This window comes from Melanostigma gelatinosum (assembly GCF_949748355.1).
Source record: "Melanostigma gelatinosum genome assembly, chromosome: 14".
In the NCBI taxonomy this organism is placed as follows: Eukaryota; Metazoa; Chordata; class Actinopteri; order Perciformes; family Zoarcidae; genus Melanostigma; species Melanostigma gelatinosum.
In genome coordinates, this window is record NC_136647.1 from 16,434,812 (window position 1) to 16,556,707 (window position 121,896).

The window sequence follows — 121,896 nt, forward strand, 5'->3', positions numbered from 1 at the left end:
ACACACTGTAGGATTCTGAATCAGTGGGTTGAGCAAAGGGGGGCAGGTTGGTTTACTCAGCTGGTGGGGGAGATAAAAAGTCATGTTGAAAAGAGACAAGGCTACTAAGGCTTTACACACACTTCTTTTGAAATATTGTTGGTAGCTTCGTGATCTTTATCTTTCCAGCCTACTATAAGAACATTTTATACATTTTAGTTGAGTTAAATTGCTTCCTGTTCAGCATTTATTAATGCAGACTTGCACAAGCAAAAACTCTGTAAATAAAGATCTTCCTTAGGTGAAAGTAAAACAGTGTCAAATCAAGGAAATTTAACTTCAGGTTGATGTCATCTCATGTTCATGTGTACAAGGCCTTAGTTTGACTGAGCACTAAAAAACAAACAAGTGCATCGTATTGCCCTGCTCTTCCTGCTCATAAAGTAGCCAAAAGTAGTATACACAGGAGAAGATGCCAGACACATGTAAAAGAATGTTTTAAGACCAAACCAGCTTGGAAAGAAATCTGCAATAAGAACAGAAGCCTCTCCCTTGTTGCTTGGCAGTGTATAACGCACAGAGCTGAATTACAAAAAACACAGCAGACGGAGGTAAAGAGGAGCTTACTGCTGTTGGCAGCAAATAGTACTGATTGCACGCTTCCTCTCTACCTGTCTGTTTCACACAAAAATATACTATAATAAAAATAGAATCTATTATATTTAAAAAAGAAAAAAAGGCCTTAACTATAGGGAGAAACACTGAGACAGAACCACTGCGCTGGCAAAGACACTCTTCTTAGGAGTGCTACTATTCTTGAATAATTGCTTGTCGCGCTGCTTGTCGCTAACCTTCGACAGTACATTTCTGAGCCTATACCCCAAAGTTGCTGACCAAAAACTCAACTGTGAATTTGACATTATCCTCATTATCCTCTGTCCCTGTTCCTGGATTTGCAAATAAGGCGGAATTATCTCTTTTCTTTATATGTGCTCTTCGTGTGGAGAGGTTTTGCTGCATGAGGATCTCCTTTGGACGGGCTATTGACCAGCCAGACAGCGCCATCAAAAACAAGGTTGTTTGTGCATTTTTAAACAGATTCCTTTTCTGCAGTCAGCCACTCCCCCCTGCACAGACTAAAAGTGCGAGGGCGGATGTGACTGGAAATATTCTACGGTAACTAATAGAAGTGACTGGAGACTAAGGCTTTTTAGTGTCCATGTAAGTAACAGGCCAGTAAGAATTAACCGTTGCTTTATGGAAATGTATCAATTTATGCAACGGCCCCATTTTATAGAATTGGTTTTTTTAAGCCCCTATCCACAGTTTGACATTAATGACATCTCCACAGTATACTGTAGCCTACGTGTGATGTTAAAATAACATCACCCGTATTACAAAAGAAAATCATTTGGACAGATTGAAAGTCTAATCCTGTCTATCCAAAACTTACCCTTACAGCTATTAACTATTTTTTTCTCCTATGGTTTGTATGACCGACGTTTTCGACACAAGTTTCATTTTTTTCTTTTCTTAAAGATACTTACACTTATATGTGCTACGGTAAGACCATTTGCACTAGACTGCAACGAAGGAATGTTTTCGAAATAAGACACTACGTAATATTTAAATAAAAAAAGAAACATCTACAGACATTGGTCCGACTGTACTATGGCAGTTTTAGAAATGATCAGAAGAAATTGAGGTGTTCAAGCATGCTGACAGACGCAAGTGTTGGGGCGGTAAAGATGAACATTATTAAACGAGTGAAATGGAGAAAGAGAAACGGATACTGGGAGGATTGGATGAAGAGGGCTGGAAAATGATGGTTACTAGGAATTAGTTTAACAATTCATGCATTATTTGAATGTTTGATCAGTATGAGTGAGCATTAGCTCTTCTTAGAAAGCCAGCAAAGAAGCTAAGACTTGAATTCCGTGATGACATCAAGTTATAGAAATTTGGAGCTGAGGTAAGAGTAACCTGGGGCATTCTCAGGGGCAGTTTTGTGTGTAATAGCTCAAATGTGTGTAACTTGATGTTATCTCTTCAGTACAAGTTTTAGTTCTCCGGCTTATTTTGTACTTTCTTATTGGACACGAGTAACACAGATGAACCTCAAAAAGTCTTTCCGTAGTGAAATGGAGACGAACTCCATTTTGCAAAAACACATCGAAAAGAGAGAGTAAGCAGGGAGACAGACCGATGATGAAAACATGCAAGATACACATTTTGATTAATAGGCAGTAGTTAACGCTGAAGCATACATAAAATTAATACAAAAAATTAAAAAATACAAAATGCACACACACACGCACACATACACGCACACACATACACACACACCTACAAAACAGTATATATCAGAATAAAACTCTACAAAGAACTATATATATATCAATTATGTAACAATTATCGCCAAACGTTGCTTCCTTTTCTGTTGTTGCATCGTCACAAGTGTTTGGTTCTCAGTATGGCAGGTTAGAAAAGCCAAGAGTACCCAGAAAGGAAACGGGGCCACACACTCACAGGACAAATATTGACAGGGGTCCAGAGGCGAGGTGGTGGAAGTGGGGGAGCCATGGGGCCCTGAAGGTTTAGGGGTGTTATATATCGAGGCTAATCGGGAGATATATATAATAAATGACTTATCGTGGTTAATTTTGTAATCAATTGGAGGGTTTTTCTTCTGTAGCGAGGAAGGATTAGACTGGGGTAGGAGCAACTCTTCTTAGGTGCTGAAGTACACTGTAAAAAAGAAATGAAATGAAAGTCTTATTCATTATATCGCTCAAGTTATCAAACCAACATTTGCTGACAACAAGGTCAATCTTCATTCAGGCACATGCCTTATATTATACAGTACATATGTGTAGAATGTGACAAACTGTTTTAGCGTTGACTAAGTCCATTGAGACAACAATGAGAAATCTATGTGCACAAAAGTGAGAAGGATTCTTACCAATAATGACGATGAGGATAATCACGCATATCACACCAATTATAATCATCATCTGTAGTCAGTGAATTTTCAGAAAGAAAGTCATCAGAAAAGCAGTCAAATTTGTCATTATTTTGTCATTTGTTAACTTAAACGTGCAAAAACCACACCATCATTTCATCTGCTTCTGTCTGTATTGTTATTGGTGTTATTTTTCATTTGTGCGTAAACAGGGAGGTTTAAGGTTGCCTTCATGCACAGGTACTATTCAAGTCAGCATGTCTGCATGTCCTCACCTTGGCATTCTTCCACCAGTATTTATTCTTCAGTTTTGCAGCGCTGGTCTCAAACTGAGAGGCTCCAGCCTGCAGGGCGTCAGCCCTATCGTCCAGTTCTGACAGCTTCTGATCACGCTCCAGAACCTTATCCACGTTTACACGCATGATATCCACCACCTGAGGAAAGACACGCAGAGAGCCATGTTGTGCAATCAGCTCTCAGGACAGAATGGCTGTTGGATAAGGATTATGTTTGAAAGTCATTTTTTTCATGTTAAATCACAGTTTTAAGCTTTATATGAAGCTCAAACCCAGCCCTAACAATGATTTGTTCTTTTCCCACTTCAAATTTGCAAGCAGAGAAGATTGAGTTACCAGTACGTGCCCAATGAATTATGCTAAAACCGTAAATGTCTACGTCTGAGCCCGACAGCACGACTCTGGCTTTGCAGAGAAGCTTGTGCTCACCTCATCCACTTGTGCCTGTGTCTGCTGCAGACGACGGTTGCTGGTGAGGTTGGGGGGCTGATTCCCTCCATCTGCTCCAGGGGCTCCAGCTGGGGCAGACCTAGTGATACAAAAAAATACAAATATTTGGTTGTTGTGCAAAGCAAACTCATTTAGAAAAAAGTGAAGAAAGCCTTGAAAATACAATAATAACAACAACAAAAACTTCATGACAGAAGCATTCTATCTAATACAAAATACACATATTAAAAACATCACAGGGTTTATGTTTCGAGAATGAGTAATGGTCTCCATTTGCAAAGGAATTGTATAAAAGGACAGTAGTTTGGCTCAAATATAAATCGTTCAAGAAGTAAAGGAATACGAATGCTATCAGACATTAAGTTACACCATGTCTAATGGTCTAACTCATTACAGGAACATTATTAGAAATTAATAAAAATGGTTGCAATGTTTAAGTAAGTGTCTAACTCTGCCTGTCTCAGTTAAAGGTTTAGTTTAAACTCCTAAAATGTGATGCTCAGAGTGCTCAGTCTTCATTGAAATGCAGAATGGACAGCAGGCACAACAACCACACAAATCCAGCACAACAACAGTACGATTGATTAACCACAATTATGAAAGGAACAACAAGCCTGTCTGACATGATATTAAATGAGATATGATTCTCCCAACCAACTAATATCAGTTTACCTTTCATAATAAGATAGGCCCATATATCCATTAAAAGTCTTAACATAGTCTAAACATTCAATCTTAAACATTCTGCAACTTAACGTAGCAGCAGATACATTTTTTAAAACGCAAACGACAAACGCTTCAAGAGGCTTAAAATACTTCAATGTTGCATGTCGTGTTGAGTAGCACTGCATGCTTTATTGCTATCTATAAATGCAGAGACTCAATCAATACAACAGACAAACTGTCTCTAAATTTAGAGTGTGGCATGGACTAAAGGCTGTCGTATCTTCTGACAAAGTTAGCTGAGTTGTAACTCGGCTGCTCTGGCAGTGTGAGAAAAGACTCTGCATAAAGGTCACCTCTACACGCTCACATGTCACTAATCCTCGAAGAAATCCTTTGGAATAGTTGGCCCGATGGTGCCGGTGGTCCCTGTCAGCTGCCAACCAGCCCTAATAGACACTGACAATATATCCCCCCCCCCCACCGAGGATACCTGTGATATATACAGTAGAATGTTGAATTATTATTACGCGTTTCATACAAATAACATAAATTGTTTCAGTTCTTGAGACCAGAATGATTATCACTCTACAGCAGCATGTTCACAAATCAAAAGATGTGTTGAGTAAAGAGTTGTCCACATGCCTTATACTAAACACTATAACTCACTAATGTAATCTATGTCATCACTGTATGCTCCTTTTCAACTTGCCAGCACGAGTATCACCACAGAGGCGGAATGTGTGCTGAGGTTCACGCCATCATCACCAACCGGGAAGAGTTGCTAGTGCAGCCGCACGATTTCTCATCAGCCGCTTTCTCATCAGCCGCCACATCCCGTTTGAGGGGCAAACTGGACGAGTTCAGAGTTTGGTGCACAATCTTCATTTTTAATTCAAAATGGTGAACTGAATCTGCCCCACTGATTATGCCACATGGGGTAGTAATATCACCACCTGTCTACTGATAGATGTATTAGTTTCAGTGAAACAGTCAAGAGATATTTGTGGTGGATGTAACACAGCATCTCACTTGTCTCAAAGTGTCAAAAATGCACTGTTGTATGAGGTGGTAACTGAATAAAGAGAGCAGATACTTCAGCTTCACCCTATTTCAAGACAATAATGAGGGGGGGAAAAACAACAGAAAATAAATAAACAGGAATTCTCTTTTCAATCAAACATCACAAATTCAAAAAGAAAAAAAGCCCTTTGATCTGTTAAAGGCACAGCGTGTTACTAACCGAACACGCTGGATCTACAGTCCACCGATAATGTCAGATTTGCAATGAAAGCGCAATATATTCAACCCTCTTTAAAGACACATAGAACAATAACAAATAGTCATGTGGTTTCCAAAGAGGGCTCCTGTGACATTGAGGGGTCTGTGCAAGGTTTTCAGGGGTCTCTGATGAAATGAGGAATCATACAAACACGTATTATCTCACACCCTAGTGTATCCTAAAAGTATAGACATGATACCAATCCCATTTTACATTTGATTTAAACTACTAGGCTATACTTCATTTAGCTTTTTTTCTGTTTTTCTTTTGGGGTCACTGTGATGAAAAAGCACACTGTCTGACTTTGAGCCCTGGAGAGCGACATTTCAGCACTGGACAGCGCCACATCATTCTACCCCATTCTGTTTGATGCTCCTGAACTGGAGCCCGACCCACAGCGCTCACTGGTTTCCGTTTTTCTTTTACTCTTTTTTTTTTTTTTTACCGTATACACACCAGGCCTACATAACGTCCTGTAGGACATCACGTTCCACGACGAGCACGACTGGGGGCCTGTAAATACAGTGGAAGCCTACACCGCACATCGAGGGCGGGGAGGTTCCTTGTGGAGGGGGGAGACTGGATTCCAAGCACTTGTATGAACAATTGTCACCAAATGTTGGTGACAAATGTAACTTGCAGCGCATCGAAGGAGTGTTAACAAACGCGTCGACACGGTTCAATGACATGTCGTGCGTGGGCACCAGTGCTAAACTGCCTGCTATGCAAAAACGAAAACGAAAAAAGAAACCCGACAGACGAGTTTGTCACGGCTATCTTTACTTAGCCTACCCTTTAGGCTATGTTTCTATCATGTGCAGTCGAAAACAGAGAGGGGACAAATAAGGCTCATGGAGGGAGACACACTAAGGTTGATGTGTCCGTTAAGTCCCAAAACAGCCTGAAATATGGGGAGATATATGACTGTCCGCCCTCGCACGACAATCGACGACATACAGTAGGAGGCTAGGCTATCCCCCCCACCCCCACCCCCCGCTGTGGGTTGCAAATATCACGTCAACTAGGCCTAAGCCTACTTCAGAGCTAATAATACCATCGTCTATATAAAGGTCCGTGGAGTATTCGTCGAATAATGTCGACGCGTTACATGTTCAACATTGTGTCCTTGCTGTAAGCTTCACCGTCACCTGTGGTTCAGCGACACACACGCACACGCACACAATGAAGGACTGTAAACGTTCACAAAGGACAACAACAAAAAGGCTTTATTGTGCGTGATGTTTTTCTTCGTGCGGGTTTAATTAGCCTGTGGGGTTATCGCGCACAGACGGTGTCCTTTACATAAAATCCAAACCAGTCCAAACTGGAAAAAGATGCGTGCGTGCTGTCTCCGGTGAAAAAAAGCTCCAGACGACGAAATAAAAGAAGGCACGCGACAAACACGGGGCTCATTTACCGTGTAAACGTAATAAATAAATCAATAAAATAAGGCTGATAATGTGTTTAAAGCCGATACACCCTCCGTCTGCTCCAAGGTTAGGCCGACGCGCTAGCCTCTATCACACGATCGGATGATATGAAATGAATAAAAGGTGTCAAATTAAATTCAACAGCAGAATATATTAATGATATACCGACCAACGTGACTCCAGTGAAATAACCTGAGTATTTGATGGCAAAGACACACAACAGACCATCCAGACACCATTAATCCCGGGTAGCCTGCCAACACCAGTCGTGAGGACGAAATTGGAATTCATAAATAAATTAGGGTTTAAAATAAGAGCTTTAAACGATGATGTACTCACATTTTCCTGGTTGTGTTGGCTGGACAGCTGTGCTGAAATCCGGACTGGAAATGTTAGCGCGGACTAAGTGGCTGGCAGATGGATGTGGATTGCCTTCTGCGCTCCTCTCGACCCTCTGGCACCCTTTGGTTGCTTATCGTGGCGTTTCCCTGCCTATATAGCCGAGGAGGAGCACTGGCTTTGTAGCTGCCACAGAGATATGTTTTCCCCTTTCGCTACAAAACAACTCTTCCCTCTCTTCCTAGTTCTACGGAGATGCGGCACCTGCAGGCTGAACTGGAGCCCGGCGCTGTCGGGGTCCGTGTAGTAATGAAGGTGTAATAAACAGCCGCCCGGATTAAGGTGGACAAAGATGGCTCGGTGACGTCAATCGAGGCGAGTTTCATGTTGAAATGGGTGACCGGAGACTTCAAAATAACAGCGTTTTATCGGCCGGGACAGCGCTGATTTGAACGTATGGGCGCTGTTATTGGGACTCTGCGCACATTTTCTTGACACACATTACATGTCATGCTCGTGCTTTGGGTTTAAAGCTTCAGCAAAGGAGCTTATTTTGACTGCAAGTCTGTGTGTCAACAAAATGGCGTTCCTCGAAAGGGGGTGTGGCGAGTTTGGCAGTCGGTGTTTGATTCTCTGTCATAGTAAATATGGAGAGGGATCTAGTGGGAACGGAACCCACCTGACAGCATTTAGACTTTTGTTTGAAGAACAAGGTTTCATTCTTATTTCAGGCGGCATTGCGTTCAGTTCGCTGCTGGTAATTACTCTGATGTAAATCATTTGAGAATAGAGTCTCTTAAGGTCATGGGGACTCTTCTATAGCACCCAATAATAAATGTACGTTTTTCCCCCTAATTAGATGAATAATAGCCTATTTACTAACTTTGTGTATTAAAAAGTTGAATTTTTAAAATGTATATATATGATGGGCCATAATATCTTTTGTTTTCTTTGTAAACAGGTGTCTCTAAGCCAATAAGGAAATACATATACAAATGTTTCTTCATTTGATTGTGTGAATTAAATTTCCGATTAAATTGTTGTTTTTTCTGTGATGTTAGTGGTCCTGAACCTTTATCTTCTTAGGCAATGCCAGAGAGTCAAGATCGAAAGACGATGTCGATTTACAGAGGAACAATTTGTTGAATTGCTGTAAAATAAACCAAAAGCAACTGTCATTAAGTACAGGGTCAAGTCAACACTGCTTGGACAGATTTCTGGATGCAAAAATACAGTGTCTCATGAAAAATGTTGTGCATAATAATCCCAGAGGGAGAGATACTTCATACTGTTGATATTTGTTTTGTGCCTCCATGTTTACTGTTGTTGTGACAACGAACACTGGAAATCCAATCAGTCAAACATCCAGGTACATATTTAACCTACTGAACCTGGCTTGACCTCACTGAAATCACACGTGAGTTCGTAAATCCACTCTCACTCTGAACCCTTGCGAGACCAAATACGATTTAGTTCACTGGAATTGTTTCTTCTTTCTTATTCAGTGTAAAGTTGACTCTCTTGTTTGGTTTTATTCTTTGCATTATTAAACTCTCCTCCTTTACATCTGGATGTTCCTGTAATGTATTTGTTTATTATTCATATGATAAAGTAAGTACATTGGATCACATTAACTCACAGAGTCACAGATCAAGCTTTTATAAAGAAGCAGCACGGAATTGAAGAATTTGATACAAAGTATCTTCATCTGTTCTTGCAACAGAAGCATTTAGTGGCTAAAGATCAGGTAATAAGACCTTTTCTGTGGTGGCAGCTACATTGCATATTTAATATCATATATTAATTAATATATTGCATATTATGCAATGGTCCCAAAAAAAGGATGTAGGTTCAATGTTTTATAGGGTGATGGTAACTCAGTAAGCCCACATGGTGGTGCTATAGGACAGCTTGTCGTATTGCTATCGGCTCTATGAAGTAGATGTAGAAGTAGCTATCTTACGTCATGGAGGTCATATCAATGTTTCCCTCGTAGAGGGTTCCTCGTGATCCCTTTTTTCCCGAAACTTCAGTGCGGAATATATCGAGAAAAATCAAATGATAATGATAAAATTTGAGGATTTGAGAAGAATTACAAACATACACATGTGTAAACAGCTAGTCCGTGGATTCAACACACAAATATAGAAAATCCATACGCACGTGTACTTTAAATTAGACAGAATGAACCGAACACGAAGCAATATTTTTCACATGATATATGTTGCTTTCATTAAGGTCGACAATTCTGACAATGCAACCGGGAAACAGTGAAAAGGTGTTCTGGATAGAAGCTGTGAACAAATTCATTGTCATGTATAACCTGTAACTACTTCTCCCACACTGTGGATGAGCAAAGAATTACAATGTGTGGGAGACATATTGTACAGCTCTGATACGCAAAGTCCTGATCTTAATTAATCAAAGCTTTGAGCCGTGATGTCTTTCAAACCCTTTAATTATAAAACAGGATCAATACCAACCTTTATATTGCAGTGGTTTTGCTCGTGATCGACACTGCCATGTGTTTTCTGGATCTAGTTGAAGGAATTTTTGTGCACTTTGGAGATTTCCCGCAGACATAAAACGGCCATTGTTTTCCCGAAGGGCTCTGGCGAACAGGTTTCCACATGAATCACAGTCAAGGAAGCGGTTCCAACAGAGCGGGGAAATTTATTTTTGGTTTAAAAGTGCCTTTACAGTACCCCATGAGATATACAATTTAGACGAGACGAGACAAGTGATGTTTGTCAATGACAAGGTTTGGATTAGAAGACATTATGGTAGAGTTACACTCACTGTATGAACAGTTTTAGAATCTCAATTGCATGGCACAAACTAATGAGAACAGGAAAGAAAAAGACAATGAATTCAGAAATAATGTTTCACAGGATAAAATCCTGTCATTTAAAAAGGGAGGATTTCATTCACAGTTGTGGTCCTATTTTGCATTTGCTCACGTTCAAACAATCACAAAGGCGCTCGGCACTGAAACCATCCCTAAGCCACTCAGAATCCTGAAGCACAAATGTCACAACAACCAAACCTCCCTGGTGAGGTCCTCGGCTTTCTAAAATAAACCGTTCTATATATTGCTTCTTTTTTTTTGGGATGCATTTGTGCAAAAAAAATCTCAGTGACGATTAACATGAACCGAAAGTAAACGCACACACACCTGGGACATCACTAACTCGCTCTCGTGTAAGGAGTGATATTGCACTGCTTTTTTTTTTTTCAACAAACAGAAAAGTATTACACCGGTGCCAGACATCTGTCAGTACACCCATGACACAGGCACCCACTGTGGGGTAGAGGTGGCACGCTCCATGGCCTCCTCCACACCTTTCACGCTTTCATTCACGTCGTTGTTGACAAGGACCACGTCAAAGATATGCCGGTACGTGGTGAAAATGGCGTCCGACTCTTTCTGGATCATCTGCAGGTTTTCCGTCTAGGAGACAAGACACGGAGGGTTAAGCGGCTGCTGGGTGATTGAGTTTGATGTTTCAAAAGCACTCGAGTGTATTCGGAGAAAGATTTAGCACCTGGGCAGCTGTGTTGGTCGGAGCGATGAACACCACGAGAGGTGCAAAGTCAGCAGTCCGCAAGACCTTCAAGGTCTGCATTCAAATGTTACAGAAAAGAAAAGAAGAATTTTGTTAAACTGATTAACTACATTGAAACCGCTTGTAAAGGCCACCTTCACCTACATCTTTTATTTAAATGTGTTTGTATTCAGCACGTTTATGCGGAACTTTAGTGTTTGCAGCTCAATGTAGGCGACTTTTTACTTCACCTCAGACAGATAGTAGGTCTAACTTCAGCACACATCTTAATGAATACATTTATATTGCCTATTCACATATACATTTTTAATGACAGAAATAGGATTGTATACTTCAAATGTTCCACTTCCTGTTAACCTACAAGCAGCCAGAGCAGCAGAAAAAAAGAGCTGATAGTTGCTTGATGCAGGTTAATCTCGCAATTTTAAATACTTGCAAACAGATCAAAGAGGCATAAAAAAGACATCCTTAAACTATATCTGACTCTGGGTAATGTTCAATTAATAGTACAATTTCCCTCAACGATCCCTTTCGTGTCATGTCTCCTGTGAATGCAAACCTGTGGTTCTATATCCAGTAAAGCGATTTTTTCTTGCTCGTGGATCTTGTGGATGGTCTCAGTTTTGGTACCGAACATGTTTCCCTGGAAGCTGCCATACTCCAGCAGCTCATTTCCAGAGATGCACTTGGTCATGGCTTCATGGGAGATGAAGTAATACTCCTGTCCATTCTCCTCCTCCTTCCGTTGGGGTCTGCTGGTGTCTGTGTAGAAGGTTCAAGACTTAGCCAAAGGACAAGTCAGCAAACTTGTTTATTGTAGTGAAAGAAAGAAAAAAGAAAGTCTGGTGGTCTACTCACGAGGTGCAGGGTAGGAAAACTTCTCAGGGTATTTGGTCAATAGTGCATTTTTGATATGGCTTCTTCCTACACCAGGTGCACCTAAAAAACACGATTTATTTTATTTCCAAAGACATTTCAATCAAACATTAACCTCCATGTCTGAATCTTTGGTTGCAGAGAAACTATCTTTACATCGTCTGAGGTTTTAATAGAGTGCTGTAGATTTGCCAGATGTGGAACATGTGCATCAGAAATGATTGAGAAAAATGAATTTGATACCCCCTATTGAGTAATGTAACCCAGCTTACCGATGAGCACCAGCGTTTTCCTTTTGAAAGCAGGGAGTCGAACAACCTCCTCGTAAGAAATCACATCCAGCTGGTCAAAAACTGCAACAGAAGAACAGAAGGGATTTTGTTTTAGACAAAGCCACAGCACACTGACACTGAGGGAAAAGAAGCATGACTCTAGCGATACACTCACTCGAGCTGTGTTTAGCCAGGTACTTGTCTTTGCACTTCTTTTTCTTCCCAAATGGGCTGCAGGACGGACTGCCCTCTCTGGCCTTGCTTTTACTTGCCACCCTCCTGCAGAGTGACAAGAGATGTAGGTTAAGATTGGAAACATTTTTGCTCAGCTGTATCATGTCAATCTTTGGCATCGTCATGGTATGTGCGACTTCATACGGCAGAGCTGTTTACCATTCCTGGAGCTCCGGGGAGGGAATCAGTCCAGCGTAGTCAGCAACGCCGCTTTCCACTCTGCCCTGCCACCAGTTTGGATCCTGCTTGTTGATAATCTGAATGATGTCACCAGTTTGAAACTTAAGGCCTGCCTCTTTGCACGGGATGAGGTCATCCTTGGTGGGGTCATAGTCAAACTGGGCCCTCATGTACATCTATAGATGAAGAGTACATATGGGTTTATTGACTTTTTTTGGGGAGAAAGAAGGAGCTCATGAAGACTTGCAGTGTGTATTTGGTGTTACTGGACATTACTGATGAATCTGCAGACGTTACTCATGTGTTTATTCTCCCATCCTCTAGGTCAGCTGTGAAAATAGTCCCTGGTATCAGAGTATTTATTGCTGTACTGGGTTTTAAGTTAGCTCATGCAAAGCTTGAATTTAAAGATTCAACATTTTGTTTTTCTTCAAAGGTCAAGCCATAAAGTAGAGGGACATCTCAAGTTTATGCTTAAAATCTCGTATGTGTATTTCTCTATGTAACAGAAGCCTTTAACAGCCTGCTGACGGCGTACATAACACACCCATATTGTTGTAATGAGGGCCTAACATCATGAGCATGTGTGAATCAGCAAATGTCGGACTTCAAAGACCTACGGCACCTATACGTAGGTCTAATTAAATATTCATATTAGGACTTTCTAAAATATACATTTAGATTCTGCAACGGTTAATTGGGAAATCCACCCTTTAACAGAATTTACATGTTCATGATATGATCTTGGACAGCTCAATTCATGTTGTGAAAATTAACTTTTTACTCCCGGTTCCAGACGGGAGGTCTAATTCATCAAATCATCAATTATGTCTATTTATGTTATCAATTATTAGTGGTAAATTCCTACTGGTGTCCTAATTGAAAAGCTGCTCACAAAAAGAGTAGTTGCATACAGCTCCAGAGTAGAACACCAACTCCTGCTGAGATTTGTAGTCTCATTTCTGAGAGAGAGATTTATGTAGAAACCTCTCCTAAAGGTTAAAGATCACAACAGGAACACGTGTAAATTCTCCTCAGGGTAAAATATTACTGTTGTTAGTAGAGTTCATGAACATTTTATGGTTTGCCCAAGTTACTCCAGTGATAGTTGCACACAGAAAAAGTGAAGACACCTATTATGTACAAAGAGTGGAGTGTACTGGAGTGGTTTGGGTCACCAAAAATGATGCTCTTTGAGCATTAACATTTTTAAAGCGTATTAACTACGCCTACATATTAATTGACTATAAACCTTTAAGTAGACTGCCATCACTGACCACAGCAAAGTTGGAACTTAATGCAGCGATGAACTGTATTAAGACCAGCGTAACATCACTGAATGCAATGTATTCTTTGTGGTTATTTGATTATGCAACATACTGTTGTTATACGTTGCTGAATCAAACCAGCAGCCATTCTTTGGTGCATAGGAAGCACATAAATGGCCGCTGGGGGGGGGATATGTGATGTGGCCAGTAGATGGCAGAATGAAACACCAAAGTGGTTCAAGTCAAACTAGCAAAATGAATGTGAGTGATGTTCTTTAAACTTATTTTATAGTCACCTGGGTTGCTCATTGACTAAGAGGAGATTCACCTAACAAAGAACAGAATCCTCTTAAGAAGTAAACTGTAGAAGGACAAACCGAAAGAAATGCAATCAAACTGGTCTTTGTAGATTACGCCACGAGAAGTTACCATTGGATTTGACTGTCAAGTTCATTTTCTTGGTTAAATTCAGGCAAAATTACAGTTTGGAGACGACAAATACAAAACACAAAATCACCCACAAGACCAAAAGGTGAATGTATATTCTACAGGTCATGTTATTACCTCACAGGCTCGGGATCGACTCGGCACGTTGGGAACGATCTTCATTGTGACGACTCCGTTGGTTTCTTTCTGCGTGTGAACTCATATGGGTTAACTCATGCGTAGTGGTATAAGTGCAGTAATTACATTAAAAAAAATGTGCATTGACTTTAGTGCCAAAATGAAAATGATGATAAATGAACTTACCAGAATCTTTTGGAGCTGATCCACAGTTTGGTTTGACACACTTTTCCCATTGATTTCCGCTATTTCGTCCCCTTCGTGTAAAGACCCTGGAGAGAGGCAGAGACCGGGAGAGGTGTAGCAGCTTTCAATATCATCTTCTGTGTTTTCTGTTCACTGCATTATGGTCCCAATATGTGTTAGCAGCTCCAGAAGTAACATCTATTCCCCTGAGAGATAAACTGAAGATGTGGAAGGCCTTGTATAATGACCGTGATTTAAATCGATTATTACTGACAGTTAAAAAGCTGAATCTTAAATCATAAATGCATAATGTAAACAAAAAATACATAAAATATGTTGAACCTGAATAGTTTAAGTATTTTTTTACAGCTCGGCTTGTGTTTGGCCTGAGATGTACTGTATAAATGATCATGAAGCTGCTAAGACAGATTTGCATGAGACAAACTATTGACCTTTTGGGAAGAGAATGTTCTAGCACACGGTCAGCACACACACTCAAATAAATATGTGATTGATTACCTTGTCTGTGGATCATGCCCCCATGCAATATTCTGGCCACAGTGCACCTTTGTTTGTTATTCAGCTTCAGAGTGACCCCCTGCAGACAAAGACCACCGTCAATGAGGAGGAATCAGCAACACAAATATAAAAACATAGAAACGTGTGTAGAGGCAGATCGTGTACCATTGGCTCTGAAGGACTCTTTTCAAATTCTACTTCTTTCATCCTGGTCACTTCTGTGCCGTTCATGTGTCCAGCGCTACCGTTGGTGTAAACGTCAGCGCCCTTATTCTCATAGGTTTGCATAGCAGCCTGTCGGAAAAAAAGAAAAAAAGATGAACCATGTATTGTTTTATGTCACACAGAATGAAATCAACTTTGCTTAAAAGGAAAAGAACAACGTTTAAACCTTCCCTTTGGTAAATAATCAAACTGAAGATTTAGAGTGAGATCAGATCATTATCACTCTGCTATTTCCAATAACAGCCGTGGAAGTTTTTCTTTTGCTAATGCGTGCCAACAGCCGTGTTTCATTTGCAGTTTCAACATATGTTCGAGGTTGAAAATTAACCCGGTGTAATCACACCTCATTAGCCACGTCCAGCGATCTGGTCCACCTGGTTCATGTGGTCATGGATACCACCAGTCTCATCAGGTGATCGCATGGAAGAGTGGCATTAATGTGAGGAAGCTCATCCTCATAGCGTTGGAATGAACCGTCTAAGTTTGGATAGAAATCAAAAGCAGGGACCCAAGGCTGACTTCGTGGAGTCGCACTACGCTTTTACACTCACGTGAACCCAAAGAAGAGTTGAAAAGCAGGAAATCCCCGGGAAATTTCCACCCTACTTCCATAGTGTCAACAAAGGTGGTCTCTAGTCCAGATCCCCGTCAGAGAAGAGACATGAGACATGGAAACGACACATCAGCACTGCTTCAGCAAAAAGAAAACTCTATTATCTGTCTTCCAGCATCAGCACGACAATAAACCAATAAATATCATTGTCGCATTCCTCCTCCACGCCTGAAAGCTCGGCCCTAAAAAACTAATTGTAAACACATGATATCTTCTGGGTCCAGGCTACAAGGCTAATGACACCAATGACTCTCTCCAGGAAAGGTCGGGGCCCTGTATGCAGCTAGCCGTTTCAATTCCTGTCCTGCAAGTTTATAGAAAAAGAAAGGTGAGGCTGCGAAGAAACAATAGTAAACATGCAAACTTATCAAACTTAGCATACATTCCTCGTCAGCCTGTCCAAATAAATTGGACAAAGAAAGCTTTAACCACATTAAACTTAGCTTTATTAAATGTCAGGTCTCTGTCAGGAAAAACATTTTTAATCAATGATTTTATTGTTCGGCACAAACTGGACATTTTGTTTTTAACTGAAACTTGGTTAAATCAAGATAACAGTGCAGCTGTTCTTATTGAATCAACACCTCCCAACTTCAGTTTCATGAGTGAAACAAGAGCGCATAAGAAAGGAGGTAGAGTTGCCATTTTATTTAATGATTCTCTTCAATGCAAGCAGATGCCCTTTGGTCATTTTAGTTCTTTTGAATATGTGGCTCTGAATTCCACTCAAGCTTTATTTCTCAACATTTACAGACCGCCTAAATACTGTGCAACCTTCTTTGATGAGTTTACTGAACTGCTGTCTATAATCTGTATTGATTTTGACTGTGTTGTTATTGTTGGTGATTTTAACATCCATGTTGATAATCCCCAGGACAGAGAGTCTATAGAACTATGTGGTGTCCTTGATAACTATGATCTGACTCAGCATGTGACAGGACCCACCCACAACAGAGGGCACACTCTGGACCTAATCATCACCAAAGGTGTAAATATTTCCAAGGTTGCTGTGACTGATGTTGCACTCTCTGATCATTTCTGTGTTTTCTTTGAGAGTGCAATCTCCTTGCACACAATGTCCAAACCAAGGTTGTGACAAAGCGTTACATCTCTGAAAACACCAGTGAACTATTTATTCAGAAGTTCTCCTCCACACCAGCCCTCTCTTGCCTCTCAGTCAATGAGCTTGTAGATGGCTTCAATTTTAAAGTTAAAAATATTATTGATGCCATTGCACCCACTAAAGTGAAGGTTGTCCCGGGTAAGCAAAATCTACATAACTATGTCACCAGGGGACTATAATCCCATATCTGGAACAAAGTCCCAGAAAGCTGCAGGTCTGCTGAGACCCTCAGCTCATTTAAATCAAGATTGAAGACTTTTCTGTTTGCTGCTGCCTTTAATTGAACCACATTCAATTCATATATTAATCAATTTCCTGCATTTCTGCATTTCACTACTGCATTTTATTTCTTGCACTATTTTTGAATGTTTTAATGAATGTTCTTAATTGTTTTTAAATCTCCTTTTCTTTTGCCTTATGTTTTGATGCTTTTAATGGTTTTATGTGAAGCACTTTGAATTACCTTGTTGTTGAAATGTGCTATACAAATAAACTTGCCTTGCCTTGCAAGAGTGTTTCTACTGTAGGTTTATTCCTCTTATGAGTTTCATTCATCTTAATCAAACTCGGCATTCGTTCAGTGAACAGCGCTGGTCAAGCAAGCAGGAGCCACGCAGTTGTTTTTTTTACTTGTGCAACATGATATTTATTCACCAGCCTTGTGCTGTTTATGTGTCAGGAATGTGTGCCGTACCAGGAGCGAGTATTTGGATGGCGTCCAATGGTGAACCGATGAAATGACATCCTCTGAGGAAAGGAGTCTGTACAGCTCGCTACAGTTAAATCCCCACAAACAAATCCATCGTGAAACAACACACACTGATTTCTATCTCTGAACTCCAAATGTGTCTCACTTGTTGTTCCTATTCCGGATATTAAAACTTAACTTGCAGTTCAAAGCTGCTCCAAAGTTAATGGAAGAGCAATTATGTGGAACCACATGTCCGTGATCTTGTGACTCAGCGTAAATTCACTTGATGAAAGCGCATAAGTGTGGACACTAACATTTATTGTTTTTCCCAATTTAGAGAGACTACGGTACTTGTGTGTGTGTGTGTGTGTGCCCATTACAGGCAGGGATAAATGCTCAACTTATGTTCACAATTATCGGGGAGTTCTCCACAAGGAACAGAGCAGGAGACTTTATTTCCTCCCAACAAAGTGCTGACCCTCAGGACCGAGCAGGAAGGAAACGGACAAAGGTTAAATCTAAAGGCTTTAGCACGAACCTACCGAACCTAAAAACAGATGTATCCCATACAGCAGGCAATATATACCGGTACACGTCTTCACCACTGAATGCTAACATACCCCATGTGATGAGTTTTGGATTGGATTGGCACTGAGAGTATTCGTCTGCTTTGTCACAGTGTGATGCAATCACAGTAAACATATGTTACTCTAACCAGGGTCAGGAAGCCCTGACAGAAACATGAAAGCCGGGCTTGTGTGTGGAGAAGCAACAGAATAAACAAAGAAGTCAAGTGAAAGACACAAATGCGTCGAGGAAAGAGCAGAGTGTCCCCCCTGATCTGCTCACCTCACCTAAAAAGGTACATTTGGCTTCATATGAAGGAGATCAAACAGAGAGTGCATTTCAGAAAGCCATTCTCTGGATAAGATAAAACGCTATGAAGACCGAAACCTTATTGTTCTGCCTGCTTTCCTCCACTAGGACACGCGATCTAATGCGACTGATTGCATTACGAAACAATACGTCTCTTTCTGCCCTCTTCTTTCTCGTGAGACGACTTGTCTTCTAAAGCCAAGAAATAGTATTTATTAATTTATGACCCCCCCCCCCCCCCCTCCCTGTGGGATTTAGGGCTGGTCTGCAAATAAGTACTGATCTCTTGAAGGAACACAGTAGGAGATCAATGTTCGACCATATGGGGCCGGAAGAATTTGGATTGAATGCGCAGAAATAGCTGAGAGGGACAGCAGAGACATTAAGTCCTCATGCTCGGTCACACCCGCCTGAAGCCCGACTTGCGTAAACTTGTTTTGTTCTTAACGTGACAGCAAGAAGTGTGGCTACAATAACAAGTTGAAACGCCTGAATGTCCCGTCTATGAAGGGCCCGTGTACAGTCAGTCAGTATCTCCAGACTAGGACAACAGCTCCATGTAAGGCAGGAGAACACCACTGAGCTGGAAACACGTGCAGAACAGAACAGGCCGCCTCACTTTATTAGTTTTTATGACCAATCTCAAGGTAAAGAATCCATTCGGTTCAGCAAATCAGTCGGATGTTCACTCACGTACCACAATATGAGCCCACTGCAGTGTCTGCGCTGTGAGATAAATGGAGCATGTGACCTCGCTTTAAGAGACAGTGATTCCCCATATCGCCATTGAGCAGAAGAACACGTCGCCGAGATTGCAAACTCAAGGCTGTGAAACTGTAAAAACTGCTGATATCAGGAAAAGGAGTTTCCTCCCTTCTCCATTCCCCCTCAGTGGCTCGCTGCTGACTGTTCAAATTCAGAGAAGAGGTTTAGGACAAACAGTTCCCTCTGTGTCACTGCGGGCAAAATTGATACCTTGAGGTCGTCAAGTCATAAAAACAAAACAAAAAAGGTTGCAACAGTCTTAACTACTTAGTGGTCACACATGTTGTCCAGCATTAATTAAGGCAAAGTGGTTTCGCAACATAATCTGGCCTTAACTTGAAAACAAGTTCATGTCTTAAATGCCAACCCGGTGTTACAGTGTGAAGTAGTAAACAGGCGAAGCAGCAGCACTTGTAGCTGCAGGCAAAGTTCACAGGCTCGTTGTAATATGACCACAGCCAAACGTATGGACTGACATGTGATGGAGCCTCGTTTCCCCAAATCGTCAGATGATTCCCATGTGTAGCTTTTAGGTGGAACCCAGAAGTGAAACTGCCAATGTAATGTCTACTTGGATCCAACTAAAGCTGACTGAGCACCGCTGAGCAATGCAGTGGTTCCTTCACGGACCTGCTGATGTGATGTTTTTAAAGGAAGACCTTCGTGTATAGTTTCACAGACTACACTCAGTTGCTGTATGTTCTGTTTCGAAAACACGACTGGGTCTATTTTTAGAGATCTTGTCGAGGAACAAACAACGGTCATGTGCCCCATCTCTGCTTCCCGGAAGCAAACGTATGTACACCAAGATCTTGGGGTCAAAAAAGAAGAAAAAAAAAAGATAAAGACAGTAAAAACGAGACCTTACCTTGTCAGACTTTGGTTTGTTTTGAAGGAGCTGCTCCAGGTAGAGATCGGAGAGGGCTGTCCGCACGCTGTTCACAGACTCCAGTATGACAGCGGGTTCGTTTTTATTGGATTTTAAAGTCATCTTTCCGTTAGCTAGAAAAACAAACTGTGAACCCGATGTGCCCCCACCGCTCAAAGTCCGCAAGAGGCCGGTCTCGCCACGAAACGCGGAGAGGAATCTGCCGATAAGGAGCCCGGGCGATGCGATAAGTCACCCTCTGAGATAAAAGTCCAAGGTTTTGATCAGCAGCAGGTGAGGTGCACGAGATATCTGCTGCGGGGACACCGCTGACAAAGCAAGTAAACATGCAACTGACTGCTGCTCAGAGGGGTAGGCTAATGCTGCCTTCAGGTGCGCCCTATAAACTCCTGAATCGTAGTACTCAAGTTGTTTCTATTGTAGGCTTTACATTTAAGTGTTTCAACTGTGAAATTACAGCACAATAGAGCATGTAACAGGATTATTTTCCTCAAGGCCCACATTAAGTGCTACTATGCTGCTGTGTTTAGATTAAACTTTAGCAGCATATGTTCTTAATTGCTTATTTAACATGTCCTATCTATTCATACATGAATTAAGACTAGTTAACTGTAGCCCAAGAAATATTGGAAGCAAATTTATAATAGCCTAGTGTTTGGTTGCCTTGCTCTGTTTTATTCTATTGTTTCACGTTTTTCAATTTTCCATTTTTCAATCTGCTCAAATTTGAAACTTTTAAGTTATCTAATTCAATAAAAGTGTGAGAGCCGACCGGAACGATAGAAACATACATTAATAATTATAGATAACAACGGTCGTCTCGTTACCATGTTGTGTGGCCCCGTAACGTCACATTCTGATGAACAATCCACCTTCATATAGCTCACTCTAACAGTTCGTGGACACCGAATGGAAGACCCTAATTTCCGACAGTACATGAATGCGGCATTACCGCAGCGTTCTCAGCAGGGCTGCACTATCAGGCTACAAGGAAGCCAAATAACAGAGTGCTACTGACTGTTATCCCCTCCCAGCAGCTGACTTGGAGGGATGTCCATTACAAAACAAAGCGTGAGTATGTTTGTCTGGGTGCTAATTTTAACAATCATCAACGGGAAATTAGCCTACACCGATCACGTGATGTATTAATACACGGGCGTTTCAGTCGTGTACAGATGCAAAATAATAAATAAAAAAACACGTGTACACTTTATTTTGAAAACAGGGCCTGAGTGTTAGTCTATGATTACATATTTAAATATAAAAATCTGGTGTTTCCCCCGATGGTTCCAGTCCCTTTTCCTGTACCTCAGATTTTTCAAATTTACATTGACACAAACTTCACTTTAGGCTCCTGAAACAAACTGATCAATGACATGTTCAACTTCAATACAGAGAATGGCAAACCACACACTACCAGAGGAATACACACGGTTTATGTCTGGTATATGCAAAATGGAATTCTTTACTTCTGCACAAATCACTCCCGTCTGTATAACAGTTTCATACAGAGGATTACTTTGTAACAAATCGTCATGGTAAAATGATCACACTTCTGTTTGGCTGCTCTATTATGATTTATGCATCCGGAATATTCTTCTATTAAACTTCCCAATTGATATGGACACCAAAGTGTGCAGCAGGGCCAACAGCTGTGCTCTTCGTTGTGAAGCACAACAAAACAGATAATTGATAGTTGGGGGAAAAGGAAAGCGGTATTCAGCCAGGTGATTTGTGAATTAAAAACCAGAGAGGAGTCCAGAGGGCGCCAGCATGCAGGTTTGTATCAGCCATCCGCCTAACATGGCCTCATCTGTGAATATGGGGTGAGCAAGCTATTAGCTTCACCTCTGCCTCTCATTCAAACAGCTGTCAGGTTCCCAGAGTATAAAGGCCTCTCATGCTGTCAGGTGAGCAGCACATACTTCTGCCGCTTCTGTCATGTCACATCCAGTTACTGGCCTTCTCTCACTCATTGCCCTCAGAGGTTTTCCACCTCTCCTGTGTCTCCTGTGCCCCACCTCATCTAAAACAAAGACCGCTTCCGCTGACATCATAAAACATGCACACGCAGCCATCAGGTGAAAAGCATTCATTTATTTCACAGGAGACATTTGGATTTGTCACAGTAAGAAAAGCACAGGGGTAAATAATAAAACGATGGCTGAATTCAATGTAGCTGCTTTCGTTTCAGGGTCCTGGTATTGTGAATGTGGGCTCACTGTCATGGCTTACTGGGACACTCGACGAGAACAGAGCCATTGTTGGTGCTAACAACATGCTGCCGTGACAAGATGTCTACTGTGAAAAAGGCCGTTTGTTTTAGTTGAGACTTTAAACATTGATATCTCCACAGTAGCTGCACAGATTTTTACCATTCCAACTGCATTTGAAAACGTACATCTCCCTTTGCTCTTTTTGCTATTTGAACAGCGATGACAGCACCAATGTCTTACGATTGGGAACACGGGATGTGAACATGTTTAGAGGTAAGCCCCTTCCACCCCAGCTGAACAACTCCCTGAGCGATAGATACCCCTGCAGTCATCTGATTTGTTTGCGGTATACCTGCGTGTCCGCTTCTTTGTTGCTTGACTATAAACTAGATTTTAAACCAAGCAAAGACTGGGTTATCCTTTACACTTCTGTTTGTTGAGTCTACCTGTGTGAGTCCCATTGTCTGGGCCCAAATAATAATAATAATTGTGGTGGAAAATAATCTTTTTAACCTCCCGGTGAGAAATAATCGAGATGAGAAAACTCTTAAAATGTAAAAACATATTTATTGAACAGACACTAATAATAATTCAGCTGAATGGATAGACCTCTTTCCCCACGGATGGTTCTGAGGTCTAACAACAATGAATAGACAAAACAGAGTATATATGCACATTATCTCGTCTCGTCTCCTCTCCCGGTACCCGACACCCTCGGACGGTGTTCCTCTATTTGGAAGTTGAGTCAACTCTCTCCTAACGCACACATGCAATAAGTGCTGTGCATCCGGGTATCGAGGTCGAGGGGACCACGCATGCGCCGAATTGACCCACTTTAACGGCTTTATGATTTCACACGAGGTGTATAGGTGTGAACCAAAATTGCAATAGAGCGATTTAACCGTGTTTAATAATTAATCTCGATTTAGTAAGACATTTTGTGAGAGTAAAGAGTGAAGAGGTGGAGCCATGAGGGAGATCATGCGTGGCTTCCGGGCAAAGAAGAACGTCATAATTTTAATTTTGGGGTTAATTCTACTCTTTACATCGAACAGTGCTCACGATGCTGGGCACGTTCAATAGGATACTGCGAGCCGCGCTGAAACAGCCTCAGCCTCCGCTGCTGTCTGGCTTCAGAAGCTCGCAGCTGTCATGGAGACACATGATGCAGATCCGCGCGTGTGCTGCGGGTTCAGCAACATTTCAGACTCTGGAAGACTGTCTCGGTGAGTATTGATAACATTGTAACCTCCTGCACCTCTTGCACCTCCTAGGCCATCCTATCAATTTCAGCAAACATCCCAGTATGATTTAATGCAAAAAAAATGTAAGTATCAAACACGCATTATTACTTGGCAGTTAAATATTTAACATGTATTCCAACACGAAAACAATAACACTGTAGTGGCCATTTGTCGGCTAAATCAAACTTAAACAAATAATAATCAAACGCCACTGATGCACCGTGGTCGGTATCCTTACGCAGCCAGAAGAGAGTAAAATGTCCAAGCAGGATTCCATTTTTGTGTATTTATTAAATAAAACAAGCAAACAAACTCCTGTCGTGCTGTCTCTCCTGTCCTGTGCAGTGCAATGCTGCTGTGCAGCTGGTAAAAACTATACGCCCACCCCGGTGCATGCTGGTCCTACCTTTCTCCTCGTTTAAATAGCAACAGGTGCCCACAGTAATTACCCAAAAAATAATAGAACTAAACAAATTACTATTAAAGAGAAAAATAATCTTAACATATGAAACATCTACAATAATTAAACAATACTACTTATAAATGACATAACAAACTACAATATCAAATAAATAGCTCCAACAAACACTTATATAACATAATATAACATGTTTATTTATTGAGATGCCCCTATGGACCTTGTTATAGGAGGTAAAGATCAGGAGAAGTAAACATGAAGTGTAATTATGAATACTGATGTTAAATTAAGCTATGATGAGTTTTCACTGTTAATTTAACATCTCTATTACATGTTGATGCCTCCATGACCAAGTTAAGCAGATGAGACTGAGGACAAGTAGAAGAAAAGATGTTCACTTTGTCTAATATGTAGCTTGACAGAGTTCTCATGTGTGTCCTGGTGTTCTCATGTTTCCTTACCTCCTCATCCCTCACTCCCTACCCTGGTGTTCTCATGTTTCCTTACCTCCTCATCCCTCACTCCCGTAACTGTCCGTGCTGGATCCGTCCCCGTTGGTTTAAAAAGCTAAATAAATGATTAGCATGACGTCATCCAGCTAGCCAAACCTGTCTGGTGTACAGCTAGTACAGAAGCTTCATGTACTGCTTCCCTTTCCTGCTAGTCTGCTGTCTGATTGTGAGGTCAGGGCAGGCTGATCTGATATCAGCTCTTTGGCTGCAGAATCTCCGCCAAAGTTCTCCTCTCAAACGGGTCTTGGAGGAGGAGTGCTCGCGCTGGCGCGGGCGCCTGTAGAGACTTCTGACGAGAACGCGCAGCGAGGGGGGCCTGATCGTTCTGGCCCCAAGCTGAATCTATTTGAGGGCGCTGATTGGCTCAATTCTATGTCACTCATTTATATCTTGAATCAGCAATTGGCTAAACTGCTTCATAGACCCGCCTCTTTTGGGCCAAAACGATCAGGCCCCCCAAGCTGCACGTTCTCAGAGTGTCGTGCACACAGACAGAGAGCACGAGCAGAGAGCACACAGGCGGAGAGCACGAGCAGGAAAAGCATATATTTTGCGCAGATATCATACTTTACACACATTACTGGGTACATTCCATAGTTCAAAAACACAAATATTGACAATTTATATAATTTATGATTATTATAATTTTATTTATTATTATTTTATTTAAGCCGCCACTGCTTGCACGTATGTGTGAGGCAGAACTCACTGTTGAGTCGACCATGTGCATGTGATGATTTCGCCAGTGCTCAACTATGGAGGGACGACTATGAGTTTGAACTACTTGTGGCTGCGGGATCACTGCCGCTCCCCCTCTTCATACAACTCCGGGACTAACCAGAGGGACCTGGACACTGGGAGTATAGACCTCAACATCCGTCCTGACAATACAACTGTGCAAGATGGCCATCTCGTCCTCACGTGTAAGTCAGTTTAAAGTACAGTTCTACCCACCTGCACATCTGGGAAACACTTGGCAGAAAGCGCTCTTGTCTTAATATATTCCACCACTGCACCTCAGAACAAATAGTACATCCGAAGCTGGACACGGGTCCCATTGGGCCAAATGTTCAATCAAATTGACCCCAATCTCACACACTGAAAACCTGAAACGAATCTGTCATGACATTCTGCCGTGTGCATTGCCGTGGGCAAACACATTTTAAACAATTAATCTGACCTCGCATTTAAAACATTGTTATGCTCCATTGCTCCTCTGACACGAGTTGCCCAAGGCCATCGCGGAAAGTAACAACACAAGCACCAATAAATAAAGCTATACAATATGAAATAAGGCATTTATAACATGCAACCTTGGGCCAGATTCAATCACTCATTTTCAATGAACAAATAAATTGCGTCTATTGTCTCTAGGGCTATTTAGTCAGATACAACACAGTGAATGAGTCAATCATGAGAGCAAATTGTCATTGTCCACTGACTTGAGAAGTTCTCTGCTCATGAAAAGGTCACTCTGTGATAAGTGTGTTTTGTGCAGATTCACTCTGTTGTCAGTTAATCCATCAGGGCATGAAAGAAAGGGGGTTGGCTTTGTTAGATCTGTAATCTTGTAAAACCTTATGTGCTGCAGTACAAAGGTTATTTTCCCAGTTAAGTTTGTTCATGCACATGACACAAGGCCCCGTAAAAGTGTCATGTGCATGAGATTAGATTTAAGATTAGATTAGAATGCTCTAATCATTTCAGGACATTTTGTACTTAAGTACCAAACAAATAGTTCACACACACACACACACACACAATGTGATCTCCATTAACTGTGCCTAATAACAACATATTCTATTTCTGTGTCCCAGGGCCTGGAGGTCATGTTTCAAAGTACGGCCTTAGCTGGCTAGCTGAGAACAGCTATGAAGCAAAGAAGCAGAGCACCGTCCAGCCACGTGTCCTTTGGAATTCAGTCATCTATAAAAATGCAAACGCGCCCTCCGCCAAATGGGACACGTTTATGAGCAGTGATGAGGAAGTAAAGAAGTTTCTTCAAAACTATCTTCTGTACGGGATCGCTTTTGTAGATGATGTCCCAGCTACAGTCGAGGCCACAGAGGCGGTGACCCAGAGGGTCAGTCTTATCAGGTATTAAGTGCTGACTGTGGAACTTTATATCTCACAAATTACATTCTTATGCAACCATATTCAGCATTAGCGATTTGCCTTTCAGTGGCAAAATTCACGGGCAGCCCAGAAGATGTTCGGCCCTGTTCACTTCTTCCTAATCCACTTGTGTTTTTCTGTGTGACTGATCCACTAGGGAGACTACATACGGAAGAATGTGGTCTTTTACGTCAGATTTTTCCAGAGGAGACTCTGCCTACAGCCAGCTGGCTCTGGACCGTCACACTGACACCTCCTACTTCCAGGAACCATGTGGGTAGGTGCAGCAGGGGTGAGCTGACATGGGATTTCAACACAGCCCCAAATAGAAAGGAATTTTGTTACATCCTCAACAAAACCCAGGAAAATGTTGGCATTTTCTAAATCAATGACGCGGATTGCTGTTGCAGAATCCAGGTATTCCACTGCCTCAGGCATGAGGGGACTGGGGGAAGGACACTACTTGTAGATGGGTTCTACGCCGCTGAAAAAGTGCGCCAGCAGTCTCCTGAAAGCTTTGAGCTGCTTGCACGTGTGCCGATCAGGCACGAGTACATTGAATCCTCTGACAACCACCAAAACCACATGACGGGCATCGGCCCTGTGCTTAACGTCTATCCTTGGAACAATGAAATGTCTCTGATCCGGTATGTCAGCGCTTTAGTTTGATGTGATTTTACTCATGTTTGTGCAGTAGTGAATTATAAGATATTAACATTTTAGGGTTTTAATGTAGAGGTAAAGCTTTATATGTTGTGTTATTAAGTTATGCAAGGCTTCCCTTGATTAAATATTAATAAGGAAAATTTGTCCCGAACTAAAAGTTTGTTGAGAAACTTTATAGTTCCTCTGTAGTTTGGACAGTTCATTTCTTGTTATTTTTATATTCGGTTTTTAAAGAAATATTAAGTAGTTTTAAAAGGCATTAAGACATATTTTTGAATTTTTGAAAAGGAAGATTTTTGTATCTTTTATCACCAGATACAACAACTATGACCGATCAGTGATAAACACAATACCCCATGACCGTGTTCAGCGATGGTACGTGGCACATCGAGAGTTGACTACAGAACTGAGGCGGCCAGAGAACGAGCTGTGGGTGAAACTGACTCCAGGGAAAGTAAGAAAGTTACACTTCTTGTTTAAAAGCTCCCCAAATGTCCAATTCAGCCAATTCATTTACAGCGTCAGCAAACTTGGAAAGATACAGATGTAAGTGTCTTTCAGTGTGATCTAAGAACTGTACCCTCTCTTTTCTTCATGAGGTGATTTTCATAGACAACTGGCGTGTCTTGCATGGGAGGGAGTCTTTCACTGGCCTGAGGCAGCTCTGTGGATGCTATCTGACCAGAGACGACGTCCTCAGCTCCGCACGCAGCTTCGGTCTGCAGGCCTGATCCTGGGCATGAAGGTTCCTTCACCTCTGTGCTTAATCAGTTAGCAGCAGGGGCGAACACGCTGTTACTGGGCTTGGTATTGTCTTTTAATTTCCTTTGGGCTCTGTGTAGGCACCTCATCTCACTGATATCAATTCCTGCCTGTAGATGGGTAACAAAGATGTTCTGGCTGATTTGAACCCCCTGCTGTAGAGCACTCCTGTCCTGGCTGTGCACATGTAGTCTGTAATGTTTCCAGTCAGGATGTGTTCTATTAGCACTATTGCTCCTCTGTAAAAGTTAACAAGAACGTGGCACAGGAATTTTGCCTTCTTAAAGCTAAATGATGTATTCTAGAAACGTGTTTTTAATATTTGTCGAAAATCAAATGCTTCAACAAAAAACAAACGTGCGTTGGCCACAGCTCCCTCCCTTCATTCGCGTTTCATAGCAACGTGTTGTAAAACACAGAGAAAGGCCTCTTTGCACACAACGGGATTGACAAAAGAATAAAGTTCCCCTTTTGTGAACAATGCCTCGTGACGAGGTAAGTAGACTACAGGCAAGCAAGAGGATATACATCTCTGCTGTTATTTTGTTGGGTTGGAATATTGAGTTTTACAGTATGGAGTTAACTTAGTAAAACATTCAGCTTGGTAAGGAGCTATTTCTTTATTCTGCCGAGTGACATAAATCCATGTAACGTAATTGTGCTGCTAACGCTAGCTACGTAAACCATGAGTAGAATATGCTTTTCAGTATCCTTCTGCTGAACTCCTTAAGCTGCACTCTGCTCCATCTTGCTTTTACAATGCTGTGTGGGAGGTCACTGCTCATACTCGCATGCAGTAACACGGACGAGCGCCCGGCCCAGCAACCACAACCAAGAGAGAAGCTCTGATTACAACACACACAGAGAGAAGGGAGTGTGACTTCATCCTCTGCTCAGGTCCTTGTTAATTGCTTTGGAAATAATGTTTTGTAATTTAAAAAAAAATCATTTTAAAGTGTTGAATGTCTCCTGAACTACCCCTGGAATAATTAAATGTATAAGCACTGACATCGTTTGATATTATTGAGCTCTTACAATCACATCATCACATTAAAAGGTGTAATAGAGGATGGGACTGGGTCTGTAATATTACCCTTATTACAGTAAGTTAAAGCTTATTAGCACTAAAAAGCAAGTATAGCCGAGGCTATAAGGTAAATCAGTTGCTTTCAAGTACGGTACTTTTGTCTTGATGGCACGAAATGAAAAGTTCAAGGATCCCCAAAGTTGTTACAAGTCATCCTCTGAATGTCTGAATGGAACATCCAGATAATCCATTCTGTTGTTGAGATACTAGTGTCTGGACCAACGTGGTGGACCGATCCGAGGTTCAAGTAACACTAGGGTTATTGTATTTCACTAAAGTGAGGTGTGGGAGATATATGTGTTTCATCTCCGTCTAAATGCAAACAAATCTGAACATAATGATTTTGAGAATCACTGTCAACCTATTCTGCAGATCTGATGTAATCATCAGGTAAGAATTTGTTGGCTGACATGCTTGTTTATTGACAAATCAATTGGAAAAACTCAAATTCATAGTTCTTTATTGAAAAAGAATGTGGGTCAAGCTGGCTGACTTCACATCGTATGTGAGTTCTACTGCGGTTGTAGTGCAGGATGGCTGCGTTGTTTACCGCAGCAGAGCTGCTGTGAATTAATCATGCAAATTAGATTGGCCAAAGGTAGTCGTAGTTAAAGTGTAACCTGTGTAACATAATTCATATAGTTGGTGAATTTGCATTAGCAGAGGCCAGAGGGGAAACCAATCCATGGACAGGAGGAGGACTCTTAACCTGACCGAGCGCTTCAGCTAGATTTTGAGACTCCAGTGTGAGTTTGCGGCCACCTTGATGAACCTTGATGTTATCAATTATAAGCTCCAGGACTCAGTGACTCAGGAAACAGTATTTTATTTAATCAGGATCTCTGGATGTCATTACATAAAGTAATCATACTTCAGCCATAGCTGCTTGACAGTTTGTTTAGAAAAAAGATGAAATAAAGATAGATTTTATCAGTTGAGTTAGTTTTGTACTATCCATTTAACTGTACATTTTTTTCAATTTTGTGGAAATTGTGATACTTAAAGGTGGTACGTACAAAACTGGGAGCATTTATTTCACCTCTAAAAAGTGCAGGGCTCTTCAACATGGTTTGATTGGCACACTAACTATAAAATGGTAAAGCAAACAATATAACAAAAGCACATTTTAAGTCAAAAACACATGGAAGGCATGTTAAAGATGGAATAGATGGTGAGCATCTTCACTTCATGATTCAGCAAATGAATATAACAAAACGCAAGTTTGAACACGAACGTGAGCTTTTGCCACGTTGATTAAATGTTAGAATGCCATATGTCAAAGACTGAACATCCTGGAGCATTCAGGAGAGTGACGTTGCTCCGGGCCTTTTCTTTTAGGCTTGTGGCTCATCTCCCTCAGCATGGAGGTTGCTGGCCGGGGTTGCCACGGTAACGCTATCTGAGGCCTGCTGGGCCTGAGGAGCGCTCCTCCTGGTGGCAGAGAGTCGGTGTCACACACTTAAAAGTAGGAATGACATGGTGAAATGCAACATCATCGGGAATCTAAAGTCTCACTTCATCTCATTGGCCTCTGATGGGTTGACCGGTTTGTATCTGCGTTTCTTCAGAGTGTGAGCGATGAACCACACCACCAGAAGGATCAGGACACACCCGAGCAGCGCGCCGATCACGGCACCAGCAATCACTCCATCTCCCACTTCTGTACAAACACAAGTGAATATCGACATTTTAGTAGTTGTGCTGATTTAAATATTTTAGTCAATATTCTCAAAAACCAAAACTGGACTCATACCAGGATTCAGCTCTATAGTGCATGTTGAAAATCCCACCGCATTCGTAGCAGTGCACTGGTACTCTCCAAACTCAAACTGGGATATGTTTCTGATTTCCAGTACTCCAGTTTCGGTTGCTGAAGAAACAAGTGCACACTTGTAGATAAAAAATGACGACTGTGCACACGTCCACAATCACAAATATACACACACACACACACACACACACACACACACACACACACACACACACACACGCACACACGCACACAGTACTGACCTCTTCCCAGTACAGGCCTCCTTGTCTTAGTCTGATCCAGTCTGAGCCAGGTGTATTTTGGGGTGGGGCTCCCACGCTCACTGTGGCAGGTCAGAGTGACCAGGTGACCCGATTCCACATCACCGTGGACGGAGCAATAAGGAGCAGAGGGCTTCTCTGACAGGGGACAAAGAGGACGCATGAGTGTAGTGACTTTATATTTAGTAACTCTACACGGGATTATTACGAAGCACATGTTCAATCATGACAATATATTTCATACCATTATGCTGTAATACTATTTCAGAAAGAGCTTCGGACTGAATTGATCCTGAGCTGTTTGGTAGAACAATTTGTGTCACACTAAGAGTAATATGTTTATGCTTTAAGCATTTTCCATTTGTCAGTCAATCACTGCCAACTTCATCTAAACATGATACTTCAGTAATACTTCATGACAGTTTTACATGAGCAAAAGCACCAGTACATAAATTGAAAGAAGACTCCAGCCCAAGTGTACTTCAAAATCCTAATTAAATAAAATTCAACATTCAAATCTGGGGATCTTGAGATAATTAATGAGGGTTGGAGAGAAGAAAAGACAATGTTCTGCGACCCAAATTTGTATTCACTTTTTGGACTTTTCTCTTTCTTTCTCTTTTTATGATATGTTTTGATAATTTTACCTCTTCGAGCCTGCAAGAATTATTTAAATAAAATCAATCAGTTTAAAGGGGAAATCAGTCTCGCTAACAAGTCTTAGATATCTGAAAAGGCCACAAGCCAAAATGGTCTCTAACTATGCATTGTACCTTATAAGCACATTATTTAAGTATTGATCTGAAAAGTAACCAGTGACTTTATCTGTCAATTAAATGTAGGGGAATAAAAACTGCAATGTATTTAGATATGTAGTGGAGTTGAAGTATAAAGTAGCACTTTATTTATGCGCTCTTTATTTCTGTTTATTTGCACAGAATTGTTGGATTCTGGAGAAAAGATGAAGTGTATAAATCTGTGTGTCTTGTGGCAAAGACAATTTACAGATTTGAGTTTGATAAAATGACAAATCCTTTGCTGATTGTCATTCAAACATTGTGTCCGTCCATTAATCATCCCGAGGCAGGAAGTGTGTTGGGAGTGGCCTTACAACTCCCGAGCTGATCCCCACGGTGCCCACCAATCATTAGGTTATCAGCGTAGTATTTTCACAATAAGGGTAAAGCTCACAGACTTACTTGTAATCCATCATAGAATTCTCCCTCTCTTTTCAGTATTATCATAATTCTATGTACCAGTAAGTGATGATGGAAATCTTTTATCCCCTGATAATCAGCATGAGGACATTCATACATATTCACGCAACACTTAAGTAAGCGTTACATCCAGAAGCTGCCCTGCAAACATTTTCATAAAGGTTACGAAATCACAAGACGTGTGTTTTGCATGCAGCGGATGCTGATATATGTTCTGTATGCAGAACAAGGGTGCAGTCACAGTCCTCCTCTAATTTACAACGCTGACAATGAGGAGACTGCTGCAGTAACCATGGAAACTACTGAGGATACCGAGGCCTGCGAGGTTGTCCCTGGTAACTCGTTGGATGAGAGGATTCAAGCTGAATGTAATTCCCTAATCGCACTATTCAGGGCCACTGCTTGAGTCAATGTGTTAATGTCACAACACTGATAATAGATACAGCAATCTCAGCACTAAAATATTTCTAAGTACTCTTGCTTCCTACAGTAATACACAGAGGAAAACACTTTGAAAGAGTAGCTCACTTAGACATGAAGCCTTACTTTTACATTCAAAACATTGAAAAAGTCAAAAAAGACAAACGAGGAAGCAGAATTATTACTATGGAATTACAAAATGTACATATACAGTATATTTAAATCAAAAACAAAACTTAAGTTTCAGAAACCGACGGTGTGCTTTGGCTCTCCCATGTCAGGCAGCCACACCCTTAAGAGCAACAGAATAATGGCAGAAACACCAGCCTGAGGATCAGATTAGGGCCGGGTAGGGGTTTTTCTCATTGTCTTAACATTACCAGCAGCTCATGCTGTCAGATAACACTCAGGTCCAGGCCTGACCGCTAGTATGAAAGCAGAACATCACACCATGCGGACACAAAACATTATCAGCTACTTCTGCATTCTGTCATAATGTAAATATTAAGCTGATACTGCTAACGGGTGTGGTCCACTAGTATGAAATCCCATACACACCCATTGTACACTTCTCTGGGCTGGATGTGTATTCAGTACTGGTACTTGGTTATTTGACTACTTTTCATTCTACAATGGGTGAAAAAACAGTCTTCGAGGGTACCGTGATTATTTGTAAAGTACGTTTTTTTTAACCCCTCTGGAGTTGATCAAACTTACCAAGGACATTCACAATGACATTGGCCTCAGACGCTCCGTCCACGTCAGGAAAGTTGTGGATCTGACAAGTGTAGACTCCGGCATCTGATGCTTGCATGTTGCTTATTGATATTGAGGCGTTTCTGGTCTTGCCGGGAGAATAGGGAGGCTGAACCCTGCCTTTATAAGAGTCTGTGATGACATCCTGTCCTGCCTGATAGTAATACACCTGAAAGCCAATTGCAACACATTAGACACAACAAAGACACAAATGTTTCCATAGACTGTCCCTGTGTGGTACATTTTATTCAGTCTCTGCTGCCTGAGTTGCAAGAGACCATGTGCACTACTTTAAGAGCATTTTCTTTTAGTTGTATGAAACTGAACATTAGTAAGGCAGTTGGTTAATTGCCAGAAAAGAGATTTTTGTCACTTATCATGAAAAAAAAGGTGTGAAAAAGTAGAAATAAGGTCCACAGGGCCTAAATGAGTGACCTTTAGTGTAATTACGTCCAGTGGATGGTACCTTTTTAATTAAAAAAGTAACTGCAGCCAATTAGAAATCAGTTGTCCTGTAAAGTCAAAGTAAAACTCTAGTCGAAATAATAATCGCACTCCTGCAATCATTCAGAATTGTGGGTTTTGTTTCGTTATCATGAAATCCGCTTGTATCTGATTTGGCAGTCACAGGCTTTGTTGTCTCATTGAGGTGTGTCTCATGGCGGTTAGTCAAAAACGCGGGATACCGAAAAAAACGCGCTAACCTGTGCACAAGAGGTGAATGTTCAAGCTTTGGGATGAAGTTAATTTAAAGCACAAAACAACTAAAACTTTGCATATCTTCCATAATGTTGAGTTCCTTCGTTCGACCCCACACCAGTGTGCCTCCAACAGGTCACGTTTTGGTGACGAGCTGTGATTTTTGTCTGGCATTTGCAAATGGTGAAAGAAAAGTGACTGATGTCTTCACAATATCCCTCAAATCTTTGTGCAGTCATTAAACAAACAATGGGAGCTACTGGATTTAAACTCAATATAGAGTGGAGAGGGTTGTTTTTATCTTCAATTTATGTCATTTGAAATATTCTGATACTCGTTTTTTTTTTTTTGCGGCACATTTCAAGCACATTTGGTGCAAAGCTGTGATCCGAGCAGAAGTGTGTCTCTACCTGCTGTGGCGTCATGGTGGACTGTGAAACAAAGTCCCACTGGATGGTGAGGGCCGTGGTCTCCTCGGCAGACACGAACATACATTGGAGCAGGGCACTCTCACCCATCGTAACGGTGACATGTTTCTGCGGAGTCCTGACTGAGATCAGTTCAACACATCCTACAAAACAAGTTAAATCCAAAATCAAACATCACTCAAAGCACCGTGTAATTCAAACCTACACATACAAACGCTCTTACAAACACAGAAGTACAAGAGGACGACGCAGTAAATGTACTTACCTGTTATGCTAATAAGCACCAACAAGCGCAGCGTGGGGCACATCTTCACACAATGTTGGAGTACACTCACAGAACTGAAATTCCTGCACTCTCCACCACCGAGCTGGCTTTTACTGAGCATGTTGATAACACATTGTTTGCATATCTTTGTTTGCCAGACTGGGTGTGTGCACTCTGTTGTATTTCAAAAAGCGACAATTTAGCCGTTAATGATGTTGCATGGGGGCAGATGGAAATAACTCCCCCTGTTCATACATTTATGAGTAACTCGGTGGGAATTGTAAATCACAGCAAAATAAAGTTAGTGTTTTCTTAGTAAATGCAGCCTATTGTTTGTGTTTGAGGTTGTTGGCTCCATGAGGCAGGTTAGGACCACAGTGTGTTGTGACACTGATGGTTAATTCATTTTTCAGTACTTTGGCAGTAGTTTCACTCCAGCGCATCACTCCATCCTCCTTGTCTTGTAAGTCATTCTGGGTCAGGGCTTCTGGCGAAGGAATTAATGTAATTTAATCTCCACCTGGCCTTTATCGCTGGCCTCCAGGAAGTGTAAGCCAGAGCACTGCAACACGCTGCTTATCATTGGGGAGTTCACTCCCTGGCGCTGCCTACTTAATAAAGGCAGTTTCACCTTTGTCGTTTTCGCTCAACACAGCGTCGAGCACGCTGCTGATGGAGAGAAACAGTGAATCACACATGATTAATCGTCTATAATTACCAGAAGCTGACATGAGCGATTAACAATGTGAAAAATGTTGATCAGGGGTGACTGGAGGGGTGAGGGAGGGAGGGGTGAGGGAGGGAGGGAGAGGGGGGGGGGGGCGGTGGATAGGGCGGGACAGTGGATGGAGTCGTGTGGAGCCATCTAGGAGACACCAATGCGATAGGATGGGAAGTGAGACGAGCTCGGTGTCTCAAGACTTTGAAGAAAACAACATGTGTCGGCAGCTGTGTGTTTGGGCAGAACTGTGCTGTGTAACAACAAGGGGCACTCTTTAAATAAATGACATCAACAGGATGACTCACGAGCAAACTGATTCATGAACAGTTGCCGGCATGAGTAAATAAGTGATAAGAGGGGGAGAGGGTGAATGAAAGTCAAGTGGTGGAAACCAAAGAGATGAAATAAAATAAGAAATATTGCAAACTACATTTTGGAAATGCCGATTATCCATTCTGACATAAGTTCAATAAATGCTCCACTGCTGTATGGTTCCATTTTTTTTATTTCAGTGCAGTTCACACTGACAGTGTATTGATATCTATCTATGACCTGCCACAGCGTACATATCAGATTGTTTCAATCCTGAATGTCATGCTTGCATGGTTTGGGTATGTGCTACTTTTCCCCCTTTGTAGAAAGTTATCATATCAAAACTACAGTTTTGCAGGTAATCTGTCATAAACATAAAAGTATTGGACAAATTGAAAAGGAAAAGTCAGGGCATCACCCAAGTTATTCAAATTATTTTACCGGCCACCACATTCAGCAATTTGCTCAGAGGGACTACCAGAATTATTGAATATATCTCTATATGGATTCTATCTATCTATCTATCCATCCATCCATCCATCCATCCATCCATCCATCTATCTATCTATCTATCTATCTATCTATCTATCTATCTATCTATCTATCTATCTATCTATCTATCTATCTATCTATCTATCTATCTATCTATCTATCTATCTATCTATCTATCTATCTATCTATCTATCTATCTATCTATCTATCTATCTATCTATCTATCTATCTATCTATCTATCTATCTATCTATCTATCTATCTATCTATCTATCTATCTATCTATCTATCTATCTATCTATCTATCTATCTATCTATCTATCTATCTATCTATCTATCTATCTATCTATCTATCTATCTATCTATCTATCTATCTATCTATCTATCTATCTATCTATCTATCTATCTATCTATCTATCTATCTATCTATCTATCTATCTATCTATCTATCTATCTATCTATCTATCTATCTATCTATCTATCTATCTATCTATCTATCTATCTATCTATCTATCTATCTATCTATCTATCTATCTATCTATCTATCTATCTATCTATCTATCTATCTATCTATCTATCTATCTATCTATCTATCTATCTATCTATCTATCTATCTATCTATCTATCTATCTATCTATCTATCTATCTATCTATCTATCTATCTATCTATCTATCTATCTATCTATCTATCTATCTATCTATCTATCTATCTATCTATCTATCTATCTATCTATCTATCTATCTATCTATCTATCTATCTATCTATCTATCTATCTATCTATCTATCTATCTATCTATCTATCTATCTATCTATCTATCTATCTATCTATCTATCTATCTATCTATCTATCTATCTATCTATCTATCTATCTATCTATCTATCTATCTATCTATCTATCTATCTATCTATCTATCTATCTATCTATCTATCTATCTATCTATCTATCTATCTATCTATCTATCTATCTATCTATCTATCTATCTATCTATCTATCTATCTATCTATCTATCTATCTATCTATCTATCTATCTATCTATCTATCTATCTATCTATCTATCTATCCAACCTAATAACAGTCACATTAATACTTGCAGTTCCTTATTTGAATGTGAGTGGAGGACCGATGACGCACAGGCCTAGAGAGCTCTCTCACACACTGATATTAAGGTTTCTGGGCCTGGAACGGTGTCCCACACAAACCTCCAGCAGGATTGAGTGCAATACCTCCACACACACACTTATTCATCCACCCACTACAGCCAGTGTTTCCCCGTCAGCAGACTGCGAGGAGGTGTGAATCAGAGCTTTGGCTGAGAAGGAGCGAGTGTTTTCTTTCCCTTTACTTACAACAACAACAACATACAATCAAATATGTATCAGCTGATTATTGTAGCAATGGTTTTACCTCAAGTGGCATTGGTAGCAGTGTTGTTTGGTTGAGATATGTTACGGTTGCTATAAGAAACATTGGGATGCAGTTCAGAAGTTGGCCAGCAGATGACAGGCCAGGCTGTTGGATGTTGAGTGAGTGTGTGTGTGTGTGTGTGTGCGCGTGTGTGTGCGCGTGTGTGTGTTTGTGTTGTAGGGTGCAGGAAGCTCTGATGCTGATGGCAACAGAGCCAAGAGCACCACACACTGGCCTTACTCCTTCGCTTCTGCTCTCCTGCTCTCAACAGCCATGGGGGAAAAATATATACATATTTATTTATGTATATATAGAAATATATATGCCAGCCATTTAGCATGATTTCACTTACTGCCCCTACAGGCACGAAGCAACCACACTACTTTAAAGAATAGTAATGGTACAAAACCAAATCATATGCGAGAACAAGACCACACAACCGTAAACAGTCGTGTGCAACATCATCTGACTCGCACGGCAGAAAAGGTCTCCTTTGCATTGCTTTCTTTCTCTTCTTGGCACAAAAAGCCAAATGCAGTGAAACTGAAATATCGTCTCACAATCAAATGCAAAGCATGGAACACTGCTTTCACAAAGATAGACACAACGGTACAAATGAACCTAAATATTTATATATATATATAAAGTGGTGCACAGGCTTCAGAGGCAACATCTCCTGATTGTTTTGTCATCTCTGAAATACAGTCTTGTTGAAGGTGACCTGTCACGAACGTGTCAGAGGAAGAGAGCATGAAACAAAGGGCAGAGGAAGGGAGAAAGTTTACATCAGCAAACAGTCAAATTGACAGCCCGTCAGTGTTGCCTTCAAGCTATAACTTTCATAAAGTGCTGGCAGTAAAAAAAGAAGAGAGCACATAGTTGACCCTTATTGGCAGAAAGAAGAATTACGCTTCCCTAGGACACATTATGTTCCCATATCCACACTGTCTAATGTCCTTTTTCATCATTTAAAATCTGTCCTTCGGTGAGTGCCTTCAATCCAGGGAAAATGCCAAAATAAATTGAAAAGCAGATTTGCCAGGAAAGTAGAATTGTATGTGGTTGATTTGTGATCTTATCACAATTTAAGTGAAATATTTCACTTGGCAAGAGGCAGTTTGTGTTTTCCACGCAGCATACCAAACGAATGTTTCAGGTCATTTTCACATGCTAATCTAAATGTCTAATATGAAACACTGGAGAGAGATTTCAGTGTCTTAAAATGAGATCTTGTGCGCTGATTGATATTCATGGAATAATGCAAATGTGGGAGGGCAATGACGAGCTCAAATAAAGCCACGCAGTATCAATTCATTGTGGAAATTGACTTTGACACTGATTGCATGTGCACCTCCTCCTTCATTGCACAATGTGCAGTGTTTGCATGTTCTTTGGCACATAAATGTATAATCTCACCTTTTTCTCCTCCACCACCCTTTTCGCTATACCCTCGGATGTTCTAAATGATGCCCCCTGCGGGGGGGGGGGGGGGGGGGGGGGGGGGGGGGGGGGGTTTGGATTTAGTGGTTCAGCCGTGGCCACAATGTGACACAGATGTGTCTTAATATTTAATTTGACACATTATGTTTCCACCCTTCTTCTTCTCTTCACTCTCTTTTCAACCCCTAAACAAGAACTCCATGGCAACCCAGATGAACATCCTGTAAAAGGACAATAGATAGACACGCCGCGCTACAGGAGAGGCATGCTTGACATTTTATCGTGTCAAAGATGATGCTTGAAGAGTTTGTGATTTTGTTTTGGGGGGGGGGGGGGGTAAAACACGAACAGATTTAACTGTATACTGACTAAATAATGCATTCTAAGCCAAAGCATCCACTGCTTTTTGGCCACTTTCCATTTTTTTATTTATTTTTTTATCCCCACAGCGAAACAGCCATCAATTCCTGACCCATGTTAATGCACCCTTTCAATATTTTATGTTTTCATATGGAGTGCTGACAATAGAACACAGAAATGGAAGGTGCATTTTTCCGGGCTACTTCCATCTTCTCCACAGAGCTATGCACTCCGATGCAGCGAGAGAAAGAAAGCAGCAAATAGCAGTCGTGTTCGCACATATTCTTGTTTTGTTGTTGTTTTCCAAAGGTGATTTACTGCACTTTGTACTGAGTTGTACAGGGTATAATTTGATCTTGATTTAATATCGGTTGATCTCTGTACATGTTGGACACATACTTTATATATCTCAGCTCCTCTCAAGGTGAACTCACTTAGCAGCGTAATCAACTGTCAAAGCTCTCGGTGGAGGCAACTGAGAAGAAATGAAAAGAAATCAATTTCGGTGAGACAAACCTGTGCATTAAATCTGCCTTGCATCTGAAGGAGGGCATGCCAGGAGAGGATCATTACACAGGTGACAGTTAGAGGAGGCTAAGCTTGATGAAATACACCGCACAACAACAAAAGAGCTCCGTAACATAATACCGTGTACCCCGTGACAGTTTAGGCCAATAGATCTTCAGCCACATAAGCAAAACTCACAAACCACAGAAGTCCATCTACCTCATCTCTGTTTTAAAGATACATTCAAGCATTGTGATCAGATCCCATTCAAAACAGATCCAGTGTCGGTTTCAGATGGTCCGAATGATTCATCTGCAGCTCCATTACTGTATCTCTATTGGGAGTGTTGTTGCAGTAAACTCATATTCCCAAACAAGATGCTTTGCCATAACTTTTTATTACCTGCTCACACATTAGTGGCATTGATTCTTAACGTCCCCAGTTATCTATTCGGGAGTCAATTAATTTCTTGGAATCAATATTTGACCTCTGACCTCAAATCATTCTTGTTCAAGTTCTAGTATTAACAGAGCTATCCAAATTGTAATTGTAGTTACTGATCAAATGTTTGACATATATTTCATGAAATAAAATCGTTCAATATTGCTGAAAGTTTTTTTTAAAGTATCACATTTGAGGAAGAATTCTAAAACGCATGAAACATGAATCTGACTAAAGGATGTATCCATTTTTAAACATTTTGTGTTAAGTACATTGGTACATACTTTGTACTGAACAGACTGGAAATTTAGAGAATGATTCTCTCCTCTCTTGACTGTGCTGCCGCATGCCTTTTCTTGCCCCTATGCATTATTGATAGTAAAAGAGCTATGTCTCAAAAAAGAACTGATATGGAGCAGAAAAAAAGCAGAACTGGAGAAATACAAGCGCGAGGTATAGGCTATAGCTATTATCTTAATAGCTATTTTGCATGTTTAAGGTTAGGCCTACAGCTTATATCCAGCTTGGTATCTTAACCAAAACATTGTCCAAATATTACAGTTAACTCGTGACAATATTATTTGGCATTTTGAATAAAATCAAATTTAGTAGCGCTGTTTGGAAATCCCAACGAACATCAAAAACCCCATCTTTGCTTTTGTCACTAAAGGTGTTTCACTTCTACCGAAAAGTAGTTTGGTTTCCATTCCTTGCTCAACTTGAATGAAACAGACAGAACAGCACAATCCACCACGAGTCATGTCACAGTAAAAGCTCAGAGCGCATTGGGGAACATTGTGGTGATGCGGTATGCATCCCGCTAGGCCACCAGGATGCCCCATCATGTACTTTCTTTTCTATGTGTCGTCTATCTATTGCAAATAGTTCAAATGTTATTCATTTCAATATCATTTTGATTGGCGAACATAGCCCTTGTTTTTTTGCCACGGCATCGGGATGGCGATGCGGGTTCACTACTTTGGTGCAGACAGAAATATCTGGAAAACTATTAAATTGATTGACTTGGAAGTTTGTATTGACATTCATGGTGCCCAGAGGATGACTCCTCCTGACTATGGTGATCCCCTGACATTTCCTCTTGCACCATCAGCAGGTAAAAGTTTACACTTATCTTGTGAAATATTGCAACATCTATTTGATGGATTGGCACAAAAATGCGTAGACATTCATGATCCCAGATGATGTATTCTAATGACTTTGGTGATAATCAGGTCAAACTTTTAATTTGCCCACTACATGAATGAAGCCTGGAACTGATGGCTATTCAAAGCGAGGTGAGGCGTGGACATGTTGCCAGTTTATCACATAGGTAACACGCATGTAGACACACATTCACACCTCCAGGCAATTTAGAGTCTCCTGTGGTCCTAGCATGTCTTCGAACTGTGAGAAGAGAGCGCAACACCCGGAGGACATCCACACAGACACAGAGTGAGCATGCTGACACCACACAGCGAGGCCCATGACATCCATATCTGGTAGAGTATATGAAAAATGAGATTTGAACTGTTAGATGTCTGTTTTCCGGATGTGTCTGCAAACATTACTGATGTAAATAGAACTTAAACAGATGCAATTAATGACTTTGTAAATTGTCGATGTATTAAAGGGCCAGTGTGTAGCATTTAGGGGGGTTCTATTGGCAGAAATGACGATTGTTTTTGTCAGTGTTCAATCACCTGAAAAAAAGAATCATTGTCTTTTTGTTAGCTATGGAGTGGGTCTTGTTCAAGGAGTTGCACCTCTATGTTTCTGCGGTACAGAATGGACAAACTGGCCCTCTAGATAGGGCCATTCACATTTTGGTGTTTGTGGTGCGGACTGCCATACGTAGTTCTCTAACAGGCTTTAGCACACAAAGACGTTTCAGGTGGTCGCAATCTGCAACCTCAGCACCAGATAATGCCAAATAATGCCAAACTGGCCCTTTAAAAGCCCTGTCGGCTTAGTTAGAAGTGAGAGCAGATTCAAGTCATGTGTTTTGAATGTTGGGAGTTGGGGCAACTACTTTGTTTACATCTTTTAGTCGCAGATTGTAGTTTTAATTCGGTTGTCCCTTCACATAGGACTAGTGGGGGTAGAGGTTGCACCCAAAGTCCCTCAAACTACCTCTGCTATGAATCTATAAAATCAGTGAGCTGGTTTGGACAGCAATACAGTGTTTCCTAATCCTTAGAGGCTTTATGTGGGGACCATAATATGTCAAATGTCTTACTGGATCATTACTGTTCTCTGCTCCAGGTGCAGTCACTGTTCTCTTCACCTTCTCTTCCCCGCATAATATTGGCTGTGGTTCAAGCCCAGAGTGCATCCAGCATAAACAAAGTCAAAATGTGGTACCATATATAGCGTCATGTCCTCCAACAGAGGACAAAAAGTCTCAGCAAAGAGTTTCAACTGCATCTGTCCTTCTAACTCAATGAATGAATTGTCTTGTGCGTAGATGCATAACCCAAACTGAGCCAGACATGGCTCAACTCTACTTTATCCAACCTGTACGGCAGTATATTATTTTTACTTCTTTGTTGTCAACAATGTAAAAAAAATACTATTTATTAGTTCCTGAATTTAAAAGGGGGGGAAATATTACACTTGTCAGCAGGTGTCACTTTGCGTCTTTATTCAGGGTATGAAAGGAGGTATATTCTCATAAACGCGCAATGTTTTGTAATCAAATTAAAAGAAGACTCTTGATTTTTCTTAAATTTTGTGTTTGGACTGCCTTCGTGTCCAAACGTCCCCATCACAAGCAAGACACCAACTAAGAGGTGAGCGCTCTGACAACAACCTAGAACAGCAATGGTAAATACCTGATCCTATCTTCTTAATTTGCAACATTGAATGCTATTTACATTTTCTGGAGTAATATTTGAAAATGAATTAATAAAGCATCAAATGAAACAGTGTAGTATATTAGTCCTCAAAGGGCAAATGAAAAGACATTAGCTTTATTTACTGTATAAGCCTTTATTTGTAAAAAGTCTGTTGTTTGAATGATAACCCTTTTTATACCACATACTTGAACACCTTGTATTTGTAAAAAACACATTTTGTTCAAACACCTAAAAAAGCTGATTGACACGATAACATTAATTTGCACTGACAAAAAAAATACAACTTCATACTACACAAATGTTGATTCCATGAGTACTGATACTCCAAATGAAATCAAACACCTTATTAAACAACTGAATCAAATAAGCGCCCAATGTGAACAAAACAATTACAGTACAAAAACCAAATGCATTTTTCTTCCAGTGCCAGTATATCAGATGAATTACATTTCCTTCTTATGATAAAACAACAACAGTAAGAATAACAATCCATAACAAATGCAACAAATACAATAAATCAGAAGTGAACACAGAAATGAATCAAATCATTTTACTAATTCATATCGAAAAGAAAAATGTACAATTCTTAGTTACTTGAACAGAACCAAGGGGGCTTTTGTGGAACAGCTTTTTTTAACGAGCTGCATCCAGGGGACAACTTCCTATCGATACCCTCACATAGCTAAACATAATTCACCTCCGGGAGCTAGTCTGCACAGACACAGATTCTATTGTCAGCAAGTGAGCAGCTGCACTAGGGCAATTTGCTCAGTGCCTTGCTCAAGGGCACGCATGACTGTCTTATTGAACAGGAAAGAACACCCCACTCGGCTTCTTTAGGCCATCCTGCTCCTCTAGCCTCTATAAGCCAGCTAGCCGATCATGCCCTTAATATCTTGATCAGGGTTCCTGGACGATTCTGTGATTTGTTGATGGCTGAGGTAAACGCTGCAGGTATCTGCCGCAAATCCTAAATTCTGTATCGTAAATGGGAAAAGCCCAAGTAGAGAATTTCATTCAAGATGGCACCATCCCATTCGCTGACAGTGAACCAAGGCGGACTGTAATTTCCAGCAGTCTCCGGCAGCGTTAGCATTGGCCTTGTTCTTGAGGGAGCAGAACCAATACGAGCTCAGAGCCACCAGAAACTCCTTCACTGTGAGAGGACTTTGCATTGATCTCCATTATTTTGTTCACACCATGTATTTCTTGTGTTTAATTTTTTTAGGTTTAGTTTGCAGAAGTATGCCAATGCTAGAGAAGCTGTCCATGCCATTAGCAGTGAGGCTAGCTGGTATTACGAACTGCCATGTTTTTGTTCATGCATTAAGAACTATTAAGTGAAAGATATCATATTTACAGTACAATTCACATGTAATTACACATATACACCAGAGGCAAGAAAATTCACATTGAAATCAGTTCAACACTTTTTTTTCTCCTCTTCTGCTCCTTGAACATATGTGTCAAAAGAAATCTCTCTTCTCTCTTGTAAAAGCTAATATCCTAACGTAAAAGCATAGAACAGAAGATCCTCACAGCTTTTGGAATGAATGTGCTGATTTCATGTCCAGTGAAATGAGTGGCCAATATATTTTGCGAGCATGCAAGGGCTGCTTAGTTTCTCCACTGTGTGTGTCTGGAGCTCATTAAAGATATGCATCAACTATTCCAAGAAAAAAAAAAATGATATTCATTACTGAGGATAAACCGACCTGAATGAGAATTTGATACTTGTGTTAGTTTGTGTTACAAAAAAAGTAAGAGCAAGTTGAAACCACAGAGTAGATGGATTAGGCTTCTTTCTGGTCGAACATGTTCCATTGTTTTAGTTTAAATAACACTTATGGTTGCTTTTAAGCCCCATATGTTTTACAAACGATATGTGCTTTTCTTGCACTGGAGAACAGTATCCCATGACCTCACACCCTAACTCTACTCTTAGTGAAGATCCATCATATTGCCTTCTGACAGTTTGTCATGCTGTTTGTGTGCAGACCAGGATGAACAACTAATTTGTAAAAGGGTGTTATTAGAATGAGTTTGCATTCATTATCCACTGACTATTACCACCTGTCTTTGTTTTTATTCTACAGGACAAGGTTACCTGAAAGTGTGAATGTGCACCCCGGTAATCACCACCTCAAAAGTGCCTGACTCAGAAATTTCTAACATCATATACCCAACCATATTCTGTGGGAACACAATCAAGATCTGCTATTTAGCTTATTGCAAAACCCAATTGGCACAAAGAGAATCATATCTAGTACTTGCAATTGTTAGTTAAAGTGGAACTCCACTGATTTCACACACCAAAGTCTGTGTACAGGTCTTGGGGAGAAGTACTGCATATGTGGAGAAAGAAAATCGGTATATAATGCCTTTAGTGGCTCCAGAGGGAGCTGTGTGAAGTCCGGCAAAAAGTGTGTGAGGACGATGAAAGAAATCTGGGCGTGTGTAGTTAGAAAGAAGTGAGCTCAACAGGCCGCTCCTCAGCTCTGCTTGAGCCTAGCGCCTCGAGGCTACATAAGGGGCTGCTCGCGTAACACACCCATGTTTAAACAAATAATGCTACCGTATTCAAGTTCATTGCATTTCAATCTTGACTCGCTTCCGTTTGGCAACTTTTTGAAGAACTCTGAATTTGTGCACATATGCCAGCATTTCAGCCGGTACTCTTACCAGACACCTACAGTTTAATACTGAATATGTAATCTCTATATAACACAATAGAAACTGCTTTGTCATAAATAACAACAAATTGCCTTTTTTTTTCACATGTAAGACTTTTCACTATGTTTTGGTCATGTAATCCTTTGGACCTCACAGTTGACTGAGAGACGAACGGCAGATTGTTCAGCTGCTGACAGAAACACAGCACTCAGCTCAGTATGTCTTCCTGTTACTCTCATGCCATTTTCCTGAATATCTTTTATGGATCACTTGGTACTTAAAGGGGATCTTTTTGTCTTGCTTTTGCTTCTACAGTATTATGACAACAATGCATTAAATTTGAACAAAAATCAATACTAAACTCGGACTAAAACCTGGTTTCTGATCGGTCTTCCTTCTTGAAGACATCTTATGCATATTACATCCTGCGCTCGGAGGGGAGTGGATGTTTCTGATGATTAATTGATTTCTCTGCAGTCCCTCCATCCTCTTCTTGTTCCCATGTGTTTGTGTACAGTATATGAAAATGCCCCTCTCTTTTCTATTTGTGTTTCAAAGGGACTGTGCTGCGTATTCTAATTAATCACTTTTTTTGTTTTTTGCTACAGGACTCAATGGTAGATTTGGTTGCGTCGGTTTTGCTCAGAGCCTGTTGCGCCAAGTAGAGCCTGTTTGTGCCCGAAGTGAAGATGACACAAGATGCTGATCTGCACTTCAACTGAAGCTAAACAGGCACAGGAGGATTTGTTCAAATCAGTTTGCTCCCCTACTTATGTCCACTGTCTATTTGCCTCAGCCATCTAATGCTCTGACTTCATCTTAAGTTCTTTAACTTTTCATTCGGTGGCTCATATGGATTCCTCAACCAAAAAACTTGATCATTAACGTGATTATTTCCCCAAAAATACAGGGTCCTACACTACGTTTCCCCCCTACTTTGCAAATGAACCTGAGCACTGAATATGCAGTGTGTGTGTGTGTGTGTGTGTGTGCGTGTGTGTGTCTGTGAGAGCAAAACCAAACAATAATGCATATGGTTATAGGCCTTTTGGTCAATATTTCAATTCATGGCTATTTATCACACATTGTATCCCCGAGAATCGCTGCATCATTCCTGATCAGGCTGATGTTTCTGATCCTCTGGAGTGTGACGGCACTGATCGAGTTAAAGTGTGAAATGTTGAATCCTTCTCCTCGTGTCTTCTGCCAGAGCTGCCCGTTATCATCCCAATCAAATAATCTTGCCTTCACAAACTGCTACTCCAACACAAATGCTCAACGAACAAACAAAGAAATACTGTACACTGAATGACAACTGGTCAAACTGCGGGCTGATATGTTGACTCTTTTGAATATAAATACATGACTCTTTGCTGTGGAGTAATCTCAAACAAATCACAGAAGCACTCCTCCCATTTCCTCACAGCAAACACAAAGCAGGATATGACGTCAATGAACTCTGCGTCTGAAGAGCATGAGAATCAATCAATAGGAGGAAATAAACAGTACAAGTATACTTTCATGAGAATACTGAATGATAAAATGTATAGAATATTTTTTTTTCTTTTTTTCACACAATCAAAATGAGAAATGCATACCTTTGACTCTTTTATCTCATAATGCCCTAGCTCTAGAACATGTTCCGACACTCTCTGAAATCACAGTATTTTTCAAGACAAAATCATATCTACAATAATCAGCACTTGTTTTCAACCATAATGAAAAATACCCCCCTCCCCTCCCCCAACCCACCAAGGACGTGTTTCTAAAAATAACATGAGAAGAGAAAGGAACACAAGTTTGCTTTGACTCTGGGCGGGAATGCGGCGGTCAAACATCCCATCCACGCGAGCCTCTAATGGAGCCCATTAGACCAGAGCCGATGTCTGATAAAGAGAACGATATCACTTCAAAAACCCAAGGAACAACACATAATCCAAACAAGGTTGCTGTACATAGTAGAACCGGAGATTTCCGTGCATGTTATCCATGGCCGATGGGCGGGGGTTGTGGGGTTAGGTGAGGGCGGCTGGGGGGGGGGGGGGGGGTCAAGGATCTCACTCAGCTGATGCCTGAACAGACGAGCCACCACTGATTTCACGAGCTGCAGTAGAGGATTTCTTGATCACAACAAGTATCAATAAAAAGTCGATGGGACTCTGAGACATCTTTTTCTCTCTCAAGAGCTTTCACTTTCTCTTTTTTCTTGTTTTTTTTTTCAGCAAAAATATCATGCAGTCTTTAGTTCCAAACCACCCAGGTGGGATCTTGTGTTTGTTTGTTTGTTTGTTTGTTTCTTTCAGGAGGAAAAAGAAACTCAAAGCCTTGAAATTCTTCTCTCACAATTCTTCTTAAACATTCAAGTCATCCTATTAATACTTTGTACAGCAGAAAGGTCCTTCAGATTTCACGCGTGTATATATAAATATAATATATAGAAATATGCATATACATATGTTCAACTTGTATATGTGTATACATATTTTGGAACTGTATCAAAGCCAATTTAATGTGCTCTCAAAATATGGCCCATGATTCCTAGTGGGATGCACATCAATTCACATAGTACAACCAGTAGATTAGGTTGAAAAATCCAAAGGTGATAGGGAAAATGACCCGGGACCACTTGTCAATGGTGCTAACATCTGACAGGTTTGGGATTTTCAACTTGAGCTTGGAGGAGCGTCGTCGTAGCCGACAGTTGGCCCGGCTACGCATAGCGCTCCGATCCAGCGAGTGGTGGCTATAGCCATCGTGGGGCTTCCTGAATTGGACTCTGGTGCTGTCGAAGGACATCACCGAATTCCGAGAGTCACTGATGCTGCTTCCCACGTCAGAAGGCATCACTTCGTTGTTCATCTCCAGCGTGGTGAGGAGCATGTTTCCATAAACATCCACCTGCGAGGACACGGGGAAGACACGACGAGTCAGGAAGAGCGGAAGTGTCGAGCAGTAGCCCCAAATCCCCAATATTATGAAACCTATATCAAGCCCCCCCCTCCCGTCAGCCCCCCCCCCTCCGTCCCCCAAGCTGTATAAATGCAGGGATGATATGGAATGTAATTTCTTGCATGTCACACAAATAGTTAACGAGTTTCTTTATACAGATATCTATTAGTGACTTTCCACAAAAAAGTGACACAAGTAATTTGAACAGACTTAATCTGACTCTACTGTGAGGGCTGGCCTACAGCTGATATGATTTCTAAACACATGTACCCCAACTTTTCTTTGTTCCTCGAGATACAGATTTCTTCGCTGTGTAAATGACCTGAAGGTGTTGGTTTGATACGGCACGGAAATGGAGTCCTTGCAATGTGAAAGAAAAATGAAGAGAACATTAAAACGTCTATAAAAATTCTGGCAAATAAGCACATTGTCTCAAAATACACAATGCATCAGACATAAAGTTAGCAGTCAACAACTTTCAATAAGCATAGCATTTTAGTACGTCACACAAAAAAAACTGGGGAGGGAGGCTTCATTCAGTCTGACCAATTCAGCATCCGCCATTGCCAAAACTGCCCGCATTTTGATATTTTGTCCAGTTTAGTTTGAAAATTCACATTAAAACATAAGGTAGCAGAGTGAGAATGAATGAAGCCTGCAGCATAAACATAGACAGCAACCTAAATAAAAAATGAGAATGTTTTACACCACTGTTGGGCTCGATGAATCGCTATCTCAATGAAAAGGGCTATGCTCGCTAAAAAAGCAGTGTCGAGGTAGAAGCAATGGATGATGGTTGGTGAATACATATTGGGCTGTGGTGGCATCAGTATGCTTCTGGAAGATTACTTGGGGGAATTCTGCATATGTGTCTGTGGATAAAACGGCTGTGGCTAGAAATGTTATGTGCGGAACATTGGCTGTTTTGTACTTGAGCCCTGACTGACACGGAGAGTGAAAGAGAGGTAGCAGATGAAGATGCAAACCTGTTCCCTCAGGCGCTTCTCTTCGTATCTTGTGCGCTCGTTGTTGGCTTTGTTCAGCCTCTCATTGATTTTCTTCTGTTGCGCAGGGCCCCGGCCAAAGAACACGTAATTTACAAAGGCATATTCGAGCAGGGCCAGGAACACAAACACAAAACAGCCCATGAGGTAGACGTCGATGGCTTTCACATACGGAATCTTTGGGAGAGTCTCCCTAAGGTGGGTGTTAATTGTTGTCATGGTAAGCACCGTTGTCACACCTGAGCACAACAGCACACACAGAAACAAAGAAATCGCCGTCACACACAGAAGTCGTTGACAACATCTGACCTTACTGTAGATCAGAGATGGAAGAATTATACAGTAAAAGTACAAACACAACGTAAAAATACAGCATCAAAAGTAAAGTCCTGACCTCTAAATTTGGAAATAAAAGTACAAAATTATTATCAGCAAAATATAAATTGAATAAAAAAAGGTCATTAGGCAACAGAACGGCCTCTATCAGTGTAACATGATCATATCATTTGATTGGCACTACTGTTGCATTGGCACATAAGCGGCATTTTAATGCTGTAGCTGGGAAGGTGAATCTAATTGTAACTACTTTATATCCTGTTTCAAACAAACAAGACTTTTACTCGAGTCGCGAGTCAAACCAAAAGTTCACCGAGTAACATTACACAGTCCTTCTGCGTCGAGATACTACGCAAAGGCTTCACTACGATGACGCAGTGGGGATGAGATCACGTTGAAAATGTAGTTGAGTAGAAGTATAAAGTAGCAGAAATTGGAAATACTCACGTAAAGTGAAATTGCCTCAAAATTAAACTTACAGTAAGTACAGTTGTTGAATAAATGTGTTTAGTTACCTTCCACTACTGCTGTAGTTTTACAAAACAACAGTGAAACTCACTGGCAATATGTTTTTAGCATCCTACATATTTGTATTGTTTGATGATTAAGCCAATTGTACTACAAAGAAATTTTAAAAGTGACATTTTCTCATTTTGTTCACGGTGCCTACTGCTACCTTATCCTTTAATTTGGGGGAGACCACATAAATTAACATACAGTAGCAGGAATAAGAGTTTTAGAAAATTGATAAATACCTAGTTCTTGTTAATAGAAATTACAGAAAAGTGTTGTTTACAGAACTCCCAATTTCTGTTCTAATCTTGCAATTTTGACCAATGTTCGAGGATTTGGGTTTGTAATAAGTTCAATGACACAGCAGTCAAAGGTCAGTAAATTCCCCTTTCGTCCGAAATATGAGTGAGTGTGAGAGCTTCTTTGTCACACAGTAATGTAAATGTGTTAAATGTCATAAACATCACAAAAGCAGTGAAGGGGTTTTGTTGGACATTGTGACATTCTTTGTTCTACTTCAAGGTAATTTGGACACATTATATTATATTATTTTATAAGTATGTATGTTTCTTAGGCTTACTCATAATTAGTCCTCTCAGATACTCAAATAGTACTCATCACTATCTTTGGACATCAGGACTGTCAGTGTTTACACAGCACATAGTTTGAATGTGCCAGTAAGTGCAACCAATGTACATAACAACAATGACCATGTGTCTACCACATGCTGTTGGTTCCAGTGATAATAGCTGTGTTTTAACAGGGAGAGTTGGAAGTTTGATCATGCGGCGGTGGTGGATGTTTCTTACCCAGGGCCACCCGAGCTGCAGAAGCATCATAATTGATCCAGAAGGAGACCCAGGAGAGGATGGTGATCAAGATGGAGGGCATGTATGTCTGCAGGATGAAATATCCAATGTTCCTCTTAATCCTGAAACTCAGCGAAAGCCTTGGATATGAACCTGTAAGGAGAAAGGATCGAGTGACAGTTTGGGAAAAGGGCAGGGAGTCAGAGTGAAAACACATCAGTGGGAAAAAAAAAGGCGAGCAGGGAGGTGGGGTGGGTGACGTTGGCGCAACTTAAGAGTTCCAAAGTCTGCACTTTGACAACGCGCAGGGTAGTCATTTCTCCATTTGTTCAGATGGAGCACTTCATTTCCCCAAAGCGATGGATTCCTTTCCAGGGACAAGTTCGATTCCAATTAAACATGGCAGAAAGTCGCAAACACGGCAGATTTTTCTGCAACCCCCTATCTCAGCAGGCAGCTCCAGCATCCCTCTGAGAATTTTCACAGAGAGCTGCTCTGCTTTTCTTTTGCACTTTCTCTGTCCTCTAAACATCACCAAAAACGGCATTTTAGAGGTGCATAATTGAAACGCACGCCCATTGCACTTGCAAGGTGGTAACTCAACCCATTGTGCATTTTACAGTAAAATGTCAGCTGGTTGTGCCAAGACATTAATTGGTCTTATGACTGCACTTTAATTTAAACAACCACAACAATGCAATGCTGATGCAAACAGCAATATTTACATCAAGGATCTCTTCTGCTTCAGCTACAATATACGAGGTTGGAAACAATACAAATTGCACTAAATATAGGTAGTTAAATTCCATTCTATGTGTTCTAGCTCCAGTTTTATTTCCAATATGTCACCAATGAGAAAAGGCTTCAGATAAGCGTGATGGTTTTAATCTAAAAGGCTATTCGCTGTGGGGCAACACACAGTGATGAATGACCTCATCATCTCCAGGTTCCTGTAAATCTGTTAATGAATCAATACCATAGCAAACATACTTCATCAAACCTGAGACAAGTGGCTTAGATCACCCAAGTACATCCTAGATTAATGGTGGCGACAAATGTTCACGGGTTTCATTAAACTCTAACATTAGAATTACACTTGAATTTTACTTTTGTCTTTCGGCAGCCCTGGGTAAACAGAAATACGATTACTGATTTTCTAGTAACGCATGACTTTTGGTTGTTTCATCGGGCTGTCAGAGTCAGAGAGCCATCTCTATACAGTCAGTCAGAGATTGAAATATAGAACTGAAAGCAGACTGTGCTGTAATTAACATCCAGATATTCTTGCTCAGTGGTGGAAGAGGTAATCTGACTCTTTACTTTACAGTTGAAGAAAAGTTCAACATTTTGAGGAATACAATCATTTACTTTCTTGCTGACAGTTAAATAAGAAGAGTAATCCCACTCTCCCATCTGTGCGCTGAATATATACAGTTAGCTTAGCGTAGTTTAGCATAAAGAGTGAAACAATAAGCCTGGCTCTGTCCAAAAAAATTTGACAACCTAAAGCTCACACTGAAGTAGAATTGGAAGGTGTCAAAAAAATAGAAATACTCAGGGAAAAGCATCCCAAACTTGAATTTAAGTAACAGCAACTCCTGTACATTTCTTGTGCTTAATTTCAATTGTGATTCTAAAATGAACACCAACGATCAAATATATCAGATGACTGTAGTTATCATGAGCCAACGTTGGGTACTTCAGTTGACATTGTTTTTGTTATTCTGCAAGTCAGTGCACATTATTTAAACATGTGGAAATGGCCACCTACAATCTGCTGCACCAAAAAGGAAATTGTCTTCCTGCACGACCCAAATATAATCATATTCCCCACAGTGACAATGACGTGTCTCCTGATGCCCCCACTCACAGAACTCAAAGCGGTGACACGGATCCAGATGTGTTCATAGAGCGTGTAAGAATCATTTTGTGCATGCAGTGGAGACTTTTAGTCAAATTAGAAGCATTTGTTTTTACAAAAGACTTACCTGTGGTAAAACTGACCATCGTGGACACTAGACGGACGTCTACAATGGAAAACTGAGGTAACTCCAACTTGTTGACGCCCGTCACGGCTTTGTCTCCTCCTTGCCAATAGAATACGATGTCATCCGTGGTATATCCATCTGTGTCAAAGGTCGGGGGCAAATTCAGGGCGAGAGAAGAGAAAGGGAAGAAGCAGCCGTTAAAGATAACCATGTTTCTATTTAAAGTCCGTTCCAAGAGTATGGATGATGAGTGGAGGTCGCTTTGACTGTTTCAATCGACTCTATGTTTCGTTACAGTCATCCAGAGCTAAGCAACCTAACAACCTATTCAGTCCTGGTATCTTGACTGTTGGAGGCTGTTGCGTTGCAGGAATCTGTGACTACTTCCTGAAATGGCTCGTGATCATATTAATCTTCACCAATCGTAACCCATCTTAACCCCCAACCAGCAAAAATCAACGGAACAAATAATATTTTCTCTGTCAAAGTGCAATAAAATACTTTTTTGTTTCACACATTTCTTTGTTTTGGCAAGAGCAATGTGAAGCACACACTATAACTAATATAAGCATGAAACATTTTGAAATCTGTGGGGTGGGACAACAGCACAACAGGTTTTTAAACGATGGCTTCTTTTTCGGGTTTTCCCATTAGTATTCCCTACACACTTCAATCTACCCTGCGGACATGAGTTACACAGCACCCGATAATCAGAGGGAGATTCGTCAATGTCCACAACTGTCATTGTGATTAAATTTAGCTCTGTTGATTCATTATTGGCAATATTATTAGTATCACCCTGTATTTAACTGATTGCTAACTGTATTTTAATTGAAAATGTCCAATGATTTCAACAAATATACAATGAAATAGCATTACATCAATCAAAGTGACAACTGTAATCATACAACTATGTATCCCATGGCAAAACTATACTTGTATAGCTGCAAAACTGTTTCACAATACTAATTTTGCCATCAATGGACTTTTCTATCTATTGGTAAAGCCTGTTTTTAAATTTCTTTACAAATTCATCCTTTTGTGGGGTATATGACTTCACATAATTCTCTTCAATGAGACCTCTAAAACTAAATAAAATGAAATAGAAAAGATTTTTCTGCTGCTAACTTACTGGAATGAAGCCACCAGACAAGGTCTCATTCTGAAAGAATGTTGTGCACTGTAACAGTTTAAAACATGTAATTAATGTTGAAAATTGAAATACAGCAAAACAAAAACCGAACAAAACAGCTTGGTTATGTTCAATAGCTTAGCTTATTAAATTAAAATAAGTCAACGTTGACTTTTGGTTTCACACGGGACATGAACAGCTGTCTCCGGGATGATAGCTTTGACCCGACCTCCCCATGCAGATTTCGGCAGACTATAATTAGAAACGTGTTTGTGATACATCAAAAACAAACCGGGAGAAAATACTTACCCCTCGAAACTTAATTGACAATGCACTTTTGTTTTAATGGGAATGTACTTTATAGGAGACCAGGCTGGGCAAACTCAAACCTAGCGCTAGATATGGGACTATCAGGTTGAGTTAAGTACAATTCATTTTTTAACAAGACATCACAGGTTTATCAAAATAATCCTAAAGATGTATTACGGATTGTAGTCAGACGGTGTGAGGAGATGGGCTCCTGTAGGACCACGCAGCACCAAAGACTGCACTAAAAGAAAAGGAGAAACATTTCTACCTGAGACTTAAATGTGCATGTTGTCTCGGCTGCAATCACACGCTCTACAGTCCAGACTCCTATGGAGCTTCATATCAATGCATGCATTAACTGGTGCATGAATATTTATTAACACGTGTCACTTGGTATGGCGCTCCCACACATTCTCAACTGGCAGCGCAATCGAAAGTTACCACAGCAGAAGATTTATGTCAATTGGGCAGTATGCATTCACGGCAGAGCAATTTCTCAGTCCGGGAAGTGTTCGTACATTTCACATTCTACGACCCCACATTCAGACCTGGATGGCATTGAACTCACTCAAGGACCGGGATTCATCACCATTAAATCTCCCTCCGAGGTTATAGGGTAAGGAAATGTGACATTGTTCGTGAAATTGAAACAACTGCCTGCCTAATCATTCAGACTGATGGCTAATGTGCATGACTCCCACTAGCGCAGCTTATTCCATGAGCATTAACAGATATTCTTGCAACTTTTTAATTCATGGCATATCCATATTTCATTGCCTACTGATATCCCCGAGGGTAAACACTCTGCAGTTTTATTTTGAACAACAAGGACCACAAATATCTGCTGTATGGAGCAAGTGATGGAGCGGTCGATGAAAATGATCAAGCAAATACAATTTTTAATTACACCACGAGCACATTTTTCTCCTGGATATTGATTTATCTAAATTAAAGCATTTGAAAAAAACAAACAGACATGAGATGTCAATTAAATGATATTGTGTGATATCGTGTAAAGTCTGCGTTATTTTTCAAGAGTCAAGCCGTCATTATTATGATCTTAAAGGGTAACTCCACCAATTTCACACATAAATGCCAGTTTGTTAGCCATGAGGCGTACTACTCAAAAAGAGATGGATCATAACTCTCGTAGCTCTCGGAGTAGATTTTCAGAACAAATCCAGAACAGAGGGGCTAACCAGTACACCCCCAATAACTGTATGGAAAATATGAAGATAAAGCCAGGAGGTGGTTAGCTTGGCTTAGCTTAGCAAGAAGAGTGGAAACAGGTGGAAACAGCTAGCCTGATTGTCCAAAAGGTGACAATATCCACCTACCAGAACCTCCAAAATTCAATAATTAGCACATCATATCGTGTTTGTTTAATCCAGACTATTTATTGTCTTGTTCTAATATAACCTCCTGCAAGAAAGCAAAAAAGCTTATTCCCCACAATTATTCCTTTAGGGACAATCGTAGATGATGATTTAATTGAATTGAAGTTATATCATTGAGAAAACACGACTGGATACTATCTTACTGAACCAAATATCTGGATATCTACATACTGACCACTGCCTTAATGAATCATTCCCGATTAATCAGGTGCTAAATGACACTTAACCAATTACTCATTAGTATTTCCTTGTTACTTACACGTGTGTCACATGTGCAAATTATTCATTGAAATGAATATTGTGGATGTGGCGGGTGTTTCTTCACACATTGCATGGAACCAGTATAATTTAGATGTTAAGAGCCATATAGAGGATGAAGTAAGGTCCCTAATATTAATGTTAGCAGTTTGCCTTCACCACTCAACGATTCAGCGGTGGGCCTGTCCATCTGTCACACTGAGGGAATACGAATCAATGCACATCAGCAAGCATTGTGATTTCATCTCTATTTCTCAAGGCGGTCATCAACTGCAGAGGTCACTCATCTGACAAATGGCACACGTTTTGCAAAGATGCCAAATATTTCACGAACGACACCTCTAAATTATGTCATGAAAATGTATTTACCACAAAAAAACTCAATTAACTACGTGGAATTTTTATAGGTAACTCAACATGGCAGTCATGTTTATTGCATTGTGAGTTCAGTGTTTGTTGTGAGAGACAAAGTCAAATTATACTCACAGCTTTCAATTTCCAGGGTGCAGTTCTGTTCATCAAGAGGGTACCTCCTCAAGTCCATCATGCAAGCAGCAGTGGTGGTTATTCTAAGAAAAACAGAAACAGTACAGAGATAATGACATGGATGCACAAAATGTTTTCCCAGAAAAAGGTTAACACGGGGGGGGGGGCACTTTAACAAGTTTCACAACATGATGAACCACCAGTGTGTCCGCCACTTACTCAAGTTGCACTTTCATAGAAATTATTTTGTGGCTGTTTGCTGAAAAACGTGAAAGCCGTTCAATAATTCACGGCTATAGCTTTTGAACTGATATTATTGAGAAGACATGTTGCCACTATCGCATGCATCTTAGTGGGTTTGACTGTATGTAACTGTGTAGCACTGTAGCATTTTTTATGTTTCCGTGAGTAGTAGTCTGGAGAAATATATCGTTTTATATGGATCACTAACTGTTCAGCATCTGCTATTTTGTCAATGCATGTTATTCATTGCTGGTTCCAAGATCTGCATTTCTGCCAGGTAGCTTTAGAAAATATGTATGCATAGCGGTTTATTAATATCAATAAACCCAGTAGCGCAGGACAAAACCCAGCTTTGGCTACAAACTACACATGTAGGGGTCTTTGGCATTTAACTGAAATATTTACTGGAGCAGCACATTTTAGCAATTACATTTCTGCTGTTCATACCAGCTGCTATGTGTTCATCATACCAGCTTTCATTCGCTTACTGCCCTCCAGTGTAAAGGAAATAGAAACATTTATTTTCAGCTCATCATCTCTTGTGTCAGGAGCCACCAGCTCGTTCCCCTGTGAACGTGCCGGTGGCTCCTGACACAGAGCATGATGAGAGCAATGTGAAGCTTTACCCTTTAAAGCATGTTTCACATTTTGGATAGATTATCAATCATGTTGAGGTGAAAGCCACCAATACTGCTACAGGCGGTGGTTTTACGGTGAAAGCAGTAAGCAAATGTGCACCACCATCTACTGTACCTTAGATTTAGTAATACAGTAGATAATATGCTGTTTGCATTGGAAATATATCGCTTGAACACAGAGTTTGTAAATTGGTCACGGTGGGGTGAACAGAGGTGCTGTCGGCGGGTAATTGGGAAACAAAATATGTTCTGCTGAAGCTGATTGGGCCAAATAAGCACACAAGCACGTGGAGCCTCTGGGTCCGTGATAGCAGGAGGCACCAGAAGGGTAAAGAAAATAATATATAAACAAAATGTGTGACAGGTATATATATATTCACAATGACACTGAGCTGCATTCTGCTGCACAAGCACTAAGCTGCTCAAACTGCATTCTGTTGTGCTGTGCTGCACCGCCCTGCTGCCTCGCAGTGTACAGCAGGGCCCCCGCTGACACACACTGTGAGGAGACAACATCATGCCTAATTACATTAATAGGAAAGGTCACTCGGCAATCATGGTTTTCTAGGCAAGAAGTTGGAGAGAAAAAAAACACAGTGTTTCTCCGCAAAGCGGTGGATGACGGTGTTAAACCAATAAACATCTAAGTTACCAGCTACTATACCCAGAGGAATAAAGACATACAGAACTCTCTAATCTGATACAACCAAAGCTGTTCTAACTTCGGCAATAAATCTCAACGTCTTCATGTATGATCCTGTTGTTCAGAGTAAGACGCTGATTGTGAAATTACATTTAATTACATTTAAGGGCCTTTAAGTCCAATTAGAGTGAACTTTACAGATTTCCAACACATTTTAAGCACAGCATTTTTATTAAATTGATCAAGTACAAAAGTTGAAGTGGTGGTAATACAATTACATCACCAAAAGAATATATGCCAGAAATGCATCTTGTAAGTGAAATATGGAGGATCATAAACAGGAAGGCATCACCTGTCAAGACCCATCTGATGTTTAAAGACAATACCCCCTGGTAGCACAATGAAGCAGTGGATCCCTGCAGCAGCAGCCCCCCCCCCCCCCTTACACCCTAGCAGAGAGAAGGTAAAAACTCAGGACGAGTACAATTGACTTTATATGTGACAGTTAACAAGTCAGGAGAGAATCCTCATTGACTCGGCACAAGTTGGGACGGCTCACTGCGAGGGCCTGGGATTTGGAAATGTCAGCAGATGTAGGTCAGCAACTTCCAGTCCCACCAGAGACGGTCAAGCAGCAACCTCAGACTCAGCGGTCTGTTCACGTCGCAGATTTTGCAACATGATATGCAATGCTAGGTGTTTTGTATTGTACTGTCATTATTACTAAGAGGTGTGAATCTACATCGTGGGCAAAAGAGTTTGAGAATCATTGATGTAAATAAATATAAATTATTTCATGTGATTACAATGCAAAAACACACAAAAAGAGATTCACTAGTAGGGCGTAGTGTCGGAGGTAGTAAGAACTTTTGATTCACCACTAAAAGGTGAGCTCCACTCATTTCTACAGGCCACTCTTGGCTTTTCAAACCATGTATCGTGCCCGCATTACGTGACAACTAAAAGCAACCTGGAGGTGGATCCAAGAGGCTCAGCACAACAGACAGGGAGGCTTTCAGATATATGAGCAATAGTTTTGACACCTACACACACAGTCTACTCCTGTATCCCTCTCTGTGAGGCAGCTTGCTTACCAGAGAAGATCATAGTACTACGCCATGGTTTAATAAACAGAGGTACATAAGATTGGAAGAGAGAAATCACCATCTGGCAAACATTTCCCTCAAAAGAAAGCCCTCAATGTTCTCAGGACCACGTGCACTATAAAACCTGGGTTGTCAGTTCTTTATGGATGACTCAGCCCCTCGACTCACTGGCAAGTTCGAAAAAAAGCTGATCTGTCATGCACACAGGGCCGGACACTTTCTACTGACACCGACTTCTTTTATTGACGTTGCGAACGACTTTGTCTGTTTGCAACACCCAAACGCTCTGCTGCACCACTCAGCAGTCTTCAGGTCCGGCCCCCTCCCTCCTCTTCACTTAAAAATAAAGCACCAACCACGGTATGTCTCAAAAATGTCAATTTAAGCAAGGTTTGTGAAAGCAATATTCCTTCTAGGGACGTGAGTTGATTTGACTTTTGCGCTTCCAGTGCACTATCATTCCTCCATTGTTTTATTCTTAGAATTCATGAAGACTGCAGGAGAAAGGAATTAAGGGCATATGTACGTTTGTGAAATACAAAATTATTTGTAATTCTGTCACTTAAAATTGCTTTTTTCAAAAGTTATATGTGACGATAGCAAACATTCTGTACATGTACGTTTTTGTTTGTAGAAATCCTGGTGAAAATAAAATGCAGCCTAAAAAACTTGATGTTTTGTAATGTGCTTGGTTTATCCACAGAATAAAGATTGCCGGTATGGAGAACGCACCATTCAACGCTCAACACGAGATCAGTGGATTCAAAAAATGTGAACACAGTTGTGTAGTAGAGCTTGTATTAAAAATTAGGATTCAAGGTAAAAAATTGTTTTGAAAAAAATAAATAAAAAAAGACCAGTACCAGCACATTTCACAGTGAGTGGATAGGTGAGAGCGCAGCAGTATGTGCAGCAGTGTGTGTGATGCGATTGTCCCACAGTTTGCATTCTACTGTGCGCAGGTGTAGCACGGGGGATGGATTCAAACAGGCTTTACAAGAAAACGCACTTAAGAAAACCTTGAGTGGTCAAACTCCAGAGGCGCAGCATTCAAACGAATTGAACTGAGAACACAACTTCTATTGTTATAGTTACATCTATTGTTTTCGGGGGGGGGGGGGGGGGAATATGTCCACACAACCCTTGAGCAAAGTCAAACATTTTCACAAAGCGGTTTAATCGCATGCTTACAGGCTTGCAAAGGTCCTGAAATCAACATGGCATGTAGATTATGCACCGCTTCTAATTATTGTACACTTGCTGAAAAAAATGGACTGGAAGACAGAACCAAGGGCCCGATGCCATCTGCCTTTTGCCATTACTGCAGTGCGTGATGGTAACAGTAAACCCGATGTGCAGTATGCTTGAAGCCAATGTGTTGGAAGATGCTAGTGTCCCTAGCAACAGCCTTCGCTCTCTGTTTCATGCAGGCACAAAGCCAGTAGAGGTGCAAAGGCAGGCGTCATGCTATTTTCTTCAGGCACAAGTCCATTTTTACTATACTTGTGTCTGCTTGGTACTTTCGTGGCTCGAAAGGAACCCGGATGTGCGGAGGTACGTGGAGCAGCTGGGAATGTTTATTCAGATCAGGTGGCACAGTGTAATGTTGGCACCAAATGGCTTGAAATGGATCCCGTTTCCACTTGCTTCATTTGGTGGAGGTGCACACATGTCAAGTTTTTCATCTGGTACACATTTAAAACAATCAATGATACATTTAATGAATTGATTCATACCAAATTAGAATTTACACAAATGGGTTATTCTTACTTACAGTATAACGTTATTTAAAACTGCTTGTAGGACGTAGCCATTAAACAGCCGGAGAAGGGGGAAGACAGAAGGTGATTTGATTAGCCTTAAAACACGCACCTGCTCACGTAGTCCTCTAAAAATTAGAACATCCATCCAGACCCTTCTCACCATGGTGCGCCAAGATTGCACTTGCACATTGCCAGGCCCATGTGCGACTGTCACAGAGGGTGAAAAGCAAACCTTAGAGATTCATCCAAAAAAGCAGACATTTGCAGCGCAGCCTTTAAAAGCAGCAGTGAGACTGCATTTCCACAAAGCTGATACCTTGTGAAGAGTCATGAAAGGAAAAAGGGAAAAAAAACAACTATTGCCATCAAATCCCCTTTTGTGTCAGCGCCAATTCAGTCATTCAGAGTTTCTGAATGCTGATTATTGCATTAATAATTCATTACTCCGTATGATCTACACCTTGTCACTGCCATTTTCTTTTATTCATGGCACAAAACACGTTCCCAGCTTCCTTGCCTCCATCAGACTACTTTATTTTACTTGTGTTAAGAAAAGCAGCGATCCATTCTGAGCTTGAACAAACCTCAGGACGCTGTCGTACTGTTAGCCGTCCCCTGGGGAATCTAGATGAGTCCCTCTGTGCGCATTTACTGTTGACTGAATTGTCTAGTTTGTCACAGTGATCTGGGACATTGAGGTAGTGAGTATTTTGAACCTTTTTTTAGCCTTTCTGGGACAAAGAGTCTTGGATTTAATGTACCCCTCTCCTTCCAACATATTGTTGGTGTTTGTCCTGAGTCACACTTAGAACTTTGTGGACTATCAACTTTATAAATACAACTTTAAAGTCGTTTTTTCTTGCCAAAAATAAATGTGTCATAATTGAGACCAGAACACTAGCAGCGGTGATCTTGTTTTTCTGGCGCCACATGTGAGGCAGCAGTCAAAAGTTATGAGGAGTTTGTCTGGGTCTTCAGCAGTTTACTGTTGGCAAGTACCACTCGTCCTTTCCATCCGTTCGCTCGTGCTCTAGATCTCTAAATACTGGTGATGCCATCGACCCATTTTCTGAATGTGATAATGCTGTTTAGGGTCACGGAGGGGTGAAACCTATCCCAGCACAAATTAAATATGTTTCCTGTATGTCTATATTTCCATTTTCTTGCATTATTAAATCTTTCTGAAAGTAAAAATTTTAAAAAGACACGAAAACTCCATCCATCTATACCGTACCACCTTCCTTTTCTGTGTAATTCCCAGCATGCACTGTGCAAAAGGCAGAGAAACACCCTGGACTAGGTCTCTGTAGTCCATCGCCATGGGAACAGGCAGACGCACACAGTCACACTCACATTAAAATCATCTACGGGCAGTTTAGAGTGGGCAGTTCACCTACTCTGTTTAACTTCGGACTGCAAGAGCAAAGAAGTGAATATCTAGCTGCGATGCTGCAGGCTTACAACACAGACAATAAAGGAATGCTGTTTGCTCAGGTGCTCTTTCGTTGCGCTCGGCCCAACAGAACGTTTTTGGTACGCTTGTGCGCCAATAAATGAGCCAAGTGCAGATCAGATTTAACTGCACTTGTGTTCGGGGGCGACCGTGGCTTACTGGGTAGAGCGGGTTATCCGCCAACCGAAAAGTCACCGGTTCGATCCTCGGCTGCACCGTGTCCTGTGTCGAAGTGTCCCTGAGCAAGACACTGAACCCCTAACTGCTCCCCGGGCGCCTGTCATTGACAGCCCGCTGCTTCCTATATACACAGGGATGGGTCACATGCAGAGAATAATTACCCCACTGTGGGACTAATAAAGGAATGTTTCTTCTACCCCAATGATAAGACGTGTGCCATCTCCCCTTTGAACTCTGACCACTCCAACTCCAGACCAGTAAATCTATTGCCGCAAAACCCCTTAGTGCATTGAAGCGGCTTTTATTGCCGAAGAACTCAACATTTCATTTGTAAGAGGAAGAATGTGTGAGTTATTTAAAAAGGTTACATAGTGTCGCATTAACGCACATTGCTATAGTTCAAACTCTCAGTCATACTTTAACAATTAACACTGATCATGTGTTATCAGTTTTCTTAATAGTTCTGACTTTTGTGGAACAATACTGTCATTTGGGTGAATTAAAAATCTTACCTCAGCCCGTATAACACAGTGCCATCTGGGTGCAGTCGGATCATACGGTTCTTTACCGTCACACCGTGAAGAAAGGACTTCTTGTCATTAAGGAAGTAGGTGTCAGGGAGCCAAAGCTGGTCTGCTACACGGTTGTCCAGAGTCAGGTTTAGCTTCATCTCATTATAGGCCAAACGCTTATCCCGCCAGCTCTGCTGGAAATACATTGTGATGGTGTAGTCCTGGGGAGAAGGAAACACTTATGTGAAGTAAAAGAAAAAAGTCAATTGTACACAAGGTTGTGAGCTACGGAAGAAATTTAGCAATCGTCTGACAAGTGCCTGATTTGAGTGAGTTTGGTTTATCAAAATGGGAGTAAGACGTGAATATAGACGTCATCACAGGCAAAACAAAAACCTTTAATAATCCTAAAATCACAATTGACAGACAGTAACATAATGTATGTTACATATGAGAGCACAAATAAGATGGTGTGTACTAACAGACATAATACATTTGAAAACATTTAAATCTATAATCCCTCTATTCAGGAGTTTACCACAATGTCATTTAAGGAAGGGCAAAAAGAGGAATAAGCGACTCCGATGAGGCAATAACAGCAATAACAGAAATGCATCTGCCATGAGGGCACTACAACACTGTGTTCATGCTCTTAGATCATGAAAATTGTTTCACAATCGGAAAAGCTCAGCTCAGCATTTGTGAAATAGTACATGGGTACCAAACCAATAAACACAGCTGTGCTAGTACTCCTGTATTAGGCTGTATCTAACTGGGAGTTGCGAAATGGCAAAATCTATTTGAAACTGTGTAGTAATACCCATTCCTGACTGAATGTAGACAAACACTACATATCCCAACACCCCAGACTTTAGACTGTATCCACAGTATAGCATATCACATGTTGGGAGGGACAATACTACTGACGGACATAATACCACTTCCCACGTTCAAACTGCATGGCTCTGTCCTACTCCTTTTGGGACTCATTTCAACAATTGTGAATATTTCACCTGTAGTATTTTTTTCTCTTCATTCCAAAGATGTTTAGTGGTATAAAAACAGAAGTATGATACATGTGATTTGGAAGGATTTGTATCAATGGGCATGACTTATTAATACAAACCCTGACACCCTGTTTTGTAATTAACTATGCAATGTGTTTTGTGTTGAAAAGAATCAGTCATGATTAAGTAAAAGAACAACCAGGTCTTAATCAGCACTCAGCCACGCGACTGATAAACAACTTCATCAACGCTCTCGATCTGTCACTGGAAATGTGCTATTTCAAATGCAGAAATAGAAATAGAAACACAGAGCACTAATCTGTTTTGACACTTGACTGTCTACAAAAATAGCAAGCCGATGGCAAACATTGTCATTTTGTTTGTTTTGTGTGTGTGTGTATATACCCCTCATGAACATAAGCATTCATTTGATTCATCATAAGAAGTGTTCCTGTGTTCCGACTGTGATCTCATGATTGAAAGATGCACCAGAAGACATCGCAAGTAGATCATCAACAAATCAAAGAAGAAAGCGTGCTGTGGATTTGAACAGGTTGAAAATCATTCGCTCCGTTCAAAAGCAAAAGCGAGACCAACAAACAAAAGAATAAAGAATACCACAGAACATGTTTAAAAGGAAATCTGCGGCACCATGTGGGAGGAGTCAAGCTGAGTGAAATGGAGAGGGTGCTGTGAGACTGAATGACGTCACTCAGACACCGGCCGTATTGCCTTCTTCACAACTCAGCCTGCATTCGTGACTGCTCCAAAGTCTGTGTCAGAGCAGAACAATATGTGCTGTCTGGCAGAGTAGTGTAAGGATTACAATATGAGCAAAATATCAGTAGTTCAAGGCCATTTTGTCCAATAATCACAACTGGCAGTAGTTGTAAGTGGGAAGCCAATGAGGGATCACGAGACAAAGAAGTTTGTAACCTACCATGTTGACTTCTGAGATGGAGTCGATGCTCGCTATGTTGATGCTCATTCCTACGCTGACTGGAAGACCTGAGGGAGCAAAGCAAAAGCTGTCAAGTACAAGAAGGATAATATGCAACTGGTGTAGTTTGAATGTGTGTGCACCACGCACAGTACATTGATGGAGTAGTTGATGATGATGATGATGATGATGTTAAATTCGCACGTCTGTTTTTCCATCGTGGAAAATGTTTGCAACTCAGAAGAATGGATTTTAGACATCAGACATTTTGAACTACATTGATGAAACATTCAAATCTGTTTTTGCTGTTCATACGCTGATTAAACAACAGCGGGAAAATGCACTCATCCATCTTCATTTCTGGTGCTAGCAAGGAACAGGAAGAGCAGACTGTCTCATTTACATGATTACAGTACATGCTGTAGACATGTAAACAGCTATGCACATCATCTCCCTTACATGTGCAGATAACACATCAACATTCACACGACTGGAGGTTTACGAGGATTATCCATTCACAGTGCCCATGCGCCCACACGGTAAGCATGAGTAGCATGCCTTCAGACATACTGTGTGACTATGCTGCGTATGATCACACGGATAAGTTTATGTGCAACATATTCAATTACATGCTTCACATCTGTGTGCTTGAAACACATTTTGAATAATTGCCGTGATAAATGTGTATTCCCTGACCCTTGAGCGCTCCTGTTGAGACTAACCTGGAGTTCATTGTTGTTGTTGTTGTTTTCAGCTCTTTTCAGACGAGATTAAATCCAAATAAACTTTAGAATATTAGCATCACACTCCAACCAATCTCGGAACCATATTTGACGTTGTTTTACCCTCTGGGGACAACAACCAGTATGAACGAGGTTCCTTTGTTGAGTTCTGAATGTTTCGACAGCTAAATCGTTGTCAGACAATAGCCAATGGGTTCCGAGATGGCGTTTCCGCCAATGCATTCCCCCTCTTCTGCCCACCATACAGACGCTTTAACTGCATGCTACCAAATTCTGCTCAAAAGCGATTGGGCCAATAATAGCCGGACTACAGACGGACTACACACAGAAACTAGAACGCTTCCGATACAGAAATCTTGTCCCATTGCCTGTTAATGTAGAGATAACACTACAACAACACCTGATTGGTCAACACAGACAGTAACACTGAAGAAGCCAGACGAAGAACTGCAGAGAGGGCTGGAGTCTGTTCACAGTTACTTGTTTTTCTTTCTTTCATGTGTTTCTTTACTCTGTACTTTTTCTAGCAGGCAGCAAAAGGTAAGACAACCAGACCCCAGCACTCGAGAAGCTGTTACCCGAGGCAGTGGGCTTTGTGAGTGAATAGATTCTTTCGACGCGGATTCTCAGTGTGTTATCAGTACAAATTATTTGTCCTTTTAGTCCTAATGTTATCTGTAACACGTAACCCCCCCCCCCCTCTTCGAACCGTGTCAGCCTTACATTGGTTCAGCGAGAATGATCAGGCCACAAAATATGAAGTGCTGACGCAGAGAGCAGAAACAGCAGAAACCTTCCAGTGATTGGTTTATGAGGCAGTGCTGAATCAGTATATTCAGATCATGTTTCATGGTATCACAGTGGAAATGACATTAGGATCATAAGGATCATAAACAACACAGAAAACAGCTGTACTTCAATGTGTACATTTTGCATGTATCATCACAATCAGGAGGTACAGAACCTTCTTTTACTCAAATAGGATTTAAACATTATGTTTATGTGCATTTTCTATCCCCCCCCCTCCCCGTTTCCATCCATGTAGACCCCTCCTCTCTCTGTCACTGTTTGTCTTCGTCTTTTCCTCTGACTCACTGCACAAATCAAGAACAAAACAGAAGACGCTAATGACGAGAAATGAACAGTTTTGTTTTTAGAATCCTGATCAAAAGCAGCTAGAAGTTAGTTGTTTGTTCTTTGCACATCTGTTTAGATGACTTGTTTTCACATTTACTCTCTTCTTTAAAACTTTGCACGGTCTCGTTCCCTCACATAGTCGTATCTCGCACAATGTGACAGCCAGGAGCTGAAGCAAGCGTTACGTAGCGTTGATTTTCTTAATTTTTTAGGATAAGGTCCAGACTGTTGTGGGTCACTGTGACTCACAGGAGATGGGGTGATGCATGTCTATGCTCAGTTGATGGATGTACTGCTCAGGTTTGTTTTTTTAAATCAACATATTGTGTGTGTTGTCTGTGTTTGACCAGATCAGATCCACAACTCAGCGTTTCTTCTGAATCCTCTCAAAATATAACGCTTTGAAATGCCAAAAGCAATGGAAAGATCTTGACGTTTACTGTAGACAGCATGTGTTATGGTGACGTTTATGGGTTGCAGACTTGCACAGTTCAGATCCCATAAATATTTTTGAGAATGTCAAAAAATTGACAATAACCCTCGATAAAGAATCTAAGTGCATGAAAAGGCCATACGACTACACTTCTTGTTTTTATTCGATATGGCTAAAAATACAGTCCAATCAAAGCTGTCAGTCTGCACTTTGCCCTCTCTAACTATCGTGTTCATCACTGTGATGACAGCGTAGACCCACAAATCGTGTGTCTGGCTTCAATTACTGAGAGAATGGAGCTCATTGTACATGCGAGTGTATGAAGTAAGAGAGGAATGAGCACATCTGAGCAAAAAACATTTAGTTTGACAGAAATATTCACGAAAAGTATTTGACCAGCATTTAGTTTGATGTCCACATTAGCCAGTGGAAACTCTTGCACTGTTGGGTAAAACTTCATGAAGCATGCTTTAGTCCCGCAGCAGTTTGCTCTGATGAAACAAAGGAAAATTCCTTTGAAATTCTTTTTTTTTTGTATTCCTATCGGTGAGAATTCACCAAGCGTGATGTCCACTTTGTTTAAAACACATTTAATTGTACTTTGTATCAGCACATATTCAGTGTATCGCCACGCGCTGCCTTGCATGAAATTATAACGGGGTCCAAGCACCCCGTGCAAAGTCCAACCACGTCTCACTGACCCAAAGCAAATATGGCTGAAACAGGTGGTTTGACACAGGGTTGTTTGCATGCCTGGGCAGACTTATACCCCCTCCTGCCAGGCGCACTGCCAGGATCCGATCCAACTTCAGACCGCAGGGACCGTTGAGTCTGTGTCTGCACCAACACCACTCCAAATCAATCATTCACTCAAGTGGCGCGTCTCTAGCGTTAAGCACCGTTTGCTAAAGACATAGAGGCAAAAATCCTATGAATACACATTAACAGCCCGAACTAAAACTTACTGCACACGTTTCAGTGCATGAATCCATCTGAACTTTAACGAGCTATTGTGGTGCAGCTTGCAAATAAAAGTGGATTGGCATACATGTGCTAAACACCACCTGGGTTTATAACATTGAAAATTGCTTTGAAAAAAACATGCGGCAGCTGTGTGCTGGGCAATTTATGCACAGGTTAACACGTCGCCGGAGTAGTATTGGTGTTCTCCAGCGGCCCCAGTCAATCACAAGTTAGCAGGTTTGTTCTCAAGTTCACTGAAGAAAGAAATGTGGGAACCAACCCGCGGCACTTTGGTGGAACTGTGTGCAGGCAGCCAAACCAGCTGATTTAATTTGAGTAAATGGATCATAAAATATCTTATTAATGATCTCAACTGGACCATTTGGTCAAAGCTTTGATAAACCTTAAAATTAGAAAAACATGATCACAATTTTGTCATTTATTTGTAACCTCTGCTGCACACAAAACTACTGTAGAAGAAGAATATAATAGAAAAGTACTTTATTCATCCCCAAGGGGAAATTTGTCTGTGGCAGCAGCAAACAGGGTGACACAATCAAATAAAATATTGGGAATGGAAAATGCACACGACATACAATATAATAAAATAACAGAGCAGGACCTATTCAATTTAAGAAACAAAGTAATACAAATGCACAGTATATACACTGAATAGAATTGTATTAAGTTAACTAAGTAGGAAAAAATAAAAATAAACAAAACAGTAGTGCACAAGATCACCAACAACAGTGTATCAGTGTTACAGTCTTGTGTTTGACTTGGCCAGAGGTGATTTATTATACAGTGATGTGGCAGAGGGCAGGAATGTTCTCCTGTATCTGTCCTTGTGACAGCGGAGCTGCATCAGTCTGTTGGAGAAAGTGCTCCGCTGTCCCTGCAGGAGGTGGTGGAGAGGGTGGTCCTGGTTATCCAATATGGATCATAGTTTCTTCAGTGTCCTCCTCTCCACCACCTCTTCCAGATAGTCTTGTTTGCAGCCGATGGTGGAGCCGGCCTTCTTAACCAGTTTGTCAAGTCTGTTGGTGTCTCTGTTGGTGTCTCCGGCTCCAATGCTGCTCCCCCAGCAGACTACAGGAGTACAGTGCACTGGCCACAACAGACCGTTAGAACATCTCCAGCATCTTGCTGCACACGTTGAAGGATCGAAGTTTCCTCAAGAAAAAGAGTCGACTCCTCCCCTTCTTGTACACAGCGTTGATGTTGTTCTTCCAGTTCAGTCTGTTGTCGATGGAGACACCAGGTACTTGTACTCCTCCACCATGTCCACATCCTCTCCCAGAACTCTCAGCGGTTGTGGAGCCGTCGTCTTCCTCCTGAAGTCGACCACCATCTCTCTGGTCTTGGCCACGTTCAGAAGCAGGTGATTTCTACCGGCCCGCTCCACAAAGTCATCCACTACTGCCCTGTACTCCTCCTCCCGTCCGTCCCTTACACACCCGACCACTGCAGAGTCATCAGAGAACTTCTGCAGATGGCATGACACAGAGTTGTACTGGAAGTCAGTGGTGTACACGGTGAACAGGAAGGGAGCCAGAACAGTTCCCTGTGGGGCTCCAATATCACTGACCACCGTATCAGACAGCACACGGCCCAGTGGGACAAACTGTGGTCTGCCCGTGAGGTAGTCAGTGATCCAGGAGACGGTGGACGCGTTCACCCCCACCCCCCGCAGCTGTACATACTACTGTATGTAGTATCGTGTGCTCTCTACTGAGGTATTCGGGTCAGGAAATACTCCCCCGAAGCCTGAGGGGAGACAGTCGTGACTGTACTCATCTGTGACATCACAGCGGTACGAGACACACAGAACTCCTGATGTAAGACTCTGGGGCCTTTCTGTTTTGAGGTCAACACTACTGGATGCATCATTGGTGTGGACACACTGACCATAACATGTCCATCAGATGGCCAAAAGACAAACAACACAAATAGTTGAAAAACTATGATGGTATGAAATTGACATGTAAACATGTACTCTTCTTCATTTAAATGATGTAAACATCACGTACTTCTTCCTGCAGATATTGGTTAATTATGATGTTTCTCTTCAAGTACTAAAATATTAACTGGCCAACCACTTCAGCGAGAAAAAAAAGGCTCATCTCTCCTCCCTGTTATATTCTGTAATCCTATTTCCTCCCCCTCCACTCCACCTACAATAAATGCCCTGAAGCTTTGTCATATTCCCTGACCCGTCTCTTTCAACAACAAAAAAGGGGAAAAGTAGAGCCATTTTCCATCGCACTTTGTGAAGGCAACCAGTAACAGTTTTCCCCAGAGATGTCAAAGTACATTTGTTCGCTAGATGAAAACAGAAAGCATCAAATCTCTCCCTCTCTCTTTCTCTCTCTCTCTCCCTCTCTCCCTCTTTCTGCATATTTTGACACATCTTTAGTGAAACTTTGTCAACACAGCCTTTTTTTGTTTTGTTTCAAGCTCCACCTGTACTTGTACTTCACAGGTTGGGTGAACAATAACACGACTTCACATCTTTAAATAAGCATTTCTCCATTCAGTGTCAACCACCATTTCCAACATTGTCTCCAAAATGCCAGATTTCTTTTTCCACTTAATATTTGCATATAAAAAAAGAATACTAAGGAACAGAAGAACAAAGTGCTAACTACAGTCATCCTTTCGTCTATCCTTTTGTCTGGATTTTATATAAAAGGAAGGAGTGAGTGAGTGAAAGAGAACATAGCGTCCCCAGGCAAACCATATTGTCTCTGAACAATTATCGTATCAGCGTGTTAACAGTTTCCACTACTTTTCCAAGAATCCACTGAATGCGTCGACACGCTTCTGATTTTATACCGATGTCAGGCCAATATCGCAACGGGAATCGCTTTCAACAAATGTCTGATGATGGGCTGGATATAGATGCGAGTCCATTAAAGCAAGCTAGACAAAGAAACAATGTGCACTGATCTCTAATTGTCGACCAGTTTTGCCACTTGACTGAACTCAGCGTGCAGCCCCCCCCCCCCCCCCGCCCCAGTGCAGAACTGGGCACAGCGACGGCGCTCAGACAATAGAACAGATTTACTGAAATTTTACAAAATGAAAGGTGCCCTGTGGGGCTTTTAACCATTTGAGGCGTGGCAGAGTACGGAATACACAAACTAACAGCATGCACACGAGAACGCACATGCTTGCCATGAGCACAAAGGGGCCGCAAAGGGTGGTAACAATTATTGCTGGATATATACGCTGCAAAAGCACCAGTGCACCAATAAAAGAGGAGAAGAGGGAAACTGATCCAGGGTTTGTCTTGAAGCAATGAAGACATTTCACTTTGGAGGAGCATCTCCAGTGTCTCTCTATCAGTTCATAAACTGACACTGGCATCTATACAGATCTGTTAAAATTCAATAGCCAATCATAACTATTTAGCAGCCTTACGATATATAACATATGGCAGCATTTTGCAGTGATTTCTTTAAATTCATTCAAAGACGAGTTGGAAATTCGCTCATTTGCAAGTGTGGTACAGTTACAGCCATCTGTCGGGTAAACATACGCACACAGCAACAGTCTGAGAGCTTAGCTTAGCATCAAGACTGGAACAAAGCCAGCCTGGCTCTGTTCAAAGGTAACACAATCCGCCAATATCGGCTCATCTAAAGCTCACTAATTATCCTGTTTTATAGCTTGTTTGTTTCATTTGTACAACAGTTGAAACGTAAGAACCCTGCTGGCTCGCACAAGGCTGCTACTGTCCTTTCACTCATGATTAACTGTAGAAAATAAAGTGAAAGAAAACATAGACATTTAAAGAACGAGTCATTTATGTGATGACACAGTCTTACGTTTTCTTACACCCTTGTTTTGCAAGTATTACCATGGCAACTAACTATCCATCTAATATAGGACAGGTATCAATCTACGACAACAAAACAAAAAACGACGCAGCCTCAACCCTTATCAAAATGAGCTGAGGGCGTATGAAGATATTCCAACACAAACATGCTGTTTGCTGCAGCAGTGGGGCTTCTGGAGGTGAGCAGCAAGTCAGGACGTTCAGTTTATCCTCCAGCTTCCTCTATGGCAGCAGAGGGGACGATTATCAAATAGAATAAGATAATCAGGTCTGGGAGCAACACAATCAAGTCATGGAGTGCATTCAATTCCTATAGAGCTGAGAAAGACCCGGAGAACTGACAGTGTGTCGACAGTCAACAAGAAGAAAAAAAGACGACCGCCATACACTTCCGTGCCAATGAGATATTGATCACTGAGTGCAAAATGATTGAGAAACTGGCATAGAGTTTTCCAAGAGGAGAGGCATTTTCCAACTTCCTTGACAGTGCTCGTACTGTTGTACGGCATCTGGTTTCAGGCTGTTTAATTTACTGAGAGGACATTTAACGAACACAAACTAGTCCTTTAATGGAAATATCATTCATGATCAATCTCTGCGATTGTGTAACAGTATAGCTGGCCTCCCTGGATATCATTACCTTAGCCGATATCCTTCCTATTAGAGTATAAATGATATGCTTATGGCTTTGACAGTACCTTGTCCCAAAAGAGCCATCTAGCAGAACTAAAGGTGATCAATTAAACAACATATCAAAAACAAATGGTGTTTTTAGTGCATAATAAAATGGCATTCACTCTTCAAAAAAGCAATGATGCTTGATGGAATTGTGTAGATGTTGTAAGCAGGGAAATAACTACAGCTTAGCCTTCTGGGGTGTCATGGGCCTAATTCCTCTTATCTTTATTGGGGAATGCCTCCTTAATAATACTAACATGGCTGCATGTTGAAACTAAACGCTGCAGCGTTTACATTACGTGCTTACTGAACGGTGCTGCCTCCCTGATGATCCCCATGGTAACAGTTTACAATTATTACACCATCCTCACAACATCTAAAGTGCGTGTCTGCATCGGATGATTGACCTGGATCACGGATGAGGGAATTAGTAGCGCGGTTGGGAACCTTTGCGATGACGATAGCTGCTAGATTCGCGATCTAGATTCCCTAGATGGATCAAAAAACCAGCCAGTCATGCATCTCGCTAGGCTCATCGTGTTTCCAGTCCTTGTTGACAGTTGCTGTTTTATTTATTCATCCTATTCCTTCTCCGCTTATTATGTATGTATGCTGTCCTCTCAACTCCAACAATGTGTTGCCACATTCAGCTTCAAGTCTGCCGGTCTCATCTAGCCTCAGGGCAGACAAGCTAAACCGTGGTGGGCGGTGAGGCTGGCCTATTTAATGATTTCCTTGGTAATGGAAGCTCATATGAAAACAATATAAGTTCAGTGTGAGGAAGTGGTCATCTTGTTTGTTTGTTCTTTTCAAATTTGAGCCACCTACCACAGTAGCTGGACCTTAGACGTCTGTGTAAAGAAGGCTGTGATGGGGTGTCTTAGCTTGTAATTAAAGCGGTCTCACTCCTCAGTCTGTGAGAGAGTAACCAGATGAGTGCTTGATAGATTTGCACAAATCATCAAGTGCTTTTATGACGGATTATCAATGTCAACCAAAGCTCCTACTGTACACACATTTGTTCCTATTCAGATATTGGTTTCTTTACATATGTATTAGAATGTTGCCATTGAACAAACAAACAAACTTGCACTGCAATAAAATGGAACCACTGCATGATGGTTCATATGTTTGCCAGCGTTGCCTGTATACTCATTTGCTGATGAAACAAAGCAGCACTTAATGTTTAGACTTTGGAGTTTGGCAGGACAAGACACATCAGGCCTTTGCTTACTCTGGCCTTAGGATGAGCATTGTTCGTTTTAGTCTTGTGAAATGTAATGTAAGATATATTTGAAGAATTGCTGGCTTCATCAGACGTAAGGGCAGTAGGGGAGGAGTCCCTCGGCAGACTAATCTGAAGACCGCATGGACGCAGAAAGCATGTGAGGAGGATGCGGAGAGAGTCGGACCTCCCTGCTGATATCCAATGCATCCATATTGTCTTAGACTATGAACATTAATAATGTCTGCTTTAGAAATTGCAGTGATTTTCAGCCTACCCTTTAATCTCATGACATGTCTGAAAACAAAAGAAAGGTGCCATGCAAAAGCTGCTTAAAAAAAAAGACAGACAATCAACATCAACAGTAAAAAAAGACAGATTCCTTTCTACACTTATGAAAGACTTAATCAGCCTGATATCTGAATGCAACCAGAAGAGGGCAACATTATGATATTCCCTCACCATCTCTACTGCTTATAAATTGGATATTTTAATAAATGGAGCAGCATAAATTACCAGCAAACAGGTGCTGAGATTAGGGACTGAATTAAATCTTTTGGCATATCTGGGTTGATTCTGTACTTGTGCCAAGAAAAATGAGTTTTCAGCCGACGAGAAGACATCTCGATGCACCCCATTCAGCACCGGCGCGTCATGAAATCAGATTAAAGAGGCTTCTGAAAGAAGCTACAGTCACATATACGGTTTTGTACTGTATACATTGGAAGGAGAAGCACCGTTTCTTCCCTAACATTGATGTTTACCAGTGAAACCTTTCATGGTGTTTACATTTCATGTAAATATGGAGCGTTTGAATATGCGGCACAAACTCCAGTCCGGAGAGAGTGAACCTATCAAACTGGATAAATTGCATTTGAATGGTGGACAGCGTTGTCATGTTATTCCATAGATCCTGTCAGTTGTAAAGAACCTGTCAGTTTTTCAAGCAAATTTGGTAGACAGCGAAGAAAACACCACTCTGCCTCTTCCATAAAAAAACCCCTCTGATAATCAACCCATTGCCTAGCAACACAGGGTTCCATAGCAACTGCAGCATTTTCCCCACAGTGTTGCAAGAGGAGCATGATGATTTCTCCAGTCGAGTCTGTGTTTGCTTTTATTTTCAATGGCCGCTGCCCTCGTGAAGCCCTTTTCACCAAGAAATTAACAAAGAGAACACGTTACGTCGCAGCAAATTCTCCCCCTTCATTTAATACAGTGACCTCATCTATTCTCTCCATCGTGGCCGGAAGCAACCGATACAATTGTATTTTAAGGCAGAAAAGGTTTACAAAACCTTTGATAGGCATCGACAGTGACCAAATAGAGAAGATCTTTAAAGAAGTAACAATGACACCTGTACATCTCTAAAAGTGTTTGTGAATGGTCAATTGAACTCATTACTGTAGTCGACTTTGGTCAGTGATTTCTGATCACGATCACACAGGAAAACACATTTACATTTGGCTGTAATGAGCTTAACGCTTAACATATTCTAATTGAGCTCCTGTGTAAATGTGAAAAGTTCTTCTAACATCCTAACTTAGGGTAGTGTACATCAGCAATGGGTATGTAAAACCCTTGCTAATATCCTAAAACATAGTTGGCAATTATATTTTTCAAAAAGTGTTCACTTAAATCTCAGTATATGTGGAACCTAAAGGCTGGTTACAAACACATATCAATAGAATTGGACTAATCATCATGCTTTTACCTCGCTGGTTATGTGGAGATCTATGGATGGCATACATTGAGAGTACATTGGGATTCCACATATAGGGAACTTGTGAATTTATTCATGCTGCACCTTCAGGACCTTAAATATCCGCTCACAGAATACTTGTGTTGCGTGGTGCTGTATTTAGTTCGCAATTCAGAAATCAACAAAAAATAAAAATTATAGACAGGTAAGGCGTATTAACTCTTTAAGCTCTTATTTTTCTTCATAGCCATAAACAAAGAATATTTTCACATTATATACTTATTTGAATACTCATTCTTCCATTTTCTACACGCTCCTCTTCAGGGTTGCGAGGAGCTGGAGCCTATATCCCAGCATGCACTGGTCGCGTAGAGCACGCCCTGGACAGGTCACCAGCCGTTATCACAGGGACAACACGTTCACACCTTCGGGCAATTCAATTCAGAGTTTCCGGTTGACCTAACCTGCTGTCTTTGGACTGTGGGAGGAAACTGGAGCAGCCGGAGGAAACCCACTCAGATGTGGAGCGTAGCGTGTGAACTCCACACAGAAAGATCACAGTCTCCAACAGATTGTCAAGATTTGAACCCAGGGCCTTCTTGCTGTGAGGCGACAGCGCTAACCGCTGAGCCACCATGTGGTCTTAATAAATATTCAAAAACATTTATAAGTCGTGCTATTGTCTCCCCTCCACAGTGCTCCGCAGTAGCCTTTTCAAAATAAAATGCTTGCTTACTGCGTGGCAGTACACAAGGTAAAACATTGGTAAAGTACAATAGTACACTTCCACTGTCATTTGTTTGCAATAGGAAACACTGTTGTGTGTATTTCTCATATACAGACATTCAGCAATCACTGTTTTTCACAACGGCAATGCTGTCCCCTGCTTTGAAAGCCTTACAAACTGAAGGATACAGAAAAAAGATATGTACTTTAAATTCATATTTGCCACTTATATAAATACATATCCCGATCGAGTTAGGTTTTCATTTTCATCAAAAGCTTGACTGGGTAAAATATCACAGTACAGTTTACTGGCATATTACCATAACATTAGATCATCAGAGAAAACTCTCCTCATGGTCCCAATCACCCGAACAGATCTGGGTAACTGGAATATGACAGGAATAGCTGGAAACGAGCTGTACGGCAAACTCAATCTTGAAATCTTTTCCCTCTCTTGACATGTTTAGAAATATTTAAAAATCTATTTTGTTGTTGCAACGATGTTGCTTTGATTATTTTAACCTCTGATTCCTGTATGCTTTGTGTCTGTTGCTGTGCTCTGGTACACTTTTCATGATGATCCGTCCCCCTGTTTGTACTTATATGAAACCTTTTTTAAGCGCTGCTCATCTTGTGCAGGACTCCCTGCCCGATATCTCAATGGAACCTTTCTGATTGAATAAAGGACATATTAAAAAGAATACAACCAGTCAAAGACATTCTGTGCTTTTAACTCGATATATGTAACGCAGTACAGCGTTACACCTCGTTAAGGTTTTCATATGAAGACGACGATGAACAGACCCAGATGTTTAATTTAGAGTTTAACAGCGGGCAAAACAGAGTTAAAACAAAAGGAAGATATAAAAGGGTTTTGTTGTTTTATAATTATGTTTGCAGTAAAAAGGTTAATGTTGGAAACGGTACACTTGATATTTCAGCATTTGTAGTCGCGTCCCCAGTGAGATTTGAGCTTAGCCATGCTGCTCAGTTTTATTGCCCAACAGGCGAGCAGAAGACCAACTGCTCTGATTCCTGTTGTTTTGACGCCTAATTAATCGCGCCATACATTTCCAACTTCAGTCGTATAACCTGGACACCTTCTATATCAATCCGTTTCTATTATTATGTGAAGTCACAAGTTGTTGTTCAGAAAACTTTCAAATGCTTCAAAATGATCACGTAACTTTTTATTTATCTTTGAGCCAATACGATTATCACCCTCGCCATGCTTTTAGTGTTGTTAATCCCCCTTGAACATATTATTACATGCATGTAATTGTGAATGATACAGTATATATATTTTATTATATGTATTACTTTGACTATTTACTATATATTGCATTCTGTATTATTTTTCAGCATGTACTCAGCTCTCCCTCAAAAAACAGCTCTCAATCTCGATGGGACTTTCCAAATCACATAAACGTTACATGGCATGAATGCAGCTTCCGGCATTGTCTGAGGGTAATACATGTCTAGCACTAACGCTGCCGAACAGCTCTAAATATACAGCACACTGTTATGGCAACTACTGTATGGATGGAGAAACCACAAGGTAAGATTAGTGATAGCATGGTGAATAACGGGAAATCATGAAAGCAGCTCTGGCGTAAAGGAGGACAGAGGAGAAGGAAAACGATGAGGTAGAACAGGAGAGCAGAGGCAGTACATCACAGGAAGCCAGAGAGACAGGGGATAAGTAAAGGTGGCCTCATCTTATCGTCCTATCCTGTCACAAACCTCCAACCTGATATATGAAACCGACTCTGATTCCACACTAAGACGCTGCATGCATAAGAATAATGCTTCCTACTTACATACACAGATTTTGTCGGTGAATTATGAAACACTAAGCATATTAACGGCTGCCTTTCCAACTCGTAAATTACAATCCCATGAGGAACATTATTAAAGTACTCCGAAGGGACAGGAAACAAACTACAATAGAAGGTTTCATTTAATTACATTTCATTTAGTATATTACAGCTTCGTCAGGTAAATAAAATATAGTTTTAAAGTATAAAATACGTATTTAGTGCAATTGCATGAGATGTGAAATAATTAGTCCATTTTTTGGATATATCTAAAAATGGAAGTAAGTAAAAAATGCATGCCCCGCTCTCTTATGAGCTTCAGTTGAGCGGTGAGATGTATTTACTAAAGGGGAATCATCAAATGGACATTGGAATGCCTCAAAATGATGCTTTATACCGTCAAAAGACGTGCAGAGCTGGATTTGACGGCCATGTGCTACACAAACAAAGGACGGGATGTAAGGTACAAGGTAGTGTGATGTCACGTCAATGTTTTAAACTCAAATTAAAAAAAGAAGACCCTGGGAGGTTAGTTCCTTTATAAATAAATAACAAAAAGCCCAAGTACAGTGTGGGCATTTGAGGACAAAGTGTCCCCATAGCAGGGTTTGTCCTGAAGCTATTTGGAAACTTATTGGCTAAAGAAGTGGATGATTAATTTATGGTCTAACTTCTAATTAATTAATTTATAGACCTGATTTATTCAGCAGGTCACACATTGGCAGTTTTAATCAAAGCCATCGTTTCCATGTCCCTTTCTGATTTTGAAGTGAACATGTTGAAGGATGACCAAGTGGGGAAAGGTAAAGATTTTTAGGTATTTGTGCTTTTTCTCTGAAAAGACAGTCTCTGTCTCCTTCAAAGCTCATCTCCTGAGTAACCCTACATGTGCAGTAAATCAGCTGCTTCAGTGGCGTACCGTGTAATGGCAAGTCCTGCCGAAGCTGCCTGCGTAATTACATTAACCTGTGGTAATTATGTGTAGATCCTCCTCAACGATCATGGCGAATGTGTCTCAAGAGGCTGGGATTCATGAATTAATTCTTTATTAATGTATTCATTTGTGACCGTTACATTCACTCTGGTGTGCGTGCAAGTGAAAAGGGGATCATGTTGTTGGCTGCCATTTTGAACATGTTTTTATTACCTCTGATTCTTTCCACTCAAGTTCAAGCTGTTATGACAATTACAGCGACCAAAGAATGTTTTAGGAAGGCAACCATAGACCATGAAATGTGAAATACTGGAGCGCCCTGGAAGCTGAGGGGTTAAGGCACCGACGATGAATCGCAACGTCCTTGGTTCACGTCTGGCCCGAGACCTTTGCATGTCATCCCCCATATATCTCCCCTCATCACACGCCATCTCTCCAATGCCATGAAGATAAAAATCCCAGCATTAAATTGGATTCTGGGTGTTCCCCATCAACAAATGGCCTAAAAGAAAACTACAAATGACAGCTACAAAATGAACATTACTAACTTGACCAGTCCAGGATGTAAGAGAGTGATGAGAATATTGAATCCGAGAAATACGTGCGTCACATAATACTCTTATTTTTAACCCATATGAATCTGACGAATATTCTTTGCTTCTCCCGCACCACCATCTGGAGTTTAGAGTTCATTTATCTGCACATGAAAGGATGGGACACCAAAGGAACAGAGAAAGTCACATTGTGCAGGTGAGATAAAAAAAGAAACGCAAAAAAACCCCCCAAAAAAAACCTTCTCACCTCAAACAAAACAAAGAAAAAACAACATGACAAACAAAAGTCAACAGAGCTGGATAACAGGCTCTAAATGACAGACTCAAAAGCAAGGAGAAAATAGTATGTCAAAAACATTGTGTGCAAATATTGTGTGCTCAGAGACGGAGGGAAATAGAGAAGGTGTGCCGTGTGACTGGAGGAAGACAGTTGAGCTCGTCAGCTCCGTACGTCTATATTCAAACTGTAGAGGCAAAATGGACGGATCTGTTCCAGATGCTCTTAATGGAGACCAGACAGCAACACTTGTAAACTAAATGAGCACTTTGCAGGTAGTAAATGACGGCAGTCCAGAAGACATTGGACTGCACTGTACCTGTATGATGTACACAGCAGCGATGCTGTGAGAAGGACAGAATGTTCGACCATACAGAGATCATCAATAGAGCCATCTGATTATGAATCAAATCGGCAGAAAAACAGCCCGTCAGGTTGACACAAGAACACACGTTTAAGTGTGAGCAAATGTTTGCGTCGTGGTCGTTAACTGAATCTGAGACTCAATGAGAGCAGCCACAGTGTACCCGCGACGTCCACGTACCCACCAGAACCAGTCGTGAATAATGGATCATCTTTTGAAAGCATGCACTTTGAAAACCGTGCCAAAAAACAGCCAGCGGCTGGAGTTATTTACTTTTTATGACAACAATATTTGGAGCTACGGCTTTATTTTAAGTCAATGCGCATGATTGTAACGCAGCTGTCGTTGCAAGGTATAGTTACAGGGATCATACGGCGCTAAATGTGCTGTATCAGTGGTGCAAGGTGGTCACGACGGGTCCCAGTGCGCACTGGTTACTAGGTAGGGAGCATGTGCACACACACACACACACACACACACAAACACACACACACACACACCATTTGGTGAATACATCTTTTACCACGTTGTGTTGGATTCTACAGTCGAATGAGCTCCTCAGGCTAAAGTAGAGAGGTCAAACAGAAAGCTGCCGTATATCGTATCCTCTCGTCGCATCATCAAATACAGACTTTACAACATCAACATGACTCAGCAATCATCATTGCATATCTGTATGACAAAATGCCAAAGAAAATAAGGAGTTATTCATGTAATTTGTAGTTTTCGTTTTATAGTTTCGTTGTAGTTTTTATTGTTCATGTAGAATAAGCATATCATTTTGTTATCGATTGCTACTGACTGAAAGAATTAGAAAATTTGTCTTTTCGAGAGCTTATATAGCAAATGGCGGCATTTTTAATTGAACTGAATTCTTCTTTGAGGGTTTTCAAGGTGCCAATCTGTATCCATAGCAAAGGCCCGTTCTCTGCTCAACACATTGTCACAGTGCCCACTCTCTCTCTACGGGACCCCCAACCGCACAGGGCCCCATCTGTCTATAGTCACGCTCTGTATGCTGTGTAAGCCTCAGTAAGGATCTATGCAACATCCATATGACAGCCCCTCAATGTCTCAATACATCACCTGAAGCACTAAAGTGTGGATGCATTTTGGCAACGACTGTGAAACGGCTTGAACCTGCATATCACTCTGTTTCCTGCATCGACACTGAATACCAGCACATACAGTTGCATGTACAGTAAGTGACAAAACACAAAATGGTGTCGAGGTTATTTTCTATACCAGAGCACCTCAGAGTGCACAATCACGATTATACCGAGGTCTACGCAGCACAAAGCAGACGGTTATGTTGCTCTGGTTAAATTTGAATGGTGACCGATGTGTTGGCTGGAACTACCGCGTGTTTGTGGCGTCCTGAAAGTCCCAGTAGAAACGTAGGTTAGAGCGTCTTTAGCTTCTGCACTGTGAGTGTTCCTGAGAGGAACAGAATATTTGAGCTGTGTATAGTCAGTCGAGGGATTTCAATCAAATCCTTTGCATTTAAATGGACAGCGAAAAAAGTGGGCGGGCTTAGAATGTAGCACCATATGGAGATACAGAGGACTGTGGCTCCGCACACACACACACACACACACCTCCCACGTCGCTGAAAGTTGCAGATTAATTGATGAATGGACGTCATGATATTATTGGTTGAAAGTGGTTGGTACCAGCTTACTTAGGCGCACATCAGATTTTGTTTTACAGGAAGAAGAGATGATTGGATTTTGATATATAAATATGAAGAAATTGCTTTTTTGTAAATGTTTTCCATGTATTGTTAAATAGGCCGACAACATCACCGGGGATGTGACCTCAAATGGTTAAGAATGCATTTTATTCCTTCTATTTCATATTGACTTGACTTGTTTTTTGTCGGAGACAAACAACATTTTACTGTATATTTTAGACATGACACTGCAACTGGATTAAACTCACAGATGAACCACAAACAGTTCATCTTTTTTGAATATGCAAAAATGTTCAAAGTGTATATGCTGAGCAATCGCATACCCATGAGAGAGTGGTACAAAGTCAAAGAATAGATAGTTCTATAGATGCATACTAGTATAGTAGTGAACACAGAGGCCAAACATCAGAGAGGATGCAACTACAAAGGCCACTTAGTATCAAGATCTCTGACCTTCAGGGTATTTGTGACCCGCAACAGCCAGCTTTTATGTTGTTAATGTTTCGCATATTGTTGACTTCAACATCTCTCATCCCGTTTGTTTTCCCTCCAACTCTGCACGATGCACAAATCATAGTTATGTGGAAACCCGTTTCATACGGCCTGGCTGTTGGAATTCAATAACGAGGTGGGCTTTTGAGCGTGTTTCCTGGTAGTGAGGATGACAGCATCTATCTCCAGATGCTGTAAATGACATTTCTTTGCCTGTTTATCTCCGTGAAACAATTGGATAGCTGCATCTTGCCCTTGGCCAGCCTGTCCTGGCCCTGTCAAGGGCACACCTCCCGTCAATCACTGCAGATTCAAAAAAAAAAGTGTGTCCTTGGGGACCTTAAGAGGAGAGTGGAAATGGGGGGGGGGGAAGCCCAGCATGCAGGATGCCTCCCCAAAGTCTGACCGAGGGTTTTTGTACTTTGCAGTCCGCTGCAATACATCCCAGTGCAATTCTATCAGCATTTTTCTCCTTAATTTCAAAGTTGCTGAAAACAACACTTTGAATGTGAAGATGAAGTATGTCCTTTCTCCTGCATGCTATATCTCACCACCCTTGCCCCCCCCCCTCCCCCTGCCTGCCGACATACACACCTCATTTAATTCAAATGGGAAATCTAAGTGAAGGGAAAAGTGCCCAGCTTGAGCATTTTTTCCTGTGTTTCCTCTGAAATATATCACGGGCCGTTCTCTCTCCATCAGGATAGATACCATTTGTTGGTGTCCCAGCATCCATCCTGGGATTCTGACAACACGCTGCTGTTTTGCGCTGAATAGGCATTACTTTGAGACTGAGTTACGACGGCCTGCGCTATCCGCCTGTACGCAAAGCGGCCCGCCATCTGACATGTGGCAGCACGCACACGCTAAGAGATTGTCCCCAGCAGTGGTGGCTGGTCAATAGAGGGCCATGGGGCATGGCCCCACCATGAGCCACACAAAAAAAAATAAAGTAATAAAAAAATTATAATAATCATAAATTATACAAATTGTCAATATTTGTGTTTTTGAACTATGGAATGTACCCAGTAATGTGTGTAAAGTATGATATCTGCACAAAATATATGCTTTTCCTGCTCGTGCTCTCTGTCTGTGTGCTCTCTGCTCGTGCTCTCTGTCTGTGTGCACGACACTCTGAGAACGCGCAGCTTGGGGGGCCTGATCGTTTTGGCCCAAAAGAGGCGGGTCTATGAAGCAGTTTAGCCAATTGCTGATTCAAGATATAAATGAGTGACATACAATTTAGCCAATCAGCGCCCTCAAATAGATTCAGCTTGGGGCCAGAACGATCAGGCCCCCCTCGCTGCGCGTTCCCGTCAGGAGAAGTCTCGACACACGAGCGCCAGCGCGAGCGCTCCTCCTCCAAGACCCGTTTGAGAGGAGAACTTTGAGGAGATTCTGCAGCCAAAGAGCTGATATCAGATCAGCCTGACCTCACAATCAGACAGCAGACTCGCGGGAAAGGGAAGCAGTACATGAAGCTTCTGTACTAGCTGTACACCAGACAGGTTTGGCTAGCTGCATGACATCATGCTAATCATTTATTTAGCTTTTTAAAACAACGGGGACGGATCCAGCACGGACAGTTAGGAGTGAGGGATGAGGAGGTACGGAAACATGAGAACACCAGGGTAGGGAGTGAGGGATGAGGAGGTAAGGAAACATGAGAACACCAGGACACACATGAGAACTCTGTCAAGCTACATATTAGACAAAGTGAACATCTTTTCTTCTACATAGTTGTCCTCAGTCTCATATGCTTAACTTGGTCATGGAGGCATCAGCATGTAATAGAGATGTTAAATTAACAGTGAAAACTCATCATAGCTTAATTTAACATCAGTATTCATAATTACACTTCATGTTTACTTCTCCTGATCTTTATCTCCCATAACAAGGTCCATAGGGGCATCTCAATAAATGAACATGTTATATTATATTATATAAGTGTTATTTACTGATTGTTTTCATGTTGGAATACATGTTAAATATTTAACTGCCAAGTAATAATGCGTGTTTGATACTTACATTTGTTTGCATTAAATCATACTGGGATGTTTGCTGAAATTGATAAGATGGCCCTACCTAGAACATGTTCCACCAGCTGCCACTGGTCTTCAGTATTGCAAAAGTGTCCGCTGGTCTTGAAAGAACTGCTGCCATACATCACTTGATGGCTGTAGCCGCCAAAATGCAGATTGCAGCCGATGTCCTGCACGCATCAACCAGCGGTCATGTTCGCAGAGGGTAAAACTACCCTGTGGGAAGCGATTTTGCAAATGGCTGCACACATACAGTAAGTGAAGAGCATTTAGTCCGTTACCTCATAGGACACAAAGCGTAGCCTTACAGATGAATTACACTTCTGTTGCATACAGTGGAGTACATTAGAAACTGAACATAAAGTGCTGCAGCTCTTGCTTTTCTCACATGTCCGCGGTCTCTCTTTCATGGTCGGTCAATTAAGTGTCCATTCTACTCACCAGTCTCACTGCAACTGATCTGCAGTTTCATGGCTACATTTACTGCTTTTCCATTACAAACAAGATCAAGCTGCAGCTGGGGCTCATTTGGGTCAATGGGAAATAAGATCAGTAAAACCCAGGCTGCGTATGGCAGACAGGGACAGGTGACCATGCTTTGATGACACGGCTGCAGCATGAACAGGCAGTGGTGAAATGAATGCCGCCTATGTGGCCAGGGATCAGGTGCTTCCAGTTACGGCTACAAGCTGCCTTCTAGATAGAGTCAGGCACTCACATCCCTGTACTCCTGGCACCTTTTTAAGGCTTTTTCATGTTCTGCGATCGTTAAACTGCAAAATATATACGCTAATGCGCCTTCAGCTGGAACCATTAAAGGCTCATGTCAACTTCCTCAACAGTACATTGTGATAAATACTCAGTTCAGTCATGATGGAGCCTTGAGAGACAGCTGTGCTGTTGTGCAGCTATGAAGGCGACTTTCAACGTACTGTACATAATAATAAATAATAATAATGCATTTTATTTGTAACGCACTTTTCATTTAAAAAAAATCTCAGAGTGCCACAGAGCCAGTACATAGTAAAAACAGTAAAAAGCATGGTTAAAACATAGTTAAAACATAGTTAAAAAATAAACTGTAATAAAATAAAAACCAGTGAATGAACAGAAACACAAAATAAATAACTGACAGTGATTCAGGTCAGAAAGGCTTTCCTGAATAAAAAGGTTTTTTAAGAGGTGAGAACACATTAGAAGACACAAGCTGAGTCTGCCTATAGGTAATGTCCACATACATGCATATGTACAATTTGTGGAGAACCAAACCCAACAATGGGGCTTTAAAAGAATCTAAACCAAACACAATGACATGCAAAATCCTTTAGTTCTCATATTTTGCACACCTGATGAAACAAAATGAACCGAATCAGACTCTCCTGGTGGTTAAGTTATCATATTTAAAAATTCCATCCCTTGTGCAAGCTGAAATGTATTTTGACAATAACAACATTAAACTTGTATTTTTTGATTGGCTACATACAGGGCAACACTACCGTACCTACAATGTAATGCAACAGCTCAGCAATATTTGTAAAGCTCCATTTTGTTCTTGTATTGTATTGTATTAAAAGACACTGTATTTTTAAGGCTGTACTTTATGATATTATACTGTCATGTGTTGCTGTTTGTTTTTTCTCCACTCATTGCATATTTTCAGAATTTCTTGCTACAATATGTATTTTTTAGGATGATGTCGATATCTAATGTCTTGATCTACAGTACATTCTACAAGCATTACATTGACAGTGCTTCGGACTAAGTGAGTATGTTGATATTGAATGTTCACACGAGGCTTCATGTGTGTCATTACAGTCCACGGACAGGACACATTCGTTCCCGTCTCTTTTGCCTCAAAGACACCCAAGTGAAGCTTCATTAATTCAGGTACATCCTGTACGGAAGCATTTTGCATCTCCACACGCACCTCTGAAAGCGTTTCTGTTTGAAGTTATCCATAATAATCACAAAACAGATTTTCACTTTTGAGCAGTCACAAGGATTTCTAAAATCTGCAGGGCTATCTACAACAAATGACAACACTCCATAAATCACCCCGGTGCAGCACCCTCTGTTAGACATTTACAGGCTCTCCAGTTTCTCACCGTTTATGCACATCAACAGTTATGCTCGGCGAAATTCATTTTCTCTCTGCTGCACAACTGACAGAATACCATTTAATACACACTAAGCCAGTATCACTGTTTATTACGCCAGACAAGGACAACGTAAGGAGGGAGAGTAACTTAGGAAAGCACCAGAGAACCGTATTTGTGCTGATAATCTAAATTATTTTCCATGTTCAGTGTTGTAAGGAGAGAAAGACAATGTGAAATGCTGACATAATCAACAACCATTGCAAAAAAATGCTGAATAGCATAAAGTACATGACATACAGTACAAATGCAATTTCGAGAGCAGTCACGACTGCTGTACAACATTATTCATAACTGTTTTTGATGATTTTGCAAACCTTTGTCGTCTACTGTCATCTCCTATTGAAGCAATGGAAGTGAAATTATCAACGCGTTGCATCACAGTCCGAGTTCAATCAACTCATCTCTTTAGTTGCAGTTGATGTGTTGACACCAACTTGCCAGCAAGCGGATTACAGAGTAAGTTATTAAAAACCGACCCAACCAGCTAACTTTGTTTGTGTGATTTTCTCTGGCTTTTCTATGTAATGAAGAGGAGAAGATATCTGTGTACTTTAATCAGTTTAAGAGCTTCACACCCATTGCTGAGTGATTTCTTTCCCCCTATAATGTTGCATGTTTTGCGACGTGCAGTTTTCTGTAATCACGTAAAAGACAGTGGTATGTACCGCACATTGATCATGTCGAGAATAAATGTTTACAGCGTAGCACCTCCCACTTAATGATGTCGATAATGACCTTCATAAGCAGTTTTAATTGTTTTATTAAAATTAAATTCAGGTGGTGTACTCATATCAGAAAGAATGTTGATGTTATTAATTGTATACATTTGTTTCTGCTTACATCAATGTACGGTTAAATGACTTAAGTCTACTCTGGTGTTCTGCACCACAGCATACGTCCGGTTACTCATTTCTAAATACATTCTCTCTGTGACTGCAAGCTCACCCCAAAGTCACCATTTCAAAAGTGCTTGCTTCAGATCAGCCCCGGGACATTAGTCAACTGTATTTAGTGGGGGACTTCACTGAATGCCTTTCATGATCAGCACTTGTATTTCAACACATGTTTTGCCATGCCTGGTACCATATATACATACAGCCTCGTTTTCTGAAACATGATCCTACCCCGGCACATTTAACTATCCATAAAATGCTGTAGTGCTGACTGTAAATATAGATTTGAACAAATTCAGTTCTTTGAAGTCCAGAAATGTCGTGCACTTAGAAATAATGGCATGTTCACAGTATTAGCGATATGTCACCCATCATGCTTTGTTCATGGTGGAAGCTGAGCCTGAGATCATAAAACACATTCCCGTGATGATGACAGCTTGATTAAAATATGTCCTCCAGAAGGACGATTGTGTGACCGAGGTGAGGGCTGAGCTGGCTCCTGTTACCTCCTCCAACTGACTGGACGTCACGTTTGTTCTTCTGTTTTTAAATATTGAGATCTCCAAGTAGAATCCTGAGAAAGTCTGCCCACCGGTGACCCATTACTTACACGATTCCAGTTCCCATGTGCAAATAAATAATAGAGACAGAAGCGATGTCAGATCAGCCGGTCCTTTCCCTGACCGACAGAACAAACCCAACCTGGTTTTTTAATTCTGGAAAGCTGAACTGGAAGCAGATACGACTGAACAACAAGCAGTGCAGGAGCCTTTTCATGCAGTAATGAGCAAAGAAGACAATCGCTGTGTACATTTTGTTGTTGCTTATAAAACAATATTGGAATAATTGTCTACATCAAGGCAACACCATATTTGTAAACGCATTGAGAGACTGGTTAATAATTAAATGGGCCTCTTATGAAACAGATTTAGCTGGGTCATGTATTTCATTACTCTCCTGGCAGTTGCATTTTATGGGACGTTTATGAAAACCACTTCATCATAGAGCGTATACCATCCAACCGTGCCAACATGTATGTATGTGATGAAGCCAGAGATGGGCAGTATTTCTATTACTTGTATTTGAAATACGTATTTCAATTACTTTTGAGTGTTTTGTAATTTGTATTTGATAGGGCCGATAAAAATCGAACGTAATTTGTAACCAAATACTTTAGAGTGGAGTAATTTTGTATTTAAAATACTCAAAATACTTTCTCCACGAATCAAAAAACAGTTCACGAGTTCAGTCTTCAGATCTTCAAGTTCAACGGATTGTCTGTCAAGTTAAATATTGTATCTGAGTGTGACAGATGTCAACTAACTTGATGTATAATTTATGCCTGGGTCTGGCTACATAGCCTATTGTATACACATGGTGATGGTTATAATATCAAGCTAGCGATCGATGCTAACATGCTAATGACGCTAGCATGCTGTCTCGGCTAGTGCATAGCCAGTGTTTAGCAAGTTAACTTATCAGTCGAGTAGCTAGTTTTAGGAAGAGGGAGATTTGGAGCTCGTATGTTCATGATAACCTTATCAAGAGACGTCTGCCCATCTAATCTTGCACTGAATTACAAGTTATGCTGTATCTTCTCAATGTGAATGTCATAATGCCATATCAATTACTGGCAGATAATATAGTTCACAGTTAGCCAGGCTATGACAGTAGATGTAATTTATTTTATTTAAAAGGCATATTATGAAAGTATTCTTAGTTTTATTATTTCATACATTTTACAGTTGGCCAGGTGGACAACATGTCTCAGCAAGATGACGTTCAAGAAGGACCATCAACAAGCACAGATGTGCTTAGTTATACTGACGTTCTGTGACTGTTCTTCCTTTGTGTGGGCTTCACCAGAGCTTTGTGTACATATAGCCCAAACCTGAATGCTCTGCTCTACCAAATTGTGAGAAAACGGAAAATCCAGAAAAGAGTATTTCCTATATTTTAAATACAAAATACATGTATTGTATTTTGTTACATTTTCTGGCACCAGTATTTTGTATTTTATTTTGATACATTTATTTGAGGGGTATTTTGTATCAAAATACATTTTGATGTATCTTTGCCCATCTCTGGTTGAAGCCATGTTTCAGAGAAACCGTGCCAGTTTCAGAGGGTTTGAATATTTCAAGGTGGGCTGTGTTGTCCAGGAGAGGCGGTTCTATTGTAATGGCAGACAACTCGACAGAGAAATAATCAATTCACCAGCTTAGGCCCCCACCTCGGCCGGAGCGAGCCTTCGTCGGTTGTTTGGAGTGTGAGGAATGGTTGATGGAGATTTGGCCTGATGCGGTTTGGGAGAGGCTTAGCTGAGGATCCAGTGCGGCTCCCGGGCCTTGCAGAACCCCCGATCTCCAAGGGATAGGAGCATGATGACTATGGGGGGAGATAACCATGAACAAGAGGGAGGGAGGGTGGGGTGCAGGAAACGCGAGTGTGCCGAGGCTTAGAGTGGGTAGGTATTTATAGGAGTGTGGGTCCATCGCTGGAAGCTTCTTTTTTTTCTTCTCTTTCTCTCCCTTTCTTCTTCCTTTCTTTTCTCTCTTCCTCTCCTTCTTTCTCTCTTTCTTCTCTACTTTGCTGTCTTTCCTTCCTCTCTCTTTCTTTCTCTCTCTCTTCTTTTCTCTCTTTTCCTTCTTTCCTCTCTTCTTTTTCTCTCTCTCTGCGATTCGTTGTTGCTTGCTGCGTTCAGTGGTTGCGTTGTTGGGTTCAGTGGTTGCGTTGTTGCGTTCAGTGGTTGCGTTGTTGCGCTTAGAGAGGGGGACAGCTTAGAGAGGGGGACGGAGGCAAGAAGACCTGGCAACCCGGTGCCAGGAATCTGCCTAGTGGGAAGAGTATGCGTAGTAGGAAAAGCGGGATAGGGGATAGGGGAGGGGGACAGAGGAGAGGGAACCTGGCAACCCGGTGCCAGGAATCTGCATAGAGGGAAGAGTATGCGTAGTAGGAAAAGCAGGATAGGGGAGGGGGACAGAGGAGAGGGAACCTGGCAACCCGGTGCCGACAGCTTAGAGGGGGGGGGGCAGTTTAGAAAGGGGGACATAGGAAAGAAGACCTGGCAACCCGGTGCCGACAGCTTAGAGGGGGGGGGGACAGCTTAGAAAGGGGGACAGAGGAAAGAAGACCTGGCAACCCGGTGCCTACAGCTTAGAGGGCGAGGGACAGCTTAGAAAGGGGGACAGAGGAAAGAAGACCTGACAACCCGGTGCCTGGGTATAGGCAGAAGAAGGGTGGTGTAGGGGAACGGTGAAGGGACGGACGGGTGAATCTGGCCAAAAGGTGGGATGGAATGCTGTGGAAATGGAAGGGAGGAAGATAGAGTCGGCGTCTCTTGCTGCTTTGGAGAGTTGAGTTTGCCTGAGCTGGTGGAGGGGGATGAGAGGTGAGGCGCTGCGACCTGGCAACCCGGAACTTTGTGGGTTGGCGGCGGAGTTTCGGGGTGGTGTCACGGTCGCTGGCGTCACGCCGGTGTGTTTGCATGTAGGTACGTTGTGTTTGTTTGTTTTTTCCTAACGTGACTTTGGGAAAGTTGTGAGGAGTTGGCACGGCTTGCTTGTTGCGTCGATGCTCTTAGCAGGCGGACTGTGGTCGAGTTGGAGATCAGCTGGCGCGTCTTCGATCACCTGGTGAGTCTTCGATGGGGGACCTGGCTGGAGCACGGGGGGGGGGGGGGCGGCGTCTTTGAGCGCTGCGTGCCGGGCAGGCAGGTCGTCGGGGGCTCGTTCCCGAGCTGGGTCTGGAGCGAGCGAAGAAGGAGAGAGCTGGATTGACGTTTACGTTGTCTACGTCAGGAGGTAGCGGGTCTCCCTCTGCCGCCGAGATGTGAGTAACAGGAGGACGGCCGTGAGTCCGACTCTTCGTATTGTCAGATCTCTTCGTATTGTCAGATCCTGGCGGGTGGATGCAGCTGGTCGGCGAGGTGGAGATCGCGGGTTTGGCTGCCCGGACCCTCTCGATGGCGGTTGGTGGCGTCCTCTGCGTGGTTGCGGTTGCCGTGGTGTTCCGGTTGCGAGTGCAGAAAACGCGAGTGTGCCGAGGCTTAGAGTGGGTAGGTATTTATCGGAGTGTGGCCGGAAGTGGGCGAGTGGCTGAGGTGTGGTCCTGCTCCTGAAATTCAGCTAAGTTTTATCTCCAATAGATGCAGAGACATGCATCGTCTCAAGCACTCTTAAAGGTCTACGTGTTTGTGTGTCTGCATGAAAGGCAGTGTGAATGAGAGGAGTATTATAAAAGTGACACATGGTTTCAGTGAAATTTCGTATAGATACAAAACTATAATTGAAGTTGGAATGAATTTGTGTTTTCCTGTGATTATCATGACCTTCATTTTGCCAAACGGCCGGGCGGATGTGCGACTGAACTGTAGCATAATAAATCTCTGCATCTTTCTTAATGTGTAACAAAAAGCTCAATTGAAATGCATGGGAATGGAAATAATGGAAAACTTAAAAAACAAACAAACGCGAGGTTTGGACAGCAATAAATAAATCAAATGACAAAAGCAAGGATAGAAAGCTGGTATATGTGGTTGTTGCAGGACTTCTTATAAGCTTGAACAACCATTCGGTCTGAATGAAATCATTGGACTCATCGCGCGTCACCAGAATCTTATTTTTACATTTATTTATCAAACTTTAACTTTTTTAACAGGCTCTTTCCCACTCTGTCAATCCGTAAAAGTCAGATGAAAACACCTCCATAAAGGGCCACATGTGTGTTTATGGTCATAATGATCATTTTGGGGGAGTGGCTTTTGAGGGTGGCCTGAAAGGACGGGCTGTCAGTGTTGCCGACTTGTCAACTTTCTTGCCAGATTTAGGGACTTTTGGAGCCAGTGATGCTTGCTACTTTCATTGGAGAAGAGATGGCAACACTGGGCTGGGTTTTCGGTTGGATCATTTTTTTTTATCTAGCGTACTCTTGCTAATTTAGCAACATTACAAACCCTAGCTTTAAATTGCTTACCAAAAAATACCGTGAAAGATTTAAAATCAAAGTATAAGGATATTGTAATTTTATCCTTTTATTATTATCAAAATTTTCCCACAAAAAGAATAAAATGATCCTAATAACAAATAGCTTGACTAAATGCAAAGCTTTACGCTTTTGTGCTAGAATAGAGAATAGAGTTCTTGGTAATCCACATCGTACGTAAAAGAGCACATTAGTTGCATTCGGCCGATACTCATGAGAATCCCTATGCCAGCTGTAGTGGGGGATAAACAGGAAAGCAATCCAGGCACTTCAAAATCTTAGAACAACGAGTTAGGAAATAATTTAAAAGCTGTTAAGTGGCTAAATCATTGAAAGAGCCAACATGTTTCGACCAGAGTAGGTCTTTGTCAGGACATTTAACGAACCGCAGCTGTAGTTCACTCCTCTCCGCTGGGTAAACTAGAAAAGCAAAGCAAACTGTAAATGTTGTAGAATGTCCCCGAGTGTCGCTGAGCTGTACACATGCGTCTAACTAGCAGCCATAAAAGCATAAATACCTTAACAACAAGACATGTTTAACTCAACAGGAGGATGTTTACAAGTGAGAGCTTTGCAAGAACCCCAGCGTCACAGGAGACCTTACAGGTAAAGAAGGCTCACAGCAATCAGGAAACGATCCTGTTCGTTATTGTGAGGAGGTTCTACCCTTTGAGTCTGAACTATGTCTGCCATTCTCTGGTCTCCTGGCAACAACACTGATGGTACCAGGTGCCCTGGTGTTTTGTGACGGATGCTGCCACGAGCAGTTTTGGAGACACTATCATTGTAAGTCATGTCACAAATGGAGATGGTTTCAGTGCAATTTAAAGACATTATTGTCTGCTATCTTGACATAAATGAGACTGGGCCTTACTGGGTTTGGAGCTCAAAGCAACTTGCAGCTCATGGTTATCCGCGCATGAGAAGGTGCAGGAAACAAGACAAACCTGTCCTTGTCCCTCTAAACCCTCCTTCACTTTTGCTCTCACGTTTGCTCTGTTAAACCACGTGGGGGCTGGACTGCAAGCCCTTTGTTGTGATGACGCCATGAATTTACTTTAAACATCCACAATTCAAGGGGCAGATGAAGAAAAACAGATATTTGAACAGACTGCTAAGGCGTGAATGGAGATGGTAGAACTAGTCGTTGGTTCCCAGTGTTCCAATCTCTCTCCCAACACTCCCGATAAGCTTTAGTTCCCCACACAACTTAACTGACAAACAGGCCCAAATTACTCAAACGCATCCTCACAAATGTCCTTGAATCATATGCCTAACCAAGAATACCTTTTTTTTTTTAAAGCATTTGCCCATTCATTGTCTCGTTAAAGCTAGCGTACAAGAGACATTTGTGTGAGAAAGTATAACAGCAGGAGAAACTGGAAGTAAAATGTGTTCATCCTTATTTCATTAGGGTTGTATATTAAATTGGAGAAGATAAACAGCAGTGAGATAGCAAACATTTACGGTGGCACTTTCCATGTCTATAATGCATTATAAAAACTCTTACAATGTGTTATATCGTGGTTACAGCACTGTATAAGTGTAGTTATAAGCACTCGTACATACTCTGACCACATGACTTATATGGTCAATTATCATAATACTTGCTGGTCACTCACTGTAATTTTTTTTGGAAGGACAATAGTGTATTCAAATTCCCATAGCTGTAACACTTTATAATCTTTCATAATTTATTATAATCACTATTATAATATGCCTTATTTCCTTAGTACCCAATGCCAACTTAGAGTAACTTATAATCACATAACAATGACGAAGGCAGAGTGTAATACAAACATGTGCCATTTCTCCTTACAACGCACATCTTTCAATTCCGGTATTGGATTAGGTAGTAATAATATTATGCTAATATGCATAAATTAGATTTTACACTCTCACACCTCAAATGCGTATATCAAAAAAAAGTTTTTTTCTGCAATTTAATAATAATAATAACTATAATTACAAAAAAAATACAATTCACTTCGCCTGCAAGGTCCTGAATTCTGGGACATCTTCCATCTGGGTCTGTGTCTCATTTCCTGAATTCCAGTTTGGCTCACAGGCCAAAGGGTGGAAGAGGGCAGGGTCTGAATAGACTGACTTCAGAGTGGGCATATCATCTAGATATACTGGTGGTAAGGCTCCAACACATCATTAAGATCACATAGAAGCATTATTGCCAAACTCTTTCTGCCCATTAGGGCCATATTTTTCCAGCAATGTACACCTCTGAGTTGGTTTTTATATCAAATATGGGTGGTGGCCAGGCTGTTAGGAGCCACAGTCCAGTGTGTGTCCACTTTTGTGCCAAATTAAGACTCTCTCTGTTGAATCTCGAGAGCTGAATGTCGTCAGCAATGTGTGTCACGACAGAAGTAGCTGACTGATGTTGGAAAGATAAAGACATGATGGACTACAGCTCTCCTGGCCTGAGGGTAAAGCACAGTTACTCTCTGCCTGGGATACTCACTCTCTAAAACTTGCTCTCCCCACTCCAGTGCATTCACAGGCTGCTGTAGACAATAGTGCGCTGCAGCCAACAAAGTGTTAAGCAACCAACATCGAAGTAGAAATGTTTGTTGAAATCACTTTTAAGTCATGGTATCGCTAAAATATTACAAACCTGCTAATAACGAAGTAAAATACAAAAAATACTTTAATCTCGATCTAAAAATCAAAACACTTCCTCTTTCATTTCCTTGGATTTTGCTGAACTCACAGTTATTTAAGTAATACAAAATGGTGTTGTTGTTAATCCATTAGTTGTTTGTTTGATATAAAATGAAAGTAACCAAAGAATTGCACAGAGGTGAAATGATACAATAAATGTGCCAACATTTAGTTTACACTGAAAAATATCTTCAGAAGCATACACTGAAAAATACTGTAGATATATGCCTCTTTTACCCAATCGTCTGATCAGAATAAGTGCATAGTTTTAAAATTCATCGTGATTTCACAAACAAAACGTTTTTCGTCATATCAAAATGGGCAACACAATTTTAGCAGTTCTTGGTTACAGTTTGTCGTTTCGTCTGCTTTGACCAGTAGAACTATAGTGAGCGAAACTGTTGCTGCTGAGGAAGAAAAGAACGTCTCTAAAGTCATTTAGATTAGTTAAAGTTGCCGCCAACTGTCATGAAAGCACGACTTGAAATGCCTTTTTACTGGCTGAGTAAGGTGTGAATATGTTATAGAAGCAAGCTGATAATTCCCCAACTGAAATTGGCTGCAAAGTGAAAATTTCTTAAATTTGAAATGTTCACAACTACTTTTGATTGAACTGTTTTACACAGTTGTGAAGGAGACATTTCTTTGCTTCTTAGTTCTTGCTCTCATTTCCTTCCACCGAATCTATGAAACTACTCTGGAATGGCAGCGCTCCCAAACACAGAACGAAGACGTAACCTCAACTTTAACATATTTTTACAATGGCTAACATCAGGCTGACGCATTTTGGCACATAAGCCTTCATCAGTGCATCTGTTTTTGGCAGAGAACCCAACCAGGGGAAGGTTATATCAGGAGGTGCTAGATGCTTTTCACTGCTTGCTCTCATTCTCATCAAGTGTGATGTGGTCGCATAACTGACTGTCTCAAGCCTATTTAAAGAAGATACTGGGGAATGGTATATCTAATAGCCATGAATTAGATTGTATATGTTGAATATGATATTACTGATAATAATCGGCCAAATTCCGTCTAAAAAATGTAAATCGTTAAATTTGAAAAATATCAAATATTCTCAATTATTTTTTTAGCTTTCAAAAAAAAAAGCCAACCTGTCAGAATAAAATATGTGAAGTTCTTGAGGCAATGAACATGATCATGTATCATGATTTGTTTAATAACCTGACTGCAGAGCATGTTCGGATATTATGCAGGTGAGTCATGCAACATTGTCTCTCCCTACATTCATTCAAATTCATTCTTTCAATATGTTCAATGTCATGTCTGTTATTTCTGACTAAGATTTGAAGTAATTGTGGCTGAACAAGGGATGGTCATCAATTTTGAAAGCAGGTTTCAGCATGTTGATATCGTTCCATATATGTATGTCTTGTTTGTATGAAACACTAGAGCGAGAGCAAATTCAAGTGGCGACAGACTCATTAAATTAACATCACACTCCGTTAACATGCCCTGAAGTAAAAAGCCCTCTTTGTTTCACTGCTTTGTTTTTTAAAATAGCAATAAGCTTTTCTGAACACAAAGTTTAGGGGCACGTGTACAGCAGAAACCAAAAAGCTGGTGCTGAAATGATTAGGTACAATCATATACTGTCGTCAATTAGAGCCATCAGTGTGGCTGTCAGTCAGCGCTGAGTTATGATGTCTTCAGTGAGTGGCCTTGCACAGACCAGAGCCCAGATGCCAATGTCAGAACCATGAAACAGGAAGCTTCATCTTTAAATTCATCCTACACAATGTAGATACAGGTGACAAACTCAATTTGCAAGAATAGTTTTTCTGGAAACCTTTAATTTTGATTAAAGTAGGCCTTTGTTGTCATACATCATTAGCCATCAGCCATTAGGCTAGTAAGCTGTTGAAAAAAACAACTATTTTTTATATTGCTTAACATATATTGTGGTTACCGGTAAATCGTTTTAGCAAAACAATCAGCCCGAATGACACTCATGAGTTGTTCCCCCACGCCTTCTATTTTCATCAAATTATCAAAATAATTCATCATCCATTATTCTAAAGAGCGGATGTAAAAAGATAAAAGATAAAAGTTAATGGGGCAAAAGTGCTTTCACTGATTTGCAAATCAAATGCTCAGGAAAAACCGCAATGTGATACAAAGACGCCATGAAAAACAGAACATCAGACGATCAGAAAAGTATCAAAAATCAATACGTTCACCATCCCTGGTCTTAAAAGAACAACGTGTTTGACTGCTCTTCTCCATGTGTGCTCTACTTCTCGAGGAGCAGCCATCTTCGATATGCGAATACATGCATAGTAATGACGCGATAGCAGTCACATCAAAGCCGTCCCCTATATTTTGCCACAGGCCCCCCTCTTCGACGGATTTCAGAGGGATGACTCGTGAATATCACGGTGTACAACCCCCTGACGTGCACATATACCCCTCGACAACAGAGACCCCCAAAGAGGACGTAGCCGCAACACCTACCTCCAAAATCAGGCCTTAAACGGATGTCATATCCCTTCAGCAACTTGTCCACGGTGGTCTTGGCCAGAGACATTCCGGTGCTTCCAGTGGAAGAGCTGAGGGGAGAAACCACAAGTGTAAGAGCCATTTTAAGGAGTGGGATAACACTGAAGATTGACTACTTTTGTCATAGATATTTTGTTCCTCTACAGCACACCAACTGTACGATAAATGATTACTGCACTAAACAATGATTACTACTCTACTCTGTTCTCAACATCAATGACATGAATTGGAAGAGGAAGCCCTTACGCCAACGTGGTGAGGATTTGACAAAGGGAATGAGGACTTAGGATACATTAAACAACACACAACACACACATTCATCCAAGAATCCCTTTTCTTCTAAAGTGAGCATTTGTATGTCATATTTCATCCATTTCATCCAAAATTTTTGTCAACTTCAGTTATATTTTTACATTCTGGGCACACTCACAGAAGAATAAACATTCACCACGCGAAGATTTTTAGCTAGTAGTTGTCAGACAGATATATTTAAGCATGCTGACTGTGGTGTTGTCATCGGGAAGGTTAAAAAATGTGCCTTGTGTATGCATCCCCCCCCCCCCTTTTGGAACTCCACCTACAGTGTATTCATCTGATCAGTTTAAGAGCTGCGTTGTAATACATTTTATTGATGTGGGTCCTTCAAAAAAGTGGCATTGAAATTAACAATGTTATAGTTTTGTTTTTTTCCGCTCACGTAACAAGTAGGTGCTCAGTCTTATTTGTGAGCCATGTATTTAAACACAGCCTCCCATCGTGCTGTCAGAGGCTTCGCTGGTCTGAGCCTGGACTGGAGACAGACTATCCCCGGGAGGAACACAGAGTCCGCACTCGTCTAACTGACACTTATAACATTGGTGCCATGACCTGCATCACCTGACCGAGAGTGGATCTCCAGCTGAGGTTCCTTGTTAAGGGGAGGGTGTGCAATGAGCGTGTGTGTGTGTGTGTGGGGGGGGGGGGTTAAAATTAAAATTGCTCCCCTGATAGGAGCACTAGCCCGCGGCTCAGTCACAGAAGCACTGTTCAATTAGCTCATAGTGCAGCTGTTCATCAGGCTGGCCGGGGTTTGACACCTGAGAGCATCACTATGAGCAGAATATCAATGACACCTGAAACACATGCGAGATGATGCCCCTTTCTTTTGTTATTCCGGGTTATTGCAATGGGCTCAAAATGTCAAAAAATAAAATAAAAGGTGCGACCCAGTTGAGCTGAGCACCTGCATCTCATAAGTGAGGCTGCAGGTTACTGCAGCCCAGGAAAAGGAGTGGGCCAGGAGGGATATGTATCAGTGCCTTTAACAACAAAACAATAAAGGGATTGAGCTGGAGATTGGGAGTGTGGTGATGTTCTTTTAGGCCTGTGCAGCAATTCATACTGTAGGCGAAACACCTCAAGAACTAGACACTAGACAAGACCGTATTAACTCTTACACCCTGCCTGCTGTCTTTAAAACATTAGAAAAGGGATTTCTTTTTTTAATTGATTTGGTTCCGGTCAATAAAATGGGCAATCACGTAGCATATATGAATAGGATTTGCGTTTTTAGAGATGAATACAATAAGTAAGCTTTCGGACAGTGTTGCCACAGCACTGGAGACATAGGCTGCATCTGGCTGCTTACCCTGGAGTAATCAATCGATCGTCGGCTGATCGATCCCATCAGCTAATCATCGGCCAACACTACTGTAGCCTACTGAGGGCAGCCACTTTATAGGCAACATACTTAGAGTCGCCCTTTCCAGTACACATATGTGTATATCCCCATTTTGATATCGGGAGTATAACATTTCACAATAGGCTTGATCCTGTGCACGCGCATGTTTTTACGCTCGCGCGCGCTACAGCTCCTTCTAATAGAGCATATATCAGCAGCAATGCCCCTAATAAGTAGGCCTGGGTGCGATTTGCCACATCTCAGCCTTTTATTGACCGGCAACCACGTCTGTTGGTGTGGACGGGAAATTTTTTTTCTTTCTTTGGTCCAAGCGACGTTTTCTTACCTTTGAACAAAGCAGAAGAAGAAGGACAAAGCCGCCAGAGCAGAGACAATTCCACATAATTTATCTTCTTGACGACCCAACATCTCCACAAATCCTTAGATATAGTTTCTATAATCCAACCAGTCCAGTGGTCCTCCAGAAAATTCACAAAGTAAAAACGGGCAATTAAAAAAATAATTGCCTTTTAAAAATGTCGAAGAAACTAACCTACATCTACGCGTGCGATGTGTTCATTGTATTTAGGCTTCTTGGGTTGTTGTTGTTTCTTTCTTTTTTTAAAATCTCGTAATTGGCCCCCGCTGTTTTCCCCGGCTATGGAAATCCGTGCAGGTCACAGAGCCCCTCGACCAACACCAGAAGATCAGACATCTTGCTCAAAAAACAGCATACACAATACTTTTGAAAGTGATGACAAGTATTCTTCCCCTTAAAAAAACAAACACTGGCATGAATGACTGAGCGGCAGCCTCTTGATGATCAAATCGGTGGATGAAATTTCCCAGTCCAAATCTGCAGAAGAGGCATGGTTACAGCGATGCTCTGGCGCCAGACTATGCCACAACGTGATGCTGGTTAAAAGATATTTGTTTGAGCTGGAGACGCTGGTCGGCTGAAGGGGAGCGGTGGGTTAAAAAAAAAGAAAATTGAAATCTTCATTCCCTTTTTTTTTCTCCCCCCCCCCCCCCCCCCCTCTCCCCCCCCCCCTCCCCCCGTTGCCGCTGCTGCTGATGATGTAGATCAGCGCAAAGTCACTGAGGGGAAAATGCACATTGAAAAAGCACTGGGTAATATCTGATGGATAACTCCTCTGGTGGAAAAAAAATAAGAAATTAGATGCCGAGAAATATGTATGGCCCCCTTATACGATAATGCATGTATCGCATGTGGCAGCGTCGGATATCGTGTCAAAGATGCGTATACCTATTTGGAAAAAAAAGTCCACTTGCCTGCGCTGTCCAACGCTGAATGGCGTTTCAACACGTTAGTGTTGGTCCGCTCCGCTTCCCGTGGAAACACTGAGCAAATGACAGACACGCAACAGTCCGAGGAGACACGACGAGGATATCTTGTCTCCTTTCGATTGTCTTTTTGAGTTCCTAGTTGAAATTAAAATGATGTCCTAGCCTACTGGAGGGGGAGAGAACGAGGGGAGGGGAAGGGGGGACACCTATGGTGAATTCCTTAGCGACAGTGTGTCCATGCGCTGAATCGCGTCTGTCTATTCTCTCTGAAACCCATTAGGATGCTGGGAGTGTGTGCCGGTGCGTTTTCGTGCATTTCTTCCACTTTGGCACAATTCTTTTTTGTTGAAACAAGCGCACAGACAGTTACGCGCGCACACACAGTTACGCGCGCACACACTGCGTGAACACGCGCAATCTTTTTCTTAAAAAAAAAATGTTTTTTCTCTATTTCTATTCGTTTAATTCCTTATTGCGAGCCAGGACTCGCGCCTATGTATTTGAAGCAAACACATCCTTACTGGAAACTGCTAAGGCGCACACCACAATTGAAGAATCACACAAGCTTGTGTTTTGTTCAGAGGAGGAGGCTTTCTTCAGGGATCTCTGTGCTGTCCAGTTGCTAAGCAACCCAGCCAGCACTGATGCAGTTGTGGTGATTCGAAGGCTATGCGCAAAGGCTCATTTAAAGGAGTAGACCCGATGCTGTCACCACCGGGGTGTCAGTGGGACAAAAGCAGACAGCAACTGATGTACCATGGAGCCATTTCTGTTATGATGGGGTTGTGGTGGTGTGTGTGTGTGTGTGTGTGGGGGGGGGGCATTTAGCCTATAATAATACATGCAAAAGAAATGTGGCATGTCAGGGTTATCACACTCACACTACTTTTTGCTTCATCATCATTGTCCTCATCATCACCATCATTGTCAGGGCCACTGTGATGAAACAATCAGTCAATAGCTTTTTTTTAAAAACATGTTAATACTCAACAGGTATTTGTTGCTTTTGACTGTTCTCTGCAGTCATCCGAACCCATATGAGTAGAATTCAGTTTGTCCCTCCCATAGGTGATGTCACAGCACTGAACAAGTGGGTTATGAAATGGCAAAGAAGAAACATGTGTTGTGTATGAACGATGATTTTTATTTTTGTATTACTTATTTGAGTGTCAATGTAAAACAAAAAACAAAAAGTAGAATGATTATACATTTGTATTTTGGCTTATCCGTGCTCGAACGTCGGAAGAGATACGGCCTTTTAACATGACTATATTCAATCCCCCAATCATAAGTCATTTTCAAAAATGAATGGCATTGCAATTACATACTTACAATTACATGTGGCACCATGTTGATCCCTTCAACATCTGGGCATGCTCAGTCCGTGTTTTTGCGCCATAGTCGGCCCCGCTCTCGATAGTGCTCCTGTTCACAGCATTCCCTGATTACTGCAATTATCTTTAATTGGCATCTATGACAAGAAGATCCCAGCCCCTGGGATGTTCTTTTTTTGCTCCATTCATATGTTGCATAACACACGTGAGTTACTGGGTCACCCATGCTCCTATGATATAAATAGTATCACATGGTTAATGCATTGCCTTCCAGTCACTCCCTGTTCCTCCCGCTGTCCATATCTGTCACACACCCCAATCCTCTAAGTAACAGATGATATATTTAACGGATGTGTTTAGAGACGTTTCAACATGTTTCATCCTTTCTTCAGGCAACTTCACCATTAGCCAGTGACATAAGTGAATGTGTGTGTTTGGTAAACGGGGCTGACTTAACGAGGGTTCGCTGAATGCTAATCTGTTGTGGGACGTTGCTTATTCCCTTTGATCAGAGATCACAATCAGGGCTTCTCATGGAGAAGTTAGGTTTCATTCAAGGCAACGCAGTGTGTAACCGCGAGGTGAAACGACAGCTTGAGTTCATGTTTGGTCCACCTCACTGTGAGAGGGCTCTCCTCTACTGGTTGAATCCCGGCTGTCTCGCCTTGTGTTGGAAAAGCAGAGCAGGAAAACTGCCTGGAGAGAATGACTGCAATATTGGCTGAACTTGTTGACCTTTGTCTTTAGTGTATTGTGTTACCAAGCCCAGACTTAGTGTGTCCAGACTGGCCCACTCACATCTAGTTTAATTACATTGCAGCATCTTACAGTTTTTTACTTTACCGCATTTAAAATTGTGATTTAAAAGATATATATATGACTACCAATCACATACAAATTGAATATAAAGGCGCCCATTCTTCATCTGCTCCATCGCATTGCCACCTCTCCGGTTTAAGATTGAATTGTCACCTATAAACAAAAGTCCGGTTTAGTCGTCACAGTTGGTTTCCGACTAAGGTCCCGCCCCTGACTGGGCACTTAGCCAATCGTAGTTTTGAATAATGGGGTGGGTACCTGCGGTGGCCAATCACATTTAAGGCTATTCAATGGACACGCCATTGCAGATGGAGGAGTGGTCGATGTGACTTCACCAGGACAATGGAAACTGTCCCGAGCCACCGTCATGCTGCTTAAAGTGAAGCAACAACCAAGTGGAAACCAAAACGTATGCAATGAGACACCCAGTTTGCCGGCGGCGCTGTAAGATCCACAGGTGTTTTCAGTCCTCTCGATTCCCCCGGCCACACACAATCCAAACCTCTCTCAAATTGGGAACTTATTGACCCCCTGAGCCACTACCTAATTATCTGACGATGAAGTCAGAGTCAAGTTAAAAGTTGTGATCTATGCAAGCACTGTACCGGGTTCTGTACATGGGAGTTCCAAGGCAGGTGAGTCAGCTTTAATCTGTGATAGGCGTACTGCATGTATGCACTGTATGACTAAACTTGATGATTATCCGCTGTTCACCATGCAATATTACGCTGTGATCACGCTGGCAGCTCAAAGCAGCGCCGCATGAGCACGCCTCCCCGCTGTGTAACAGTACACCTGGCAAGCTTTGAGAAAATGAAGGTTCAACTTCAACAGCACACCATCCATTGACCGCAGTGATGAGATTGGAGGCTTTGAAAACACACGGCTCTGAAGCACTACCTAGAAGCAGGCTACCAGGCAATTGTTGCTATGCTACCGCAGAAAGCCCAATCAAAGTGCAGTGTGTTGCTCGTTGAGGCTGAACTGCACCACAATGTTCCAAATACTCGTGAGGAGCGCTGTTTACACTCAAACCATAGAAAGCACACAATAGGGGGGGGGGACGGGACACATGCTAATGCTTCCGCTTGGTCCATCTCAGGTTTCTGCAGGGAAAAAAAACACAATCATGTAAACAAGCCAGACTGATGCATCATGAATAATATCCTCTATTGATCATAACACTGTATGCGGTGCACTGCAGGATGGCAGATGAATATCCTGTGTATTGGTTTATGACCTCAGACCGAATGACATCCATTCATGATTATTAAACACAGACATAAAATTGACAGACATTCACCTTCAATATGTAGTACTTTGTTTCACACTCGTGTTAAATTGCTCACAGCAATCTATCAATGTTCCAACATAATTGGAAATTAATGAACACGTCCTGATTGACCATAAACAAGAGAGTTCGTGGCCCTTTAAGGACAGGCAGGGAAAATGTAATACATATTTCAAAATGATCAATAGCGATGACATGAGGTGCTTGTCGTCAGGGGGTCTGAACAATACTAATCAGATTAAGCAAAAGGTTGGATGTGTCACACCACTCTCCGTAAAAAAAAATGATTCTGTGCAGTTTGTGCAATTACATGCAATGTAAGCAGCTTAATCCCTCCAAGTGAGAAAACTTAGTCACCCTCGCTCTCCCTCTTGAGAATGAGCGTATATGCAAGTGTGCTTGTTTGCCTTTGCTTGTGTGTATAGGTACACGCAGTCTGCATGTGTATGTCATAGATCCCTCTTTGTTTCTGCACACTGCATGTATTTTTTATATTACACATGTCTTTCGGCTAGATGGATTTCAGCACGCCATTGATTTATCTTTTATCAAACACGCTCTCAATGTATTCCTCTCGGCGAGGACGGCTTATAGCAGTAAGGTGGAGGCTTCATTTGGTCACTCTCGTATTCCTCTGGCAAAAGGGCAACTCATGTAATTCCCTTATTTGCATTCAAAGTGTCCTCATTTCAGTTTTCCTTCAAATTGAAATGTCAAAGCCTGATGCAACAGCCTTCAGTTGTCTCCAAAGCATGCAAAACACTGAATGTCAACACCAAAGCAAAAAGCTACACGGAACCCCAACGAGAAAGGGTTAATGAATTCCTCACACAGATAGATATTGCCATGGAAACAGCTGCGTGACTGCTTGCAGCTTGTATACACACAGGAGGGGGGGGGGGGGGGGGGAAAGAAAACAATGGAGTCAAAGGTATTTTAAAATTCAGCAAGCAGAGGCTTTCCAGTGCACAAAGCTGCATTTAAGATTTTTTTTTTTTTTAAACAAGCACAGAGCCACAAAGAGTGAGGAGTAGCCACCTTGCACCCTCACCCCCGTACCTCCTCCCTCCTCTCTCTCTCTCTCTCTCTCTCTCTCGCTCTCTCTTTGAAAATTCAAAGGAATGTGACTGGCATTGGAGATGCACTTGCAATAGCCAAGGAGTTAATGCATTCAAAAATATGAGGTCTGGATGTAGATGGGAAATAATACAATGCTCTGTCATTTCCTTTGCAGTAACAAAGTACACACACACACACACACACACACACACACACACACACACACACACACACACACATAGATACATGCAATAATTATTTGTCCCTCAAAATTATACAATCCTGCTCGTTTAAAAAAAAAAAGAAGTGGCACAGCACACTATGAGCTGGTGGGATAACCTAATCCACTCCCGCACAAAAACATGTTCTTTCAGTGCCATTAGCCATCCTCCCAATAGCAAGTCAATAGTCTCTCGCACTGCTCGAATGGACTTTTCTGCTTGACTCGGCAAATATGAGGTTGGTTCCTGCTGCATTCACTGCCGACACTCAGTTGCCGAAGCAAAAGAAGTGTGTTTGGATTCATAAATATTTTGAGATGCATTGAAAAGCTTTTAGGTCCATAAAGTGGAGTTAACATAGTGATGCAAGGAGCTGTAGGTGCAGGAAGCACAGAGCGCGGAGTGTTCAGTTAACAAACAAATAGAGAAGATAAATCAACAGCGACAAGCAGAAGCATTAAAACACGATAAGCCTACGTGTCTGTCTGTCCATTTTGGACTAAAAGGTTGTTGTTTTTCTCTTTCTCCTCCTCCAATCAGAAACAAGAGCAGGGAACTCTCCCAGGAACTGAACCACCTTCCATCAGGATGTGTCCTGTCCATTAAGCCGGATGTAGACTGTGTATGCTCCATTTTTCAGGTACAACGCTTCACGTTGTGTCAGTTAATTCTGCTATTTTCACATTTGAGTTGCTGTCTCTTTTATGATTTGTGTTAACATTCCCTGAAAAAAGGACATTTGCTAAAAAAACACCTTTAAAAGAGCCTGTGATGTTGCTTTTCATTTGCTCCCTGTTGAAATAGCAATGCAGTCCAAATGAAACAGGCACAGATGAGTGTTGACATTCACTTGTGACAGAAATGAGTTGAAGCTATTTTCAGAAATCAACAAACACGAGCTATGATTAGTCGGGGAAATGTCACAGGTTGGGGCTCACACGGGACCGGTCATTTCATAACTTCAACTCGGACCAATGCATCAGCCCATTCTGTGAAGTTTTTGGGCCACATTCATTCAGGTTAATTAAAAAGAGATGGACTCCAGCGAGCCCCTCGTGACACAGCAGGACGAACTGTGGTCAAGTATAATTACACAGCTGTAAGCAGATCATAATTGGATAATCAATTTTTAGTAATTCCTTTTGGGATCCGATCCTCCACTGGGGAGTTTTTAATTGATGAGATGGCGCACAGCTGCCAAGAAGTTACAAGATGAGGTGACTATCATAGCCTATCACGCAAGGACAGAGAAGTAAGTCATAAAGCAAATTAGTGGGAGGCTCTGTGACTTTGTCAGGCAGGTACGCGAAGAGATATCATCTTATTTGCTAAATGAGCCATGGATGGACACTATCATGTTTGTTTTTTTATAGCTGGACATTACACGCCAGGCTTAACGGTGACATGCAGGTGAGATATTAGAGGTGCATTTCTGAGGCCTTTCCCGTCCACAATCTTAATGTTTCTTGTAATCACAAGCAAAGATTGTCATGAGCAAATGAACTCAGTGCTGTAAATATACAGCAAGCAGCCGGTTAGCTTAGCTTAGCATTACGCATGGAAAGAGAGGGCTCTGTTCATACTTGAAACAACTGCTGTGATGAAGGATTTAGCACCTCATACTGACTTACATCATGAAATGAGAGGTTTACACAGCTTTAGAAGTTGCTGTGACTCGTCTCACTGTCTTCCAGCAGGCAGGAGGTTCTCAGCAATGTCCTCAGGTCAAAGGTCTCCATCAAGCACACCTCCTGGAGAACGACTACCAGCTGCTGCGGCTGACATAGAGTCCATTCAGAAATCCCAATTATTTCTGAGACACTAGAACCACCTGGGAGTGGAGTTATAAAAGAAAATAGAATGATTAGCTGCAGGAACACAAAGAAAGGCACTATTTCTCTCGTGATGCCGGTCGGTTGCTCACGACACCCTCCTCCATCTCGAGGCAGGTGAAAATGGAAGTATATGCAGGAGGGAGGAAATGTCTTGAGATTTCAATGAACAGGAAGATTCAATTTCCAAATAGAGAGAAAATCCAGGACCTTGATGAGTTGTGTTGATTCACTTGTACTGATCAATAATCCTATCAACCCAGCGCAGATATACTATGGTCATTTGGTGCAGCAGTCAAATCTTACTTATTACCCCTTTACAGTAATGTGGAGATTTTATTTATTGCAGACATTATTCAGCCTGATATTCGTTTCTGAATCAGCTGCGGTTGTACGCTGACCTTGAGCCCCTGTGCTTTCACCGCCTTTCTTTCATTATAAATATCTGGACGTGTGGCACGCACTCCTGAAATCAACATAAATTGCACTTTTCAATGAAAATGTAGTCTCCAAATTAATAAAACTGAAGAATTCAAATAAAACAGGGACACTTTTCTACTGAAATGAAATGTCAGTGAAATTGATTATATTTCAGTATTTGTAAAAGCCTCTTATTATATTACTGGTCTGTATAGCATCTGGAAGAAAAAGTGCCGTCTTCGCAGTTTTTGGTTTTGCGTCACTGAAGCAGTCGGTGAATATATTATCTACCTCTGATAAAAACAGTATGCTTGTGTCAACATCATTTTGTGAATTTATTCATCTGTACTTTAAAGTGCTAAATGAAAACATCAAATGAACGGAGCGCCACACTCACATTATACGTGAACAACCCAGATCCTAAAAATAAAACATTTTCATCCATGTTCTGTCTTTTCTCTTTTGTTTTAAGCTTTTATGCAGATGGTTTTCATCACCTGTCACTGTCATCTACATTTAGCTTGACGAATGATGAAGTTGAAATGTTCTGATGACACAATGCTTCCATGACCAACACCTAAATCATCCAATAATGACAAATGCTCCCTCTGATGCATCAAACCTATAGATTTCTGACCAGCAGCAACATATACTGTTTCATTTTACTTGTTCTATTAACATCCGAATACCACTAAGAGATAAATATTGCTGCATTATCTCTGTATATAAATTATTGTCCGTGAAAATTGAACTTTAAGTGTTGTGCCCAAACTTAACGGTGTCACAACAACACTATAGCGTTGCAATGACGACGTGATTCATTACCCAGCATCCCCACTTGTTAAATGATATGACAGTGGTTCCCAACCTGGGAGGCAGGACATCCACCGGGTAAATCTTTAGCTATCGGATGGGAAAGCAAAAAGAACATGTTTCTGCAACACATAATTTTGTCTTCTAATCGTTGCTTTCCTCTTTGGAATCAGGAGATCATTTCCCCTGTAATAAGTATTCATTCATAGCATGTAGCATGCGGCTCTCCGTCAGCATAATGACAACCTTGTGAGCAGCGGTGTTGGTCGGCCCGTCAACGGGTGTGCCAGCTCTTGCAGCCTCCACCTCATTATGTCGTTGAGCTGCCCACGCATGTTGCTTTGAGCTCCAGTGTTTGTCTGGCCCCCGTGGTTCTGTACGATGTGCTATCTTGAACTGCTGAACTTGATGTGTCACTGTTGTACATGCTTTGCAATACTTTAGAGCTCGAAGATGCCGAGACGCTTCGCCTCCCGAGGCTTCACAAATTTTCCTTTTTGTTTTTTACGCTCAGGTTCATCTGGTTCTTTGTCTGTTGAATCCATTTTGGGGTGAACTTTTCACCCCACGGTCAAACAACTTAAGTTTGCATCACCATTGCCTCTAATGCCCGTGTGCACACGAGTAAATGCACCAAACCAGTGTGTGTAACAGCAATTTTCAAGTTACAGTAACGCAACAACTATTAAGAATTTATTTATTTTGTGGTTTGCTGTTTGATGTTTGATGTAAAAAAAGCCAAAACTTTGTTGCAAATTTCTCTAAATGGTTGACACGGCAACCTGGCAACCCTTACTGTCGAGCGCTATACCTTTAGTTAATAATGCTCATCAATTGAAATGAGGGTAATTTTGCCGTTTTATGGAACAGAAATGTACAGCACATGTCATGGTTCAGAGCATTTCTTCAGACACAGCTGCCTGCTGACCAAACCTTCCCTTAACACAAACAGCAAATCACAGGCGATCTGCCAACATGCCCTTTTCTGTCAACTCGTCCACTTCTGTGGACACACTTATCAGTTTCTACCAAAATGCCCATGTTCCAGGGCTGCAGCTAGCTGTAACTAGTAACCTGTAACTAGCTAAAGGCCAACATGGAAAACTACCACAATCTCAAACATCATCTCAGGGGCCTAATACTTTGACTTTGCCATGTTGCTTCAGTTCTGTTACAGGCTTCCACCTTGCCAGTTGTATCAGGACTGAAGCCATTAATCACATCTCAGTCTACAGCCCAACTTGCCTTCATAACCTTTGGTGTGGCCTGGCTGGCAGCTCCATTGGTGCACCTCCACAGATGGCTAGACAACACCAACATTTTCCCTTCTCTGTTACAACTATGCCTGCTTCCCCGACTTTGCCATCAAGCTAAAGCCATCCTTTGGTACTCCCAAGAACGCAGTCAAGCCTTCCGTGGCTGAGATTTTGATTAGACGGAGACTCTGGAGCCTCCTACAGAAACCATGCAGGCTAACTATTTAGCCCCCCCCCAAGGCCAACAACAGTCTGGAAGCAGGCAAACCCACGCTTCTGAGGGAGGCCTTCGTAACTCCTCAGCCACTCAGATGGACAAATAAATTACTCTGTGCCCACACACTCAGGACCAGAACAATGAGCTTAGCCGCTGCACTCCACACTAGCTATGCTATTTTATGTTACTGGCTGACATGTACCAAAGGTCGGTCTCAGGAGAGGGACACCAAGCCCTGTTTATTAATATAATCATGATTAATGGATGAGGGAGCAGAGACAGTGGTGGGCTACTGTTGCAGGTGGCTTATGTATAATGACCCACAATTACCACCACCACCATGTCTTGTGGAGAGTAGTGGAGTCAAGAGTACTATTCAACCAAGACACGGACAAAGTCTCTATCAAAACTTATTATATTAACTGCTAATAAACCATATTGAACAATTATATTGTGTTTTTACTGTAACTGGTGTGAACACCCTTAAGTTAAATCACAGCCAGGGGCCAAGACAGGTATTTAGTATTCAATGACTTTTGAAAAACCCTCTGACCTCACAGGATGACTGGTTACCAAAACGCCATCAAATCAACATGATGTTCAATCATTATCCACCAGTTGATAAGTTGTACGATTTATTTATAAGCTTACTTATGACTGGGCGATGAGCCTGAAGGAAATCCTCAGACAAATGCCTCTCTCTATGGTTTCCACTAAACATTTCTGGAGAGTCAAAAGTCCTTCTGAAAAAACATCTTCATGTTGAAGACCACACATGGAAGCCATCATGACACCATTGTGATCAGGTAGGACGAGGGCCCTTTTAGGCATCAGACCCATTATCTTGTAATCTATGTGAGGGTATACACTACACCATTTATCGGCAACTGCCATTGCTGACGTCCTGGACATTAATATCTTAAATCACACAGGTACTAGACTGCTGTGGTGTACTACAACATGCTGCATCTCTCTCTTATTTCAGCCCTGTGATCCCATCAGCAGCAGGAATAGCACCAGTGTCACTTTCAAAGAGGAAAGAGCGGCTCACTGTCTCCCTTGCTTAAACACATCTGCACAAGGAGAGGTCTGTTACCTGGCCAACACATTTGCTCATGTACTGGCAATAGATGCAGCAGAGCGCAAATTAACAAACATGCAAGGACACGTTTTATTTCTTCTTTTTTTAATCATATAAGCTGTTGACTGACTCGGTGATGGCCACTTGTATTCCAGAAGTGATGAATCTACTACCAGGTGCCCTCTCCAGCTGAGATCCTACCAGCAGAGAGGAGACTGGAGCCACTAGCATGGCTACAAATATATTCACTCTCATGATGCACCTTGTGTTTGACACCAACATATGAATAGTTGTAGTGGCACATAGCCACTTTCAATTATGTTGTTGACACTTTCCAATAGATTTCTCGCCGTCTTCCCTCTCTCTTCATCTGCATAGATAATGAATGGGATGCTGTCACTTTGCAGCTGTCGCCCTTGCTAATGGAATTAAGGCATTGCTTTGAAATAGCCAATATTTGCAAGAAGCCTTTTGTTTTGTAAACCTAAGCTGAGAAAGGCAGTGTGTGTGACCCCAGAGTTTATAACTTATAATTTACTACGGCCTCTCCGATTGTGATGAGATCAATAAATGGATACAGCGAGGGAAGGAGAGGCTGGATGTTAAACATGTCCCTTCTTTATCTTAGAAATGGCACCATTTGATGTCAGTACTGACAATAATACACATATTAGAAGAAAAAGAAAGAAACATTCCTTTATTAGTCCAACAGTGGGGAAATTATTCTCTGCATTTGACCCATCCCTGTATATATAGGGAGCAGTGGGCTGCCAGTGACAGGCGCCCGGGGAGCAGTTAGGGGTACAGTGTCTTGCTCAGGGACACTTCGACACAGAACACGGTGCAGCCGAGGATCGAACCGGTGACCTTGGCAGACAACCCTCTCTACCCAGTAAGCCACGGTCGACCCCGCTTATTACATAAGTACAATTTCAGACCTACAGTACTTCGTCTACCATAGGATTTGATTAATTCGATCAATATTAAAATGCGTCTCGTCCTGCTAGCCATTCGCCATTAGCTGGTTTAAAAGACAACATAATTCATGTGTTGGTGTCCCAAATCTTACATACCAATTATTTACAGTATGCACTCCATAATAGTTGTCATAATATATTGTTTTAGCAGTTAGTGTCTCACCACCATTCATTAACTTTCTTCAGCTGCGTGCAGATCTTCCATTTCCTTTGTGCATTGCATTGTGGGAGAATGGTGTCCATCAACAGAACATGTGTATATGCATATGTATATGGTGCTAAATGCTTTCACCAGTTCAGTTACCGAATGAGCATTAAGCCCAAAAAGAATGTTTAATCCTAATGTCTAATATATTTTTGGAGATCTGGCCAGAACTTCAGTAAAAAATAATCAAAAAATGTACTGAACATCAGAATGTGAAGAAGTCACCATGGTGACGTTATGTCAGACAAAGACGTCTATGTATTGTGTTGCAGAGATGTGATGAAATGAGCAGGACAATGGACTGGCCCCGGCCCGTACTTTCTTGTAGTACCACTTGTTCCTCGAGAGACGGACGTGAGTCACTGTAGCGTCTGCCATCAGTCCAGAGACAGAAGGAGGAGAGCTGCTTGTCAATACATCCATGGTCCATGTGCGTTTCATAGTTTGTTTCTTGGATGAAATCCAAAGTGGCCGAAACGAGAAAACGACCGGCACGCTTGCCTCATCCTTTTAGCATTCAGGCGGCTGCTTTGCCCGAATAGAGCGCGCGGCAGCGTGGACTTTATGGATAAAATGTCCAATAATAAAATACATCTATTATTGAGCTTTCCTGGCACAATTATAGTCAATATTCTTTTTACTTAATTTACTAAGGAGAGGTTGGCTGAGTTGAGTTATTATTTTTTTTTAAATGTCCAGCTTCATACACTCACACAGTTGCAGCAGGGATCACCCAAGTAAAGCCAGAATTGAATGCATTGGCCACCAGGGATCTCCACTGGGGCAACTCGGGGTCAACACCTCATTGGGTGACTTTTAAGGCATTTCCAAAAGCATCCCAGCAGAGGTACAAATGCACAAGTGTGTTCTCCTATATCTGTAATATATAGTCTGTTAAATATTTGACATTTGTTTTCATTTGTAATCATCTTCCTTGAGGCACCCATTTCTCCTACAATCGTGTGGACTTTGTTTCTGGCACTAGTGAGCCAAATCACGCAGACTCCCAACAGGAACAGCTGCGGAGCCCATCGAGGGGAAAGGAGGTGTGTGTGTGTGTGTGTGTGTGTGTGTGTGTGCATGTGTCTGTTTGTGTGGTGGGGTTCAGTCAGGGGACCGGAGCCATCTCAAAGCAGCTGCGCTACACTTTTAGAGAGGTGGTCTCACATAAATGGGAACAAATCAGTTATAGGCAGCACATCATTTATTAGTTTGATATGGCTGATCATCATTGTCTGAAAAATGACAGATTATTCAAACCTATAGTTCTAAATGCATGAAATGATTAAAATCGCATAATGTGAATTAATTTACCAAGCATCTGACTAAATCAGCTATCAAATGATTTATGCCATAATCAGGCTAAATGCAGATACAATAATCACAGTCAAGATTACAACTAGGCACATGACTGACTGACTTGTTCTCGATCTCTCTCTATCTCTCTCTGAGATGGTCAGTGTTGAATTAAGCGCACTTGAAGCCTGATTATGCATTCTTCCGTAATGCAGCCTTCAGTGGCCACTAATTTAGAAACAGAATCTTCCCCAGGGCTTCTTTCTGCCTTGCTTGGTATATATGGATTCCCATATAGATGATTGACCTCGTACTCCAAGAGCATGGGGGCTGTGAACTCATGGGCAGGTCCTGCTGGTTGAGGGTTCCCTCCATATTTATCCTGGCAGGCCGTACTTTCACACCGGACCGACCCAGAAAGCAGCGGCCGTTCCTGCAGGCAAGCCGAGGCCTCCTCTTGTGGTGTCAAACCAAATGTAGACTAATCTGTCAACCTAAATGTGCACAGCTCAGTATTCTGCATGTCTAACAGACCCGAGGGGGGAAACTCATATACTGTACACAGCATCAAGCAAGCAAAGACAAGAGCAGAGCCAACTCAAGGGCCTGGAAAGCAAATGGATTGTGCAGCATGAGAGAGAAGAGGGAAACACGAATTTGGGGGAAATTGCAAAGCGCGGGTTTTGGCTCTGGGGGGGGGGGGGGGGGGGGAAGGTTTGAGATCAGATTCTTATCAGTCTTATGAAGCAGCCTATCTCATGTCTCATTAGTCGTGATAAAATACCAACAGTTATGTGGCCTACTTCTCTCCCACTTTTTCAGTCTATGGCCAACATCGCCCGGCTCCAGGGTATCCTCTGGTTATCTGTGTGTGAAGATCCAGTGGAGGTGCGTGAAATGTGGCACATTTGTGCCTTCTGATCTCATCTGACAGAGCTGAGAAAAAATGGTGGTGGCAAAGCAGAGCTGATTTGTGCAGATGCGGACTGTCCTGAGGGAGCCCTTTTGCGCACGCGCTTCATTGATTTCCCAACCGAGGGTAACAGTGGAACCAGAGGTCAAGACCCCAGTGCCCTTGCACAGATATTCACCATTTTAAGGGAATGGGACGCACACAGCGAGCAGGCAACAAAGTGTAATATAACATGTCACCACTCATGTCTGATGGCCTCCCGTAGTGGCGAAAGAACAGCCTTGAGGATGAGGAGGACATTTCAGAGCAAGATAGATAGAGAGATGCAATTCCAATCGGTAACCCTTGACATCCTCTGGTTCGTCCAGTAGTGGTCCAGTAAAGCCATTGCTTCTTTTCCTGGTAAAGAGCATTAAGAGCCACTTCATCATTCGTCCCACACTGTCAGCATGCGACTCTCTCCCTGCACATTAATCATGCCATTACGGCTGAGCCAGGCCAAGGAATGGAAAAAGAAGAAAACATATAATTTTAATGGCGTTGGGAATTGATTTCAGTTGTCAGTGCCGACACATCAAGTCGTGTTCATTGGACCAGTAGTTTAATATCATGGCGTATTCCATCATTGTCGTTCCTCCGTTCAAAATCATCAACCGATTTGTCAACTCACCTAAAATGCTTACATTGTAGTGTTTTATTTTCTCCTTTCAGCGTATCGGTTTCATTCCCGAAATACTGTATGGGCAAAGGGAAAATTACGCAATCCCTTTTAAAACAGATGGGCTCCATAATTTAGCAGTTAACAAATGCGGCAATTTCATTAACTTTTAGGACCATTTCTGCTTAGGAGATTTGCTTTTGTTTGGTTAAAACAGTTAACTGCTGACGTGCCCTCTTGGTCCGCCATTGTTAGTGTTTTTGTGCGGAACCTGAAAGGCAAGGATAGATTTACGAATCCAGCTCCTTCTGCCCGGAGGTATTGATAGACCGCTCGTCACACCATATCTCATTGCCAGTATTGATTGCGCTGTATTTCAGGGGGGAGGGGGCTGTGACCTTAGATGCTGTCGTGGACTGTCACTCACTTCCCGTCAAGGGTCACACGTGCCCTCACACAACCCTGCATAAGATCTCTCCTTCTATTGCTCCTGTAGAGCACTCCGTCTGATTATCAACAGAGCACTATCTTCAGCTGGATGTAGAACGCTTCAAGTAGGGATGGATCTAAATCTGAATACATAAATGCAGTACAAATGTACTTCATCAGCCCTACAGTCAGTACACCCATACTGAAGACGGTTGCCAATAAATATCTCTTGTTATGATGAACAATAGAGTATAAGGACACATGTTCCTGCAGGAAAACTACACTTTTCTCACAAATGAAATTAGCTTTCCAATCCAAACAGACCTCGAGATGTGCTGTCAGAGATTCACTTGGAGACAAACACGTATAGCCTGTGTTATACACTGCATTCTGTCTGCACTCTAAACAAGTGTTAGCCTGTGCCCGTGTGTTTACATGTGCCGGTGTATGTGTGTGTGTGTGTGTGTGTGTGTGTGTGTGTGCAGTTGGTTCCATGTGTTTTGCATCATGAAACCACCTTGAAATATCGTAGGTTTGGATTATTTGTGCCTCCGTTTATGTTTGTGTTGGCATGCGTGGGGCCGCTCTGGAAGTGTGACAGGTGAAGCCTCCACCTGGCCCCGCTCGGTCCACCTGCTCCCTCGCTGGCAGGTGACGCAGGAGGGGGACGGCTGTTGCCACAGGGAACAGGCAGACTGGTGAAACGATTTCTTTTAGGGGCAATCTGGAGGACCGTGGGTGAGCACTTAGTTCCTCAGGGGCTACTGACATCTGTCAGCGCTTGTGGAGTGGCACAAAAGGCAACACGTAATTAACTTCATTATCTCACCTGGCATTGTTAGTCTGGGCACGAGCATATTCTTTTATCCTTTAACAGTGTGCAGGCTGTATTAAATATGAGGCTGCGCATCAGTTTGCTCCTTGGCTCTGTGGTGTATTTCTGTCTCCTGCTTGTGTTTCCTTGGAGCGCCTCCTCTGAAGCCCCGACCCCCTTCATGTTGGTACCATTATAGCTCCTGTGATTGTACTTCTCTCTCTCGCTCTCTCTTTCCATGTGTGTTTTTGTGCATCCAATGCCACCGCACACAGAAGCTTCCACTGACAGCATATGTGTGTGTGCTGCCTGGGCCACGTGACTGGAAGGCATCCCGCATGTTGAATTGAATGCATGTCCTGTTTCTGAAACAGACAGCGAGCTACAATGGATGAAGATATTTTGATGAAGAGATGACTAATGCCTGGGAGATCCGCGGTGGAGTAATGCGGATGGATGCTGGTTTGCCTGCGCTGCTTAATTTACTGCACACAGTGACAGGATTCCAAGCGGCGGCGTGAATTTGTTTGAGTTTGATTAAACAATTCAGAAAAAACAGCTCTAATTGGAAATATCGAAAAAGAAATACTGCGTCTACTATCAAAGGATTCCACTGTAATATATTCCCAGGTACATACGGTGCAGTGAACCTAAGACCGATGAATGTCCTTTTCTAATCACATCATAAACAAGGCCAGTAGTACAGCATGTGTTTCAAAAGAGGGTGCCATACTGCAGTTATTGACTGGGGAAGATGCCAGCAAATTTGCATTTCTCAGCAGGATTTTGTCAAAGGGGGGGAAAAAAATGGGGAAACCCCCTTGAACCGAATAAAGCCCACAGAGATTTTCGGTCTCATGAAAGTAGGCCTCGCAGTGGTGGCAAAACGAATGCCATCCAAACTGTGTCTCATGAGCGAGGCGTGGGTTAGTACAGAATTACTCCACAACAGCACGCCCATTGGTTCAGAGAGGAAAAGACAGCTCAATCCACTGCTGGCGTGCTGGTGAGGGGAGGACAACGTGGAGCGATGAGGATCCAGGAGAGGAAGCAGGCATGGGGGAAAAAGAGCTCCATGTGGAGAGGAGATGCCGTCAAATACGGACCTGAGCAAATCTGACGATAAGACGAGAGCAAGAAAAGGAATCGAACACGGAAGAAGAAAAGCTGAAGGCTTGCAATATATAGTTGCCATGGAGATGAGCAAGTCTACCAAGCCTCGTCATTTCACTGACTCCTCCCGTGAACGCAGGGATAAAAATAGATACGGGCAGAGAACAAAGAGCCATTTAGGAGAAGAAAAAAAAGACAAAAAGTCAAGATGAGTAAAGAAGAAAGGTTGTGGTAACATTGGGACATGTGCTTGGTGGTGGAGCAAATGGTGGAGCAGAGTGAGTGATAGACACAGCCTGCTTGTCTCGAGGAAATCCCACCATTACCATTTGTTGTTATTTAAGCAACAGAGGAACAATGTGAGGGGCGGCTGACTTTGACTTCACGAGCCACAACGGCCACATACACACAACAAAGACATCATTCTTATTCTTCCTGCTCCTCATCTCTGTTTTCATCCTCTTTTATTGTCATTATCATTTGAATCATTATCATAATTATAATTATTACAATCAGTATTACCAAGCAGTATTGGTAACATCATGCAGGTTGCGTGTGTATTGTGTGAAAAAAGATTGTAATATCTATTCTTTATTGTTTTTCATTTATCATCTTATTTTTTCTAACTTTACCAGTAATAGTGATGATGATAATAATAATTATAGTAACAATAATAAAATCCGCAATAGCAATAATAATAATCGTGCAGTGCCAAAAATATTATCTGATCACTGATCTGTTAAGCCACATTACAGGGTCTGTTTCTCAAGTTATCCTTCCTCTCAATTATTAATATCGGAGCAATAGGAGCTACGGTTATGGGAGTTTTGATGATTTGTTTGAGAGGTGTTTCCCTGTTTTATCTCCATGAAATGGCTTCAGGCACACAGGTGTTCGCGATTGAGCCAATTAGTGATGTTGATAAACACACAGTCTCACAGACACACGCGCACTCCTCTCTCTCTCTTTCTCTCTCGCTCTCCCGCTCTCTCGCTCTCTGTGTGTCTCTCATACAGTCACACGTTTGACAACACTCATTTGCGTTGCTGGGTGTGTTCGGAGGCAGGCCTGGTTTCTTTAAAATGGCTGCAGAAGTGAAACTCTGGACTCCTCCATTCAGATACCGTCACTGGTTCGTACATGCAGCATCGTGTGTGCAAGCTGCACTCGCAAGCCATCAAAACAACAAACCTAAAATCAAAATGGGCTCATTGTGTTGACTCAGGGGAGAAGACGGGGCCCGGAGAGAGACCCAGAGAGTGGCAGCTGGCCCAAGCTAACAGGACAACTGCTAATGGGACACCCCATCTGCTGCTCCGCTTTCCCTGCCCACCGCCCATCCTAGTGCCAACCTCTGGAAAATGTCCTGAGCTCCCCTGCTGTTTGGCATCCGTCATCTCATAAGATTATTTACACCGACATCCACAATGCCATGAAGATCTGACACTGCAACTTCTAGTGCGTGAAATCAAATTGCGAACGATCAGCAGTGGACGGTGCATTCAGTGAAGTATTGCTCTCAAGTGTATTATTTGATTCACTGGACTGTTTCCATTTAGAGAGCTTCTATACTTCATGGTTTTACTTTATACTTTGACACTGGACTTTTTACTCTGCTACATGCAAAGTGTCAACGTTGAGACTTTGGGCAAACTTGTTTAAGCTCGACATGACACATTGCTATGTAGTTTAAACATGGGGGAAAGTTGCTCCAACTGGAACTCCAACAAGTTGCTGCGTTCATGTTAACACATTAATAACAGAAAGACTACTTTTACTTTTGATCCTCAAGTACATTTGACCTTTTTACTTTTATTCTGATACATTTTCTAAATGCAGTACTTTCATTTTAAATAGATTATTTCATATTCTGGCGCTAAAAACAACCTCTGAAGTCGTCTTAAATTAATAAATTCAGTATTATTGTGATTATTTTGATTAGGGTACTTTTTCTTTTTCTTCTTGACCTTCTATCTTGTTAATTGTCTGAAGCAACATTTAAAAGCCTCAATAAAAGGTTTTATGACAAAAAAATTTATAAATTCATAACTTGATAAACATGTTCCATCTTAGATGAAGTCCCAGCAACCGTTCATCCATCCGCTGCCACGCAACAACGTCCAGATGTGTCTGTCGTGGTGAGACGGCTTTTCCATTAACAAGTAGGCCTAAGGAACATTGACCCCCCGGACCTCTCTAATTTCTAAAGTGCAAAGTGTCACTCTCCTCCGCAGCATATATAATAGCCTCTTTTCAGATTTATAGCTGCCATCAGTCAGTTGTCGGCACGCCAGACACCAGAGTTATGGTGATTATCATGACGTGAACCCTCCACTTCCTCATTCCTTTCATCTCCTGCGTGGACCAACAACACATGGATCAAACCTGCCTTTGCAGCACCATCTGGTGACCACTGCTGTGATTCAGGAAGCTTTATCCCAGATGAATGAAGGAAAAGAAATTCAACTCCGACACGTCTTCGCTCCACACCTGTAATACCACTCTGGTCCTCTGGATGGTGTCTCAAACCTGTGTCCTCCCTCCTCAACGGTGGCCTGGGGTATTTTACAACCTGCACACACACAACTAATGTGAGAATTATTCTCCTTTTCTGCTTCATTATTGGCACAGTTCCTCCTAAAGCCATTAGTCTTTGCTACATATGGATCGACTCCTCCGTGAAGGATTTGTGTTGGCCCTCGCATGTTATTATCTCACCTCCACCCACAGCTCTGATTAAAGCTGCTTCCTGAGAAGGTTCATTCTGCCACTACTGAAGACACACGTCTTACCGTTAGCAGCCACATATTAAGACAACACTGACTGTCCTTCCAAATGATCTATTGTTGCTTTAATAGAATTGTTTGCTTTTCCTTTGTTTGATGTGTGGTGTAAAAGAAAAAAAGGTTTCAAAACATTTTTAATTTCCCTTCATGGTTTATTCTTGAAATGTGCAGGATTTCCATAAATTACCCACTAGACCCACAAAAACACATTTTGTGTGTCAAACATTAAATGGCTAAATATTCCACAGCTCTTTAAATTCAAGCTTTTCACTGTTTCAATCTCTTGTTTCACGTTGCATTTGTAAAGCCACCAGCTGAGACCCTGACCTCTGAGCTCTCTGAGAGGAAGAGATGAGAGCATGCTTTGTTCACACGACGACTGACACAGTATATGATGTCATTTAAGCAACTGATTCTGACAGGAACTGTTGTAGTGATTTTTCTACACAACATAGGAAGAGAAAATGTGAATTTGAATAAGTGGCAATTTAGTTAAATACTATGGAAGTGAAAGCAAGTTTGAGACTAAACTGTGGCACATTCTAAATTTGTCAATTTATTTTCTCAATCAGCCTGTGAGTGATGTGGT

The 121,896-nt window shown here is 41.6% G+C and overlaps 5 protein-coding genes across 6 annotated transcripts in view; 1 reads left to right on the forward strand and 4 right to left on the reverse strand.

Moving 5' to 3' along the window:
• Positions 1–7,611, reverse strand: part of LOC306788495 (vesicle-associated membrane protein 2-like) — a 9,753-nt gene extending 2,142 nt beyond the window's left edge. Inside the window, exons 1-5 of one of the 2 annotated variants that reach the window (XM_079284042.1) lie at positions 7,402–7,611; positions 3,667–3,766; positions 3,217–3,375; positions 2,942–2,993; positions 2,594–2,727 (exon numbers count right to left, since the gene is read on the reverse strand). In XM_079284042.1, coding sequence (XP_079140168.1) covers positions 2,711–2,727; positions 2,942–2,993; positions 3,217–3,375; positions 3,667–3,766; positions 7,402–7,403 — 330 coding nt within the window. In that variant the 5' untranslated portion in view covers positions 7,404–7,611 and the 3' untranslated portion in view covers positions 2,594–2,710. Of the gene's footprint in view, positions 2,728–2,941; positions 2,994–3,216; positions 3,376–3,666; positions 3,767–7,401 lie in introns of both variants that reach the window. The other variant, XM_079284041.1, reaches the window with a different exon arrangement.
• Positions 7,612–10,060: 2,449 nt separating this feature from the next.
• On the reverse strand, positions 10,061–20,553 carry mpp1 (MAGUK p55 scaffold protein 1). The gene is made up of 12 exons (XM_079283092.1): positions 20,228–20,553; positions 15,232–15,360; positions 15,067–15,145; positions 14,548–14,633; positions 14,362–14,430; positions 12,509–12,705; positions 12,291–12,394; positions 12,116–12,196; positions 11,826–11,906; positions 11,527–11,729; positions 10,947–11,021; positions 10,061–10,852 (listed from the first exon to the last, which is right to left on the reverse strand). Exons 1-12 carry the CDS (start codon positions 20,348–20,350, stop codon positions 10,676–10,678), a joined length of 1,404 nt encoding a protein of 467 aa, XP_079139218.1. The 5' UTR covers positions 20,351–20,553; the 3' UTR covers positions 10,061–10,675.
• Positions 20,554–23,527: 2,974 nt separating this feature from the next.
• Positions 23,528–29,159, forward strand: tmlhe (trimethyllysine hydroxylase, epsilon; the record flags this gene model as incomplete). The annotated part of the gene is made up of 7 exons (XM_079283373.1): positions 23,528–23,690; positions 25,385–25,561; positions 26,456–26,735; positions 26,911–27,030; positions 27,164–27,400; positions 27,735–27,873; positions 28,019–29,159. The coding sequence occupies 7 exons, from the start codon at positions 23,528–23,530 to the stop codon at positions 28,148–28,150; spliced, it is 1,248 nt and encodes a 415-aa protein (XP_079139499.1). The 3' UTR covers positions 28,151–29,159.
• A 1,443-nt stretch (positions 29,160–30,602) lies between these two features.
• On the reverse strand, positions 30,603–35,127 carry LOC306788350 (V-set and immunoglobulin domain-containing protein 1-like; the record flags this gene model as incomplete). The annotated part of the gene is made up of 7 exons (XM_079283844.1): positions 30,603–30,699; positions 30,784–30,928; positions 31,022–31,138; positions 31,282–31,437; positions 33,654–33,861; positions 34,802–34,962; positions 35,085–35,127. 7 exons carry the CDS (start codon positions 35,125–35,127, stop codon positions 30,603–30,605), a joined length of 927 nt encoding a protein of 308 aa, XP_079139970.1.
• A 13,716-nt stretch (positions 35,128–48,843) lies between these two features.
• On the reverse strand, positions 48,844–100,894 carry gabrb4 (gamma-aminobutyric acid type A receptor subunit beta4; the record flags this gene model as incomplete). The annotated part of the gene is made up of 10 exons (XM_079283974.1): positions 48,844–49,188; positions 49,510–49,599; positions 50,226–50,482; positions 51,902–52,054; positions 53,890–54,027; positions 57,472–57,554; positions 64,010–64,230; positions 65,957–66,024; positions 98,761–98,855; positions 100,812–100,894. The coding sequence occupies 10 exons, from the start codon at positions 100,892–100,894 to the stop codon at positions 48,844–48,846; spliced, it is 1,533 nt and encodes a 510-aa protein (XP_079140100.1).
• Between the last annotated feature and the right edge of the window lie 21,002 nt (positions 100,895–121,896).

Bases quoted from the DNA above. Each gene is read 5' to 3' on its own strand.
- mpp1 (XM_079283092.1), bottom strand. From the start codon at position 20,350: ATGACTTTAAAATCCAATAAAAACGAACCCGCTGTCATACTGGAGTCT. The intron at 15,146-15,231 runs GTACACGATCTG...CTTTGTCTGCAG, and splicing joins AGAGTCCTTCAGAGCCAATG to GGGGTCACTCTGAAGCTGAA. The intron at 11,907-12,115 runs GTAAGCTGGGTT...CGTGTTTTTTAG, and splicing joins GAAAACGCTGGTGCTCATCG to GTGCACCTGGTGTAGGAAGA.